The following is a 135,525-nucleotide window of genomic DNA, read 5'->3' as shown; positions in this document are numbered from 1 at the left end:
TATATTTGAAAAATGCTCCAGTCTTTGAGTTAGTGGGGCAAATTTTTATTTGTTTAATATATATTTCAGAGTAATTTTTCTTTTTTTCTTTTCTTTTTTTTTGTGATGGAGTCTGATCCTATTGCCCAGGCTGGAGTGTAGTGGTGCAATCTCGGCTCACTGCAACCTCCGCCTCCCTGGTTCAAGTGATTCTCATGCTTCAGCCTCACGAGTAGCTGGGATTACAGGTGTCTGCCACCAGGCCCGGCTAATTTTTGTGTTTTCAGTAGAGATGGTGTTCCAACATTTTGACCAGGCTGGTCTCGAACTCCTGACCTCAGGTGATCCACCCATCTTGGCCCCACAAAGTGGTGGGATTACGGGCGTGACAGGCAGTAATTTTTCTAAGACTTATTGAGTGTTTAGTACATGCCTTTCACACTGCTGTGTACTTTGCATTTCATGCTGAATCCACTATATTCTGTACTAGTGAGTCATAGAATATAGTGGAAACTGGAAACATTTAATTAATCAAACTAACCAATAATTCATAATAAACTATAAAAGGCCATGAAGTCAAAAGGCAGGGTACTCTAAGCATAAACAAAATGTCTAACTAGAGAGAAGAAAAGAAAAGATTCTTTGAAATGGGGACATTTGGTTTTAGATCTAAAAATGCATAGAGATACGATGGGTGGGTGGAGAGAAGAAAGGATTCTAGATAGAGAGGCTGAAAATTAGACATCTTGAGGTGGACAGAGCAATGCCTTTTTAGAGGAAAGGAAGTCCAACGTGTAAGAATTGAAGGATAAAGTGGTACATGCAGTAAAGTCTAGTTGAGTTGATATTCTCTATTCATTTCCACTCTGCTTCTCTTCCCTTCTTCCTATTTCTAGCCCTATTTAAATGTCCCTCTTGTGGTTCATATATAATACTCTTTCAAAAGTTCTATTCTATCTATCAGTCTGTTTATTGAACAAACGCCACGAGTGTGAGACTGCAAGCATTCTTTGCTCAAAGACTGCATGTGTTATGCCTGTCATCCCAACCAAAGCATCTGCATGGTTTCTGGGTCACCAAATGGAAAAATAGATAAATAATAAAAACCAACACACGGTATAACATTTTTGAATGTTTGTGAGATATCAAAGTCTAGTTAAGTGAGGGTATAATGTGTGCTTTGAATATATATTTTATAGGTTTTTAAAAAACTTTTAAGTTTAGGGGTACAAGTGAAAGTTTGTTACATTGGTAAACTTGTGTCATGGGGGTTTGTTGTACAGATTATTTCCTAACCTAGGAATGTGGCCATATATTTGCAAAATCATACAAAACCCAGGTAAAAAGCTTAGTACCCATTAGTTATTTTTTCCTAATCCTCTCCTGTCTCCCACCCTCCACCCTCCAAAAGGCCCCAGTGTGTGTAGTTCTCCTCTACGTGTCCATGTTTTCTCAACACTAAGCTCTAAGTAAATGAAATGGTTATGGATACCAAGGTGATGAGTCTACAAAAACATGCATATTAATTACATAGGAAGTTACAGGCATTCATGTGGGTGCTTTCTTCATGTTCACCTACTTTCATTCAGCTCTGCTCCAATGTATAATGCTAAAACCCTACGAGAAACTTGTTGAGAAAACATGGCTGAGGCCACATGCTTGCAAAATCATACAAAACTCAATGACACTTTTCATTAGCCCTTATGACTGTGTAATCTAAAAGACATTGAAAGTCTTAGGTTTTTTTGCTGTCCTTGTAAAATGTCCTTCTGTGAAAACATTGCAGAATGTAAGTAAAGCCCAAAACACACCTCTGCTTTGCAAGGTTTCATTTGTGGGACACTGTGACAGGCTATAGATAAGTATGTTGATGCAAAAAAAAAAAAAAAAAAAACAAAAAAAAAACTACGGGGAATGCTTTATTTTGGAAAACAGGTTTGGAGGGTTTCCACTTGTGACATGTTTTCTCAATTTACTAATACACTTCTGTTAATCTGTTTTATGAGCAGCAGCAGGGTAGAAAACACCCTTTGAAATATTATTAAGTCCAGACAGATTGGCATGTTAGTGAATTGCTGCTAAGATATAAACATGTCATCTCCCTTCCATATAACATATGACAGTTATGTCATGAAAAGGTTGATTTGATTTGCCTTTGGCTACTTTAATCATGTATAATGAGTGTTGCCTAAAGAGAAGGAAATTTCAACCCCAACAAAGGCAAGGTATTAAGCTCAATAAACATAGGTCTAAAAATGGAAGAAACCGAATTAATTAATTGTAACCTTTATTTCTCTGAATTTGTACAATTAAAGGTTGAGAAATCGCTTATTGGGAATATTGCTTAGGATATTCATGACTTGAATAAAGATTTGGGCCAGATAGCCTGATCTAACAGTTCCATCGTGGGAGTCTACAGAAATAGGTAAAACATTTATTACAAGGCTTTGATCCGTTCTAGCTTGTCCACCTCAATTCCCACCATTTCCTTCCACTCTGTCTCTCTAAATCACTCTCTTATCACACAGTCACCAATGACTGATGAAAAATAGCATTGTCCAAATTTGATATCACCCATGATTTTGTGTAGTGGGTTAACACGGTAGGAACATTTCTATATCATGAATCCTTTCCTTTAGCCTTGGCACTGAAATACCTAAACATAATAATGACATACAATGGTAGATTTGGATATACATGTAGTGCAATGAACAGACATACATAATGGTGATAGGTTGTATAACTACACTTGTTAAAGTAGAGCAGTACTAATGCTCAATGAGGCAGAATATGGGAGGTCCTGTGTTGAAACCAGAGGCAGTGACTTTTAACCTCCCTGAATATCTCTCTCTAGAAACATGTTATGAACTAGGCACTCGATGCAACTTTAAATTACTGTGCTATTTAACAAGACTCTTCCTCTCTAGAAATGAGTCCCGTCTCATCACCCCCCATAATAAAAAGCCTCATGCCAGTATATTTATAAGACACTTTTCAGTTGCCACATTTTTTTTCTATATATCTATAAGTCTACTGACATGTAAACCTATTCCCACTATTGGATATGCAGTATTTTAAAAGAAATACAAAAATGATGAGTGTCTTCATCTTTCTTTTTTTTTCTTTTTCTTTTCTTTTTTTTTTTTTTTTTTAGATGAAGATGAAATCTCACTCTGTCTCCCAGGCTGGAGGGGAGTCGTGCGATCTTGTCTCACTGCAACCTCTGCCTCTCAAGCTCAAGTGATTCTCCTGCCTCAACTTCCCGAGTAGCTGGGATTACAGCCATGCACCATGACACCCGGCTAATTTTTGTATTATTAAGAGAGATGGGCTTTCACCATGTTAGCCAGGCTGGTCTTAAACTCCTGACCACTGGTGATTCGCCCACCTTGGCCTCCCAAAGTGCTGGGATTACAGGCGTGGAATGGCTTCATGTTTATACAAAAGGACCGCCTGTGTCTCCGGGCTGACTTGACCTGAAATTGCAATGACAATGGTATTAGCTAGAGTGTATGAGTCTTGAAAGGCGAGATATATTAAAGGAGCATAGCCCCTTTAAATGGCCTTCCATTTTGCATTCAGACTTTCATAGACACATCACAGAATTGGTTACATAACTATTAGTATTCCAGGAAATAAAAATTAAAATCTTAATGCAATACTATGACTCACCTAAAAATCAACCAAAATAAGTATGATCGACAATATTAATGTCAAGTATTGGTGTGGATGTGGAACAATCATAGCTTGTACACATGGGTAGTAAAAGTCAGATTGGCATTCACCTTTGGAAAACTAATTGGCAGTTATCTGCTATGGCTGGACACATGCATATCTTATGACTCCAACATTTTGTTCCTTGTTTTATACTCAATAGAATTGAGTAAATATGTCTACCTAAAGACTGTACAAAAATAATCACAGTAACATTATTTGGAATTTTTTGAATAACATTTGATTTGTTTATTAGGATATTACACAACAATGAAAATGGAGAAACTACCGCTACATGCAAAAGTATGGAGGAATTGCACATAAAATGAGTGAAATGACCCAGGCATGCAAGAATACAAATTCAATGATTTCATTTCTAAATGGTTTTTGAAATAAAACTAATCTATCATATTGGATGTCAGTTTATGTTTGGGTCCAGGGACAGTCTCTGAATTGCTGGTTATGTTCTAATTTTTGTTCTGGGTTTTGGATACAAAAATCTTTTCATTTCCAAAAATTCACTTGATATTTACTTTAAATATGTATATACATGTACATATATGTGTGTATATATGTATACTATAAAATGTATGCATACTTTAAACATTTTTCAAACAACAAAGGGTATTTACTATCAGATTGTGGACAACTGCAGGATTTCATAATCACTTTTTAAATCTCTAGCAGTTTCTAGGACAAAATATATTTTCAAGCTATGCTTGTAAAACTAATAAAGCACACAACTCTCACAGAATATTTTATTAAATCATTATTCTTTATGTTACTAAAAATGTGCTGTCTTGCTTATAAAACAGAGATGCTGGTAGCGCAGTCACTGCTTGTTCTCAGCAACAAGGAGATTAATGATCCTGGTTTTCCTTGGTACCAGTAAACAAGTTAATGCACTGACCTTATTTGATAATGGCCCATGATTCAGGGCCAGGAAACTATTTTCTGAAGGAAGAACTTATAAGTAGACAGTTGACTATGTAGTATTGTGTTTAGCAGCACCCGTGACATCATTTAGATACACACGTTTTTGTTTTTGTTTTCTCAATTGTTTGTCTGCAAAATCTTAAATTTTACCTTAAGTCTTTTTCCCTCATGATTTTAAAAAAGTCATTCTCTAATAAATTGCAAGTCGTTTGGGAGATAATTTAAATTATCCAATTTTCCACAATATGTTGATATTCATGCTCTAGTGTAAATGGGGAATGGGAATTAGACTATGTTGTCTGGAGGGGCAGCTGTGTTTATGAAGTTAAAATCTGAATCCTGCCTAAACAGAGTGTAGCTTAAGGAAATTTGGTATCTCTGGAGAAAAGCACCCATGGGCAATAAACGTGAGCTTGGAAAGGAATTAGAAGAAGGTGAGCTGCAGAGCTTATAGCTTTCAGTGAACGCCAAGAATGAGTTCTCAGACAATTCCAGCTCAGCGGGACGAGGGACAGCTTTTCTAAGAGAATCCGCCCCAGCATCCATCTGCCAAGTATTTATTGAAAGGGCTTGTTAAACCACAAACATCCAATAGATGTTTTTTTTGAGGTCTGTTCGTGAGACACCTGTGGCCTTGTAAAAGCACTCAAACCGCATTCTCAGGAGGCTGTTTTCAGCGTTCTTTATTGCACCACACACTCCACAAGGAGTTTCATTCTCATGCACAAAATACATACAGACAGTGCCTCAGTATTTTTCCATGCCCCAACCTCAAATGCCATGCACATAAGTTGAATATGTTGCCATGCACCCCCCACAGTGACCAGAGACTCCTCCACATCCTCCAAATATGTGCCAGGGAAGCATACAGTGACAGGAAACTCTTGGGTAACAAAAATATTACTTTACTGAGTTTACCTCATGGAAGACGATTAGCAATTACTTAGTTGGTGTGAGCTTTGCTTCAATATTCTCTCCTACAAAAGTACATTTGGCATTTTACTATTGGGATTGTCTCACAAAAATGACAATGAAATATAAAAAAATAAAAATTGTCACTAAAAATCACTTTTCCAAAAACTGTAAATACATTAATTTCAATGAATTTCACCTAAGTATTCCAGCTTTATATAAACCAAGTAGGAAACACTATAACAAGAAACAAGAGAGACAAATAAAAATAACAACAACAAATCTATGACTCCTCTTTACTCCAGGTGGGGTTTCAGAAACGACCTGAAGTATTGAAGTGTATAAACTTGTACATGTCTTCCTCATTTTACTGTTTTGCTGTTTGAATAAATTTTGCATATACAGAATTTGTGGTAATTAAATTAATCACATTACAACTCAAGAACTACAGCTAGTATACATAATTGTTGTGCATTTTCTTGAAATATCAATCAACATTAGACATTTAAAGATCACATAGTAACCTAAGCTTATAAGCACACTGTAGTGATTAATGCATTATAAAATACCACTCAGAAGATGGCCACTACAAAGGATATATGCTAAAGGCTGTCAGGCTGCACGACTTTAGGGGGCACTGATTTCTTTATTTTCTACTTGTTTCCTGCAATTTTTTCAATGCAATGACCTGCCACATCACTTTCTATTGGCACCAATATTAATGACCAAGTGCCTAGTTGATATAAACAAGATAAATTACTCTCTGTATAGCAAACGTTATTTCTTCCTTCTATCTTCAGTCACTTCTGGGATCCTCCTGCCCTGCTTGAGAAGTGACATGAGTGATCTTTGAGAGTTTATGGGCCGCTAATTTTGTGAAATTTCAAACATCACTTTAACATAAACACATTACATTATTCTGTAAGAGTATTTAAGAAAACTATCTTTTAAGACAGATCTGTTTTATTGTATTTTATTAAAAGATATATTATGAGCAATTTCTATGGATACAATCAAACAATGTCTATAAGACTATAAGCTTACTTAACAACTCTGGGCTTCAGGTTCTACATCATATAATGAGGTTGTATGAGACAACTCAGGACATATGTGACAATATATGAAACATATCATAATATGTGATGATAATTAGATAATTATAAAACACCTGAATTGGCAAGAAGGCAAAAATTGCCTTTAATTAAGATCAAATCTTTTATTTTTACAGGCCATTTTTAAAAACTTATTTTAATGAAACACTTGGATATGATAAATTATGTATGTATAATTTTAGTCATATCAGACTTTCTGTGACATGAAGAATTATATATAAATGAAATGGCCATTAATAGAGGATTGGTCAAATAAATTAACGTACATAAATAGAAGTGAATGCATTTTCCTCTAATATTATTTATTTATATATAAAAAGTGTTATTCTGACATCATTTTTGTTTAAAAAGCAGAAATCCAATACCATAGACAACAGAACCTGCTTATCCTTACGCAATGTGATTATGCCTACTTTTGCTTTTTTTACTAATATCTTTATTTTCCAGCGTATTGTAGGAGTGTTGTTTGTACATTTAAGTGTGTTTGAGGGAGGTATTTGTTTTGTATAATGTACAATTAAAAGAAAATGCCTATGTGAGATTAGTGAACTGGAAATGATTAATACTGGTTGACTAGAGTCATTTTACTACTGCTAATTAAATATAATATTGAGCATAAGCTAGATAGAAACAAAAGGAATACTTTAAATTGTCGGTATTTTTTTTTCTCAGTCATTACCCTACCTGTATAAAAGACCAATTGTTAAACCACATTCTTATATTTGTCACTTATTCCTGTGAGAGGAAGTGTCCAATACACAAGAGTCATACACAGAGCTACTTATATAATCCAGGTAGGTCAGGAGACAATACTGAACCCTTGTGCAGAGGGGATTGCCTCCAGTAAAGAAATCAGCACTTATGAATCAGGTACTAACTTTTGCTATTTTTCTGGTTTACTTAGTATATTTCTTTAGTTCTTTTATTATTTTCCACTAAAAGTATCATATAAAACTAAAGGAGACTGTAAAACAATGTGAACATTTATTTTAATCACTTTAATCTAATTATTATTTTAAACATATATACATAGCTGGCAAGGAATGGGATAAAATGCTAGCACTGGCTGTAGAGATCTTTAGACATTATTAGCATTTCAATATCTAATCTGTACATGTATATATTTAAATGTTATATTGTAAAGAAAATCATTATTTTTAAAGATGTGTCTACAAAGGCAGCTTTTTAAATAAATTTAGGCTGAAATATTAGAGACTTGCATGTTGATCACTAAACCATTTTTCAGATGTCATTCTTTTTCTGTTTTTCTTCTATCTCCAAGTCTACTTTTCTTTTATGTCACAGAACAGAGGGAGACATGTATGATATTATACAAGATATAATTCGCTTAGATGAAATGTAACAATGGGATCAGTCATTAAAATGGCCCTCCAAAGACAGCCAATTTATTTTTAACTGAAGTCTAGCAGGTTTCAGAGGTATAGAAGAAAGGAGTCAAAGAAAACAAACAAACAAAAATTTGTTACCACTTCCTGGTAATTGGGATGGGGAACATAGCTCAGAAATGAATTTGTCTGAGGTTATGAGACTGTGGACATATGAATATTCTTGCACATCTGATCTGTTGGTGAATGGATAATATGTATTCTATTTGATCAGGGAAGAGGGACCCATATAGTAAATCACAGTCTCTTTCTCTACCACCAGTGCTGCAGCATGACTGCAATTAGTTTCAAAATGTTCTTTATAATCTCCTCTGAGCAACAGCAACTTTCAGAGGAGAGCATAGTTAGTTAGCCCTGGCATATTCCTGTCTGTCAACCCTAGCTTACTGATCATGGTGACTCTTCTACTCACTTTTCATGCAACCATCACCCTTCCTACCCCAGCGGTTTGTGAACTACAAACTGTCTCCATCCCAGTGACAATAGGATGCAGGTTTGGTTATTAACGCTGGATAGGACCTGGGGAGTTATTGGGAAAGTTAAGTAATGTTATATGTAAGAACCTGTCATTGCCCTGTCTGCTCCATATTTTTGGATGATGAGAGAAACATAATGGGATATACTCATTACCTGCACCTATCACTTAACTATGCTTGTCTATTATGAGATATCACAACATTTCTACAAAACTGAAATAATCTTGCCATAAGAAGTGGGTCATCTGGTCAAACTAATTATAAGAACAGTTACCTTGAACTCTGAGGACATCAATTTCCTAGTCTATAAAAGAGAAGTAGCAAAAATCATCATAAATAAATAATGCATAGGTTTTCATGAAATTAGTATGATTTAATTTAAATGAAAGTGTACTACAGCCTCTGTACAGTGCCATACAAATATAAGAGATATTATTGTGATCATTTTGTTGATTTACATTAAATTGGATATTTTTTAGTAGTTTGTTTATATCTTTATTTTTAATTACTGAAAAAAGACCATCAGTTAGACTATTAATATAGTAAGATAATATTAACCCTTCACTTCCGTTTTCTTCTTTCAAACCACGGATTTCCAGATCTGAATGATGACTCTTAAGAACTGCACTGTGTTTACCGACTTTATATTCTTAGGACTTTCAGGTACACAGGATATACAGCAGGGGCTCTTTATGCTTTTCTTCCTGATTTATGGCATAACTGTGATTGTCAATCTAGGGATGATCCTACTGATCAAGATGGATCTCAGACTTCACACACCCATGTATTATTTCCTGAGCAATTTGTCTTTCTGTGATGTCTGCTACTCTTCCACTGTCTCTCCCAAAATGCTGGCTGATTTCTTATCGGACCAAAAGTGGATTCCGTATAATTTATGTGCCGTTCAGATGTATTTATTTGGAGTCTTTGCAGATGTGGAATGTCTCATGTTGGCTGTCATGGCCTATGATCGTTATGTTGCCATTTGCAATCCACTTCTTTATACGATCACTATGTCCAGGAGGATCTGCACACAGCTAGTGGCTCTTGCCTATGTTGTAAGTTTGGTGGATTCTGCAATCCACACCTGCTGCACATTCAGATTGTCATTCTGCAATTCCAATGTCATCAATCACTTTTTCTGTGACATCCCACCCTTGCTAGCCCTCAATCCTACTATTAATTGTTATTAATGAGATAGTGATGTTCACATTCGTTGGCTGTGTTGTGGGGGTGCAGCATTGTCACTGTCTTCCTCTCCTACAGCTACATCATAATTACCATCCTTAAAATGAGCTCAGCTGAGGGCAGACGGAAAGCCTTCTCTACGTACCTCCCACTTGATGGCCGTGGCTGTATTTCATGGCACACTCCTGTTCATGTATTTCCGACCCAGTTCAAGTTACTCAATGGAAACAGACAAAATGGCCTCTGTTTTCTACACAGTTGTCATACCTATGTTAAATCCACTGATCTACAGCTTAAGGAATAGGGATGTGAAAGGTGCTCTGAAAAAAGCAATAAGCACTAAATTATATTCTGTATGAAACTGTGATTTCCATTCAAAAATAATAAAGTTCTGAGACTTAAAGTTCATGTAAATCGACATAGGTTTCTGTAGTCTCACCCATACAGCCTTCAAGGTATTTTTAATTACTTACCATTGCGCTTAAATTGTGTATAGTGGGCAGGAATTATTTGTCTTCGTCTTCCTTCTAAACCAAGGAGGAGTAGAAATAGATCCTTTTGTTGTTTTGCAGAGAAGATCCTTTTATATTTCCCCACTGTGTTCATGAATATGCCCCAGTGCTGTTGTGGGTTATAGTGAATCCTCTTCCCACAACAATTTAAGAACCTTCCCTAAATTTCCAATTTCATAAAAAACATGCTGAATAAATACAGTTGCTCAGTCAAAGGGAGTTTTAGAGAACTAAAACTCATATACTTATGAGTAAATAAGTAGTAAATAAATAAAAATAAATAAGAAATCTCTTGCCCTAGACATGAAATTCCATAAAGGTAATGTCTTTTCCTATCTTGTTCACCATTATTTCTGCTTTGTTATTTTTAATGTTTGGCCCCAGGATACAATTTATAAACAGTTATTCAATAAACAAATCAACGTTCCTCACAAAATTCATGCAAAAATGAGGCTTTGTACATTTACCAGAAAAAGAAATCCCTTTCATTTCATTCTAGTATGTTCACCTTGGATGAAATCCATCTGTACCTTTTGTCTTTTGGCCTAGGTTTGAAATAAGTTATCAGAAACAGAGGTCATTTGATGTACTGAACAGTTTTTCTCAGATCCTCTGTTCCTCATGACATCAGCAGACATCCCCAGGATCACCAACCCCAGATTTTTATTGCACTTCATAGTCTCAGCACCAGGCTCTGGACTTCCCTCCTGCCCTTACTCTGGGGAACAGGCATGCTGCTTTTGACAACCTACAGGACTGTACAATCGGAATTAAGGATCTGGACTTTCTCCAGAGGTCACTGGAAAAACAGCCTCAGTCTCCCTTGATGAATTTATAGCATTATACTATGTTAATGGTTTATACTATGTTTCATGGACATGTATATGTATACATGTTTTAACTCATGTGAGTCATGTGAGTTAAAATTTCAAAACTGAAATGTCCGATTGATATAGGTTAAGTTGTAAAGTATGTTCAATGGAAAAAACACACAAATGACAAGTCATATTTACATTAGTATATCATTTATAATAACTTACATTGCTTCTTTGTGTATTTATGAAACAAACTGGAATCCTATTATAAACAAAACATTAACAGTGGTCATATCTAAGTGATTGGCTATTAGGTAATCCTACAATATGTTTCAATAATTTAATTAATGGCATATATTGTTCTCACTGAAATCATTTAGAAATTAACCAAGTTATGAAAAACATAACACGATTTTCAATTCTAAGGTTTATTCATTTTATTTTAAATTGTCATGAAGGAAACACGAAGGCACTCTTCTCTGGTGCTAGGAAGAAAAGGTAATAAATTATACAGGGTTTCATTTAAGCCTTCTCCCATAATTGTATATATAATTTTAGTTATAAATTGCATTGAGTGTTTTATGCTTCAAAGCATCATAGGAGTGAAACAATTAAAACATAAAACTTTTAGCAGAATATTTGTTTTGCATTACTAATTGAACAGAATTTTAAGACAAAAATATTTTACTATCTCTTAAGTGTTTCTTTTCCTCCATAATTTTAAAAGGCATATTGATTGTTCATAGACTATATCACTTATTAGGACCCCTCCATCACTTCCCAAATCATTCCCTAATGCAATGTACTTTTTATTTATTTATTTATTTATTTATTTATTTATTTCATTTCTGTTTATTAATTAAGCACCACTATGTGTTAGGCACTCTGTTGAGTAACAAAGATGAATACAGCACAGTCTCTGTTCTCCATGACTTGCTAATCAATAGATAAGATAGATTTATAAGTAAATAAGTAGAGTTGTTTTGATGAGTGCTGTATTAGACATGAATGAGCTTATATAGTTGTACAGAAAAGGAGAATTTACTTCGGAGAGATTGAGAAGGGGTTTGGGTTGGTTTTGTTGTTATAATAAAGCTCTTAGCTCTTTAAGCTGACTCTGTAAATGACTCATTTGAGCAACAATGTACTTTTTAAAAAACATATTAATTATATTCATATCTATAAGAAAACTAAACACACTTGGGCCAGGCATGGTGGCTTATGGTGGCTACCAGCACTTTGGGAGGCTGAGGCAGGCAGATCACTTGAGCTCAGGAGTTTCAGACCAACCTGAGTAAAACAGTGAGAACCTGTCTCCACAAATACAGAAAAATTAGCCAACTAATGACTAAAGCAAGTGATTTAGTATCTATTAGCTATGGTCATTCCTAGCATTATTTTTGAATAATTAAAATAATGTATTCTTAAGATGTGACTGTCATAAGTGTTTATGATAATAAATTAATTGATATATTAACATACCTTCCAGACACAACTTCTAGAGAAGGATAAGAGATTGAATTCAGGCCACTGAAAATTCCTCCTCAGTACTAATAGAATGAATTTAAAATATTAAAAGATAGCACAATTAATCAACAGCGCCAGAAAAGAAAATTAGTTGAGCCAGGTACAGTGGCTCACGCCTGTAATCCCAGCATTTTGGGAGGCCAAGGCAGGCAGATCACTTGAGCTTGGAAGTTCAAGACCAGCCTGGGCAACATGGCAAATCCCATCTCTACAAAAAAATTAAAGAAAAAAAAAATCTGGGTTTGGTGGCATGTGCTTGTGGTCCGAACTACTCAGGAGGCTGAGGTGGGAGGATGGCTTGAGCCTGGGAGGTCGAGGCTGCAGTGAGCTGAGATTGCACCACTGCACTCCAGCCTAGGTGACAGAGTGACAACCTGTCTCAAAATAAACAAACCAAAAAAACCCCAAATACTCATTTTATATAAAATTGGCTTCACTGTCCATTTTTCACATTATATGTAAGACCAAAAGATACTCCTTACTTACTTATCGACCTTTTTCATTAAAGACACCAATTTAATAGTCTTCATACATCACCAAGTCTACGTGTAGTCTTGGTTTGATTGGTTGTTTGTTTTTTATTGTTTTATTTCATTTTAAAAATTGATGAATATAGGAGAAAATTTAAGATAAGAATTTGGACTTGAAGTGAGACTGACATGGGTTCACACCTGTATGTGAACTATCAGTCACTCTCAGTTACATGTTAGCTGTGTGACCTTAGTTTACTTAACAAGGTTAGGTCTCAGTTTCCTCATTTCTTTAACATGTGTTTAATATATGCATTATAAGATTAAAGCTACATATCTTTGTCTCTAAGTATAAATATAGATGTATATTATATCTGTTTTCGTGTGTGTATATATATATATATACATACACACACACACACACACACACATAAACTCCCTTGATTAATCTCAGGGATTAGATATATATCAATGATATCTATCTATCTATCTATCTATCTATCTATCTATCTATGTATGTATCTATCTATCTATCTATCATCTATCTCCTTAAGATTGACGAAGGGAGCTTCCAAGAACATACTGAGCCCACTCTCCGGTACTAACCTCCTAGTACTGAAAGAAAGGATGATATTGTTCTCAGCATCATGTTATGAAACAGTCTGCAGGCTCCATCTTCTTCTATCCTCTTTACAACCTGCTCAACTAGTTGGTCACATTAAAGTTACCAATCCTAGCCTCAGGTCATGTTTCTAGTTGGCTGCCAAGCTACCTTAGGACTTCTTTTTTTCTGATCCTGGTTAGAGCTGAGTAGAGGTTTCTTCATGGCTACCCGTGCTGGCTGTACCATTCCTATGTTTAGGTCAGAAGACTGAAACTATACTATTGATTTAAGTCCTAGACCCCACAATCCCAAGAGGTCAGTTTAGGTAATTAATCCCAGAGTACCTCATTTTTACATTAAGATGTGAAACTTTATCCCAAGGGCTGTGACTGACATGCCATGTGTACATACAAAGGAATCAATATCTATTCATTGTGATGAACCCATGCACGTAAAACATTTCCTATTCAATATTTAGGATGAAGCACGTGGTTCTTATTAATTTCAGGATGCTATTTCGGTCTTCACTATTTATTTACTTATTTTTTCTTTTTTTTTAATTTTATTATTATTATACTTTAAGTTTTAGGGTACATGTGCACGATGTGCAGGTTCGTTACATACGTATACATGTGCCATGCTGGTATGCTGCACCCATTAACTTGTCATTTAGCATTAGGTATACCTCTTAAAGCTATCCCTCTCCCCTCTCCCCACCCCACAACAGTCCCCAGTGTGTGATGTTCCCCTTCCTGTGTCCATGTGTTCTCATTGTTCAATTCCCACCTATGAGTGGGAACATGTGGTGTTTGGTTTTTTGTCCTTGAGACAGTTTGCTGAGAATGATGGTTTCCAGCTTCATCCATGTCCCTACAAAGGACATGAACTCATCCTTTTTTATGGCTGCATAGTATTCCATGGTGTATATGTGCCACATTTTCTTAATCCAGTCTATCATTGCTGGACATTTAGGTTGGTTCCAAGTCTTTGCTATTGTGAATAGTGCCGCTATAAACATACGTGTGCATATGTCTTTATAGCAGCATGATTTATAATCCTTTGGGTACTAACCCAGTAAGGGGATGGCTGGGTCAAATGGTATTTCTAGTTCTAGATCCCTGAGGAATCGCCACGCTGACTTCCACAATGGTTGAACTAGTTTACAGTCCCACCAACAGTGTAAAAGTGTTCCTATTTCTCCACATCCTCTCCAGCACCTGTTGTTTCCTGACTTTTTAATGATCGCCATTCTAACTGGTGTGAGATGGTATCTCCTTGTGGTTTTGATTTGCATTTCTCTGATGGCCAGTGATGATGAGCATTTTTTCATGTGTTTTTTGGCTGCATAAATGTCTTCTTTTGAGAAGTGTCTGTTCATATCCTTCACCCACTTTTTGATGGGGTTGTTTGTTTTTTTCTTGTCAATTTGTTTGAGTTCATTGTAGATTCTGGATATTAGCCCTTTGTCAAATGAGTAGGTTGCAAAAATTTTCTCCCATTCTGTAGGTTGCCTCTTCACTCTGATGGTAGTTTCCGGCCAGGGCAATCAGGCAGGAGAAGGAAATAAAGGGCATTCAATTAGGAAAAGAGGAAGTCAAATTGTCCCTGTTTGCAGATGACATGATTGTATATCTAGAAAACCCCATCGTCTCAGCCCAAAATCTCCTCAAGCTGATAAGCAACTTCAGCAAAGTCTCAGGATACAAAATCAATGTATAAAAATCACAAGTATTCTCATACACCAATAACAGACAAACAGAGAGCCAAATCATGAGTGAATTCCCATTCACAATTGCTTCAAAGAGAATAAAATACCTAGGAATCCAACTTACAAGGGATGTGAAGGACCTCTTCAAGGAGAACTACAAACTACTGCTCAATGAAATAAAAGAGGATACAAAGAAATGGAAGAACATTCCATGCTCATGGGTAGGAAGAATCAATATCGTGAAAATGGCCATACGGACCAAGGTAATTGATAGATTCAATGCCATCCCCATCAAGCTACCAATGACTTTCTTCACAGAATTGGAAAAAACTACTTGAAAGTTCATATGGAACCAAAAAAGAGCCTGCATCGCCAAGTCAACCCTAAGCCAAAAGAACAAAGCTGGAGGCATGACACTACCTGACTTCAAACTATACTACAAGGCTACAGTAACCAAAACAGCATGGTACTGGTACCAAAACAGAGATATAGACCAATGGAACAGAACAGAGCCCTCAGAAATAATACCGCATATCTACAACTATCTGATCTTTGACAAACATGACAAAAACAAGGAATGGGGAAAGGATTCCCTATTTAATAAATGGTGCTGGGAAAACTGGCTAGCCATATGGAGAAAGCTGAAACTGGATCCCTTCCTTACACCTTATACAAAAATTAATTCAAGATGGATTAAAGACTTAAATGTTAGACCTAAAAGCATAAAAGCCCTAGAAGAAAACCTAGGCAATACCATTCAGGACATAGGCATGGGCAAGGACTTCATGTCTAAAACACCAAAAGCAATGGCAACAAAAGACAAAATTGAAAAAGGGATCTAATTAAACTAAAGAGCTTCTGCACAGCAAAAGAAACTACCATCAGTGTGAACGGTCTTCACTATTTAAAGTGCACATTGGCCAGAGTTCTACCTCACCAATGTTCTATATAAACAAATCCCTTCTTGTTTTAAAAATCCATCCCACTGCAGTGAATGAAGCTGCTCTAGATTTACAACCCAGCAAACACTTTCACTGTCAGAGGCTTTCCTCTCTAGTTTATCCCTCTATCCCACTATTCATCCTCACCTTTGAGTTCAACACTTTTCACACTTTCCAGCCATACCTTCCCTCTGAATTATACCCCAGTAGTCAACTAACTTCTCTCCCACCATCAGTAGGCTCTAGTTCTAATCTCTGGCTCTGAGAGAATAGATTACCTCAGAAATTTCAGCTGTTTGCTTGCCAATCAAGAGATTTCAGACTCAACATATCCTAGAGAAAAACTTTTATGACCAAGTTTTAATTTATTCAATGTTCAAAAACTGTCTTTTAAAAAACCATCACACTTAAAAATATCTTGTAATAATCACAGCACCACCGTGGAGGATGAACTAAAAATATTGAAGAAAGATAAATGGTTTCTTCACATTGGAGGCACGTGATCTAAACTAAAAAAAATCAATATTACACATATTTATTTCATAAAAATTCACTCAGAATCTACTCTGGGGAAGAAACTATGATAAAGAGTCAAGGTATCAAATAATGAATGAGAATTAATGAATAATTTTGGTAGAGGGATAGAACACAGGCACAAAAGCTACACAGTAAGATAGAAAATAATGAGTCTTAAAAGAAGCATATCTAAGGTCCTAGTGAGAATTACAAGACAAATTATCATCTGAAATTGAAGACAGACTAAGAAAACAAAATTGCCTATGGATTAATATATCAAGAAGGCTTTTTAGATTGAGCAGGATTTAAACAGCTAAGATACAGTGTGCATATATTTACATGGAAATCGAAAGTAATTGATAAACAGTTCCAGTGAACTGCATTTATTTTCTGTCATGGGAAAGTAATTATACTATGCCAATTGTTTATCCATTATTGGGAATAATTGAGATAAAAGTGTTCCCGGTCTTTTTCCTTAGTTCAGCTAAGAACTGGGTCCTTATCACACAGCCATGAAACATTAGGCTTGCAGGCGATTTGAAGGATGAGAATAATAGGATTTATTGGGCAAAAAGGAAAAAAGGTGGAACAGGGACTGTCTGCAAGGCCAGAGTTTCTGCTGATGTAGGCTTCCCCCACCACAGTCTGAATTCCAGGTTCCACCCAGGAAGAGGAGGGGTCATGCTCTTCCCCACTACAAATGGCATGGACTTCTGTGGTTGCACCTCACTGTGCACTCCTCCCAGTACATAGGCCGGTTGGAATTTTGCCACGGACCCCCTCCCACCTGGTTGTCTCATTCTGCCCTCTAAGGAAGTACATCTAACTGCCCTTGCAATGAGGATAAGGATAAGCATGAAGACTGATCTTTACTGCTTCCTGCTGACAGGGGGCGGTGTTCTGTGGAACCAGCAGTCAGAGCTCCCTCAGAGGCCTATTTGAGGGTTCCCAGCAGAAGGGGCCATTGTCAAAGGCTCCAATTACATGACCATTTGGAGTTTGATGACCCGAAGGCAGGAAGAGACAAACCAGGTTATTAGAAAACATGTATCAAAATAAAACAAGGGTGAGATAAGGACAGTTCAAAAATCCCGAGGCCTTTTACCAGCTTGGACAAGTAGAGGGAGGCCAAAAGCCCAGCTGGTTAAAAAATAATAATAATGAATAAAAAATAAAACTTTACCCTTTTGCTGACATGTTGGGCTTCTGGGTTCCCTTCCCCTGAGCCCAGTCCTAAGCCAACCAGTTTGAAGTTTGGGAAATTAACTCTTTCCAGTTTGGAGGATGCATCTGAGGGGAGTATCCCACAGCACAGAGACACAATTACCTATCTGTGAAGAGAGAACCAAGGAGGAGAAAGAAAAAAAGAAGGCATTTTTGGCATTTGTTTTTCAAAGCAGTCCCAGAGATTCGGGATGCATTCAAAAAGAGTTAAGACTCAAGATAAACGGCCATCCATCTAGAAAGAGGGGAGCAGGCATCCCTGGTTCCTTTCTATCCATAGCAGATACTCGGGGTATGTGAGTGAGAGAGGGAAGAGCGTCCTTTTTCTATCTTCTGTCCTTTCATCCCTGAGTCCCAGCGACCTTGGCAGGTGCTGCCATGGGTGTTAAAGCGCTTGCACCCATGAAGCAGGGGGCCTACAGGGTGGGAACTATCCACTGTACTCACATACACCCTATCTCTCCTGCTGTCAGTAGCTTTGGAGTTCCCTAGACCTCATTTATGCAATGGATATTAATGTGGCCTTTATCCGTGAAATGGGAAGCTTGGCTTAATTGGCAGGAATCAGCCATGTCCACCTGCACTGTGCTTCTTAACTTGTCTGCCTCTGGATCCCTTAGATCCAGTTTTCTTTCCTAGGGCTTTGACCTGAGTTTGGAATTGAGTTTGGGACAAAGATGTGTCTCAGGGGAGTTGCATGAACTCCTTATCATATGCCAAATACTAAGGTGAAACTGTAGGACTGAGCCCTCCTCCAACAAGGGAGAGAAAAGGATGTCTTGTGACACACCCAATTAACTGAGGGCTATAGTTATGCTTGCTAGGGTTTAGGGGCATGGGGCTTGGCTTTGCTCAGCTCCCTTAGTCTTACTTTCCCAAAAGGAAATCTCCAAGTGATGAGCATCTTATTTATTCCCATCACCTGGCAGGATTTGCAGGATAATTGCTCAGAATTAGAATGTTGATTCATATTTGTACATTACCCAAGTATTTTGTTCTTTCCAGCAACTGGAGATTGCTGGTTGGTTCACAGGAAAAAGCAGGATTAGTCTAAAATGTAGCCAAAAACTTAAAACCTGTCCAACCTTCAGGTGTAGGTCTAAATCCTCCACATATTTTTTTCCTATTTTTTCTCTTCCCCTTTCCAAACTTCAATTAGTTTTACCAGCATCCCAAGGGCAATGGCATTCCTTATATTTCCCTTTGTAGTTTTAGGTTTTGTTACACAGGGGAGACGGGGAGGTAAATACAAGTCTTAAAATGTGATATTCTCTGAATCTCTTCACAGACTGTAAAACAAATGTATGTGGCACATATACACTGTGGAATACTATGTAGCCATAAAAAGGATGAGTTCATGTCCTTCGCAGGGACATGGATGAAGCTGGAAACCATCATTCTCAGCAAACTAACACAAAAACAGAAAACCAAACACCGCATGTTCTCACTCATAAGTGGGAGTTGAACAATGAGAACACATGTACACAGGGAGGAGAACATCACACACTGGGGCCTGTCTGGGGTGGGGGGCCAGGGGAGGGATATCACTGGGATAACTAGCTAATGTAGATGACGGGTTGATGGGTGCAGCAAACCACCATGGTGCGTGTATACCTATGTAACAAACCTGAACGTTCTGCACATGTACCCCAGAACTTAAAGTATAATAATAAAGTTTTGTATCTTAATGTTGATGTTAAATTATCATAAATTAAATTATATATATATGCATTTGAAAAATTAGACAAAACATCAAATTCATTTATTTCAAACTTCTTATTTTATACATTAAAATACTTTATATATATATATATATAAAATTCTCTTCTGCATGAAAAATGCTTATAGTTTCTCTCCTTGATTTCAATGCTTCCTGTATCTTATCCTGGTTAATTTTTAAGTTTCTTAACCATTACCTTCCAAAACATTATTCAATATTCTAACTTCTAGCATCAATTAATGGAGTTCACAATTTATCTAAATAAAACACTGTAATATAACACTTGTATGTTTCAATTCTTTTCTTAAATTTCTCTTTAAGATTCATTAATTTGTTGCATTTCGGTGTTATCTCTGTTTTGTAAAATTCTTTTGTACGATGAGATCACAATTTATTTAGCAATTCTACTGTTGATGAATATTTATTTTGTCTCCAATTTGGAGCTACTATAAAAATTGCTGCAATGATCAACATTGTGTTTATCTTGAAATACACATAGGCAGTCTGTGGAAAATATTTTAGAATTAGAATGTCTAGCCCATAAGGAATGCTCATAGTCAGTTTGCCAAAAAGTATTTCAGTTTACATCCCTCCAGCCATGAATAACTTTCATTGATTCTTTATCTTTCACAACACACAATATTATGTGTGTTTAAATTTTGCTAATTTTTATGGAGGCCTGTAGATAAACTTATGGATTAATTTTTATTATTCTGAGGACTAATAAAAGTAATCCCTTTTTCATATTTGTCCAGATACTTATGCCTCCAATTTTATGAAGTGCCTGTTCAAATATTTTCCCAAATTTATATTGGGTTCATTTTCTTTTATTTATTACATTCATTAATCACATGTATTGTATTTTATTGCATATATGTTGGGATAAATATTTTTCTCCACTCTTGGTTTGCATTTTAATTCTTGGATGGTGTATTTTGAAACACAGAAGTCATCATTTTTGATACAAACTAACTAAATTTTTCTTCTTAATTGTTACTTTTTTGTCCTGGTTAGGAAATCTTTCTGTGTGAAAATATATTTTATCGTGTTCCCTTCACCTTCAGAACATGAATCCATGTGGAAATGCACTGTGTATGGTTTGAGGTAGGGGTCAGTATTCAGTTATGTCCATTTGAACATTTAATTGATCCAGCATTGTCCTGATCCCCTTGTAAATTTCACTGTAGAACAGCACTCTAATAATGCATGAGCATTTTGTATATAAGATGAGATTTACAAAGATAAGCACAGCATAGGAGGTCAAATAAGATTACCTCAAAGTATAGGTTCATAAATAAAACACATGGATAAGTATAATATTGTTAGATGAAGAGAAAGACAATATTTCCAGGTTACCATTGAGTCTTTTTTACTCCAAGTTTTTTCATGAAGCCCAAGATCTCTACTTTCTTCCATTGATTTTAACTTCATTTAGACAACTCTGTCATCTATTATTTCACTTTGTGACATTCAGAAATAATTAAAAACCAGAGAATATATTCTATGCCATACATCATGGGTAATGATTTTCCAAAAATGATTTAAAAAGGAATCAATACACATGGTTTTAATGTTTTCACCATATTTAATAGAAACACCATAAATGAGTTTTGATGACATTAGAATGCAACTAAAGACATTAAATATAACTTATTTGTCCTGTTTGATGAGGTGCAAAAAAGAGGGCTTTCTGGGATAAACAGGTTCCCAGAGCATACAGACACATTTCTGACTTTTCTCTGGTCAGAAGTGACTACAGCAAAAGATAGGCCTGAGAGGAGGTGAGAAGGAGCAATTGGGGATGGTGTATATCAGGGAACTTTGATCAACATCAACAAAGCTCATGGTTCTACCTTCACAATCCAGGAATAATCCCACTGTGCTGGTAGGTCTTGGAACATATTGCACCACAAGTGGGGAGGTGGTAAAGAGACTGCAGTGAGTGTCCTCCTTAACACATCCAAGAAGAAAGAGTCCCTCCTCTCCATCTATCTTGTCATTCTGTCTCTTCTCTTTCCAATAATTGTTACAGACACCAAAAGCCCAATTCCAAGAGTCCCCCACGTGAACCTCCCAATAATATTTGCCAGATGTGAAAGCCTGAGCCCCCCATACAAGAAAACATTCAGATTTTGCAGTGATATCGGGATCATCTTGAGGGTCACATCCAACATTCATGCTTCTCAAATCTCCACACAGGAAGATATGACTATTGGCTCTTTCAGGCTGCAGAGTAAAATCAACTGCAAAAATAATTTTTAAAAAATATAGATACATGTAATTAATAGAAATTAGAATTCTTGAGGGAAATGTTGTTCTACCAAGAGTTTACTTTACCAAGAAATTTGAAGTTACAAGGACAGGAGAATTGTGACTACAACATTTAAGAAAGTATAGGGATGATTAATATTCTCTATAGGAAGAACAAAACCCTAGAAACAGACATTGAAAATTTATTGAAAACTTAAAAATTGAGAGTCGAATATAAGACCAGCCTGTTTCAATCCAATCTCTAATGTAAAAGTGAATTATTTTATGCCCTGAATGCCCTTTAGCTATCAAGGTCATTATTATTAAAATATTTCTTGTTCTTAAATACTAGTGATATAATTTTGGCAAGAATGGGAAGATTTTAGCTTACTCAAGCACCGCTCTAGATAACTGGATAAAAGTCCATATGTTCAAATTATAAGTGGTAACTTAAGGCAGATTTTTGCAAAATCTTTTACCAGTCACTTTGCGGACATCCCTGCTAGCTCTAGACTGAAACCGAATTTTGGATTTTACACCTAGCTCTTCATGTTGTAACTAAACTGAAATTATCATTTCCATTTTTACTTCCTATTTACATAACAATTTCTTCTTTCTTTTTACATGTTAAGTCAAATTTTACATTATATCAATAAAATATATTTATTGTAAGAAAGTACAAATACTCCAACAAACTGCAGTGAACTCTATTCCCCAATGAAATGTGTTTAACAATTCAAATGAAATACAGTAAAGAAATGTAAAATTTTTATGTAACCTTGGATTATTATGCTTCCTTCTGAGCATTTTTCCATTTATTCAATTTTTTATTTCTTATTTCATTCCATTTACCCAATATATAACTCTATACATGTGAGCCCAGAACATATTTGTTTTTCACTATGTTTTACTCTTCATGTTATAAATTGGACTATAAATAGAAACACAGATATAAAAGGGTTGCATAGTCATATGGTTCATTTCCTGCTGAAATGAAATAAAGATTTGATGAAGAGTAAAATATTACCCCCATGATTCTAACAAGAAGTAATAGACTGTGGGAATTCTGCCAGTGGGCTGACACCTACCTCTGAATCCACTGAGCCTGTCCAGCAGTCCAGTGATGGGCCCTACACTGAGCTCTGGATTCACAGGCTCAGACACTTGCAGCAGCAGGGACTCATACCTGCAAGGAGAAAGATACAGTTACCACATCTACAGCCAAAAAAAAATACATAAAAATCACCACTTTTATTTAAAAGACATTTCATGAGAATCCCTTTAACCCACACATTTGCTAATTCCAAAATTATGATTTTCTTTTTCAAATCCATTCTTATTCACAGTTCCTCATTTTCAAGCACGATGGAAAAGTCTATCTGACTGAGAATTCATTAGGATCTTTCTTCATATTGCTCCTAATTAGTAAGGATCATTAGTCTTAAGACTGGGAGAATAATCAAAAATGAAATTCTGGGTTCCAGACCTCACCAGAAATTCCTGAAATCACTGTCTGGAAAAGTGGGGTTATTTTTAAGACTGCTGCATCTGTTGCTCCCTTCTCAAGGCCAGGGTGTTGAAACTTGCTCTAGGCAGGGAGATCTGCCTTTTATAGTTGAGGTTCTCTGGAGGCCTACATGGTTCAAACATTCCAAATAGTTTGCTTCATCCATTTTTCAGAATTATATATTTAAATATAAACTAGAAATCATCAACACTTTTCACTGCTGAAATACTTTCCCCTTTTCTCTCTGGCTTACCCTGGTTGACTTTGTGGCCATGTAGTAAATGTAATATTTTCTCTTTCAAATATGAAGTTTTGAGCAATAAAAAGGAAATTAGGAATACAGATGCTCACTTCCTTTATTTTTCTTTCATTTATTTATTTTTTGTTTTATTTATTTATTTATTTATTTGGTTTTGCAGAACTTTCATTGAGCTGCTTAATAAAGTCACTGAGTATGGCAACAGAATAGATGACTACATGCGGTAGGGGATGGAGAAAGTACAACCAGCACAAGGCTGTATCACTGTCTGAATCAATTATACCTTCAATATCAAAGTTCCTGCTTGATATTTGTGGAAACTGAAAGCATCTGCTAAAATCTTGGTCTGCACTCACCTGTGTAATATGTCTCCAAAAGCCTGTAAAAAAAAAAAAAATAGAAAGGCTTAGTGCTTTCCACAAGATGCATCTTCCACTAAGTTCAGTGTGAGATTTGGAGACAGTTTCTGAAGATATTATTTTCCTACAATGTTCCCTCCTGGAAAGCATTTTCTGTTCCTTTTCTCATGACAATCCCAGTCTATCATATGTCATGAATTAATGTCCTGATAAAGTCTAAGTCTTGAAGACATTCTCTTTACAAGTGAAGGGAGAGGAGGCCCACAGAGTCTATGCTCTGTGGTAACCATAAAGAAGCTACTCAGTCTTCTTCCCTAAGCCCTGTTACCAGAATGAGTGGACCCCAAAATAATATTAGTGTGATCCTAGCTTCCCCAACTTCTCCATCATGCCATGTCTCCAAATTAGCCTAAATGCCAATGAATCACTTCTCATTTTTTCCACTTTCAAAAATCCTAAATTAATCAGTGACTTTTGATGGGAAATATTTCTTGGGGCTGTCTGTTACCTTAGCCATTCTACAATGTTTTGTTGCTGGTGGATAAAGTAGGAGGGACCTTCGGTCTAGTAGAATCACTAGGAGAGGCTATACCCTCCCAACCAAGTAGCATTAGTTATCGAATCGTGGTTTTGGAAACAAATAATGGAAGTGAAGGGGGAGACGGAGTTCAGGAGAGAGGAAAAACACCCATGTATGTGAATGTTCAACATCATGATACCCCATGGTCAGTCCGTACTTGGAGTAGCTCCACATCTGCTTTATGGCACATTTGCTTCAGATCCTCATACATTCCTCTTAAAAGCTCCCTGGAATGTTCCATTCTGGCTTTGCTTTCATTGAGTTGCTGAAAAATGTCCTCGCCCTCCTTTCGCAGCCTCTCCAAGTGATGTTGCTCTTCTTCATGGAGAAATGCAGGCATCTTCTGATATTCAGCTCTGATTGCTTCTATCCTTAAACTCACATAATCCTGCAGTGACAGTTAGTCAAAATAGAAATGTTTTATCCATCTTCTCTTGAATTTCACTGATTCCTCTTAGCATTCTGAACACCCAATATTTTAATCCTCAATCTTGTCAATTCTCAGATTCCACAAAATTTTATTCCTTTCCTTTTTTTTCTGTACTAATATCAACATAGTTGTTTCTGCCCAGTTACATTTACTTGATTAATGATAAAATGTTTTCTAAGATAGTTATATAAAAATGGATTTCCCTCTTCCACACCACATTTATAGAAAGAAAACACAGTTCTTGCTTAAGAGTCAAACTATTGAGTTATATTGACTAGGTAAGAAGCCATTATTTCTATTTTGGATAATTGGGGCAAGTTATGTAAAACCATTATATGACAAATGATGACATGACCCAGACTAGCATTGTCAACTCAATGCATTTCACCCAGCATAACATATTCTAATAAGGTTTCATTTATTCTCTTCCAAACTCACCCTAACAGGCAACATGGACTTCTTTGTGGTTCCTCAAACCCCCAAATAAATGCAAATTAAATATTACTGCACATGCTGTTTTCTATACCTAGAATTATTTTCATATATATATATATTTCTCATATATGTACTCATATATATATTTCTCAAATATAGGCATATATGGATATATGAGGAATATATACATGTATATGTGTGTGTGTGTATATATATTCCTCAAATGTATCCATATATATATATATATATATACCAACACCCAGATACACATATATATTCATATATTGATGAGGAAGAGGAAGGCAAACAGGAGGATATATATATTTCCTCCTGATCAAGATTTTGTTTCAGTGTGAATTTTTCCATGAGCCTTTTTTCTGACCACCCTATTTAAAACTCAAACCTTCATCCCCAGTCCCTGGCCTCTGTGCTCCTTTTCTACTTTCCTGCTTGATTATTCTCCAAAGACACTACTACACTCTAACACATCATGTCCTTCACATATTTGCATGGTGACCATTTGCTTTTCTCATTTCCATGGCAAGATTTGTGTGTTTTCTTTCTTCTTTACTCCTTAATTTTCTAAGTTGATATTTGACATAGACTAGGTACTCATAAAATATCTTTCAATGAATTAATATTAGAATAAATTAATGAATGAATATTAGATATCATACCCTCAATATAAACATCCACAAAGAGAAAATCATTTCTAGAATTCTTCTTAAGTCCTTAGAGTTCTCCTTATATTAAATACTAGTTCCCATATTTCTCACATATTTCTGTCTTCATCAAGACACAAGTCTACATTTCTCGCCACTTTTCCCATTATGTGTTATGACTTATTCAATATTAATTAGTGCTGATATTTCATTTCATGCTTTCTCTAAGGTTGCGCTCTTGCTCCTTCTGCCTGAAATTTAGCTCACATTTCAATATACTTGCCCACCAGGATTCAAATTCATACTGACTCAGCCTTAGAAGGGTCACCTGAAATTTCCATGACTGACAAATAACTCTTGTGTCCAGAATTTATCCAGGCAGCCCATTGGGAAGAGTGTGAAGTGGCCCAGTTTCCTGTATTTGTTGGGGTATTGCTATAGGTTTGTATGGAAACAGATGAGCATGCTTGGGTAACATCTGTGGTCTGATTAGAAATCCTACCAAAGAGTCACACTAACTTAAATAAAAAATTAGGGTGTTTTTTTCTCAAGTGTTTTTTCCTTGTTTATTGAATTCCAGAAACATTATGGGTTGAGATCAAGTTCATATTTTAAGAGTCACCCATTTGTTCACTATAAGTTCCTGGAGAAGGTAGAGTCATACGGTACTAACCTTCCAGCATCTGGTTCTTGTGGTTTCCATGTTCAGGTTTCTGAGATTTTCACAAGCTTTTTCCCATAAAGACTGCATTTTTTTTAGGAGCTCCTCCTGCAAAACAGCCATGAATTGAAGCACAAGTGAGGACAATAAAGTATCATTCACACTCTGATATACGAATGACCCAAAATGAGAGACAAATTAGCCCACAGAAAAGAGAGTTTGCTTTGTTTCTCCTCATGTTTGTCAAATCTGAGAGGTGTGAAGTCAAGGAAGCTCATAACAGACATGCTTAAGGGGACACAGAGATGGCATCATCCAATCTCGAAGGAAATAGACTTACAAGAATTTCATGTGTCCTGTATAGAAATAGATCTTCAGAGGCATCACTTACCCGGCGTTCCTCAGCAGCCCACTCAATGGGACAGTGTATGTGATTCCGGTGCTCCTGAGAGTTGGAGCACAGCAAACAGAGCGGGCTCTTGTCCACTTCACAGAACATCTTCTTTGTCTCTCTGTGCATCCCACATATTTGCTCCTCAGAGCTAAGGAATTGCCGGAGGCTGGCTTTTCTGGCAATGGAAGCCATGTTCTTCAAACAAATGTCAGTGTTGAGGTTTCTCTGCCATGTTGTCTTCTTGCATTCAGAGCACTGAGCAAGAACTGCAGTGTCTTGCCAGTTGAGGTACAAACAGGGCCGGCAAAAGCTGTGCCCACAGTCTATGGTGACTGGGTCTAGGAAGTAGTTCATGCAGATGGGACAGGTGAGTGCCCTCTGGAAGACTTGCAAGATTCCAGAATTCATGTTTCTGAAGAAGAAAGAGCAGCATGTCATTTTGGGGTCTGGGTTGGTGAAAATCTGTGAACATGTGGTGATATGTGATAGCTATATTTTCTTCTTGACAGTGCTCATTAAAGCGGAACAAACTATTTCCTCTGTAACAAAAATGAAAAATTCATACACAAAGAGAGTCTTTAGGCTTTTTAGCAGACACTACTGACTAGATGACTCACAACCTCTTCTACTCCTGGTTCCTGCCCATAGCATAATGCAGATCTGTTCAAAAACCTATTCCCTGGATGTCGATATGAAACTCTGGTTTTAATATTAAGTGGTCTAGAATGAAACATGCTTGTCCGTATTTCTCTTTCAAATAACTACTGAATGACTATGGGAGAGGTGTAGAAAACCTACATTAGGAAACAAAACATGAGAAGATGGTCAGAGGGTGCTATGACATATTTTTAGAGAGAGGGACCCAGAAGCCGACTCTTTAAAACAAAAACAACCCCAGAACAAACCAACAGACCAGATTTAAAAAAAAAGACAGCAATTAAACCAGCCTAGGATCACTAGGAGATAAAATAAATAATGAAAAATATTGGGTTTATTTTTCTTATGGCTTAAATTAACTTCTTCTTTGGGCTACTCAAACTATGAACTGACATATAGTCAGTTTTTTAAAAACTGAAATATATATCATTATATTACTATGGTATTATGGTTAATTTTAGGTGTTGACTTGACTGGATTCAATAATACATGGAGAATTGGTAAAGCATGATTTCTGGGTGAGTCTGTGAAGGTGTTTCCAGAGAGACATGTAAGTTGGTGAGCTGAGTGGGGAACAGCAGCCCTCAATGTGGGTGGACACTATCCAATCAGCTGGTAGCTCAGACTGAAGATAAAGGGCAGAGACAAGGCAGTTTCCTCTCTTTCTCCTGAAGCTGATTCTAACTCAGCCAGGATATTGGTATCTCCAGGACACTACCTTAATGACAGCCTATGTTCAACTTCTCAGACTCCATAATCAAGGGAACAAATTCCCCTAGTGGACTTCCTCTCCTGTACAGTGTCATGTGTAGAGTGAGGACAGATATATGATCTGAGGGATGCGTTAGACAGTCTCGTTATTGTTTGAACATCATAGGGTATACTTACACAAACCTAAATGGTATAGCCTACTACACAGCTATGGTATACAGTATAGCATATTGTTCTTAGGCTACAAACCTGTATGGTATACGATAGGCAATTGTACCACAACTGTAAGTATTTTTGGTATATATATATATATATATAGTTATGTACACATCCTGTGGTTCTGTGTCTCTGGAGAACCCTGACCAATACAAATTGTAATCTTTGCCTTGGCAGTTTGAAGTCCTTTACCTTCCTCTCTTTTACTAAACACTGCTGAATTTAAGTGCCAAGAGCGAAAATTTAAGAATTGCAAATATTTTTCAGAGGCCATCTGAGCCATTTCAAGGAATTTTTCATAGTTTCATCTGAGGTAAGCCTCAATTAAAATGACAACTAGTATCAAGTATCAAATCATTCGTTATACAGTTATCTGCTAAACAATCGTGTTTTGATTTCTGAGCTAGGGTATTTTGGAGAGCATTCTTATTTCCTTTAGTATCAACATTTTTAACTCATCATTGCCTCAGTAACTTAAAATCATGTCTAAAAGCTTAAGGTTATGAAAGCACAACATTTACAGTATTCAATAATTATCTTTTTTACTTAATTAAGTGTAGCAATATTAGTACATGCAGTACACACATATATGTTTTAATGTGAATTCCATATATTCATGATGCATACAAATACATTGCAGCAAACACTAGATATCTAAAATTTTTCAAAAATATATTAAACACTTTTGGAACACACAAAATGACAACAATTAATAACCTCATGTCGTAAAATGAATAGCAATAATATGAGTTACAAATAAGATCATTCGGTAAGTTTAGACAGTTAGATATTTTTATCACTGTAATTTACTATTTTAAAGGAAGAGAGAAATAATTTTCTCCATAGAAGTTGCACTCACCCCAAGGTTCTATGAATGTTTCCTGCAGTAATTCTTCCAAGAAAAAATTCTTTTAAGTACTCCCCAAGATCAGGAGCTCATTTCCTGCACAGTTGACTTTCAGAGGTCATCACCCGAATGCAGTTAACTCTAAGTGCTGTCCTCCTCTGGAGAAATATGAGCTTGTCTCTTCTACATCCTTTTATGTGAATCTTTGAAGACCACACCCACCTCTTTAGTGATATTTAGGGTATTAAGAAAGGTGGAGACAGAGATGATTAAGTTTATGCAATATTTTGTACACACCTTTTCATCACTGATTAAATTAGCATCACGCTATCATTGTAAAAGCCACTGCCTGAATGAGGCATATCTATCATCAATCTTATCAGAGTAAACATATACTAGAAATTAACTAAAGTTGATTAATACTGTTTCTTGAGTTTCTTCCCAAGGCACAAGCATTCCTCTAAGTGCACATTTATTTATTTATACCAAAGAAAGTTTCACCCTCTGGAGTGCAGTGGCACAATCTTAGCTCACTGCAGCCTTGAATTCCAGGGCTCAAGTAATCCTCCCACTTCAGCTTTCAAAGTAAAAAAGACTAGAGGTTTATGCCATTGCACCTAGCTAATTTTTCATTTATTCGTCAAAAATATTTTTAAAATTCTTAGGTGATTATATGTGTTACAGTGACCAGCCGGATTAGAATTAGATTAAGTTTAAAACGATGAAAGAATCTGGGAGAGGGGGCAGAGTGTTGGTTGTTAATTAGCACATGGATCAAAGGAGACTACTGATGTGTTTAGAAGCCACAACATTGACAGAATAAAAGCCAGAACTAACAATCCAATTGTAAATCTCTTTACTGTGGTATTTTCTGCCATTTCTGCTCCATAAGACACACCTTAACAACTTTGTCATGGTATCTGCAGTATTCTATTTTAGTCTAAATAGCATTTTCTCTCAAATGCATTCTATTTCTCTCTCCTTCATCTTCCCTCCCTTCTTCCTTCCAGCTGTATTTTTTCACTAGAGAACACTAGTAGAATGTTCTCCCAAATTTCAGATTTCAGATACGCATCTGTAAAATAATCTTATGGAGACACATTTTAATTGCTACTGAATACTTGGTTGTTTTAAGTTCACAGCATTACTACTGCCTCCAAAAAATGGTTTCCCATTTCCACAGCTAATCTCATCATTGACTCTGCCATCTGAGTTTATTCTGTGCCACTCTGGAAGAATCTGGAAAAATACTTAAAATACATTTTAAGTATTCATCATGCACACGTATTGCATTTTATTTTATATGTGTTCGGGTGAATATCTTTCTCCACTAATTGTTTGCATTTCAATTCTTGTATTATGTTTTTTGAAACACAGAAGTCATCATTAATATAAACCAACTAATTTTTTTAATTGTTAATTTTTGTCGTGGTTAAGAAATCCTTATGAGAATATTGTATCATGTTCCCCTTACCTTCAGGACTGGAATCTATTTGGAAATGACTGTGTGTGTTTTGAGGTAGGAGTAAATATTTAGTTATTTTTAAAAATTCAATTAATCCATCATTGTTCTGACCACGTTGTGTATTTCAATGTAGAAGAGCACACTAATAATGCAGGATTATTTATCTATGTGGTGAGAATTCCAAAATGAAGCCCAGCATGGAAGGTCAAATAATATTAACTCAAAGGATGGATTAGTAAAATGAAATGTGATGGAGAAGTGCAATATAGTTAGGTAAAGAGAAAGAAAAACATTTCCCAGCTATCATTAAGACTTCACTCCAAGCTTTTGCATGAAGCAAAAGATCCTGACTCTTTTCCATTGATTTTAACTCCATTCGGACATGTCTGTCATCTATTATTTCACTCAGTGGCAGTCAGAAATGAAGAAAAAAAAACAGAATATATTTTATGCCATGATCATGAATGATGATTTTTCAAAAATTAATAAAGAACCAATACATATACTTTTAGTGTTTTTACCATTTTTAATAGTAACACAATAAATAAGTTTTAATAACATTAGGAGGCAATTCAAGACATAAAACAGAACCTATTTGTCCTGTTTGATAAGGCACAAGGAAGAGGGCTTCCTGGAATAAAGGGGTTCTCACAGCAGATGAACACATTTCTGATTTATCTCTGGTCAGAGGTGAATACACCGAAAGATAGGCCTGAGAGGAGGTGAGAAGGAGCAATCAGGGATGTTGTATATAAGGCAGCTTTGATTAACATCAACGAAGCTCACAGTTCTAGCTTCACAATCCAGGAATAATCCTATGCAGCTGGTAGGTCTTGGGATATATTGCAGTGTAAGTGGGGAGGTGGTAAACAGACTGCACTGAATGTCATTCTTGACGCATCCAAGACTAAAGAGTCCCTCCTCTCCATATATATTGTCATTCTGATTCTTCCCTTTCCAGTACTTATTACAGACACCAAAAGCCCAATTCCAAGAGTCCCCCACATGGACCTCCCAGTAATATTTGCCGGAGGTGAAAGTCTGAGCACCCCATGCAAGAAAACTTGTAGGTGTTGCAGTGATATGGGGCGGATTTGGACGGTCACATCCAATACACATGCCTCTCAAATCTCCACATCGAAAGATATGACTGTTGGCTCATAGTGATTCAGAGTAATATCCACTGCAAAAATAAATAAATAAATAAAAGAGAAAGAAACAAAATATGCATAGACATGTGTCAATAAGCAAAAATTGTTCTATCAAGAAGTTAATTTACCAGGAAATGTAAAGTCACAAGGACAATTTTGCTTGTAACTTCTAATAAAGCATACAGATGATTAATTTTAACTACAAGACAAACAAAACACTAACCACAGATATTAAAAATGGTTGGAAAACTTAACATATTGAGAGCCAAATGTAAGACCAACTTCTTTCAATCCAATTTTCAAAGCAAAATTTGCAGATTATCTGCCCTAAATAGTATGCTGTTATCAAGATCATTATTTAGAAATGTTTCTTATTCTTAAAAACGAGTGCTCTCATTTTGGAAAGAATGTGAAGATTTTCAGTTACTCAAGAACAGCTCTTGATGACTGGATAAAAATCCGTAAGTACATGTCATAAGTGACAATTTAAAGCAGATTTCTGTAAAATCTTTTACCAGTCTCTCTGTGGTCCTCCATGCTAGCTTGGGGCTGAAAAGCTGGATTTTAAACTTAACCTGTAGCTTTTCATATTGCAATTAAACTGAACTTCTTTTTTGTTTGTAATTTTACTTGTATTCACAAAACGATTTCTTCTTTTTATGTTTACCCATTAACTAATTTTTTTTTACAATTCATGATACACATCCATTTAAAAAATTAAAAAACCCCAGCAATCCCCATTAAACCATAATCCCCAAAAGAACAGTTCTTAGCTGTTCAAATGAATACACTAAGGAAATGTAAAATTTTGTATTTAACATTAAATAACTCACCTTCATTCTGAGCATTGTTCCATTTGCTCCTTTTTAAAATTTGCTACACTACTGGTTTTTCCCATTACATTACTCAGTACATATGAGGCCAAAATGTATTTGTTTTTCACTCTCTTTCAAACTTAATGCTATAAATCTGACTACACGGACGCAGATACAAAAGGGTTGCATGATTATATTGTTCACTTATGTCTATAAAGAAGTAAAATATTTGATAAAGGGTGAAATATTACCTACGTGGTCCTAACAGTAATAATATTTAGATACTGGGAGTGCTGCCTATGGGTGGAGACTTACCGCAGAATTGGATGAGCCTGTCCCTCAGTTCAGTGATGGGCCCTGCACTGAGCTCTAGATTCAGAGGCTGGGACACGTGCAGCAGCACGGACTCACTCCTGGAAGGAAAAACCTGCAGTTACAACATCTACAGCCATAAAATAAATAAAAATCACTATTTCTATTTAAAAGACAGTTCATGAGAATCCTTTGAATCCACAGATTGGATTATTCAAAAATTATTACTTCCTTTTTGGAATTAATTTCTATTTACAGTTTCCAAATTTTAAAGCATACTGGGAGAGTCTGAGTCAGAATTCAGTCTGATCTTTCTTTTTTTCTGCCCCACATGTGTAAGGTTCCTTAGCCTTATGGCCTTGAGAATATTTGGAAATGAAATTCTGAGTTCCACTTCTTGGCAGACTCCCCTGACATCTTTGTCTGAAATAGCGGGGTTCTGGGGAGACTGCTGCATCTGCTGCTTCCTTTCCAAGATAAAGAATGTGAAACTTGTTCTAGGCAGCTAGACCTGCCTTTTAGAAACAAGAGACTTCCCTAGAGACTTATACAGTTCTAACACTCCACAGTTTTTTCAACCTATTTTTCAGGACTGTTAACTGATACGTATGTAGGTATGAACAACAAATCATCAACTTTTTCACTGCTAAAATACTTCCCCCACTTCTCTCCTGCTTCCTCTGGTGACTTTCTCACCATCCACAAAACAAAACTTTATCTTTCACCCATGCAGGCTTTTAAGCAATAAAACAAAATCAGGAATAAATTTTTTTTATTTCACTATTTATTTATATATTTATTTGTTTATTTATTTATTTATTTATTTATTTATTTAGTGTTCTTGTCTTTTCTGGTGTGAGAGTGAAAGCAGTTGCGAAAAAAAGGTAGTATCAGTATCTTAATCATTTATACCATGACTTTGGTAGAGCCTGATTTGATATTCATGGAAACTGAAAGAATATATGCCAAAATCTAGGTAAACACTCACCTATGTAATATGTCTCCAGAACCCTGTAAAAAAAAATAGAAGTATGTAGGACATTTCACAAGATGCATCTTTCACTAAGTTCAGTGTGAAATTTGGAGTCAGTTTCTAAAGATATTATTTCCCTACCGTCTGGAAAGCATTTTCTATTTCTTCTGTAATGAAAAACCCAGTGAGTCATTTTGTCATTAATTAATGTCCTGGTAAAGTCTGAGTCTTGAAGACGTTCTCTCCAGAAGTGAAGGGAGAAGAGGCCCAGAGAGTCTATGCTCTGTGGTAACTTCAAATAACCTATTCAGTCATCTTTCCCAGAACCTATTACCCAAATGAGTGGACCTCAAGATAATATTAATGTGAGCCTAGATTCCCAAAATTTCTGATCTTGCCATGTCCTCAAATTAACCTAAATGTAAATGAATCACTCACTATTTTATACATGTTAAACAACCCAGAATATATTATTGACTTAGAAATGATTCAGAAGGTGCATTTCTCTAACATGTTTGTACCAATATAGGAGTTGGTCAAGAAGAAGACTGACATCTTCAACAAGTGAATTTTACCTCTGTGTGCAGGAAACTCCCATTTATTGCCATGTCCAATGCAGCAGGAAAGCCAGAAAAAAAGTAGGAGGGACAAGAGTATTTGGCTTTAAGGAAATCACCTGGTGTTTCTCACAATGCTTTGATTCCTGTCCTATAGGTTCAAAATTAGGCAGATGGGACACCAAGTTGTAATGTGTCTGGGAATGCTGTTTACACTCTAAGCCATATTTATTCTTATCATTTGATTCAGAAAACAAATTAAGTGACTGGCACAACTGAAAATAACCCAAGAGATTTGTTCAATGAAACAAAGCTGAACCTCAACCAAATAGATAAGCTGCTGCCTAAGGTTAGCACCAGTTCTTAGTTATTCAAGAGCGAGTAAACCCTGCTTTTTACCACTGTCGAGGTGTCCAGTGTTGTCCTTTTTAGAGCCTGGCTAGCTGAGGATTATGTGGCAAGAAACATCTTATTTGTATTTTAGTCCCTTAAATGAACGATTTGGATAGGAATGATTCTCCAAATTTTGAAAATACTTATCAGAAATATTCTCTTTTTCCTTCACTCTATGCCACATAGACTATAATAAACTGTCTCTCTTCTGCCTCCACATATTTCATGCAGAACATTAGGGGTTAGCAGAGAGAAAGCTTATCACCAGCTTCTTTCGGACTCACTGCTTTTTTCCAAGTGATCTGAGATGATAAAATTACTCACCTTAGGGCTCCAACCCAGCACTCCTTTTTGATTGTCACCTATGTTTTGTGAGCTTTTCTGTTGATGCTAAAACTCTATGCAACAGTCAAAGCCTCAAAATTTAATTACATTATTTGTTGCTAGATTTCAAGGAAAAATTTATTCCTGACATTCTTCTACTTTAGCTCACATTCACTTTGGCAGAAAGAATTAGCTACTTTACGATCACTTAGTATTTGACTCTGATTTTGGAAGATGAAACAGTTTTTGTGTCTATTTACCATATTTTCTTAGCCATTTAACCAAGATAATCTTATTGTGTTGATTCTCCTAGAGATACTTACTTTATTTATTCTCTTCACCTATCAGAATTTATGTTAGAATATCACCAAGACACTTACAATTGAAATAAATCAAAGAGAGACCACTAAGGACATTGTCAATCATTAATACATAAATCTCGAACTTCCTGAGATTTTTATCCCCAAAAGAAGCTATTTATCAATAGCCTGGTTACAGTTTTTTTAATACAAGAATTTTCACTCTTCTATAGTACAAAAAGTAAAAATCGATAAAGAGGATAACTTGGAAAAAAATTAATCTAACAAAACAGAGACACATTCTTGACTAGCACTTTATTTCTGTACTAAATTTAGGAGACATGTAAATGGTAGATTTCCTAAGTGAAATAAGACAGACACACAGAGAAAAATACTTCATGGTCCCACTCATATTTGAAATCTATTTTTATAAGTTTAATACATTCAAAAACGTGGTTATACTGGTGGGAAGAAAATAGGTAAATGAAGGGCAAAAGTTGTAAAGGTGCAGTAATGTAGAATAAATGAATCTGATGTACAACCTGTAGGTATATTAGATAATCTTGCATTGTTTTTGGGAAATATTCTGAGGGACTAGATTTTTGGTGTTCTTATCATCAAAAAGAAGCAGAGCTAAGTGATATGATCCATTTGTTAATTTTCTTCATTGTAGTAATCATTTCCTTATGCACACGTATCTGCAAACTACATATTGTGCACCTTGAAAATATAAAATAAAACAAATTAAAAAATAAAGGTCATTTTGTTCCTGCATGTAAGCTGAAAATAAGTGAAGACTGGGTCAGTAATAACATTGCTTTGCTGAATTAAGAGAATTCTAATAAAATATTTTTAGTTGGGAAGCTATCTGTATGAAATAAAATTGATCTAAAGCTGGTTACAGTGGCCATACTTATAATCCCAGTGCTTTGGCAGGCCAAGGCAGAAAAATCAATGGAGGCCAGGAGTTTGAGATCAGCCTGGGCAATATAGTAAGACCTTATCTCTACCAAAAAATAAACAGAAAATTAGCCTTGAGTGGTGGTGTACACCTGTTGTCCCAGCTTCTCAGGAGGCTGAGTTGGGAGGATTGCTTGAGTCCGGGAGTATAAAACTGCAGTGAGTTCTGATTGTGCCATTGCACTCCAGCCTGGGTGACAGAGTGAGAACTTGTCTCAAAAACAGCAAGTAATTATTTTTTGTAGCCATTTTACCTGAAAGGTATAATTCTTTCTTCTATGATTAATAAACCTGCATATGTCTAGGCCAGCTATATCAGGTAGAGCTTGTCCTCTAGTGCTTATATCTATAAAACAAGTAAGACAATTATAAGGAGGCTCTAAGCAAATTCTGGACTTTGAGGTCTTAATTCTTTAGACTAATTTTCTGTCTCAATAGTGGTTATCACCCAGAAACTTAATTTGTCCAAACACCTCACATAACCTGAGATTTTACAAAACATATAGTTCATAGGATCAGTACGTTCTTATGCCTTATAATTCTCCAGGCATTCAAGGATACTACTATGTGGAAACTCAGGCCTTCTACTGCATTATTGAAGAGCACATTTGAGACTCACAGCTCTGGTTGCAGGAGTCTGTTAGCAGGTCTGGACAATGAGTAATGTCAGTCCAGATAATTCTGAGGAAGGCTTTCTGCCTTGTTATGAGGAAGATAATCAATGGAGACTCTAGACAAGTTCCCAGTCACCATTCCAGCATTTAGTTGCTGTTTTTGCAATCCCAGCATTTTGGGAGGCCTAGGCAGGTGGATCACTTGAGGTCAAGAGTTCAAGATTAGCCTGTTCCACATGGTAAAACTTTGTCTTTACTTAAAATACAAAATTAGCAGGGGGCAGGGGGCGGGGAGTATGCATTAGAAGGGAAGGAGAACATACTTAACATACCATTGGAAGGTGAAATTCCTAATACTTGAGAACATTTTTGAGAACTGTTTAATTCTCACTATAGAAAGATGTACCCTTTGAATGACATTACAAATTCACTAGAAGAGTGAAGAATAATATTTAAAATGTCAACATAAGTAACAAGAGTCTCAAAACATAAAGTGTTCTGAAAGGTTAAAGTACGTATTTGAGATAGAGGAGAGAATAAATAATAGTTAATTAATTAGACTTTATTATGTGAAAAGGCTTTTCTAAAATCTTCCATAATAATTGAAGATGTAAATTACAATAATTAAAATATACAAAAAAATAAAAGCATTAAAATAGTGAAAAATTTTAAAAAGGGTAAACTTGAAAATTACTTAATTTTTAATTTCAAATATCAGAAAGTGATTTTATCAATGTCCTAAAAAATTAAAATAAAAACAAAATAATGTAAAAGAAGGGAGGTTTCCACCGGGCTGGAGGCGGGAGCTAGGGCTTCCCTTGGGACGCAGAAGCAAGAAGCAGGGAACTTGGCGCGCACCAGACTTTCCCGGACAGAGCCTCGGCCCCCCGCCCACCCCTCCGGCCGCCGGCATGGTACTGCTGGCTGGGACCCAGCCGCAGGGTGGCGGGGCGCGCTGCATGACCCCGCCACCGCAGTCCCCACTCCTAGGCACACAGGTCGAGGAGGACCGCGCTGACTACAAAGAGTTCCAGGACTTCTCCAGTCTGCCCGACACCCGCAGCATCACCTGGGACGACTCTTTCTACCCTTTCCAGGAGGAGGAGGAGCACGGCGTCGAGGGCGTGGAGAACGTCCTGGAGGAGGGCGTCCTGGAGGAGGGCGTCCTGGAGGCGTGGGGCTGCTGCAGACGTTGGTGTGGCGGGGGGTGAGCGTTGAGAATGCGCAGGAGACTGACCACAATGGCTAGACCGACCTTGATGTCGCCTGCTACCACGACTTTGTGGATATACCGTGGTGGCCTTAGCTGAGTGCCCCCACATTGAAGTCAACTTGCAGGACAGGGAGGGGAACGCAACCCTAATCATAGCTGCACAGGCAGAAGCTGCCCCTGGCCCCATGGGCACAGTTGCCTTAGACACTGGCTCTCACCCTTGCGGTTCCTGCGTCAGCATCACCTGGGCTGGTTCATTTGAGCTTTAACACAGATCTGGTGGAAACACAGGCTGCCAAGCCCTGCCCCGGGAGTCTTTTTTTGAATAGGCCTGGGGTGGGGCCCAAGAATAAGCAGAAGAACAAGTTTCCTGGTGAAGCTGATGCCGCTGGCCCAGGGATCCCACGTTGAGGACGGAGGGCCTTGAGGTTTTCACGCCTGATGATGGCCAGGAACCCTTCTCAGTAGGCATTGAAGACCAGCAGAGTCCCAGACCCCAGGAGAGATGTCGTCAGACGGACACAGAGGCATCACGGAATTAAAGTGAAAATGAAGAAAGGAGTTGAGCATCTGTTTCATGACTTTCCTGCGCTGTTTTACTAAAGAGGCTGTTCTGGCCCAGTCAGGGCACGCTATCATCACCAACTACTTGTTGAACTATGTCCTGGGTCTTGACCTTGAAGGATGGACGCGTTCGGGTTGAAAGCCGCCATGCAGGGTGGAACCGATCGCATCCGAGCCCTGAGCTAGCAGGGGCGGGTGTCCACGCGAGGGCCCCCGCCGTGGGATGTCGCCAGAGGAGTGGCCATTTACACGTCCGCCTCATGCAGAGGCTCCCGGAGCGCCCCTGCGAGCAGCGGTTGGGAAAAAAGTACCAGCTTGAGCTGCCTCCGCTTCAGGAGAGGGCGCGGAAGCCAGAGGGCTCGAAGAACTGCCTGCAGAGGGGTCAGGGACTGCGAGCTGTCCGCGCTGACGCGGCGCTCTGTCCGTGGCCCGGAGGACCGGGGCGCCCTGGACCACATGGTCAGGATGACCAGTAGCCTCTAACAGCCCCGCCGTGGCCCTCGCGTGCCAGACCGTGTGCCCCCAGAGCTCCCTGTGCGTGGGGAAGAGGCGGCTGGCGGTGCAGGAAATCCTGGCGGCTCAGGAAATTCTGGCGACGCGGCGGGGGGTGGGGAGGCAGGCGCAGGAGGCGGGCGAAGCGGAGGGCGCAGAGCAGCACAAGCGGCCCTGCCCAGAGGCCGCGGGCTCCCGGGAGGGCTCCCCAAGAGCCGGCCTCCCACCTGCCCCGCTGCCGGGGTCCTGGGGCTCTGTCGACCCCGCCCCGCGGAAGGCCAGCCTCCTGCCCCTGCAGCGCCTGCGGCGGAACAGCTTGCGGCCCGGCGTGGTGGTGCCCCGGATGCGCCTCAGCAAGGCGCCCGCGCCCACCTTCCCGCACCAGAGGCCGGCGCGGAAGGGCAGCACCTAGGACAGTGGCCACCTGCGGATATCCAACTGGCCTTACAAGGTGGCCACGGAGGAGAAACCGGAGGCTGAGGAGGCCGAGAAGAAGCTCCAGGCCAAGGTGCAGGAGAAGCGCCCGCCGCCCTGGAAGAAGAGGAAGTGAGAATCCGCGGGTGCTTGACACGGGGTTCGAGGGCCGGGTGAGGCCGCGGGGCTGGGCACCATGGCCGCTCCCGGGACCACCAGGCCGCGCGCGTTTCCACGCTGTCTTTCTAGAATGCTCCCAGGAATGGGCTGGGGGAGCCACATCGATTCGCCTGACACCAGCCACCCTAGCAATCAGTACACCTAGCGGGCATGTTGCCTAAAAGGCTCCCTTTAGAGAACCTCAATTAAGATGTTTTTAAAGATCAATTTATTAGGCCGGGCGCGGTGGCTCACGCCTGTAATCCCAGCACTTTGGGAGGCCGAGGCGGGCGGATCACCTGAGGTTGGGAGTCTGAGAGTAGCCTGACCAACATGGAGAAACCCCGTCTCTACTAAAAATACAAAATTAGCCGAGCATGGTGGCACATGCCTGTAATCCCAGCTACTCGGGAGGCTGAGGCAGGAGAATCGCTGGAACCCAGGAGGCAGAGGTGGCAGGGAGCCAAGATCGCGCCATTGCACTCCGGCCTGGGCAACAAGAGCCAAACTCCGTCTCAATAAAAAAAACCTCAATTTATTAAAGAGTATTTTTTGTGTGATTTTGTATTTTTAATTGTTATCCAATTTGCCAAGTTTTACAAGTGATAGGGCCCCTTGTATCCAAGGCAGTTTTCATACACTTGCCTGAAGACCTTTTATTTAAAATACTGTTTCTAGCAATAAATATTTATGGTATCTGTAGGAGTTTACACAGAAATCATGGGGTTCTCTCCTTTTTGGCTGTTTGTTTTGGTCTTTTCTTCTCATTGTGGGTGCACATGCACACTGGATGTTTTTATTAATTAGATTAAGTGATGCCGGATATTTCTGTTTGATGGAGGGATTGACTCATTCAGCCACATGATCAAGTGAGAAAGAGATATCACATTTTATTGTATCTTTTTAAAAAGTATTATCCATACAGTCATATATTGGGGAAAAACATTTCTCATCAAATTATAAAACAATGCAGAGATAAGCATGTATGTATTGCTAGAATTAAACTGTTTAATCAAGGAGTTTTAGATAAACTGGATAGAAAATCTTTTACATAGTAAAAATAGATATGAGGGAAAAGTGTCATTTGATAAAATGGGGGAAATCTAATAGATGATTACCAGAAATACAGAATTAAGCCATATATGCTCTTAAGTAAATCAAATCCAGACATCCTTCAAATGTAAAAAAAGGATGCAACAAGAGTAAGGAGCCCAGAATGATGCAAATTAAAGGAATAGGGGGGAGGTGATGTTTAGAACAAGCAAAGAGAATGCAATGGGAAGCAAACTTATTTCAGGCAAATTCTCCTGGAGTGGACCAGACAGCCCTCTCTTCCAGACTCAGTTCCAAAGAGTCCCTTATGTGGGTATTTCTTTTATTTTTCCTTTCAGGACTGCACTTGGTGTTTAGTTCAAACTCATGCAGACCTTATGGAATTTCCAAGACATGGGGCCTTGGCATTGTGGCACCTTCCTGCCACACGTACATAATTCACAGCATTACCAAGTCACTGCGAGCTCCACGCTCACCTCTGTCAGCCCAGGACCCAGCCAGGCAGTGTCACATGGTCTCCCAGGCATGCCTTTCCAAGCCGGCTATCCCTGCTGAGAAAGTTCTGAAGGCACTGGTCCGGGGAGCTGAGCCCTGGGCCTGTCCTAAAGCTCCATAGGTGACTGCACTGCAGCCCACGTGGAGAGCTGCAGCTCTAACACAGGGATTTTGAGAGGCCTCAGTAGCCTTGAAGTGGCACTTCCAGGACACCCATCCTGAGCTCTCACAAATGGCTCCACCTTCCCAAGAATGTCTAATTGTCATTGGAACAGCTAGTGTCTGGCAGCTTCGCTCGGGCTGATGTGGCATCTGACCCTTGGTGGGTTGCCAGACATTCCTTCCTGTTTCCGCCATGGGAAGTTGACACTGGGAATGGTATGGAGCCCCCACTTCTACAGTAAGCCTTGGGTGTCTGCTGCTTCCAGGTCAAAAATGGACATTTCTGGTCCTGACCAGCCACCACCACACTGTAACCGATGCTCATAGTCTCCAGGGATGTGTAGAACAGCAATGGTAGGAAAGCAAAAAACTGGCAATTTCCCCAGGTCCCACGCTGTTCCGGAGTGGACATGTTGGGTCCCTGTTCCCAATGTGTTCCAGTCTTACCCAGGTGCACAGGGTACCCTGGGGCCAGCACAGAGCTTGTCAAGTAATGCTCCTGGTGTCCACAAAACAGCTCCAGAGATACCTGCATTTTGAAAAGCCTGCCAAGCCAGCAAGTATGGGGCAGGACCCAGATTTCTTTGGTAAATCCGAAGGTGAGCTGGCCACTTGCCTGGTGAGTAGAAGCTGCCTTTACCTGGCCAGTGTATGCAACTTGAGAGAAAAGGACAACTTCACGGGGGGGTTCTGGTGGAACTGGGAAGCCTGACCTCCCCCGGAGCTTTGGTATGGCCCCAATGGAAAGACTGGATTTTGAAAACCCACCAGACCCAACTGAAAGAAGGGTCATCCCTGATTGGATCCCAGACTCTCCCTGGTCTCTCTGGACTCACTCTAGACATGGCTTGCCTATGGGCAGCCGTTCCCTTTGGCCCATGAGGCAGGTCGAGGTAGCTTCTGCAGCTGTGTGCCTGGCTACTGGCCCAGCACTTCTCATTTTTGCCATGTGGAAGCAGATTTGCTAGTAGAGGAATTCTCCAAGTCAAAGGAAGTGTCACCAAGCCTCTTTCCTCGACCTATGGCGAGCCCATGCTCTTGGTTTCTTATTCTCTTTGGAGTGGGCAGCAGAGGGGACAAGCAGGCCTCCAGCCAGACTCAGGGAGTGTGGGAGGACAGGGAGAAAAGTCTAGATGATGGGGAACTGGAGCCACCTTGAGGGGGGTGTCCTGGGGTCAGTGTCGGGGTGATCAGATGAGCCAGTTTATATTTAAGCAACATTATTTTGTTCAATTATTTTGGGTAAGGGATTCCTCAGGGGAGGTGTGGTCATCTGGTCCCAGAGGTGGAGTGAAATGCCCACTCATCTTCCTGAGCCATTTGGAAGCCCTTTCTTCTAGCCCTAGGTACTGGTGACACAGGCTTCTCGGTCTCAGGAGGTGCACAGGGCTGGGGGGGGGTGGTGCAGGCTTCTTGTCACTTACCCACTCAGCACTATTGGGCATCGGGCATTCAGAGGTCTCACAGTGGCCTCTCTAAAAACCTGGTGTCCTAGGAGAACATTGATTATTTTTGTCTACTTTTGTTTCTTTGAACTGCTGCATTCACTCACTGAGGGCTCGCCCTCCCTACACCCCTCATGTTGTTCAGGAAGGAGGGGACTGATGAGCATGGGCCCCCTTCTCCTCTCCTGTCAGTTGCCACCACACTATCCCCACTGGCTTTATCACCACATTCTCCCACCCCTGTTGCCTCATCTCTTCTTCCTCATTCACCCTTCCTTCCTTTGCCTGTTTTCTTCTCCCAGTTGGTTAAGCTCTTTATCATCCCTGGCACCACCTACCCTGAGTTCTACCAAGGACAGAAAAGCAGGGGCCTCTGTGAGGCAATGTGGTGTTATCATGGTGGGACCTCCAGGCCCCCAGAGTGAGTGAACAGCAGGCCTGCCAGCATCTGTGCTGATGGCTAAGAATTCCTACACCGCCGTGCCCCTCTCACCCCCTCCTCTTTGCTCAGGAGGGAGACCAGGTTTGCTCTCTTGCAATGACAGCCCAGCCCCTGCTGTGCACAGGGATGGGGCTTAGGGTCCCTCCCTGCACCCTGATGTTAATTAACTGTACATAGTGAATTTCAAGTTGACAGCTACCTTCTCAGGGATTTATATATAAATATAGTTAGAGGAAAAGCTAAAGTCTATTTTACTACTTTTTAGTGTTTGTGAACATTAAGCTTAAATTGGACAGAATAAATATTTCTCAGACAATGTCGATGCTACTGATTACAAGTGAGATGGGTGGAGCTCGCCCCTTGGTGGAGAATTTTTTTGGTGATTGGAGATTGGGGACTCTGGCAGCAGAAATAGCTTTGCGGTGGGTGTGAAGTCACTTCTGTCCCTTGGAGAGCCTCTTGTGGATGTGAAAGCATGTATCAACACCAGTGAAATCCACCTCCATGTGCATGGAGGCGGCTGATGAGAACACAAATGAGCCAGTCCTGGCACTTCCCTCCAGAACTGGTCACTCCTGGTCTGACGTTGGAGCATGTGAATTAAGAGTGACAATTTTTTCTGCTTGCTTCTGTGAATAAAGTGTTCTACAGCCAGCCAGCACTAAAGTCACTAGAAAGGAGGAGGGAAGAGCATGGAGCCAATCATCTAGAATTACCTCGGTGTGCAGAGGCTGTCCCTTGGCTGCACTTGGGAAAAGCAGTGTGAAACATCCTGTGCCTCTTTCTTCTGGAGCTCCTCCTGACAGTCTCCTGGCAACACTAGAGACCTCAAGACTATGGAGATCAGAATTTCAATCGCTTTGTCATCTCAGCATTGACCACTCCTGAGACTTGAGGCTTCTCTTGGGAGCAGGAGACAGGGAGTTCGTGATGTTCATTGGAAAATAGGATTTATGAATGCAGGAGGGCGGTGCTGGACCCCTCTGCCTTCTTCTCTCCCTGCTGTCAGCAGTGACCAGGTCTCTGGTGTGGAGGCAAGTCTGTTGTGGGTGAAACAGAAGTCCCTGGGGTAAGGCCAGACCCCAGGCCTGAAAAGGATGCAAAGCCTGCTGTTTCAGGCTGTCAGGAAGAATCGTGGGTACAAAGTAAATATGATGAAATGCATTCCAGAGAGGAAATGAATGTGCCGTCACTAAGAAGTGGGTATGGCTGCCAGGTATCTGGCAGCCCACCGGCAAGAGGACTACATCCCCTGCAGCCCTGCCATCCACACTATATGATGTGGGGAGGTTGTCTCTTCACTCTTACCCTGGGGACCCAAGCCTGCTTTGAGGAGTGAGTCACAGCCCTGATGTGTGCCTTGCATTACTCTTTCCCCAGGTGTGCCTGGAGACTCAAGCTTGCTCATTTCTGTCCTGACACATCTCGCTGGTCCTGCGGTGGTCAGAGTCCTCCTGTTCTGTGTCAGCTCCTAGACATCATTAGTCTTTCACGTGAAAAAATATGAGCACTTTTCTCTTTTATAGTATTTGGGGAAATTCTAACACACTCCCCAGGGATTTGTGCAGGTCCCTCTGGCTCCCATGGTGGGTAATTCTATGGATTCTGCACCTGGCAGTCAGCACTCCCTCTTGGAAGCCCCTGGGGTCCTTGTTTCTGTAGGCCTGGTCTTTGGTTTCTACCCCAGTACCTTTTCACTGGGACCTGCCTAGAACTGCCTGGAGGGCCATGGTCTAGTGAAGGACAGGTGGAACCCTGAGCACAACAGATCCTTCTAAAACAACAAAGTCACCTTGATGACAACGACTGCAGTGGGTTGAATGCCATCGCAACGGGCATGCTGGGAGCCACCAAGGGCTTACCGCAAAAGCAGTTCTTCCCAAGGCACCCTTTGCATCTTCGCCTCCTCACCTCTCAGTGCATTTGGAACTTGCTTATGCGTTGGAATGACTTAAATCAACTGCTCGTTTCTGTGCCCCTGCACTCACAGGTTCCTTCATTAACATTTTAAATAAGTGGCTAACAAAACTCCTCTGGAGGTTGTTTTTGAAAGCAGGAAAAAGAAAAACACACACTACCTGAAATGATTTTACTAATTTTTGAGTGACTCAGTTGAAAGTCAGTGTTGCATACACAATTTCTTCATGCTGAGCCAGCTTGAAATAAGACTTGATACAAGGCACGGCCCTCAGTAGCAGGTGGTGCCACTGTGGACAGTGTACACTATGGTGTGAGGGTATGCACGGGTGAGTGTAAGTGTGTTTACTCATACACACGGATAAACTGAAAGGACACTGGGCTTCGTGCTGGCAAAGGTTAGGATGCTGCTGTAGCTTGTTATGGGCCCCGGGCAGTGTCAGATGGGAAATGCTTTGATGGCATGTTATTCAATGTATATAATGGGGTCTCCCATGGCCCAAGGACTCACTATGAGCACTCTGCCCACTGTGGTGGAGAACACGGCTGGAGTCATCATAGCCCAGGTCTTTATTGAAAGGCAGTGTTGACTCAGAAGGCTCGTGTAGAACCCATTTGGCCAGGTCTGGACCATCTCTCTCCATCTGACCTGCCTTGGCTGCACAGAGGGACCCAGACGCAAAAGGCCCAGACTCAAGAGGAAACTGAATGATGTTTACCATTACGTCAGCTTTCATTTATTTTTTCCATATGATCATAAGAACTGTATTACTAAGTATGCTTATAAATGCTGTTTACAGTCTGTTCCCTTTTATTAGATGAAAGATTAATAAAGAACAAAAAATTGCCTGTAGTAAAACCATGCCTGAGGCCAAGAGTGGTGGCTCATGCCTGTAATCCCAGCACTTTGAGAGGTCATGACTGGCAGATCACCTGAGGTCAGGAGTTCAATACCAGCCTGGACAACATGGCAAAACCCCAGCTCTACAAAATATATATATATAAAAAATTATCTGTGCATGATGGTGGGTGCCTGTTACTAAAGCTACTCGGGTGGCTGAGACAGGAGAATCGCTTGAACCTGGGAAGTGGAGGTTGCAGTGAGCCGAGATTGCACCATTGCCTTCCAGCTTTGGTGAAAGAGAGAGAGAGGGAGGGAGAGAGACAGAGAGAGAAGGAGGAGAGATGGTGGGGGGGGGGGGGAGAGAGAGAGAGAGAAAGAAAGAAAGAAAAAGAAAGAAAGCCATGCCTGAAGGACACTGTGTGGTCATCACTTCAGCAGGTTGACACTCACCTGGAGGTCATGAAATCTGTCCATTAGTCCAGTGATGGGTTGAGCACTGAGCTCTGAGCTCACACACTGGGGTATGTGCCACTGCTCTGACTCACTCCTTTAAAGAGGAAAATACAATTGAGCTTTCTAATACCAAATATTTCATCACAGGATTTAAAACAAATAATCATTCAAGGGAAATTCATCTTTAAAACCCTTTCCTGATGTAGCAGTCCCAAATCATAGGGATTACGAACTTCAGCCACTGAGCCTAGACTGACTGATGTATCCTACCATAAGCTATGTACATAAACTCATGTCTTCCCACTTCTCAGAACCATGAAATCAATCATTCCTCCCTTTCTTTCATTTATTTTTATTGTTTCTTAACAATACTTGAAGCCAAATTTATTCTTTTCTTAAACCTCTTTTATTCATTATATGACTTCCTAAAACACCCGAAGAAAGGTTATTATTCATCATTTCTTCAATATACACCCTTTGATATCAGAAAACCTACATGAGAGTCATTGGAATTTATGATGATTCACAGATAATTTTTTGCAATTTTTTTCAATTAGTCTTTAGTACCAAACCTCCCTACTCCATAGCCTGACCACTCTCTCTGAGCAGTAATCAATGCTGCATTGTACCCTGAGGATTGGAAGCCATGAGAAAAACCTTCCTCACATCCTAACCAAGATGATTTCCACTCAAGTGGTAAGTGGATACATTTGTAGCGTGTCTGTCTGAGGCTGAATCTGAGGGAAAAGGCCTAATATTTACAATCCACTGGTTGGTTTCCTGCTCTCCTCATTTAACTTTCTTTGGTTTTCTTGAATTTTTGCCCAAAAAGATCTCACTTGCTTCATTATCGTCTCCTATAAAAGAACTATGAATTTGAACATCAGAGAAACAAATCGCTTTGGGTGTAAGACCCCCATTGATAAGGAAATCAAGGGATGAGATATGAAAGAGATTTGGGAAGATCTCAGACTGTAGAACCACAACATGGAACACAACCAGTTTAATAGGAAAATCATAAGCAGGGCTAATTTACAGATAATGTGGCATCTTGCATCAGAATTGGAATCTACTGACACCATGCCTTGCTAATTCTAGCATATTTTGTTCTATTATTTCCAGTGTTGGTAAATAGTTTTCTTATATAGAAGGCTTTTGAACTTGTAGTTTAGATAGCCAGAAACTCTTTCTGAGATTGAGCTCTTTACAGTGCCTTGAACATTAAACTAAATAGTCAAATTATTTTAATGATTATTAACTTCATCACTCCCTCAGTGAAAGGCAAGTTCCAGGAAGGAAGGTATTCTCACAGATTCCATTTAAATTTCTATCATTGATACCTAGGCACTACATGACATCCAGTACAGAACAGAATAATCCTCATGCTCTTCATCTTCCCCCTAATCTCTTTACCTGTGCCATCCTCCAGCTTTCAAAGTGCTCTCAGAGTCATCACTTACCCAGAGTTCCTTAGTTGCCCCTCACAGTGTCTGGGAGCCCCATGCTCCTGAGTGTTCCAGAACAGCAAATGAAGCAGGCTCTTATCCACCGCTCCAAATATCTTTTTTTCTCCCTGTGGATCCCACACATTTATTCATTAGAGCTCAGGAATTGCCAGAGACTGGCTTTTCTGGCAATGCACACTGGATTCTACAGAAGAATATTGGTTTTGACGTCCTCCTGCTGTGACAGTTCCCCGCACGTGGGCAGCAGGTAGGAATTTTGGCTTCTTCCCAGGAAAGGCAGAGACAGGGCCTACAGAAGCTGGGGCCGCAGCCTGTGGTGATGGGGTCTACGAGTTAGTTCAGACAGAAGAGGCAGATGGGTTCTTTCTGGAAGGCTTGTGTGATGTCTGAGACCATTTTCCTGAAGGAAGGAAATTAGGAAAGGTATGATTAAAACTTCATCTTTTGCCTTGGATAAACAAAGACCAAAGCAAAATTTGACTCAGGTTGTGACTCAGTGATAAACTTCTGTCTAGAGTAGAACAGGCTTTATTTTGTATAAGACAAAAATAGAACCTGAGGCACAAAGAGAGCTCTTGGATCTGTAGGTAAAATTGTTGGATTCGTGCACAACTCACAGGGCACTACATCCTCATCCTACCATTTTCTTTTGCATAGAAAAATGAACCTCAGAGAGGCCAGGTGTGATGACTCACACCTGTAATCCCAGCACTTTGGGATGCCAAGGCTGGTAGATCAGGTTGGAGACCAGCCTGGCCAATATGGGGAAACCCTGTCTCTACTAAAAACACAAAAACCAGCCAGGAGTGGTGGCACATACTTGTAATCCCAGAAACTTAGGAGACTGGGCAGGAGAATTGCTTGAACCCTGAAGTTGCAGTCAGCTGAGATTGAGCCACTGCTCTTCAGCCTGGACAATAAAGCAAGAAGAAAGAAAGAAAGAAAGAGAGAGAGAGAGAGAGAGAGAAAAGGAAGAAAGAAAGAAAGAAAAAAGAAAGAGAGAGAACGAGAGAGAGAGAAAGAGAGAGGAAAAAGGAAGAAAGAAAAAAGAAAGAAAGGAAAAGAAAAGAAAAGAAACCTCAGTTTTGTTGAGTTTTGACTTTACTCCAAAAAACTTCAGGTTTAAGAGTATGAAATTAGGACCAATTTATACCATTAGATGATGGGTCCTGAATACTCTGAAAACCATTCTTAATGCTCATTGTGATTGGATTAGAAAAGATTGATTCAGTACAAAAGAAAAAAAGTGATTGGTTTAGGAAATGGTATTTAACTGCAATTTTGCTCTTATTGTTTCATTTAGATGTCATAATTTTCTCCTTTAAAGTATTTCAAAAAATCTCAAACACAATCCACCACTGCAAAATGATTTCTAAATAACCATCATTTATTTACTGAACGTTGTGAGATTTGATCAGATTTCACCCAGAAATGCTGAAGAGGCATTTACTATACTCTAAAACAATATTATCCTGAAATTATTCAACACATTACCTAAGTTGTATATTATAGAATATTCTGTCTTGTGCATATATTTATGTGCCAACTTTAGAACAGAGGGTATTACATTTACGTACAACATATAAAATAAAATATTCTCAATAAAATTTAGGATATACAAGTATGAAATTGCAAGATATCTGAAAACTATTTTCTGTGTTCTTAGAATACATAGGAACAACTAAGGAATACATAAATGATACAAGTAAAATTAATCTTCACTGTGTTTCACAAGTATGTAGGAAGACAAGAGGACAAAATAAGAGTAAAAACATTTTTACTAAGTAAGCAAATGACATCACTTATAGAAAGAAGCTCAGTTTGTTGAAAAATTAAACATAGGGCAGTCTGTTTTGGATTGGAAAAGTAGCAGGAACTCCTCCTCTGTTAGTTGTGTTCTCACCCTAGAAATATACTTATGGTCTCACTGAAACTTGCTGTAGAAGTAATACTATAAAGTCTGATCAGGGATCAGGGCCCCACCATATAGTGGTAGTAGCTTTCAGACATCTTCACAGCCAGTTCCAAAGCCACTCTGTGCGTCCCAGAAAAGAATGAGCTTGGCTACTTGTACCTCTTTATATTGAATCTCTGAAAAATCACAGCCATTTCAAACAGGTTGTACATTTCTTGGAGTTTGGGATAGCCATTAGGGTTCTTCATTAGGTTTCACCAGAAGAGAGGAAATGATTGATTCAACACCTTGGCTAATCTCCATAAACAAACTTTAAACTCCCTCTTATCAAGAACCACTGAGTTTACAACAAATGAACCCTCAAATGCCAAATTTGTAGATAATTTTTGGAGTCCTTTAATATTTTACTCATCAAAAGATGAGAAAGAAGATACCATCAATTTATGATTTTAATAAACGTCTTCAAAAGTCTGGAATAGTTTTTCTCCTTTTTTTTGTTTTTTTTTTCTTATGTTTTTCAAAATGTTTTGCCTGAAGTTGGCTTTAATTCTAATAGTCACTGAACTAGACTGGAAATGCACTTTGCTGTTGCTTTCAAAGCTTGATTTCAGGTATTAATGTATTACTGTCAATTTATATATATATAAAATATATTTTATATATTATAAAAGTGCGGTGGTGCAATCACAGCTCACAGCAGCCTTAAACTGCTAGGCTCAAGTGACTCTTTTGCCTCATTTTCTCACAGAGCCGAAATTACAGACGTGAGCCACTGCACCCAGCCTATTAATTTATGTTGTTGATAAAAGCATAAGAATTATCTTTATTATAAATTAAGAAACAGAATATCTTTAAGGAAATATTATATCTTTTAGGAAAAATAAAATCTTTGGTAGTTATAGACTCCTGTGAAAACTGCCGTTAGCAATAGCAATTTTGCGTATGTCTATATAACACATACATATGTAAATATATATAATATATACATGAATTTTTTCACATTTGGCAGTCATTTAAGAAATTCTTTTACCATATAAATTCTAATTTATATTAGTGAAATAAGTAAAATTTGCTGTTTAGTGAAAACTTTGTTTAGCAAGTTAAATGAAGCTGCAGAAAGTGTGAATTGGATAATAGATATAAAGATATGTCATGAAGGCTTCACAGATGGACAAATAGAGGTAAACTAGGAGAGTGATAGTGACATAAGGAGGATGAGAGTATCATGTATGTCCTTCATAAACAGCATAATGTGTGATTGGCTGTAGCACACAGTAGAGCTAAGTAGAGAAGATGAGGAGAGTACATATTCAAGGGTATAATGCTTGATAATTTTTTCAGAGTAAGCAAATGAATTGAATTCAGGAAGCCAAACAATCCCCATTTTGGATGTATAAAACATAAATTTACTTTGTTTTGAATGTGTAAAACAATATATTTTGGCTGATTTTTAGTATTTCTCTGTCTTTGTTGGCTGATTCATTATGATGTGTTTAAGCTTGAAACCACCACCAAAGATGAAGAATCTCTTAAAAGCAGCCAAAAGAAACTGTTTCATTTTGAGGGAACACTTAATAGAATGACAACAGACTGCTCCATAATCATAAATGTAAGTATAAGACAGTGGACTAATATATGTAAAGTGTCAACAAATGTGATTGCCAATACAGAGTTGAATATGGATTGGAAATACCTTTTACATAAGAGGATAAAAGGAAGATCTTGTCACATAAGTATAATAAAAAAAATAAAGGGGCTTTATACCCTACTAAGGGCATCTAGAACAGTACCCATGAGATCTACTTGAAAGATAATTCCAACACCTCTGCCACATTTGAATCTGGCTTTATTAACTGCTTTTTCTCTTAACAGTGTTTCCTTTATGTATCTTTTCTGTTTCTATATATGTCTGGTAAGTTTTACTCAAAAAGTGAACTATGTAGAGTAGACTAATATAGAAAGCAAAACCCGCATGTGTTCCCTTTTACTAGGCTGTATGTGTGTGTTTTGAGGGAGAGGGTTGAATCCATCTAGTCAGGAGTTGATTTGGTTTTGAGACTTGTTCTTCTTAGAGTTAATTCCAGTGCACCACAGGTTTCCTGCTCATCTAGCATTACTTTGTGTTTCGGATGGGACTAGTTCAGCAGCTTTTCTCAGTATCTGCTCTATCTTCAACTTTAAGTTTCACTCCAAATTCCGCTCAGTCCCCCAGAAGGCACTGCTTTGACCTGTTACTCAACAATTTTTTGCCTAGTTGGGGGTGGCGATGAGGATGGAGAAGCATTCTCTGTCATTCTGATGAAGCTCAGTCACAGGCTGACACTGTTCCTGGGTCTTCATGGTTGGAACCTTCTTAATGAACAACTAATAAGTTTAGAATTTAAAGACAAATGTATGATAAGTTTGGAACATAGTTTCTCTCTCTATCCAGTCATCCTTTTTGTTAAAAAAACAAATTATGGTAGTACTGAGTTGTTTGCAAAATAGACTTTAGTCTTGTTCTTGGCCTGATAATTTGCACAAAGTACAGCAAGAATAATTATTTCTACATAGGCCTTTTGGATTAGCTCTGATGGAACTCTGTTCCACAAGGAATCTCGGATAAGACCTTTTAAAGTCGAGCTCAGCCATGAGTTTCTATCCTCAAATACTTGTGAGTTGGGTGATCCTCTTCTCTTAAAGTCCCAAGAAAAACTTGTAGCTCCTAGGCTTGTTAGAAAGTGACATTCTCTACTGACCACAGGTCACGGACTCTGTACAGGGACTGTGTAGATGGGGGTATGGGGCCAGTCTAAAATGGGGCTTTTACCAGCTCTGCAAGTCGAGACTGACTCCTTAAAGGGAAGCATACCCTTCCAGTCAAAGCCTTGGTAAAATAACCACTTTCTCCAACTGCGTCCGCTTTCTAAAAAATATTGGGTTATTATTGCACTGATGCAGCTATATTGCCGTAAGTTAAGAATACTCAGAGATAGTTTCCAAATTCTAGAGGAACCAGGCAGAGAGAAACAAACATGCTCCAAAACTTGATCACAGGATATATATACCTTACTCAATTATTAAAAGTCATAAATAGTTCAAAATAAGTTTCCTTGACTCTGAAAAACAAAACATGAATCAGCAATGTTCTAAGCAAGATTAAAAGATTGTTTCAGTTTTCTGAGTTCAGTCCATTTAGTTAACTCTTGTTTTGCTTGATATTCATGAACATTTCAGCTCTTCATGAATCCTGTACATGTTCTATTACTCCAATATCACAATCTCCAAAGTCATCAGAAACTTTTATTTGAGAGCATGAGAACTTGTCAAAGTTCTATAGCTTATTATAAACCATCTTTTGAAAAGGATTAAAATAAGACAACAATAGTCTGTGAATAGCAAAATGTCCAGGGTAGTTACAGTTAGAAACATGATTGACAAAGAAGTTTGGTGATATATCTGGTTTACAATAACTTAACAACCTTAATTATGATTGACAGCATATACTCAAACATTAGAATTTTAGAAATCTCATACAATTTTGGAACGTATATTAGCATTTTTCACAAAAATAAAACCTAAAGGAGACTGAACATCATTTTGACAATCCCATGTACCTAAACATGTCAAATAACCCTGTTTACCTAGCTTTTCTGGACACCCCAGGGGACCTCTGAAGTATCTGAAAAACCAGGTGTCAGGAAAGACAATTTTGAAACTGAAGTTTGATTTTGGGAAGGCTGTTATATATTTGAGGTTTAAAACGCTTTATGTTATGAAATAGAATTCCAGATTACCATACAATATTTATTTTGCCAAAATGATGACTCAGAAATTTTAAAGAAGCAAAAACCTTTTATACACGTTTACAAATTTTCCTTAAGAGTAAGTTAGTGCCTTAGGAATACCTTGTTGCGCTTTTATTTCAATGCTTAATTTACATAAAAACCATGTAGTAGCCTTTTGAATTTAGTTAATATGTTCACACAGAGAACCTTAAGAATACCTTGTTGCCTTAAGAATACCTCGTTGTGCTTTTATTTCAATGCTCAATTTACAGAAAAACCATGTAATACCCTTTTTAATTTAGGTTAATATGTTCACACAGAGACCCTCTTCTGTGAGGTTAATTTCCACAATCTTTCCACCACTTATTTGAACCTTCAGCTTTACCTTATCCAATTTAAAGCAATCCTTTAACCCTAGACAAAAATTTACATTTCCATGCTTTTTATAACCTTTTACTAAAAAATACATTTTACCGTTCTTACATACCTTGTATGTAAATTTATTTCCAATAGTCTCAGTGACATGTTATAATGGTAACTCCTAGCAATTTTTAAATTTAATGTAAAACCTGGTAAGTTGTTTTAATTGTGTGCTAAGGGAAGCCAAGTTTTGATTCCCAGCATTATTAAGGGCTGGGTTAGTTCCATCTGTCCCCAGGCCTTACCAATGTGAAGCTGGCAAGTTAAATAGTTCTCAAAATGCAAAAAGCAGTTTATAACCTCAAAACACTTATCAAAGCTTGCATCTGACCTGCATAATCTAGCCCACCTATTTATATTTTAATGCCACCTGCACTTTACCAATAATCTTTAAGGCTGTTTTTATTTCTCAAAGATTAAAGTCACATGAACTGAAAGGTACCACAGCTTTTATCTTCCCTTTAAAAAATATTTGATCCAAGCCCGTGTCTTCCTTTAGGCCAAATTAATTAGAGCTCTTTTTACAGACATCACAACACAACACAAACACAGACAGGCAGAAGAAAATCCAGTCCCCACAAGATCCTTTTCACAACCAAAACTTATAGAGAATATACACAGGGATCATTATCATTCCTAGCCTAGCAAAACATCTTCTAAAAGAAAAAAAAAAAAAACTTTCAAAGTTAACTGCTGATGGGAGGAGAAGAGGGAAGAAAAGACAGTTCAAAAATGCCTGAGGAAAAAAACTCTTATTCTCTTGCAAGATGTTCCTCCACCAGGGAGAGAAGCTTATGCTTAATTGCTGTCCAATGGAGTTGAACCCCAGTGCCTGGGGGAAACAGCAGTGCAGGGCCCTTGGCCCATGCATCCCAGTCCCTGGCAGGGAGGAGAGAGCAGCGAGGAAAGTGGGGAGCCACTGTTGCAGGTCGTCCAGAAAAAGGAAGGAAAAGGACCTGGAGCCTGGAGCCGAGGCCAAATTTCCTGACCCCCAGAAGTCATGAGGGTGGGGGCACAGTTTCCCCTCCTTCAGAAGTCCAAAGATGAAAAGCCTTAGAAAGGACAGTGAGAGGTTTTGAGTCCCCATTTCACTCATTGCTTATCAAGCCCCTACATTGTGCACCAAGAATGTTGCGGGACTTTTTCCTTAGTTCAACTAAGAGCTGGGTCCTTATGACACGGCCATGAAAAACTAGGCTTGCAGATTATATGAAGGGTGCTCATAATGGGATTTATTGTGCAAAAAGAGAAAAAGGGGGGAACAGGGACTCTATGCAAGGCTAGAGTTCATGCTAGTGTAGGCTTCCCACTTCACAGATTGAATTCCAGATTCCACCCAGGAAGAGGAGGGGCCAGGCTCCTCCCCACCGCAAACACCTTGAACTTCTGTGGCTCCAGCTCAGTGTGCACTTGTCCCAGTACCTAGGCCGATTAGCTTTTTGGCCGGGAGCTGTTCCCACATGGCTGTCTCAAAAGTTTGTGGTGAAAAGAGAAAGGGAGTAAAAATATGAGATACAGGAAATTAAATGTAAGGTAAATCTTCCCCTGAAATAAATATTAAAAATTTCAACTTTAAAATAATAGATGTAATATAAATGATGAGAGGGCCAACCTCTAAGGTCAGGCTTTCACCCTATTCTGTGGTTGAAGATTCGTTACCCATAGATCTGGAGAACATTCATATTAAACTGACTTTTCCAACAGTTAGAACAAAGTCGAAGAGCAGGTATTGTTGAAATGGTGTCAGGCCCAGTTTCACCTTAAGGAAGTAATTTTCGGCCAATCACTTTTCTAAAAGCATTTTTGACATCTTTGTTCCTTAGACTGTAAATTAGAGGGTTCAACATAGGTATAATCAAAGTATAGAACACAGAGGTCACTTTGTCAATATCCAGTGAATGGCCAGTGCTGGGGCGCAAATAAATGAAGATCAAGGTACCATGATACATAGTGACCACAGTCACGTGGGAAGTACAAGTGGAGAACCCTCTTCTTCTTCCCTCCACAGAACCTGTTCTAAGAATAGCTGCCATAATGAAGACATAAGAAAGGAGAACTGTTAGAAGACAGATTGCTTCCACAAAACTGGCAAAGACCACCAGAATGATGTCATGCATGTATGTGTCAGTGCAGGACAGAGAGAAGAGTGGGGAGATATCACAAAAGAAATGGTTAATGTTTCTGGAGCAGAATAACAGATGGAAAGTGTTCGTGGTATGAATAATTGAGCTCATAGTGCCCCCCAAAAATGCTCCAATTGCAAGCTGGCAACAAACCTTCTTGGACATAATCACTGTATAGAGCAGCGGGTTGCAGATTGCTATGTACCGGTCATAAGCCATGGCAGCCAAGAGGAAAGATTCTGTGTCAACTAAAGAGCAGAAGAAATATAACTGTGCAACACAGCCATTGTAAGAAATGGTCTTCTTTTCAGAAACCGAGTTCACAAGTAATCTGGGAGCAATGACAGAAGAGTAGCATGCATCTATGAAGGACAACACGCAGAGGAACAAGTACGTAGGAGTGTGCAAGTGGGAACTGATTGTGATTAATAAAATCATTCCAAGGTTCCCCATCAGAGTAACAGAGTAGATGGAAAAAAATACTGCAAAAAGGAGACTCTGAAGTTCCAGATGGTCGTTGAATCCCAGGAGAAAGAACCCAGTCTTCACAGTGCCATTCTCCAGCTCCATTATCTGCAGTGCTTCTGGATTTCTGGAGCTGTCACAAAGTAACAAAACAAATGTTAATGATAACCTGGACACTGGCAAAATTAAAAAAGATAAAGAAAACAAAAAGGTCAAAATCAGTAAAACAGTGATTCTAAAACCACTTAGGCATCCTGATACAACTAGGCATGTCTATAGGTAATGGAGTGTAATGCATCAGTTTTCAATTATTTTTTAATTAAACCAATAAGTTACCTCCTCTATTCCTTAATACTATTGTTTTCCACATTAAATTGCACCACTATCAAGCCAGTTGCTAAACTCTAAACTTAGCCTTCACTCTTAATTTCTTCAACTCTTTCATCTACCACTAATGTTTAGAAAGAGTGGCTAACCATCTTGTTATGGCAAACCCTAAATAAATGGCCTCTGTGCCTGTCTCCATTATCTTTGTTTGTTTCTACCACCAACTTGTTGCTGTTCTAGGTGAAGCCTTGTGAGTGGAGGAACAGAAGCTCTATATTTCTCACGTGGAGATGTGGCACCCTCTCTGAGGAGCAAAGGAAATCCTTAGGGTTGTTTGATGACCAGTGATCAAAAGAGCAAAGTTTCTGAATTTGTTATTTCAGTGACTGAGTCCAGCCTTGTTACTCAGTAGCTCTGTTATTCAGTAGCTGTGAAACCTTGGACAAATTACTCACTTAGTTTCAGTTTCATCAACTATAATATGACAATGATAGTACCTTTCTTATCAGTCATAAATGTCACATGCATTTCCTTCCATAGCCTCAATATCCTCACCATCTTGTTCATTCACTTTTATAAAGTAGCAACATAGCAATTCTGGATCAATCCAGAAATGTGTGTGTGTGTGTGTGTGTGTGTGTGTGTGTGTATGTGAGAATCTGGAATCCAAACTATGGAAGGAATAAAACTACATAAATCTTTATGTTTCCAAATACACCATATTCCTCCTGGCATGTCCATGAACGATAGCAAGGAATATTTCCAGGTTCTTTGTAGTGAAAAAGTATTAAAACTTAAATATGCTTACCTATGTAACCCTCTGAGTTATTTCAGCTTTGACTGTCCTTGCTCTAGTTTGCAACTCTGAATTTTATTAATAGGTAACTGACAGCAGTGCAAACACTTGTGCACACACATGCAGATTTTGTCCAGTGAAGAGACAACTGATTTCCCTCCAGCTGATACTATGGCTTTTGGAATTCTCTTTATTACCAGTTATATCAGTATAATTAACGTTCTTTCTGATTATGATAAAAAGGGGTTTGATTAAGTTTTTTGAGACAAAAGTCCTATTTTTGTAGGCTGAAGTGAGAATGTATAAACCAGTGTAGATGCCTATAGAGAAACATTGCAATGAATAAGGGAAACTAAAAGGGAGTAGATTTGAGGTAATATTTTTACAGATACAATTGACATAAATATCATGATATGCTAAACGTTTATGACTTTTAGTAATAGTATAGGTACTTTAATTGACAAAACACAGTTGAAGAGATTAACCTCAGAGACGAGGGGCACACTCTCCCTACAGATGAGAAGAAGAAAGGGAGTAACTGATGAATTCACATGTTTATACCGTAACTTTGTAAGTTGAGTGTGTATTTATTTCCTATTCTTTATTTTTCTCTGTAAAATATAAACTATTTTCTAGCAATGAGAAGAAAGTGGTAGAATGAGGCCTTAGCATACTGAATGTTTGAAATAGCTATTATATTAGGGAGACAGTTGTGTGTAATATGAAATATTAAAGCACAATTATATATGTATATATAAATATAAAGGTATACAATTTAAAATTAAGACTCATACAAATATAAAATGAGCATGTTGCACAATTTTATTTAATTCATTTATCATACTCAGAAAGAACATTCTAGCTTTCAGACCCAAAGATTTTTCAATGTGTAACACACTTTATTTCTCTATATCATGTGGTAGACCTCTCCTTTCTTCTTAAAATTTTCTCCTCCCCTTCCTTCTTCATCTTTCCTTTCTTCTTAAAATGTCCACCTCTTGTGGCTTCTATACACCTATCTTGATTTCTTTCCTAATCTCAATATGCCCCTATTAAGCCTCCTTCACGTGAGTAACAATTTCTTAGGACTTTCCTCCCCACCATGCATACTCTCTGTAGTTAATTCTATGCATTTTCTTGAAAATACAATTTATACAGTGATCATTTTTCATATATCCAATCCAAAATCACCTGTCCATCTCAAAGTTGGCTACCAAATAGGCACATGTACATTTTAGCATGTCTAAAATAACATTTAATTGATATCACCTCCTACAACTTAAGCCTAATCTGTAATACATCTTTGTGTACATCTTTACCACCTATACTTCTGGTCCAAAGAAAAAACCTCCCTCTAGCTAAAACATAACCAAGGTCCATTGATTCACTTTGGAAAATGTGGAAACTGTTTAATATCTCTGCTTTATTATGACTGACATTCCATTATTTAACATCACTCCTTTTCCCCCATTTGAACCCCTTAATTGGCCTCATTCCTCTAGTCTCTCTCCAACCTACTTCCAAACATGCTACAAAATCTATATGAATGCCACTATACAGTTATCTGTACAAAATATATTTTGGTCATGCTGCCTTCTTGCCTAAACCCTTAAATAACTATCTGTTTCCTACAAGCTTGCATGTAAAAATGCCAGAGTTGACATATATTCTCTATTTTATTTCATATTATCCATCCCAGAACCCGATCTAACAACAGTACTAAAATCTTAAATCTCCTGTCTTTTCCTGCCCTGTTTGTGGCAAGTTTTTGATATAACTAAATATACATATTAAAATTTTGTGTATATTTAGAGTTAATAAGCAGTAATAATAATTACTATTTGAGAAGTTATTCTCTGGGTACAGATAATGAAATGTAAATATAATAACCTCGGATTCTGGATTATTACTCAATGTTTATTTTTCTACCTTCTGTTTCCAGCCAGCTAAATTAGATGAGGTCTGGGTAAGTGTGGTACACCTGGCATTAACAATTTGAACTTGTAATTCTCAAAGTTCTTTTAATTATAATTTAACTCTCAAAGATCTTTAAAATATGTTAAGGATTCATTGTTTCTCCATTTCATAAAAAGGGAATTGATAATTGCAAGACAATTAATGAATCCGGGTTTACAAAGCTTTACACTGAAAGACCCAGGGCTAAAGATTAGAATTCCTGTATCACTGGGCTAGTGCACTTTCTAATAAATCTTGCCTCCCAGAGATGCAAATGAGGGAGAGATGGCAGAGCTGAAAAAGAAGATTAAGTATATGATGTCATCTCCTAAATAAAATCAATGTACTAAATTTAATATAGGGGTATTTGTTTAAACATTAGTTAAAATGTGTTTGATGTATGTGCTACAACAGAAGGGTTTACATATTTTAACACAGAAACAGAGGCAGTATGATGTGGTGAGTAAAAGCAAGGTCCCTGGAGCAGATGGCCTGGGTTTAAATCCTGGCTCTACCGTTTAAATTGTGTGACTTTAGGTAAATTTTCAATAATCCTCTGGTCTTCATTTTCTGATATGTAAATTGCATATTATAGTAGCACTTGCCTACAGGGTTATGTTGATGATTAAATGAGCTAATATTAAATGATGATTAAATACCTAATATAGGAAGGTATTTTAAAGAGTGCTTTTCACATAGCAAATGTTCAATAAAATATTAACTACAATTATTCCAACTTTGGGACAAGTTTATTCTTCCCTAAAAATTAATATTTATTATTTTTTGATCAATCAGGATTCCCTCTTACGCTTTAAAAAGGGGACTTAATTGGAGAAAGAAAGCATCATTGAGCTCCCAGTCAACTCTTTGGATTTCTCCTTTACTGAAATACATGTGGTTTCCACCTGAGAAAATATCAACTCTGATGGAGAGGAAGCTCATCTATTCCTGTCTACACACGAGAGAGAAGAGACTCTGAATTGACCAAGGAGCAGAGCAATGGCCACTGCTGGGAAGGCAAAGGAAAGATACAATTGTATCCTGTGGCTAGTGAATGAATGTTCAATCAACGTGTTTCTGTGTTGTGCGATCCTCCATTTTGGTACTTCTGAAGACTCACAGTTAAAAAGTAGGCATCACTACATTCCAGCCTGGGCAACAGAACAAGACTTCATCTCAAAACAAAACAAAAAACAAAAACAAAAACAACCTCCGCCTTCAAAAAAAAAAAGCAAAACAACAACAACAAAAAAAAAACAGGCATCAAATAAACAGACTTATTTTTAGGGATAATGCTTAAATAAACTGGGAATCTAGACCATCGGAGAAAAGCCCTCTTTGATGAAAATGTTTTTCTACCCCAAACTCTTATTTCTGATCACAGAATTAAATTTACAGAATTAAATTCAACAAAGAAATAAATTTATATAAAGAGTACAACTTATAATAATTTTTCAAAAACATTATATACTTCAAGACTGAAAGAAACTTAAGGAATTCAAAATTAAATATTAATGCTAAATGGAACAATGGAAGCAAAAAATGATCACAGGGATCCAAAGATTAAGAGGATTCAAAAAATGAGACAAACCAGGTGTTCTTCTATGGAATAGGCAGGTGGGAATGGAAGTTTCTGAAATAGCTCAGCAAAATGGCATACTATTATGTAGGTAATCTATATTAATTTATAGTATTTTTAACTTTTTATTTCTTAACTAATTCCCTTTTCCCACCTCAGGCCTGTTACTAGTGCACTGATGACTTGGTACCAATGCATTGCCATAATATAGAATAAATGACATTATATAAAATTGAGTCAGCCTTAACCTGTATTTAAATTTTAAAAATAAATAATATGTAATGAAAACTGTGCTTACATTCGATTCCTAATCAAAGTCCAATAATGTTGATGGTTGTATTATGAATATTGTGTGCTAAATGTGCTTTTGGTTGTTGCTCTCATTTTTGTTGAAAACACCTTGAAGATTTAAAACCTGTGTTATTCTAGACATATTTACTCTCAAAACATCAGTTTCCTATGTGTAAAATTAGAAACTATAAGGAGGTAAACACAAAATCTCTTCTGCTCTAATATCCCTAGGATTATGTTAGAAATACTTACCAGGTAACTAACTTTTTGTTGCCCGTTCACCTTCTGACTTCACTGTTTTTGAGCTCCAGTTCATTTTCCACTAGAAAAATTAAATTTGACACTGAAATATCACAAAAAAATGATCCATTGTAACATTTGGTGTAATCCATTTGGGGCAAACATTCTGTGTTCATAGAAGACATTTGTGCCTTTTCTTAAAAAGGCTGTGGTTCCTTAGGAGAAACAAGGCTTTTTATATTTTGCTCTGAGGCTTTTGAGATCAGCTTTTGATCTCACATCAGATCCCAAGAACTCAAACTCTGATATTCAAATCTCTAATGGGAAAAGATATGTGAGCAATTAAACATTTCTACTGGGGAACTGATTAAACACAAAATGAAATGATGTAAGATGTTTTTCTACATCACAAGAATGCTACAAAGAGACATACTTTGGCTTTTGAAATGGTAGGTTACTATATGAAAAATTTGATTATATTTATTATCTAATTTGATTTAGCCAGCTCAAAGCAACTTATCAAACAACTGCTATAATATTCTATGCAAATCAATGGTACAATAAATTGAAAAGTAGCAAAAATGTATCTAGTGATTGAGAAAAACAATTATAAATGAGTTTAATAACTCCGATATGTACTATGATAGAGTTGCATCTGCATTCAAATGAAATGCTGGCCACACAAGGTCAGAAAACATCAAAAGGCCTTCATCGAACAAATAAATTCACTCTATGAGTATTTTCTTCCAGAGATTGCTCTAGGTACCAGGTACAAAACAGAGAAGAGGAGAATAACTTGAACTGGGCATTAAGAATTACATCAAGTAAAAAATAGTGGATGAGAAATAGAAGGGAAAATAACACAAACACTTAAGTGGAAATTGGAAAGTCCATGGCGTGGCTGGAGAATTGAAAATGAGATTGAGAATGTGTTTTCTAGTGGAGAAAGATAAGTATAGCTGAAAGACATATAAAACAAGTTAATTTAAAACTATGTGTATGTGTATATATATGTGTGTTAATTTAAAATTGTTTATGTATATATCTATAGCTATATTGTTATATACACACACCTATATATGTGTATATATATATGTACCCATCTATAAATACATACACACACATATATATGGCTAAATTATCTTGAAATTCACTACAAGGAACTAGAACATTATACAATTAATGAAGAGAATATTCATAAAAAAAGAATATTTATAAGAAGGTGTATTTGTCATCTTTGGTTGCATGTGGCAGATTAACTTTTTTAAGTGGCTTAAGCAAAAGTGGGAATTTATTGCTTACATGACAAAAATCTGGACATAGATTAGTTGAGAGAGGATCCAAGTGTTCAAAAAATTTCCCATTCTCCAGCTCTCTGCTATCCTTTTCTTTTTGATGACTAAACTCTCAAGCAGATTCTCTTTTTTTAGTAAAGAGAGCTATGAGATGTTTTGTGCAGTTTCTACCTGCCCAGAGGATTAGCCTCAGTAGAAAGAAGCTCTTCTTTTCCAATAATTCTAACAAAATCCCACAGCTGAGGCACTGGCTCACTAGTACCTATACAGAAACAAATCAGCAGGTCTCTTGATGACTGGCCATGAATGCTTCCCAAAATACACTGGATGCAAAGACAGAGACCCATCAAGAATAGGAGAGGTTGAATCCCTACAGAAAAATTAAGGTGCTATTAGTGACTGATAGCTTTTCTTTTAAAGTCTATTTTGTTTTGTATTAATATAGCCTCTCCAGAGCTCTTTCAATTATTACTGCATGAAATTTTGTGAGCCTTTTATATTTAACTTATTAGGCTTTTATAATAGAAAAGATATTTTTTGATATCACAGAGTTTTGTTTGCTTTTCTGTTCAATCTGGCAAACTTCATCTTGCGATTTTAGTGTCTAGAGTCTTTTGGTTAATGTACATATGGGTAGAATTAATGTTACTACTGATTCTGCGGAATTAAGTTTACCATCTTGATACTTCATCTTTACTTGCTTCAAGTATTTCTTGTTTCTTCCATTCACCTTTTATTTTTTTGAGTTGGATTATTTTTTATGATTCCATTTATTTTGTGTGCTCTATTGACTTCTTATTTTAAGTCTCTTAAAATTGTGATACTTTTACAGCAATTTACAATATATTTACTAATAAATTATTGATCTTCTACATACCCTAAAAGAATAAACATCTAAGTCCTCCTTATTCATGATGCTATTGTTGTAGACTTTACTTTTACAGAGTCTATAAATGCTGTTTAATTGGTGTCTTTTCTTAAGACTGATATATTTCAGAGCAATTTAAAATCACTTTTAAATTTAGATCATTGACATAATTTCCCATGCTCTGTATTTATTTGCATAGCTTTGAGTTTCTATCTGATATCATTTTGCTTCTCCTTGGATATGTTATTTTAACATTCCTGGTGGCACGTACCTGCTGTCAATGAATTATGTCAGTTTTTGTTAGATTTTTTTTTATTAATTTTAGAAAGAGATTTCCACTGTGTATATGATTCTGGGTTGACAGTTTTGTTGTTTTCCCATCAACATTTTCAGTTTCTCATCCTTTTTTTCTATAATAACTTTTGTAGTTACTGCCAGGAAATCTGTTGTAATGCTTACAACATTGGAATGTAATGCTTACAACATTACAACAGATTTATTCCTTTAAATCTGTTGTTCTAAAGTGGAAGTGAATTTGTGTCTCCACCACCAAAAATATTCATTTGGCAAAGGTAGAGATATTTTGATGTCACAGCTGGAAAGAGATACTCCTGACATCTAGTGCATAGAGGTCAGGATGCAGGTAGCTATCCTACTGCTCTCAGGATAGTGCCCAACATCAACGATTTTCAGTAAAAAAATGTTAATAATGCTGATGTTGCAAAGCCCCAGTTGATGTGTAATGGCTCTTCCTTTCAGTATTTTCTCTTTTCCTTTTTTCTTCTCCCTGAGTGTGATGTGCGTGTGTGTATGTGTGTGTGTGTGAATTTGGCTTAGTTCTAAGATCTTGAATCTATGGCTTGGTGTCTTTTGTTAACTTGAGAAAATTATTAGTCGTTATATTTACACATACTCTCTTTGCCTTACCTTTATCTTAAAAAAAAACCTCAGAGTTTCTAATTACAGTTGTTTTTATTATTTGATATTGTTACACAGATTTTAGATGTGTTTTTTTCTCTGTGTCTAGTTTCAGGCATTTTATACTGATTGATCTTTAATTTCACTAATGTATTACTCAGCTATGTTGAGACTACTCTTGTGCCCCTTAAATAATTCTTTATAACTATTACTTTCTTACTGTAATTTCTAGTTGTTTTACTGATTCAGTTTTATATTTTCCGTGACTTTGCTGAAATTAACTATTTATGCATGTTGTCTGTCTTTTCCAATAGAGCCCCTAGCAATCATAGTTATTGTATATTGCCTGTATAATATTTCTACCATCTAGGCTATATCTGAATCTGGTTCTGTTTATTTGTTTTCTTACAGTGAGTTGTTCTCCCCTACATATATGTTCTCCCACATATTTTTTGTTTAAGGATTGATATTATTTGTAGAACAATAGATGCTGAGAAAATAACATTAAATATGTAGAGTTGAGCTGGGCTTAGGTTCTGTTGATACTATGGTTATATTAATGCACCAGACACTACAAATTCCTCTAATATAACCTTATATTTCAGTAGGAGGCTGATTTGTCAGAGATTCTGGATGCCTAATTTATCTAAGTTTTAAGTCTTCCTTTTGCTCATGTGACTCAGAAAGGTTCTTCCCCAAACCCTAGCAAATAAATTTCTCAGAAACTGAGTAAGTGAATCTCTATGACTGAATATCAATTCCACTTGGATATAAGGAGATTACCAAGTTTGCTTTCACCAACAAATAAAAGTGACATAATTATATGTAGTCAATTATTTAAATAATTGATGATAAGGATTCATGAGAATTTTGACATATGCGAGTGATATTTAAAAAACATCAAATGGGCTGGGTGCGGTGGCTCACACCTGTAATCTCATCACTTTGGGAGGCCAAGGAGGGCAGATCAGGAGGTCAGGTGTTTGAGACCAGTCTGGCCAACATAGTGAAACCCTGTTTCTGCTAAAAATACAAAAAATTAGCCGGGTGTGGTGGTTTGCACCTGTAATCCCAGCTACTCGGGAGGCTGAGGCAGGAGAATTGCATGAACTCGGGAGGCGGAGGTTGCAGTGAGCCGAGATCATGCCATTGCACTCCAGCCTGGGTGACGGTGCAAGTCTCCATCTCAAGAAAAAGAAACAAAGACAACAACAACAACACAATTCCTTTCTGATCTTCATTTTAATGTGACTAAATATCATAATCTCAATGGACAAGAAAAACATTTTTTAAAAAATTCAATATCTCTTCATAGTAAAAACCCTCAATACGCTAGGCATCAAAGGAGTATATCTCAAAATAATAAGAGTCGTCTGTGAAAAATTCACAGCCAACATCATACTGAATGGGCAAAACCTAGAAGCATTACCCTTGAGAACTTGAATTAGAAAAGGATGTTCACCCTCACCATTCCTATTCAGCATAGTAGTGGAAGTCCTAGCCATAGCAGTCAGGTAGGAGAAATAAATAAAATACATTTATATAGGAAATGAAAAAGTCAAATTATCTCTTTGGGTAACAATAGGATTCTATACCTAGAAAGCCCTAAAAACTCTGCCAAAGGCTTCTAAAAGTGATAAACTACTTCAGTAAAGTTTCAGCATACAAAATCAATGTAGAAAAATTAGTAGTGGTTACATGCACCAGCAACATTCAAGCTGAGAGCCAAATCAAGAATGCAATACTAGGCAACGAAGTACCTAGGAATACGTCTGACAAAGGAGGTGAAAATCTCTACAGGGAGAACTACAAAACACTGCTGAAAGAGATTAGAGATGACACAACAAATGGGAAAACATTCTATGCTTATCAATTGGAAGAATCAATAACATCAAAATGGCCACACTGCCCAAAGCAACTTACAGATTCAACACAATTCCTATTAAACTACTAACATCATTTTTCTTCTACAAAATTAGAAAAAAACTATTCTAAAACTCATAAGCAAAATTAAAAATCCAGAGTCAAACATTACCCCAAATTCAAACTATGCCAAAAGGCTATAGTAACCAAAGCAATATGGTACTGCTACAAAAACAGACACACAGAATAAAAAAACAGAAGAGAGAACCCAGAAGTAAAGCCACACACCTACAGCCATCTGATCTTTGACAAAGTCAACACAAATAAGCAATGGTATAAGAACTCCCAGTTCATTAAATAATGCTGAAATAACTGGCTAGCCATATGCAGAAGAATGAAACTGGACCACTACCTGTCACCATTTACAAAAATTAACTCAATATATATTAAGGACTTAAATTTAAGACCTTAAACTATAAAAATCCTGGAAGAAAACCTAGGAAATATACTTCTAGACATCAGCCTTTGCAACTAATTTATGGCTAAATCACCAAAAGCAATTAGAACAATAGCAAAAAATGACAAGTAAGACTAATTAAACTAAAGAACTTCTGCACAACAGGAGAAACTATCAATAGAGTAAACTCACAATCTACAGAATGGGAGAAAATATTCACAAACTGTGCATCTGACAAAAGTCAAATATCCAGAATTCATAAGGAACTTAAACAAATCAACATTCAAAAGACAACCAAATTAAAAGGTGGACAAAAGACTTAAACAGACACTTCTCAAAATAATACATACAAGCAGCCACTGATCATATGAGAAAATGCTGATAATCACGAATCATCAGAGAAATGAAATAAAAACCACAGTGAGCTATGATCTCACACCAGTCAGAATAACAGATGTTGGCAGAGCTATAGAAAAAAAGGAAAGCTTAGACACTGCTGGTGGGAATGTAAACTGGTTCAGCCCCTATGGACAGCAGTTAAGAGATTTCTCAAAGAACTGAGAGTTGAACTACTATTCATTCCAGCAGTGCTGTTACTGGGTATATGATGAAAAATATTACGTGTTTTGTATTTTTGTGTGTGTGTGCATGTGTGTGTGTGTGTGTGTGTGTGTGTCCCTGGGGCCCATGTTTCATAAGCTTCCCAAAACAATCACTGATCTCTGTGGGATATCAAATAGGTATCAAGGAAACCATCCTATCCTGGGACTCCAACAATTATTGACCACTATGGAATATAAACAGGGTGAGAAAAAATCCAACTTGGTACATATTATTATAATGTAACACAATTACATTCAGACTTCATGTAAATTGCAGAACATTGTATGCCACATCCAAGCATTGCCTCTGTGAGCCAGTACTCACATTGCCATTTCATATTATGAAATTATATAAATAGGCATTATACAATTTGTTTCACACTCAAAAGCTCCTACCTAAAGGGCATAGAGTCTGAAACCACACCAGAGATCCTCCAAATACCAGAAAGGGGTGGGGATAAAGAGTCCCTTTTACTAAGAATACTAATAATTGCTGATACTAATACTAATAATTTACTGAGTACTGCTCATGTGCCAGGTACTATTCTAAATACAATTTTGAACACATTTTATCTTCATAAAACTGGTTGACATTAGTACTGTTATTTCCCCTTTCAAAATAAGGTTATAGAGGCACAGCAGGTGTAACTCACCCACAGTCACACACAGAATCCCTGATAGAGACAGGTCAAGTGTGGCTTTTTGGCTTGTGCCATCTGTGCAACCATAAGGAAGAGCAGAGCTCCAGAGTGGTACCGGGGGTGCAGACTCCCTATTCAATGCTAGTGGCCATTAAATAGGAATATCTCAAGGATCTCCCCAAGTTCTGCTTCCTTCTTGACTTATACAGCAATGTCAACCTGAATGAGCAGTGTTCAAAGCACAGTCTGTGTGCCCCAAGAGAAACCAAACATTTCAATAATTCCATTGATATAAGCAGTTATAATCTATATGTGTTTTCCAAAAGTGATCTGAGAATTATCTGCATTGTAGGAAGCTTTCTGGGTTTCCTTTTGTAACTAGCATTCTCACAACCGCTTTTCTCTCACTCTTTAAAAAAGCATGGGATTTCTCTAATCCATTCATACTTACCATGTGAATCACTCCAATGAGAAAAAGAAAAGCAAACATCCAAAGCCTAAACTTGAAATGTTATTCATGAGGGTTGAAGTTGTCTTTAATCGAAACACTTCAAATCCATGATATTACTTGTTTTTCTATGGTGTTTGTAAATCTTTTCATTGAAAAGAATCGCAGTTGACATGTACTATAGCCAATATAAACTTGCCCAGGTGTGGTGATTAGTGCCCCTGATCCGAGCACGTTGGGAGGGGTGCATGGTGACCAGATCTCTCGATCTCAGGGGTTACAGACCACCTTGGGCATAATGGAAGAACCTTATCTCTACAAAAAAAATACAAAATTAGCCGAGCTGGGTGGCGTGCACCTATATTCCCAGCTACTTGGGAGTCTGAGACGGGAGGATCACTTAAGCCCAGGAGATCCGGACTGCAAGCTGTGTTTGCGCCACTGCACTCCATCCTGGGTAACAAAGAGAGAACCTCTCTCTCTCTCTCTCTGTCTCTCTCTCTCTCTCTATATATATACACACACACACACACACACACACACACATATATATGTGTGTATATATATATATATCCTTTACCTACTGGCTATTGTGTATGAGTTTATACATAATGTATACATTATGTATATGTACTCAGATATGTACTATATACATACTCAGATATATAGTAGAATGATGAAAACATTTGTTTAATACCTATTCACTTTATTTTGAGTGTACTGCCAAACTATTTTCACAAACTCATCTCTCTTGAAGATGAGAGTCATGATAGAAAAGCTGAAAGTTCTATAGAGAACATCATTACCAGTGGTGCCTTATGTTGTATAGGCTCACAAGAAAGCTGCATACCTTATTTGTCTTAGGCTTAAAGGGATGGGAGTTGTTTTGAAAACTTGATTTAAATTTAAAACAGTTGTAATTAATTTCATGGTCACTATTCATAAATTGAATAATAGAAATGTGAAGCACTAAGCTTTTGATGACATGTACTTAAACCACATAAGATGCTATCTGAATAAAATATTGTATTAGCAAGTATTAATAAAATCAATAATTTAAAATTTAACAAATTTCATTATTTTAAAATGTTTCCTCAATGTGGAATAATAGAAGATGGTGAATTATTACATAATAAAACATCGTGAAGTTTTTTTGGTAGCATTCCCAGAATTTGAGAAAGTGAATGACTCTAATGACTGTATAACAAACCACTCCAAAACCTGTTGGCTAAACACAACAACCTCTTATTGACTGTGACTCTATTGCATGGATCTTCCAGGTGGTTCTGCTCACCTGTCCCTGGCATGGCTGATCTTGGCTTGTCTTGCTTGTGTGTATACTGTCAGCTGGCAGGTCAGATCATCTCACAGGGCTTCACACTCAAGTCTGGTAGGTTGCCAGAGAAAAGCCCTTGTGATGGGGATATGGGCTAATTTTTCTCATTATCAAATATCCTATTTTATGCCTGTTCCCATGGCAGCTTTTCAGGATTTCAAAAGATGGTGAAATTCAGTATTCAATTTAATATTAAAACAATGTCCCAACTTCTGAGAAAATTAAAAATTGTATAAGTACCAGATGTGTACAAAGGATAAATGTTTGAATACCTGGAGATACAGATATCAAGAGAAAAAGTATTCCCCCCTCAGGCATTTAATATCTGAAACACTGTTCCTTACATTTTGAAAAATTTTTCTATTACAAGGATTATTTAGTGGATTCTTTATCAAATAATATATGTAAAATGAATCACTTTAATAATTATTATAACTTTAATAATCACCATAAGGTCAAAATAATATGAACATTCTAAATAAATTTAAGAAGTTTATATAAAATTGTTCTCCAGTTTATTTTTTCTCCCTTAACAAAACACCTGGAAATTTACTTCTTCCACTATATCGATGATTTGTTTGGAACTGTATCTAGACACATTGAAAAGGAGAAGGGTATACAATTTATTTGAATGAAAGTGAGTTATTAAGGTAAGAAAGAGCTAGCATTTTTAATTTGCTGTGTTAAAGAGGTCTTGATATTAATGATTACCTTATTTTTATTTATTTTGAATAAGCTTATGGAGCCAAAGAGCTTTCAACACATAAGACTACTCCAAATACCTTTTAATAAAGGTTGTTGGGAATTCTGTTGAGAAGGATTCAGAGATTATTTCCATGCTCATCAAAAAAAAAAAGTCACAATGGATTGATAAAATTTGTGATGTCTAACAGTATGACATACAGGTTGGGCAGGTGTTCATCATCCCTAATTTGGTACATAGGATTTTCTAAGATCTGATCCATTATTCATCAGCATCTGGTGAAGTCTGTTATGGTTTATCAGATGGTCACACTGGACCTCCTTTGAAAACACATTCAGGATGTAGCGCATATCATATTAAAATTTCAGTTCATGTCAAGTAACCTGCATACATAAACACACACACACACACACAAACACACATTATATTATGTTAGCTCAATAAAACAAGTATTAGATCTTTGACTAGGTATTACATTCTTACCTCCTTGGTTTTATTCACATTGTTTTCTCCAGAAGAAAACTCCTTTCTCCCTGGAATGTATCTCATAAACTCCGCCCATTTCCTTTTCAAAAGCCGGTTTCAAACAATACCTATTTCATTAAGACATCCTTCTAAAATCCCTAAATAGATTTGAACTTTCTCTTCTCTCAAACTCTCTTTGGTACATATTAATTTCTGCCTTACACAATGGCCACTTCTTCATTGTCCTATTATCAACACAGTTTTCATCCTTGAAGATGAGGACTATTTCTTCTTTTAACTTATTTTGCACATTTATGAAAGAAATTCATATGTTTCCTAAGCACTTAGTCTATTCCCGGTATCTTATAAGAAAAGGACATGAAATTAATATCCATTGACTTACGTAAGGTGTCCATTACATTTTAATCTTCACAATCAGACTATGATCTAACCCATGCTATACTAATTTCATAAATGAAATATTAAAGATTAGAGGGATTACTGATGTTTCCCAGAAAGTAAGAGGCAGAGCTAAGTTTAGTCTGTTGAAAAGAAAATCCATTTTGTTTATTTGTAAAGATATCTTTAAGATCAATATTTATGGACAGAATTTATTTATATGTGTGACAAACTCCATGAAAGTAACAGGCTCAGTAAGAGAAGACTTTGGTGTCCAGTATCTCAGTGACTGTATCCTTGACATCTTTATTTCTCAGACTGTAGATCAGGGGATTCAACATGGGGATCACCACGGTGTAAAACACAGAGGCCACTTTGACTGTGTGCCTGGAGTTTTTGGAGTTGGGCACACAGTAAAGGAAGAGGATGGTGCTATGGAAGATGGTGATGGCGGTCAGGTGGGAGGCACAGGTGGAGAAGGCTTTGCGGCGCCCACTGACTGAACGCATCTTGAGGATGGTTACCACAATGAATGCATAAGATGTGAGAATGATGAGTAGTGTGCTGACTTCATTAAAGGTGGCAAGAAAGAATAGCAGCCACTGGTTGATGTAAGTATCAGAGCAAGAAAGGGAGAGTAGTGAGGAGAACTCACAGAAGAAGTGATTGATTGTGTTGAAACCATGAAAGCATAACTTTAAAGCAGAGCACGTCAGTACCAAGGAACATGCGACTCCCCAGGCATAGGATCCCACAACCAGCAGCACGCAGAGTTTCTGGGACATGGCAACTGTGTAGAGCAGAGGGTTGCAAATGGCCACGAAGCGGTCATAGGCCATCACAGCTAATAAAAAGGATTCAGTGACCACAAAGGTACAGAAGAAAAAGAATTGTACTACGCATCCTAAAAATGAAATGGTTCTGTCTTTGACAACAAGGTTCACCAACATCTTGGGAGCAATGATGGAGGAATAGCAGAAATCCACAAAGGAGAGTTGGCTGAGGAAAAAGTACATGGGGGTATGCAGTTTGGGGTTGATTTTGATGATCACAATCAACCCAATATTCCCTAGCATAGTGACACTGTAGATGGCCAGAAAAACCAGGAAGAGTGGGACTTGCAGTTCTGGGTAATCTGAGAAGCCCAAGAGGGTGAATTTGGTCCCACTTGTATTTCTATCTGTCAGTAGCATCGCTTCTGTTTCTTCGAATCTGAAAGTTAGTTCTGAAAACAAAAATGTTAAGGAGAATGAGAAAATAAGAAGGGTGATTGAATACCTTTACGGCTCCTGAAGGATGAAGCAAATATCTCTTCCGGAGTCTATGAGTTTGTTGTTTAAGATTTCCTAAATATCTAACATGTAAAAACACTGTAATGTTTTTTAATTTCTTAAGAAAAATACAATTATTGAGTAAAAGAGTAAGTTAGTAACTGTAATTTTTAATATTTCCAAATATAGGAAAATGAGATTAAATATTTGTGATTATTTTAAATTAAAAATTTACATAATAATTTCAGGCCTCTTTAAGCATTCCACATAAATGATCTTCCTCGCATAATGTGATGACTGTGTAAATCTTATAATCAGTTATACAAATCAAAATTTCATAAATTAGTTTTCACATAATTTGTTTATACAGTGACATTAACTATCAAGAGCCCTAACGCTTAACATTTGTGCCTTTATTGTTAATTCCATATAGCAGTTTAATGTTTGTCTGACCCAGAAAATTTGACTTCAAAATACAGCTGAACTAATTGTTTCAGAGCGTACGCTCCAAAATCAGGCTGTACTAATTAGCAATCCTTCCTCATTGCTTGAGAAATAATAAATATCGAATATTCAATACAGATACCCTAGTTTATTCTTTATTCTATAGGTGACAAAATAGAAGCCAGAGAAGCTTTGAGTTTCCTATCGATATGCCCAGGAAGGCCAATCTACACATCTGTGACTAGAGTTTTGATCCTTGAACTCCTAGACATGTATCCCTTTACCCGCACCAAACTTTGCTCCATTATCTAGGTCGAGATACTAACACATTCCCTTCATTAATAACCATACTTTCAATTAATAAGCAGACTAGAGAATCTACATAGTCCAGTGACAGTTACTGCCACAAAGATATATTAGAAAGCAGCATCAAGATAAAACACATGAGAATGGGATTGAGGAAAATCTTCTTACCCAGAAATAACTATTGTAAGAGTCTGACTTGCAAACTTACCTTTTCTTCTAGGTCCTCTCTGTCTATCCCTGTCTCCATGTCTATTTCTTTTCTCTCCCTTCAAGACACATTATATATTCAATGTGTCCATCTATTACCTATGAAGGAGAAGAACTAAAAACTTGAGATAGTACAGCAACATGAATACATTTCATGAGAAAACAGAAAACAATAATAGGAAAGAATCATTATATTGCTCTAATTAGTGTCCAACACCTCTCAGATGCTATCATATCTGTAATCTCTTTCTCTATCATAATAGACATTATATCTATTCACATAACCCACCAAAATTTTTAGACGGCCTATCAAGAAAGATGTTAATTTACATGCAAGACCAACATATTCAAGGGCCCTCTCTTCCTATACTCATGAATTTGTATATTAAAGACAACCTCAAGGCCGGGCGCGGTGGCTCACGACTGTAATCCCAGCACTTTGGGAGGCAGAGGCGGGTGGATCACGAGGTCAAGAGATTGAGACCATCCTGGCTAACACGGTGAAACCCCGTCTCTACTAAAAAAAAAATACAAAAAATTACCCGGGCGTAGTGGCAGGCGCCTGTAGTCCCGGCTACTCAGGAGGCTGAGGCAGGAGAGTGGCGTGAACCCAGTGAACCCAGGAAGCGGAGCTTCCAGTAAGCAGAGACCACGCGCTACTGCACTCCAGCCTGGGCGACAGAGCGAGACTCCGTCTCGAAAAAAAAAGACAACCTCAAAAGACAATCCATCACAAACCCAGATATCCTAATTAGCATATTTTTTTCTTTTCTCTTTCTTTCTTTCCTTTTTTTTTGGAGACAGAATCTTGCTCTCTCGCCCAGACTGGAGTGCAGTGGCGTGATTATGGCTCACTGTAACCTCCGCCTCCTGGGTTCAAGAGATTCTCCTGCCTCAGCCTCCTGAGTAGCTGAGATTACACGCATGAGCCAAAATGCCTGGACAGCACATTTTTTTTCTTAACACTGCATTTTATTTATCTAAGGCATTTAAATTTTATTTTAAACTAATGTTACATTTTACATAATGGCCTTTGTGTCCAAAATGTAACTATGAAATAGCTAATAATGCTTTAAATATTTGAATCCCCGAAATATGACAGATGAAATCTTCTTTCCTATAATTTATCTCCTTTTGAATTTAGTTGTTATTTTTGCTTTTAGGGCTGACATGCGTTTCCTGTTATATAATCTTAATTAAAGCTGGTGCCTTTTATTTTTTTCACTAGAGAGTCTATTATCTCTCTGTTTAATTCAATTTACTTCAATATTGCCTATTCTACCTTGACTTTTTCTCCAAAACTTAACAGAAGCAAGGCAATACACACTCCTAATATTCTCAAAGCTCTTCTATTTCCCCATCCCAGGTACCAGTTTTTCATGAGACTGTTGTTCAGGAGTCAGGCTTTCTGATACAAAGCTTCGCAGAAAGAGAGCACTTCCTGTTCTTTGCACATTCGCACATATTTTCAAGAACTGCTTAATCCTAACGGTGCATTTTCCTCCTCCTAAGCTGTTAAGTAGGTTGAAATGAATATCAATCTGTCTTTAGAATCTTAAAGCAAACCTGCTGATGGCAAAGGGAGGACGTTTCCAGGCTGAGAGTGATACATGTTTTCTTATATCTATAGTTACGCCTAGGAGACATGAACCCTAGAGACTACCTATTGCCCTGGTCTCCTGAGCTCACACACACACACACAAAATTAAAATTAATCACCATTATCTCATGTAATTCTAATATACTAGAAACCTGCAGAAAATAATATAAAACATTAGGAGCACTTCATATAAAACTTTCATATTTTAAAGTCATTTTCCTCAGCCCTCTTATCACTTCCATATATTTCTCCAATTATAAGAACGTGTTAGTTTTAAGATCATTGGTATCAGATACTGATCCACTAACTACTATTTGCTGGACATAATCCTCTTCCTCCACACCACACACTCTGACCATATTAAAAAATAGGGAGGTCTAGCTTTCCGGTCATCTTGACTCATTTGGGTTAAAGCAGAAATATTACGAAGTAAACACTCAGTTGGATAAATATTATAGTCCCTGTTAAATCTCTGTCCTATTAATTACTCAGTGTCTTTTTCTCTCTCTAATTTGGATTTGGCAGGAGAAAACACTGTGAACTAGTTCTTTGGTTAAAAAAGGAATTTCGGTGTTCTTGTGAGTACTCTTCATTTCTATTTGATCCTTTTAATCTCAGAAATAGTCTGTCTTCCTTTGTCTTTGTCTTTTTGTGTCATTTGTCCTAAGGAGAGGAACCATAAGGTAGAGCACACAGGTACAGGTCAGTATGAAAAGACAGAGGAATGGAGACACATGATTTTAAGCAGCACTTTCTTTGTCCAAACATGCCAACCTCTCACAGTTTTTGTCATCTTAACTTTGTTCCCTGGATTTGTGCTGGGAAATTCCCATCTCAGTGTTGCCTGCCCAGTGTCACAGATTATCAGGCCTCTATTGAAGGTGTCTCACAGTCAGTGAGAGACTAGAGATCTGTGAGTGAATTTTTGGATCATGGAGGCTGCCTTTTCTGCACTCACTCCAGAAAGACCCCTTTTATCCCTAGTAAAGGTTTATTCTAATTCTAGAAAGTTGACTTCTGGTCTTTCCACAAAAGCCTTGTTGGATTAAGTCCTATTGTATTATACACACCAATGAAGATCTTAATTATCAATTGAAAGAAGACAGATCTTTTGAAATATATATATATATTTCTTTTGAAATCAGATCTTTTGAAATAAATAAATAAATAAATAAATATATATATATATAGAGAGAGAGAGAGAGAGAGAGAGCGACAGTGTCTTGCTCTGTCACCCAGGCTGGAGTGCAGTGGCATGATCTCAGCTCACTGTAACCTCAGCCACCCAGGTTCAAGTGATTCTCCTGCCTCAGTCTCCCCAGTAGCTGGGACTACAGGCATGCACCACTACACCCATCAAATATTTGTATTTTTAGTAGAGACAAGGTGTCACCATGTTGGCCAGGCTGGTCTCGAACTCCTGACCTCAAGTGATCTGCCCGCCTCTGCCTCCCAAAGTGCTAGGATTACAGGCGTGAGCCACCATGCCCCGCCCAAGCCTTCCCTATTAAAAAAAAAAATTAGAGAGCACTCTTTCTAAACAATTGGCCTATTGGCATTTATGGGAAGATCAGATAAAATTAAGAACTCATGTAAGTATTATGGCTAGTTGTAAGATTTTTCTTAACAAAATTAAAGAACTGAAAGCAGACCTAGAGAAAAAGTTGAAATTTGAGCCCATTATTAGTCTTCCCGCTCCACCCACTTAGATCCCACTTGATTCCCTGCTCCCTTCAGTTCCTCCAGGGCATGGCGATGCTGAAGTACAATGCAGGCCAAACTATCGACTTCTGATTAGAGTATTTTCATTTTTTAACTTTTGTTTTAGATTCAGGGGTACATGTGCATGTTTGTTATATAGGTAAATTGTTGTCACAGGGATTTGCTGTACAGATTACTTCATCACCCGGGTAATAAGCATAATACCTGATAGGTAGTTTATCACTTTTTGATTGGAGAGTCTTTAATGTTTGAACCAAACAGTAATGCCAAAACTGTACCTAACAAAATCATCATTATATTCTTAATATCATTAAATACCCAATCCATTTTTAAATTACCCCAATTGTCTCAAAGGCATATTTTTTCCAGTTAGTTTGAATCAAGATTCAGATAAATATGGTTGTTATAAAAGTTTACTTTGTTATATAACCATTCTTTGTGTGACAGCCTCTGTGTGTGTGTGTTAGGCAATATTTTGGGGGAAAAATAATAACAATGAAGCATTCTCTATATTTGGCTTAGTGCTTCATTTTGTGTCATTGTATATATTTCTGTACCAATTTTTTAAACTAATATTCAGATGAAGATGACTTATTAGCTCAGGTTCATTCTTTTAGTGTCTTTTAGGCAAAAATTCTTCATTGATGGTTCTGACTACTGTTGGTTGCAGTCCACTGAGAAGCATATGATAACTGGTTGATGACAACTAGTTGTCCTACTTTAAGTGATGATCATTCTGATCTCTGGATTCAAGTAGTGTCAACCTAATTACTTTGTTTTAAAATTACCCACAGACTTTTTTCCTAATGATTGTTATGTTCATTGAAGTCACCTCAATCCACTTTTTAAATGTGGAGTTCTACAATTGTGATTGTCTGATTTCATTCTTGATGCTTTTATTTCTTTTGAACTTCACCTCTGAGGTGATGCTGAAATACAATTCATATAGGAAAATTGGAATGAATGTTTGATTTTTTAATAACGTATTTTCAGAGTAATGAGTTGGTGCCCTGACAACCATTAGTAGTAATCAATGATTTCTTATATTTTTTCTTTTTTTAGTATCTAGATAGAAACATACATGAGGCCTTTAAATCAGCTGCATCAATATTCATTTTTACATTAAAATCTTCTAACAATAAACCAGTGGCAGCAATTTCAAATCTCTTCCTATGTGTCTTAGAGACAATCTGATTAACTGTTGACAATATTCTAGCTTCCTGGAACACTGAACAGCCCAAGGCTCATCTTGCATATTTTCCACCCTAGACTTCAAATTAGCCATTTCTCCAAGAAGCCCTAGTTCTGTTTAGAGAGAAAAGGTTTCCTTTTAGAGAAAATTTGGAAAATAAAAATGTTTACAGCCATTTCTCCAAGAAGCCTTAGCTCTGTTTAGAGGGAATAGGTTTCTTTTCAGAGAAAATTTGTGAAATAAGAATGTTCACAGCGACCCTGTTATAGCTTTTAGTGGTAATTAGGAGAAAAACTTCATTTCAAAGTAAATTTCTAATTCAAATTAAGATTAAAGGATTTTTATTTATCTTTTCATATTTTCGAACTGTGACTCTTTTCTCATTTGCTGGCAAACTTTGTTTTAATAACACTTAAATAAGTACTTGTCTTTATTAAGTTTGCTTCCACCTCTTCCTATTGCTATTAGTTTTTGTTTTACCTTTCTTTATTCTTTCACACATTATCATAGTATAAAATTTTTCTGAATCTTGTCAAGCAAATAAACACAATGAGGAAATTGACATAAATCATAATGAAGTCACAAAGAAAGCATCAATGGTGCATATAATTCAATATAGAATTCAGAAATATGGTTGGGGTACATATGGAAAGTGAAATAAAAGGGAGTTCAGCAAAACTAAAAACACATGAAAAGAACATGAACAGAGATTAAAAGTCCTCTTATAAGTGTCAGTAAGCATGTCTTCCTCAATGGATTTTAGAGTTAGTTTGAAGATAAGAAGTAAAGATAAAGTGAGAGAAGATGGTTAATTCAGAAATGCTGAGATTCATAATAATTCTAAATTATTATATGCACATGTTTATGTATATATAATATATATGTATATAGCATAGACAGAGAGAAAAAGAGAGAACTACTTATTATGTTTCAGGGATTATTCTAAGCTCCTTGTAAGTGATTCCAGCTTTTTAAATTCAATTTTCCTAGAGTCCTGTGAAATTATTATGTTTTTCATCTATCAGATAACGTATTATCCAAAGTTCCAATGACACTGGAAACTAAAACAACAGCAACAAAATAATAAAGAATTTTAAAATGTCAAAAACTGATAAATATATACACATTATACATATATATGGAATATATAAATATTCCATATGTATTCCACACATATATATTCCACATATACATATAATCCATATATATATGAAATTCTACAAACTTCAATGACAATGTAATCATCAATACAAAATAATGAAAACTTTGTTTTGAAAAGAGTCGTAGTTTCCATAATGGATCCTGAAATAAATTGTAACCCTTTTAAGTTCTTCATTAGAAGACTTGTAATGGTTTTAGAGAAAGCAAAACTTGTCTATCTTAATAATACTATTGCTCATATCCATTTAAACATTATGTATTTATTTTTTAAAAGTTGGCAGCAAATTTTGAAATATGTTCAATCCTACTCCTTAAAGTTTAAGAAGCACAAAGATAAGTGAATCAAAAAAGACTCGCTTATAATTACTGAGCTCCTTCTTCTCTCTACTCCAACACTGTGCCTCTCCCGTGAACCCCCCCCTGCCACTACTTGGGAATCCTGAATTGTGCTAATAAAATCTTCCCTAGGAGTGAATTTTGGAGCCCATCACTTTTCTGAGAGCTTCTTTCACATCCTTATTTCTCAGGCTGTAGATCACAGGGTTCAGCATAGGAATCATGACTGTGTAGAACACGGTGGCCACTTTGTCAGCATCTCCACTGTTGCCTGAACTGGGCCTGCAATAAATGGAAAGGACTGTTCTATGGAAGACAGTGATAGCTGTGAGGTGGGAAGCACAGGTGGAGAAGGCTTTGTGCCTGCCCTCTGCAGAGCCCATCTTCAGGATGGTGGTGAGAATTAGCAGGTAGGAGGTGAGGATGATCATGATGGTAACACTCTCATTCAAAGTGGCCACCAGGAACAGCAGCGCCTCATTCACAGTGATATCAGAGCAAGCAAGACTTAAGACAGGAGGTAGATCACAGAAAAAGTGGTTAATCACATTAGATCTATAGAAGGGGATCCTAAGAGCTAAGCACAAATGAGCCAGAGAACACACCGTCCCACAGAAGTAGCAGCAAGAAGCCAGCTCCACACGCACCTTCCAAGACATGGTGACTGTGTATAGCAAAGGGTTACAGATGGCCACAAAGCGGTCATAGGCCATCACAGCCAGCAGGAAGACCTCAGTGACCACACAAGTGCAAAACAAGTAGAATTGCACCATGCACCCCAGGAAGGAGATGGCTTTGTCCTTGTTAAAGATATTAGCCAACATTTTTGGCACAATTATTGAGGAGTAGCAGAAATCTACAAAGGACAAGTGGCTGAGGAAAAAGTACATGGGGGTGTGGAGCCGAGAGCTGACCTGAATCAGTGCAATCATGCCCAGGTTGGCTAACAACGTGACTCCATAGATGAGAAGGAACAGCAGGAAGAGGCAGGCTCTCAACTCAGGGACATCTGATAGTCCGAGGAGAATAAACTCAGCCACAGTGGTGCAGTTTTCCTTGCCCATGTCTCCAATTTATATGAGATTGGAGGAAAAAGAAACTTAAAAATTATTCTCCATTATATAGTCTAAATTTTAGTTTTGGCTGTATCCTGTAAAAAGACATCAGAAAAAGTAGGATAGTTTATCTTATCAGCAAAGAATAAAACTTTTTGTGAAATTTTAAAAAGTTCAACTTTGTATAACACAAATGCATAAACTTAGTTTAATTCAAAGATCAAATAAAAATATTAACGTATATATGAATTTATACTGTTCTTTTAATTAGTCTTTGAGAATTGACAGCTTTGCACTGAATCATTGGGAATGAGGTCAACTTACTATTTAATTAGCCTCCTTACTCTTTCAAATTCAAATCCCATTTTCTTAGCCAACTCCAAATATTGGGATCCTAGAAAATAATATTTAGAATCTACGGCACCTCTCTCTGAATTTTTCATTACAGTGATGAGAAATACACTTATTTAAGATGTTAGCAGTCAAGTGTTTATATTTTATTGATATATTTTAGATGAAGAAACTCATTTTATAATCTGTATTAGTATTTTCTCTGTAAAATTAGCATGGTCATTTGGTTAATTACACTTTTCAATGTCAGCTATGGTTTAGGGAATTGGTACTCTTGGGGACAACTTACTGTAAGTATGACTCCACAGTCTTAAAAAATTATGTCTTAAATAAATTTACTGCTTTCAATCTATTTGAAGACCTGATCAAAGATGTGCATGGAAAATTACTAAGAAAACTTCCCACTGCTGCATTGCAGTATTGTTTGTAATATTAAAACTTAGAAATAAAATATCAAATAAGAGAAAGATGATCACATTTGTAGTGTATATAATATAAAAGCATGCAGTCATATAAAGGATAACTTTAAATCATCTTAATGATATCAATAAATAACTGTGAAAAGGGATAAAATACTTAAAAACAGCCAGGATGTAGAGAAAAAATAGTATATAATAATGTATAATATAAATACATATATTTATGCCACACACAACCAATCGTATATTTAATCCTTACAACATCCATGAACATAAATATTTATTTTAAAAAATCTGTTAACTTGTCTTACATCTCCCAAAACATCATTATTATTGAGTGAAATGGGGAAAGACGTTGGAATTTTTAAAATTAGGGACACATACTTTTTAGACCTTTGACACACAGCAAACGTAAAGTGAGGGTGAGAATCTTGTCATTCTTTCTCCTCCTGACCCTTGATACATTCATACATCATTGTAGAAGCACCAATCAAGCACTCCTGGAAGAAAAAAATCTGGACTAGAGACCAACACAGCCAGACATTTTTCCCATTCTTCAACTGATTTCAAAGATATGCAGCATGCATATTACTAAATGCCAGGTTGAAAATTAAAAAAAATTATTTTGATAATATGGTGTTTTCTCTTAAAATGACCAGGAGAGGTGAGTTGTGTATCTTCCCCTGAGTTCAAACTAATACACACTTTTGAAAGCCCTTTCCTGCTTTCAAATCTAAAGAAAAAAAAATCAAGCTGTTAATTGCACATAGAGCAGTGATTCTTTGTCAAAAGTGACTTCGATCCCAATGGCATATTTGTCAATGTCTGGGGACATTTTTGGTTGTTACAAGAGGAAGGGGGTGCTATTGACATGTAGTGGGGATGTTGATGAACAATCTACAATGCCCTCTACAAAGTACATGAAGGTCCCTGCCTGCAGCACATACAACAAAACGTTATCTGGACCAACAATTCAATGATGCCTTAGTTGAGAAACCTGCCATAGAGAGGCATTTCAACATGCTTTTCACAAAGAAAAAGTAATTCCTCTTCTTTCTGCTTCAGAGGTGGTTCTCATGTCCATGTCCCTCCATGAACAGTCCTGTTCCTATTGCCTCTTGCTACCACCCTCAGCTCAAGGTGACTTTGGAGATAATCTCCATGCAGTCTTTACTAGGTTGTCTGGACGGAGTTAGTGTGATAGAGGGGAAAGAGGGAAGGATAGAGAAAACAAGTGTTCATCCCAATTTGTTCAGACTGCTTTTCATCTCACATTAGTAGCTGTTGTAAGATATTTGGTATTGCAGATTAAATAGTTTCCACTTCCCACCAAATTGTCCCTTAATACACAATGAGAAAAATACTGCCATCAAGCAGTGTTCAAACCATGGCATTTGAAAAAACATTATCTGATTAAGAGAGGGATAAAACACAGATTTTAAACATTTTATAATACTGTTTTCTTCCTTTAGAATTCCTCCTTCAGCAATGTATGACTATAATAAATTACCTCCATGAGGAACAAAAGTCAAGCTTCCAGCTCCCAGAACATATAATTTATGTTCATCCTAAAAAATATACAATGTAGTTCAACTAACCAACCTATCGGAGGGCCATTGCCTCTCCTATTTCAGAACATGCTATGATGGAAAATGCTGTTTTATATTTGTGTGTGTGTTTGTGTGTGTGTGTGTGTGTCCCTGGGGCCATGTTTCATAAGCTTCCCAAAACAATCACTGATCTCTGTGGGATATCAACAAAATATCAAGGAAACCATCATATCTTGGGACTCCAATAATTACTGACCATTATGGAATATAAAAGGGGTGAGAAAAAATCCAACTTGGTACAAATTATTGTAATCTAATACAATTAGATTCAGAGTTCATGACGAAATGCAGAACACTGTATGCCACATCCAAGTATTGCCTCTGTGAGCCAGTACTCACACTGTCATTATGAAATATATGAATAGGTCTTATAAACTTCGTTTGTCTTATTATATTCAAAAACTCCTTCCTACAGAGCATAGAGTCTGAAACCACACCAGAGATCCTCCAAATACCAGAAAGGGGTGGGGATAATGAATCTATTTTACTAAGAATAATAATTGCTTACATTGACTGAGTACTTTGCCTGTACCAGGTACTATTCTATATCTAACTGTGAACACATGTTTTTCTTCATAAAAATGGTTGACATCAGTACTGTTGTTATTTCTCCTTTAAAAATAAGGTTATGGAGGCACAGCAGTTGTAACTTTCCCACAGTCACACACAGATTCCCTGGTAGAGAGCAGCCAAGTGTAGCTTTTTGTTTGTGCTATCTGTGTATCTATAAGGATGAGCAGAGCTCCAGAATGGTACTGGTGTGGGTGACTCCTTCTTCAAAGCTGGTGGTCATTAAATGGGAATTTCTCAAGGACCTCCTCAAGCTCTGCCTCCTTCTTGACTAGATATAGGAAGGTCAACCTGAACAAAGTGTTCAAATCTCAGTCTGTGTGACCCTAGATAAACCAAACATTTGAATAATTCCATGGATATAATGAGTTACAATCTATATGTGTTTTCCAAAATTGATCTGGGAATTCTCTGAATTGGAGGAGACTATCTGGGTCTCCTTTGGTACCTAACATTCTCACAACCACTTTTCTCTCACTCTTTAAAAGCAAGGGATTTCTCTAATCCATACACATCTTTCCACGTGAATCACTCTGATGAGAAAAACAAAAGCAAATATGCAAAGCCTAAACTTGAAATGCTGCTATCTATGAGGCCTGAAGTTGCCTGTAATCAAAACACTTCAAACCCATGGTATGACTTGTTTGTCTTTGGTGTTTGTATATTTTTTTTTCATGGCAAAGAAAGGCAGTTGACATGTATTCTAGCCAGTATAACCTTGGCCAGGCATGATGACTAGTGACCGTAATTCCAGAACATTGGGAGACCAAGGTGAGCAGATTGCTTGATCTTAGGAGTTCAAGACAAGCCTGGGAAACATGGTGAAACCCTTTCCCTACCAAAAAATTAAAAAGTTAACCAGGTTTTGTAGCATGCACCTGTAGTCCCAGCTACTTGGGAGGATGAGATGAGAGGATCACTTGAGCACAGGAGTTCCAGGCTTCAGTGTGCTGTGTTTGCACCACTGCACTCCAGGCTGGGTGGCAAGAGAGATCCTGTCTCAAAAAAAAAAAGCTGTTGGCTATTGAGTATGACTATATGCATAATATATACATATTGATATGGTTTGGCTGTGTCTCTATCCAAATCTCATCTTGAGTTCCCACGTGTTGTGGAAGGGCCCCAGTGGGAGGTCATTGAATCATGGTGGCAGGTCTTTCCAGTGCTGTTTTCATGATAGCAAATAAGTCTCGTTAGATCTGATGGTTCTAATAGGGGGAGTTTCCCTGCACAAGCTCTGTTTTTGCTTGCCACCATCCATGTAAGATATGACTTGCTCCTCCTTGCCTTCCACCATGATTGTGAGGCTTCCCCAGGCATGTGGACTAACTGTAAGTCCATTAAACCTCTTTCATTTGTAAATTGCCCAGTCTTGGGTATGTCTTCATTAGCATTGTGAAAACGAACTAATACAGTAAATCAGTAAGAGTAGAGGGCATCGCTGCTGAAAAGATACCCAAAAATGTGGAAGCAACTTTGGAACTGGGTAACAGTCAGAGGTTGGAACAGTTTTGAGGGTTCAGAAGAAGACAGGAAAGTGTGAGAAAATTTGGAACTCCCTGGAGACTTGTTGAATGGCTTTGACCAAAACGCTGATAATGATATGGACAATGAAATCCAGGCTGAGGTGGTCTCAGATGGAGATGAGAAATTTGTTGAAAACTGGAGCAAATGTGACTGTTGTTATGTTTTAGCAAAGAGACTGGTGGCATTTTGCCCATGCCCTAGAGATCTGTGGAAATTTGAACTTGAGAAAGATGATTTATGGTATCTGGCAGAAGAAATTTCTAAGCATCAAAGCATTCAAGAGCTGACTTGGGTGCTGTTAAAGGCATTCAGTTTTAAAAGGGAAACAGCATAAAATTTTGGAAAATTTGCAGCTTGACAATGGAATAGAAAAGAAAATCCCATTTTTCTGAGGAGAAATTCAAGCCAACTGCAGAAATTTGCATAAGTAAAGAGGAACTGAATGCTAATCACCAAGATAATAGAGAAAATGTCTCCAGGGCATGTCAGAGAACTTTGCAGCAGCCCCTCCCATCACAGGCCTGGAGGTTAAGGAGGAAAAAATGATTTTGTGGGCCAGGCCTACATTCCCTGTGCTGCATACATTCAGGACTTGGTGCCCTGAATACCACTTGCTCCAGCCATGACTAAAAGGGGGCAAGGTACAGGTTGGGCTGTTGCTTAAGAGGGTAGAAGCCCCCAGCCTTGGCAGAGTCCAAGTGATGTTGAGCCTGTGGGTACACAGAAGTCAAGAATTGAGGTTTGGGAACCTCAACTTAGATTTCAGAAGATGTATGGAATTGCCTGAATGTGCAGGCAGAAGTTTGCTGTAGGGACAGTGCCCTCATGGAGAACCACTGCTAGGGCAGTGGGGAAGGAAAATGTGAAGTCAGAGCCTTCACACAGAGTCCCTACTGAGGCACTGCCTAGTAGAGCTGTAAGAAGAAGGCAACTGTCCTCCAGACCCCGGAATGGTAGATCCACCAACAGTTTTCACTATGTTCCTGGAAAAGCCACAGACACTCAGTGACAGCCCATGAAGGCAGCCAGGAGGGGTGCTATACCCTGCAAAGCCACAGGGGCAGAGCTGCCCAAGACCATGGGAAACTACCTCCTGCATCAGCGTGACCTGGATGTGAGACATGGAATCAAAGGAGATGATTTTGGAACTCTAAGATTTCACTGCCCTGCTGGATTCTGGATGTTCCTGGGGCCTGTAGCCCCCTTTTTTTTGCCCAATTTCTTCCATTTGGAATGGCTGTCTTTGCCCAATGCCTGCACCCCCATAGTATCTAGGAAGTACTTAACTTGCTTTTGATTTTACAGGCTTATAGGCAGAAGGGACTTGCCTTGTCTTACATGAGACTTTGGACTGTGGACTTTCAAGTTAATGCTTATATGAGTTAAGACTTTGGGGTACAGTTGGGAAGGCATGATTGATTTTTAAATTTGAGGACATGAGATTTGGGAGGGGCCAGAGGCAAAACGATATGGTTTGGCTGTGTCCCTACCCAAATTTCATCTTGTATTCACACATGTTGTGGGAGGGACCAGGTGGGAGATTATTGAATCATGGGGGCTGGTCTTTCCCGTGGTGTTCTGGTGATAGTGAATAAGTCTTACGAGATCTGATGGTTCTAGGAGGGAGAATTTCCCTACACAAGCTCCCTTCTGCCTGCTGCCATCTATGTAAGGTGTGACTTGCTCCTCCTTGCCTTCCACCATGATTGTGAGGCCTCCCCAGGCATGTAGAACTGTAAGTCCATTAAATCTCTTTCTTTTTTGAATTGCCCAGTCTCTGGTATATCTGTATTTGCATCATGAAAATGAACTAATACACATATATAGTATACTATATACACTCAGATATATAATAGAATAATGAAAACCTTTGTTAAATATCTATTCATTTTGTTCTTAGTGTATTGCTAAATTATTATCACAAAATGCATCTCTCTTGAGGAAGAGAGTCATGATAGAAAAGCTGAAAATGCATCTATAGAAAACATAATTGGCAGTATTGCCTTATGTCATATAGACAACCCACAAGAAAGCTGTTTTACTTACCTATTTACCTTATGCTTAAAGAGATAGGAGGAGTCTTTAAAAGTTGATTTAAATTTAAAATAGTTGGAAAAAATGTCATGGTCACTATCCATAAATTGAATAATATAAGTGTGACGCACTACACTTTGATGACATGTATTTAAACCACATAAGATAATGCCATATGAATAAAATATTGCATTACCTAGTTTTAATTCAATCAACAATTTTAAATTTAAAATAAATTTTATTATTTTAAATAAGTTACCTCAATGTGGAATAATAGAAGATAATCAATTATTACATAATTAAATTTGGGGAAGTCTTTGTGGTAGCCTTCCCATAATTTGAGAAGCATGAAGGAAAATATCTCTTCTAGAATCTGTGTGTTTATTGTTCAAGATTTACTAAATATCTAAAATTGTAGAAAATTGTAACTTTTAAAATTTTCTTGAGAAAAATATAATTATTGAGTAATATATTGTTATTAACTGTAATTTTTAATATTTACAAATATAAGAAGATGAGGTTAAATTATGTGTGATTATTTTAAATAGAAATTTACATAATACCTTAGGCCTTCCTTGAATATTGAAAATTCATAAAAGATAATCCTGGTATAATATGATGGCTGATTATGTGAATCCTGTAATCAGTAATACAAATCAGAATTTTCAAAATAAATTAGTTTTTACATCATATGTTCCGAGTGACATTAACTCTTAATAGCCCTAACACTTAACATTTGTGCCTTTATTGTTAATTCCATATAGCGCTTTACTCTTTGTCCAACCTTGTAAAAATAACTTAGAAATACCTCTTAATTAATTTTTTAGAGTGTATGCTCCTTAACTCAGGGTGTGCTAATTAGCAATCTTTCCTCATTGCCCAAGAAATAATCAAATTAGAACAGATTATGCAGATAATCTAGTTTATTCTTTATTCTGGAGGTGACAAAGGAGAAAAAAAGAGAAACTTTGACTTTTCCAATGATACATGTATAAAGACCAATCTACCTATGCATGACTAGAGCTCTGATCCTCAGACTCCTAGCCATGTATCCCTTTACCTGCCCCCAAATCTGCCCCATGATCTAGATGTATATACTAACATATTCCCTTCATTAACAACTATATTTCCATTAATAAGCAATCTAGAGACTCTACATGTGTGAGAAAGAGCCCAACGATAGTTAATTGCCACAGGGATACACTAGAAAGCAGCATCAAGATAAAACACATGAGAATGGGATTGAGGAAAATCTTCTCACCAAGGAATAACTATAGGAAGACTATGACTTGCAAATTTCTCTTCTCTTCAAAGTCCTCTCTGTCTTTCCCTGTCTCCATCTCTATTTCTCTTCACTCCCTTCAAGACACACTGGATTTTAATTTTGTCCTTCTATTACCTATGAAGGAGAAGGACTAAAAACTAGAGGTACTACTGCAACATCAAGACCTTTTATGAGAAAACAGGAAACATTAATGGGAAAGGAAAGGAATAGGAAAGGAAATCATTAAATTTCTCTAATTAGTGTCCAACACCTCTCAGATCCTATCATATCTGTATTTGCTTTCTCTATCATCATAGACATTATCTCTATTCACAACACCCAAGAAAGTTTTAGACGGCCCATCAAGAAAGATTTCCAGTTACATGCAAGACCAAGATACTCAATGGCCCTCTTTTCCTATACTAGTGAATTTGAGTATTAAAGACAATCTCAAAAGACAGTCCATCACAAACCCAGAAAATCTAATTAGGACATTTTTCCCAATACTGCATTTCACTCCTCTAAAGCATTTAAAATTTTATTTTAAACTAATGTTATATTTTACATAATGAGTTTTGTGTCACAAATGCAACTATCGAATAGTTATTAAAAGTTTAGATATTTGATTCCAGGAAATATGGCAGATGAAATCTCCTTTTCTGTCAATTCCCCCCACCCCTTCAAATTTAGCTGTTATTTTTGCTCTTAGGGGTGACATGCATTTCCTGTTATACAATCTTAATTAAAGCTGATCCCTTCCCTTGTTTTTTTCACTAGAGAGTCTATTTCATTTCTATTTATTTCAATTTACATAACTACTTGTCTATTCTATCTTGAAATTTCCTCCTAAACTTAACAGAAGCAAGGCAATACACATTCCTAATATTCTCAAGGTTCTTCTATTTCCCCATCCAAGGTACCAGTTTTACATGAGGCTGTTGTTCAGGAGCCAGGCCTTCTGATACAAAGTTGTGCGGAAAGAGAGTACTTCCTGTTTCTTGCATATTCACGCATAGTTTTCAAGAACTGTTTAGTTCTAAGGGTGCATTTTCTCCTCCTAGATTTTTTTATGGATTGAAATTAATATCAATATGTCTTTAGAATCTCAATGCAAACCTGTTGATGGCAAATGTAGGATGTTTCCAGGCTGAGAGTGATACATGCATTCTTATATCTACAGTTACACCTAGGAGACATGAACCCTAGAGACTACCTATTGTCCCAGTCTCCTGAGGTCACAAAAAGACAATTAAAATTAATCACCATTATCTGATGTAATTGCAATATACTACAAAACCTGCAAAAAATTATAAGAGCATTAGGAGCACTGCATATAAAAAATTTATATTTAAAAGTCATCTTCCTCAGCCCTCTGATAACTCCCATATATTTCTATAATTATAAGAATATGTGTAATTTTAAGATAATTGTTATCAAATACTGATTGAGTGACTACTATTTGCCTTACATTATCCTTTTCTTCAATACTGCACACTGGGACCATATTGAAAAATATGAGGGTCTAGCTTTCAGGTTGTCCTGACTTATTTATAGTTAAAACAGAAATATTTACAAAACAAACATTGAATTGGATAAATGATATAGTCTCTGTTAAATCTCTGTCCTATTCTTTAGTTCTTTTCCCTGCTGTCTTCTCCACCTATTCTGACTACTGTCTCCTCTGCTTGGAATTCTTTTCCTTAGGCTTTGGTCAAATGTAAAGTTTTTAGATAAGCCTTCTGTGAACACACTATTATAATCTGAGAGTTCCCTTACTGCCAAACTTTATTGTTTAAAATACTTAACATGGTTAAAACATATTTTTAATCTTTACATATTGCATTTATATTATAGTACATCCCCACTTAACATCCTCAGTAGGTTTTTGGAAATTGTGACTTTAAGTGAAAAGATATACAATGAAACTATTTTTTTCATCAATGGTGGAACAAAATGACATTATTTGAGGACCAACTATACATTGTTTCCTTAAAGTTACACTTTCCAAGAACCTATTGATGATGTTAAGTGAGACATTACTATTTGTTTTTTGTTTCTTCCTACTAGAACAAAAGTTCCAGGAAAGCAGGGATTTTTCATTTTTTCTTCACTGATATGTTCCAAGCTCCCACATCAGTAATTAGCTCAAAGTGTATGTACCAGGAATAGGTACTGAATGATAAATATTCCCTTCTATATAACTGAGAATAGAGCCAAACCTACCAGAGCTTTGGGAAATCAGAGCACAGAGAGAAGATCACACACACACACACACACACACACACACACATGCTGGAAGTTTTTAGAAAATGCGATGTTTTAATATAAATATATACTATTGTCATCTTTTAATGGAGTGAAAGATGTGTCACCCCAAAATATGCCAGATTGGTATATTGATTATTTTGAGTGAAAAACATTGAAGAAATTACAGTTTCAGAAAGGATGAACCGATCTGTCTCTTCCTGCATGCAGCCAGTGATGAAGGTTCCTCTGGGATAGGCACCCTCTCATCCCAGGGCTAGAACGTGGCCTTTATGACCATGGACTTGGACTTAGAGACTACAAGGGACCTGAATAAACATACCTAATGAAGAATCCTTATCTTCCACATGGTTTACAGCCACCTCATCTATGTCGTAGTGATTCCTCTAGAAAACTTCACTCCCTTAGCCAGATTTTCTTTGTCCTGTCATTCTTCTAAAATTGATTGTTCTTTGTTTACAAAGTATAAAAGTATCTTGTTTAGGTTATTTTTCAGACATCACTGACATGTGAAGATCCCTAGGTATATGAGAAACTATAAAATTTGTATAATCATTAATTTTTTTATTGTAGGTTTCAAAGGTATGAGTGCAGGTTTGTTCCATAGGTACGCTTGCCTCATGGGGGCTGGTTGTACAGATTATTTCATCACCCAGGCATTAAGCCTAGGCATTAACAGATTATTTCACCACCCAAGCATTAAGCCTAGGCATTAACAGATTATTTCATCACCAAGGTATTAACCCATTCGTTGTTTTTCCTGCTCCTCTCCCTCTTCCCAACCTTCACCCTGCAAGGGCTGCAGTGTGTGCTGTTTCCCTCTATGTCTCCATATATTCTCATCATTTAGTTCCCAGTTATGAGTGAGAGCATGTGGTATCTGGTTTTCTATTCCTGTCTTAGTTTGCTGAAAAGAATGGCCTCCACCTGCATCTATGTCCCTGCAAAGACCATGATCTCATTCTTTTTTATGACTGCATAGTATTCTATGGTGCATACGTACCATATTTTGTTTATGCACTCTATCTTTGATAGGCATTTAGGTTGATTCTCTGTCTGTGCTATGGTGAATAGTGCTGCAATGAACATATGCATGCATGTGTCTTTATAATAGAATGATTTGTATTCCTCTGGGCCAATACCCAGTAATGGAATTGATGGGTCAAATGGTATTTTTGTCTTTAGGTCTTTGAGGAATCGCCACCCTGTCTTCCACAGTGGCTGAAATAATTTACGCTCCCACCAATAGTGTATAACCTTCCTTTTTCTCCATAACCTTGCCAGCATCTGTTATTTTTTGACTTGTTAGTAGTAACTATCCTGACTGGTGTTAGGTGGCATCTCGTTGTGGTTTTGATTTGCATTTCTCTATTTAACAGTGATGTTGAGCTTTGCAAAATTAACCTGTTTTCAACTTGGTTTCTAGTTGAAGAGCCCACTAAGAGCTAAGAGGGGTTCTGGGTGATCTCTGTATCCTCTACAGAAATTGGCCCCAACTTGGGGCCATCCTTTACTGGTTGGAACATTGCTCTCTCCAGAACTGCTGCAGCTGAGATCCTGGACCTCTGAGAAAAGGCCTTCAGAGGTCAGATTTCTTTCTGTCAGCTTCCTGGATCTCTGCTGTAGGGGCTGTTTGAGAGGAGAGTGGTAAGACTCTGTCTTTTTCCTTCTCTAAATTGGAATTGGCAGGAGAAAACACTTGTGAACTAGTTGTTTCAGTAAAAAGTGACTTTTGGTGTTCTTGTGAATACTCTTGATTTCTACTTGATCCTTTTGATCTCAGAAATTGTCTTCCTTTATCTTTGTCTTTTTGTGTCATTTGTCCTAAGGAGAGGGACCATAAGGTAGCGCACACAGGTACAAGTCAGTCTGAAAAGATTGAGGAATGGAGGCACATGATTTTAAGCAGCACTGTCTTTGTCCAAACATGCCAACCTCTCACGGTGTTTGTCATCTCTACATTGTTCCCTGGATTTGTGCTCAAAACTCCCATCTCAGTGTTGCCTGCCCCAGTGTCACAGATTATCAGGCCTATATTGAAGGTGTCTCACATTCAGTGAGAGACTAGAGATCTGTGAGTGAATTTTTGGATCATGGAGGCTGCACTTTCTGCACTCGCTCCAGAAACACCCGTTGCATCCCTAGTGAAGGTTTATTCTAAACCTAGGAAGTTACCTCCTGGTCTTTCCATAAAAAGGCTTGTTGGATTAAGTCACCATTGGACTATACACACCAGTGAAGATCCTAATTATCAATGGAAAAAAGGCAAATATTTGAATTAGAAAAACTTCTGTATTAAAAAATATTAGAGAACTCTCATTCTAAACAATTTGGATATTGGTACTTACGGAAAGATCAGATAGAAGGAATAACTCAGCAAAGTATATAACTAGTCTTAAAATTTATCTTAACAAAATTAAATAACAAACAGCAGACCTAGAGGAAAAGTTGAAATCAGCTCCCACTGTAAGTCCCACTGCTTTACCCACTTACATCCCACTTGATAACCAGCTCTGTCCCTGACCAAGCAGAAAATCTACTGGATCTCTGGACCTCTGGTTTGAACACCTGGAAGCGGCATTTTTGTCCAATGATGCTGCAGGTTCCTCTCTGGTGAACCATCAGTGCCTCCAGAGCATGGTGATACTGAAGTAAAATGGAGGCAAAAAGGCCAAACAATCAACTTCTGATTAGAGTGTTTTGATTTTTTAACATTTATTTTACGTTCGGGGTACACGTGCAAGTTTGTTTTAAAGACAAATTGGTGTAACAGGAATTTGGTATGCAGATTATTTTGTCACCCAGCTAAAAAGCATAATACCCAATAGGTAGTTTTTAATTCCTTGATTGTTTTTAATATTTGAACTAAACACACATGCCAAAACTGCACCTAACAAAATCAGTTATATTTTTAATACTATTAAATGCCCAATCTGCGTTTAAATTACCCCAATTGTCTCAACGACATACTTTTCCAGTTAGTTTGGATCAAGAGTCAAATAGTTGTGGTTGTTATAGCCAGTTTACTTTGCTATATAACCATTCTTTGTGTGAGAGCCTATGTGTGTGTGTGTGTGTGTGTGTACCCACATGTTAGGTAATATTTTGCAAGGCAAAATAATAATTTCAGCACTCTCTGTATTTTGCTTAGTTCTTTATTTTGTGTCATTTTATTTATTTCTGTACTAATTCTTTTTAACTAATGCTGAGATCAAGAATATTTATTAGCTTAGTTTCCTTCTTTTACTTTTTTTTAACAAAGCAAAAATTCTGGCTGGGCGTGGTGGCTCACGCCTGTAATCTCAGCAGTTTGGGAGGCCAAGGGGGGCAGATGACGAGGTCAGGAGATCAAGACCATCCTGGCCAACATGGTGAAACCCAGTCTCTACTAAAAATACAAAAATTAGCCAGGCATGGTGGTGCACACCTGTAGTCCCAGCTACTCAGGAGGCTGAGACAGGAGAATCGCTTGAACGCAGGAGGTGGAGGTTGCTGTGAGCTGAGATCTTGCCACTGCACTCCAGCCTGGCAACAGAGTGAGACTGTCTCAAAAAAAAAAAAAAAAAAAGCAAAAATTCTTCATAGATGATTCTGACTACTGTATATTGCAGTCCATTGAGAAGCACATGGTAACTGGTTGATGATAACTGTTTGTCCAACTTTTAGTGATGATCATTCTGATCTCTGAATTCAGGTTGTGTCAACTTAGTTACTTCATCTTAAAATTATCCACAAACTTTTTGCCTAATGATTGTTATGTCTGTTGAAATCATTACCTTTATTCATTTTTTAAATGTGGAGTTCTACAGTTGTGATTGTCCAATTTCATCCTTGTTTATGCTTTTATTTCTTCTGAAATTCACCTCATTAATCAGTAGGTGATGCTGACATACTATTCATATAGGAAAAATAGAATAAATATATATATTATTTAATTACTTATTTTCAGAGTAATGAATTGGTGCCCTAATATCCATTGATATTAAACAATGGTTTATTTATTTTTTTCTTTTTCAGTATCTAGATTTAAACCTATATGAGGACTTTAAATCAATTGTAATCAATATCCATTTTTATGTTTAAAAAGTTTTTTCTGACCATAAACCAGCATCAGCCATTTCAAATTGCTTCCTATGTCTCTTTGAGACAATCTGATTAGCTGCTGATAGTATTCTATCTTTCTGGAGCATTAAATTGCCCAAAGCTCATCTTGCCTATTTTCCACCCTAGACTTCAAATTAGCCATTTCTCCAAGAAGCCCTAGTTTTGTTCCTAGGGAAAAGGTTTCTTTTTAGAGAAAATTTGGGGAATGTTGCTTGAATTTGTATAGTATTTGTTACCAAATATTTGTGTTTATTTAGTCATTCATATAAAAGTTAGAAATAATTTTGAAATATGGTTTCTCAGTGTTTTCAGATTAAATGTTTATTTTCATTCATAAATAATTTTGAAATATGGTTTCTCAGTGTTTTCAGATTAAATGTTTATTTTCATTCATTTTGTATAAACTGGACTAAACTTGTAGAGATTTCTGAACCTGATAATACTGGGAATGCTATATCAATTCACATTTGACAATTCCATAAAAACCTCATATAAATATATGCTCTAGGCTTTAGAAACATTGTAGCCTCTGTTTGGGTTGTTCATTTGGATTGAAAACAACTTTTGAGACTGGTTCAGTGAAATGGAACTTGTGTATGTATTAATTTCCAGAAAGCATCCTTCACGTCTTTATTCCTTAGGCTGTAGATCAGAGGGTTCAGCATGGGGTTGACAACTGTGTAAAATACAGAGGCCACTTTGACTGTTTGCCGAGAGTTTTTGGAGTTGGGTACACAGTAAAGGAAAAGGATGGTCCCATGGAAGATGGTGATAGCAGTCAGGTGGGAGGCGCAGGTGGAGAAGGCTTTGTGGCGCCCACTAACAGAACGGATTTTTAGTACAGTCACAAAAATGAAAACATAGGAAGTGAGGATGATCAGTAGTGTACACATCTCATTGAAGGTGGCGAAGCTGAAAAGCAGCAGGTGGGGAATGAGTATATCAGAGCTAGACACAGAGATGAGAGCAGTATACTCACAAAAAAAGTGGTTGATTACATTAGGTCCAGAAAAGTTTAGCCGGAGAGCATAACAAAGGAGTACCAAGGGGCCAAACATGCCCCAGAGATATGACCCAGCCACCAGCAGGGCACAGAGCCTCTGTGACATGGCCACTGTATAAAGCAGAGGATTGCAGATGGCCACAAAGCGGTCATAGGCCATCACTGCCAGCAAGAAAGACTCTGTCACCACAGCAGTGCAGGACAGGAAGTACTGCATCATGCAGCTAAAGTAGAAGATGCTTTTATCTGCCATTACCAAGTTATCAAGCAGCTTGGGAGTGACAATGGAAGAGTAACAAAAATCAACAAAAGAGAGGTGACTAAGGAAAAAATACATAGGAGTGTGAAATTTGGGGTTAATCTTGATTATTACGATCATCCCAAGGTTTCCTACCACTGTGATAACATACATGAGCAGAAACACAAGGAAGAGAGGAATCTGAAGCTTTGGATAATCTGTGAAACCTAAAAGGGCAAAGGTGGGCTCCATGCTCAGATTCCTTAAAACCATCATCATAATTCCTTTTAATGGGAGGGTTGAAGAGAATTGTTCCTGCCAAAGCAAAATATGGGGTGAGTGATAATTATGTCATTACTTTCTTTGATTAAAAGGAAAAAAGGAGAAGGAATAGTTACTGGTCCTAGTTTTGTCCAAGAAGAACATACCTCATGCAGGCAGCTGTTATGTCTAAAACAAACCAAGCCAAGTCTTTGGAGTGTCTTTCCATTTTTATTATACTTTCTGTTTTCATACATATATATATATATATATGTGAATATATATGTGTATGTGTATGTGTGTGTATATGTATACAGTAGTATACACGTCCACACATTAACTAGTAGCATGACATGCACATAACTTATAGAAAATGTTTATACATAAATATATAAACTAATAAAGATTCTGTGGAAAATGTAAAATATTTACATCAAACAACAACATGCATTGCTACTGTATTTGTTTATCTAGACAAATTGATTAAAATATTCAGAATATATTTCTATTCTAAGGATAAAGGAAAATATTGTAGAAATCTGGAAAAAGAGCACACTAATTCCACTTTTTACCAACTTTTATTCTAGAAAGGCTACTTCTCTCATTGAATATCTTAGTTGCTGAGGAGTTGACAAGGACAATGGCCTACTTTTGCCCTCTTGGTGGAATGGGCATTTTATTGGGGTTTATGACTTAAGGGTCAGCATCTACTATAGCTCAGGTATTGCATAAGTATCTTATAAGAGTCTCAAGATTTGTCAGGTGAAAGTTCCCTTAAGCCTGACTAGTTTTCAATCTTATAAAAGTTTACATACTGATTTAAGATGAATATAAAGGAAATATGGATAAATATCCATTTCCAAGTAGCAAGTTTATACTATTCATCAAGAGATAATTGTCAATGGATACAAGGCTAAATATTTTCATGAGTGTTGACCTCATTTTTTAATATTGTTGGGCTCAGAATTGAATAACACAGTGATTTAACATTTAAAAAATCAAAGGCCCCGTTTGCCGTATCAGGAAGACCCTATTTTCAGTTTCACAGAAAGCCTGAATACACTTACCTGCTACATACAAAGAAACAGGCTGCCACCCTCCTGTCTCTTCAGGCAGTGTATACCTGAGGCACCAAGACTCTTTCATTTAACTTCATAGCCCTAGGGACTCAAACTCTGGAGAATCACTAACAACTTACTCTTTACAAGCATCAAAACAGGCAATTAAGGCAAATACCAAGTCTCTTGTGTCACATTTAGTGACTGGAATTTCCTTGAACCTACTCAAAAAAAAAAAAATGCAGCATGAAGTTAACTATCAAGCTTTGCTTGCATGTGATTCAAATTACAATAAAACTTTAAATACTTGCCTCATCTGTTCCAAAATTCAGTGCACCTCTTGGATTTTGACCAAGTTACTCAACTTGCTTACAGAATGACCCAAAAGTTGTCCATCTGGAGTGGATCCCAAAACAAGAGAAAACTTGTAACAAACTCAGTAAGCAAGCAAGCTGCTGTGCTATTGTCCGGTACGACACAGCGTATATTATTATCCTTGAAGTATATTTATCAGGTAGGGTTGTTCAGAACTTTGGATAGGCCTTTATAGTGAATTGCATGTCAGATCTTTAGGATTTTAAAGAAAAGCAATAACTTACTCTGCAGTTGAGTACTGTTCATTTAAGAGTCAGCTTCTGACTTTTTTAATGGACTTCTAGTAGAGGCTGAATGATTGACAATAGCCACCAAGTACCATGAGATGTGCAGCTCTCATTTGTGAATGGGATATAATCTATCCTGCATGCATCCTGGGTATAAATATGCAGCAGCCAATAGCACTCCTATTCCTGAAAACGCAAGTAAATTTCATAATCAAGTGGTACAGATGTCCGTGGCCCATACCTTGCTGTATTGCTTCTTCTTGCTCAGCCTGAATTTGTGTCTCGTGGGGCATTCCCTATGGCAACCTGAATGTGGAAGAAAGCATAGGAGCCTCATTTTCAGATGAATCCCCATGATATGCTGGCCCACACAAAAGTGAATAACTGCAGGACTGTAATCCTACCTTAAGGTGGCCCTGAAAAGCAACAGTTAAAGACAAATGTTCTAGTATTTACAAATTCAAAAAGTATGCTTGGAATATGAGGAACACCTTTTGAAACTTAGTTACAGTGCAGGTTCTTTGGCAATACCTTAGAAGGATAGGGTAATAGCCTCCTGAATATATTATATGCTTGAAATCTGCAACCAACATATATTGCTGTTTCTCCAATAATTTGTGAGATCTAGAACTTTCCCATAAGGGAAACCATGAGCTCTAAGGGTTTAGAGGTTTTATCTCCCAAGTGTGTCATGCTTCCACTAGAGAACACAGTGATTGATTCATTAAATTGGAATTGTGACTTGTTTGACCAAGAAAATATTGCAGGAGTGATGTGAGCATTCTGAGTTGAGGCATCAAAAGCCATTGCAGTTTCTTTCATTCTCTTCAAATGCTGCTCTGAGAACACCACATAATAAAACCATTGTAACCTACGAGCAGATGAGAAACTCATTGGGAAAATACTGAGACAACACAGCCAATGGCCAGCACCAAGTCACCTAATAAGTGAGTGATGCCATCTTGGAAGCGTTAGCTCCATCAGAATCCCCAGGTAAGTTCGGCAACGTGAGTGAGCCCCAGTGAGACTGGAAGAAGAACCACCCAGTAAGTCCAGAGAATGGTGAGAAATAACAAACTGCCTTCAGCCACTAAGTGCTAGAGTGTGTTTTCCTTGGCAAAAAGCAATTTAAGTATGTTCTGAGTTACAGTTTCCACAGATTGATTGCTTACAAAGTTAGTTGCAATATCCATTATTCCTGTAAAACTAGACCCACATGTCCAGAGCTGAGCATGTAGCTGATTTCAGATGCGTCACAGTGGGCAACCAAGTATATATACATGCATATAGACATGGTCATCTATACATGCATGTATATGTATGTTTATATATATACACAAATATATGTTTATACATATATGCATGTAAAAAGACAGAAATAGACATAAGGCAGAATTCAAAAATTATGTAAATAAACTTCTAATTCTAAACTTCATTACATATAATTGGTATAATACCTGCTTCTTTCCTGGAATTATTTCTTATCATTGCCAAAATATAAAATGGTAAGATATAATTTTCCAAAATTTGGATGAAGAAATACCGTTTTCATACCCAATATGTCAACTGATGTGATTATATTTTCATCAGAAAACATTTGGTCAAAGGTGTGTTCTGTATATGTAAGTGTATGCGTGACTTAAAACAAATAGGACACAAAATTCACAGTAAGTCCCTCTGTGTGTAGTGGAATCTTGTGTAATGAAACCATTACAAGTTGATTTCTGTACTAGTGGAATCAGATTGTATGACCATAACACATCTTGCTCATTTATTTTATGTCTATTAAGGCTGTTTCCATTTTTTTGTTATTATAACCAATATGAAACTGAACATTGCTGAACATCTCTTCCGATGTGAACATGCTTGAGTTTCTTCAGAGCAGTTATTTGGCATAATTTTTCATGTCATAGGTTACAAGAAAATATTTTTTTATGATATACAAGGATAAACTGAAAAGGTTTGTTCTTTTTCCAATTTTAGCACCATTATATTTACTTTATTTTTTAAATTAGTTTTTATAGATATCTTTATATTATGGATATTAATCTTTTGTCAATTAAATATATTTCAAAATTTTTCTCTCATTCTCAGATTTCTTTTTTCCATGTGCTAATGGAATACATTTTAATTTTAATGTAGTCCCATTTATTTTGCTTTCTAAATCTTCAAAATGTTAGCCTACTGTGATATCATAAAGATATTTTCCTTTATAGCCTTAAGAGAAGCCAAATCTTCTAAGAATTCTGTATGGAATCATTAATATGGAAGGCAAGAATACATTGCTTACAGAGATATTTTCACTGGTGTTTTGCAAAGTTTTTACATTTCTTAGATCCCTTTTCTTGTGAATTTTACAATATTATTACTGAACCCTAAAAAATTGAAGTATACTTTAGGAACGCTGGTAGCAATGTATTATTTTAATATTTCCAATAAACAAAAAATATTACTAGGCCAATGTCCAAAAACAGTTTTGCTGATGTATGCAAAATTATCCACAAGTATTCTGAAACTTAATACAAGCTGCAAATAACTTTCTTCCATCATGATAAACCAGAATCTGTCTAATCCAGAGATATTGATAATTAAATCCAGAATACTACATGTTTGCATTTCTGTGACTAGGTTAATCAAATGAACCAAAATTTTCTGAAATGTTAATTACAATATTGAAGAAACTTTTCATGTTTTCTGTAATCTAAATTAAGTTTGAAGGAAAAGATCTCTAAATTGAACCTAACAATTTTTAAAAATTAATCCCAAGCCTAATTAAGAGACATACTGTTGATAATGGAAGCACTGTTTTTGTGGTGCTGGCAAATGTAAAACGGTCAAAAAATTATAGAGTATCCAGCTTAAACTAAATACTTAACATTAGAAAAAGAAAGGTTCCAACAGTACAATAATTAGCAGCACAAGCATTCATACAAAGAAATGTGGTCATCTTTGATTACATTACACCTGTTCTTTGGCTTTTAAAAAATGAGATGGGAGCCATATTTGTTGAGGAGACATCACCAGAAGTCTTACCTAGGTAAATAAGGCATAATGCTAAATAGTATCAATTTAGTCTGATTTTTTTATTTCTTTCCCTCTGTAATTCATCCAGTACATTGAAGGCTGAATTTCTAAGTTACTTTTCTAAGCATTGGAGATTGAAGAAAAAATAAAACAGAAATTTCAGCCATCTTGGAGCTTGTCTTCTACTGGGAGAAACAAATAACAAACAAATAAATTATTACATGAATTTAAAATATCACCTACAGCTATGAAAGAACATTAATCAGGTTAATGGGATAGGGGCAACCATCACATTATATTAGGTTGTCAACTATGGATTCTGTGAGAAGGTGATATTTGAATAGAAACATACATACTTTCATTGAACTATACTTATTAAAATTGCTTTCAATGCTAAAATATTTTGAAGTCCATCAGCTTCTGCAGAGATTCATTCACATTTTTGTACCTCATGCTACCAGTCTGTGAGTTCAGCATGGGGATTAACATGGCATAACATACAGAGTGTGCTTTCACAATTGCCTGTGAGCTTTTGGAGTTAGTGCACTAGAGTGAGGAAGGATGGTGGAAATGTGGGAAATGGGTGGAGAAGGTTGATGTGCACAGGTAGAAAGTGCCTTTTAGACAAGTTGAAAATGAAAGCTAAGGAGTGAGGACTCTGAGATTCCTTAATTAATCAAAATTGACTAAAGCAAAACAAACAAACAAACAAAAATCCGCTATCCAGATGAACTCACGAATCTGAAATGGCAACAGAATATTTATTTTAAAATATATTAACTACATTATGCCCACAATAGGCAATACAATGAGAGAATGAGTGACCGGGGACAGATTATATGCCCTGGTCTAACATCCTGCTGGATGGATGGAGCAAAACTTCTGGGACATGGTGAGTGTATAATACACAGGGCTTTCTCAACTCCTGCTCTACTAGTTTCCACTGACTTGCTCTTGAAAAGCTTTGTCTGCAAAGATTTAAACAATGCAAAGAACTTACTTTAAAGGGAGAGTATGTATGTTAAGATGTATACAAGAATCATGAAAACTTTTTCTTTAATTTAAATGTTTATGTTTTAAAAAGTACTGTTATGTTTTCATAATTATTAAAATTTATCACTAAAATCATGTTATTGCCAACAGAAAAAAAGAAAAATAAAAACTTATTTTAAATTGCCTCTAGTGACTCTGCACACAATTACACATGAGTGTTGTTTAGACATATATATGTCTAACAATATATATGTTTTATGTTTAATAGCATATATATTTTATGATCTGATATTTACTTGCTATATAAATTTCTTAAGGCCACCACAAAAAATTACTGAAAATTTTATATATATATGTTTGCTTATATCCTTGATATTCAGAGAGGATCTAAGGGCCAGTAACACCAGGATCACTTGAAAGTTTGCTAGAAATGCAGGATCTCCTGTACCAGAATGGACATTTTACAAACAACCCTCCCAGGTGATTTGCATGTATATGAAGGTCTGAAAATCACTAACTTTGATTACCCTTGATATGATGGAAATTCTGGTGATGTAGCAAGATATCATAATGAATTAAAAGTACATAAATAAACATTCACTTTTTACTCAGTTTTTTGTATTGTTCTTTGTCTCCTTCTTTTTTCTTCTATTCACAAACTCAGGATCAAAGACAATTTATCCTGTCTCCATATACAAGACAATATAGCAGCAAGTATGTAAGAAACACACTTACTCTGAAGGATAATTATTGATAATGCTTAATTTGTCATATGTGTTTTGAAAGAGAGAGAGTACTATTTTGCATCCTTTAATAACACAACATCGTATACACACACCAAGAAAACCACCCAATCCAAGGCGAAATTAAAACTGAAAGTTTTCATTTTATTTCCCAGGGTTAACAAACTTTGGGTCACATTATCTGGAAAATGTGTAATACAATATATTAGTAATTGCTCAGAATTATAGTAAAGTTATCTCTGATCCATGATGCTCAGCTAAGAAAAATTAAAAATAAAAAAGGTTTATTTTATGTTTCATAGTTGTCTATTCACTCACATATACAGGAGAAGGTTTGGTGGTATATTTTATAGTATAAGGTGGAGTTGAAAGCTTTATTTGATGTGAACACGGTAACTCTGGGTTAACAATTAATATTTAATCACTAAGGTGATATGAAGGAACAATACCAGGCTGACACAGTCCTTGTCCTGGAGAAACTTATGTAACACAAACCATGATTAGCAAGAGATAAAGAGATAACATTTTGCCTTAAAAAGCAAAACAGAGATTATATGACTTATTTCTGAAATTTATCATGATATCGACTCTTAGTAAATAGAATTTAAAGAATGAAGTTTAACACATAAATTTGTGAGATTAACAATGTTTAAAATTTTTATCCTCTTGGTCATCTTTCAGGAACTTCACATAAAATCAAGATTTTTACTTGATATTCAGAGTCATCATATTTAATATCACTGCCTACAAAAGCACTGGAGGATGCGAGGGAGAAAAGAACAAGAATTCAGTAGGATCTTAGAGACCGCGTCCCAGCTTGTCATTGCTTATTCTTACAAATGCACACTCCTATTCAGCTTTTTAGACCTCCCCTGTAACCCTGGCATTCTCATTGCTAAACTGGAATTGAAGAATTGTTTTTTGAAAATTTATTTACCATGCCAAAAGATAAAATAAGAGATTTAGGTTTTATGATCTAATATCTACTTGTTATATAAATTTCTTAAGGCTACCACAAAAAACATTATCAAAAAATCGGCAGCTTAAAACAACTAAAATTTATTTTCTCATAGTTCTCAAGACCAGAAGTCTGAATCAAGGTGCTGGCAGGACTCTGCTGCCTCTGAAGGCAGTGGAGGAGAATCCTTCCTTGCTCCACGGCTTGTGGCAGCAAAACACCATTTCCCTCTGTCTGCACATGACTTTCCTCCCTGTGTGTCCTCCTGTTGTCCTTTATTATCTCTTATAAGAACACCCTCATTAGATGTTCTTGGATTTAGTTCCCACTTTAATCCGCTTAGCCTCATTATATTAACAATGATCCTATTTCCAAAAAAGATTACTTCTGAGGTTCTGGGTGAACTTAAATAGCTTGGGAGACAACATTCAACTCACAGCACTTGTTATAGCCCATATGGTTCACAACTATTTAGCTAAAAACAGAAGTGAATAAAAATCAAATGATCACGTAACTGGCTTCTTAAAATAGATTTAAAAATCTGACTGGTGAATTGACTAAATAATGCAAATTATTCTTTACTAAAAGCATCGAACAAACCTCAATATAATACATTGAATTTGTTTTGGGAACATAAGTCTTTAACAAAATTGTATTGAGTGATTCATTAACTTTTGAACACTCTCTTTCACGTCTTTGTTCCTGAGGCTGTAGATTAAAGGGTTCAACGTGGGGATGATGGCTGTATAAAACATAGAACCTACTTTGACTATGAGCCATGAGTTTTTGGAGTTGGGTACACAATAAAGGAACAGGACAGTCCCATGGAAAATAGTGATGGCAGTCAGGTGGGAAGCACAGGTAGAGAAAGCTTTTTGGTGCCCAACAGCAGAAGGCATTTTTAGGACAGCAATAAAGATGAAAATACAGGTAGTGAGGGTGACTCCCAAGCTGCTCACCTCATTGAATATTGCAATGACAAAACAAAGCATTTGGCTGATGTAGAGGTCAGAGCAGGACACAGAGATGATGACAGAGTGCTCACAGACAAAATTATTGATGATGTTAGACCCACAGAAGGATAATGACAAGAGGAAATAGGTGAGTGTCAGAGAAGAGATTATACCCCATGTGTAGGGCCCTGCCACTAATGATGCACAGAGTTTCTGGGACCTGACAACTGTGTAGAGCAAAGTGTTACACACCGCCACGTATCAATCATAGGCCATCACTGCCAGCATGAATGTTTCTGCCACTGCACATATACACGCCAGGAAGAATTGCATGATGCATCCTGTGAAAGAGATGGTTCTGTCTTCCACAACCAAGTTCTCCAGCAGTTTGGGTGTAACTGTGGTGGAATAACAGAAATCAACAAAGGACAAGTGGCCGAGGAAAAAGTACATGGGGGTGTGGAGTTTGGGGTTGATCCTGATGATCGTGATCATGCCCAGGTTTCCCAATACAGTGATTGTGTAGATGGTCAGGAAGACCAGGAACAGAGGAACCTGGATGTCTGCATATTCTGAGAAGCCCAAGAGGGTAAATACGGCTGCAGAACTCTGATTTCCTTCAGCTAATGACATGGTTGTTGTTAGAGAAAATCTGAAATGATAATAATAAAAGTGATAATCATCTCCTACACGTGGAACATTTACCCATGTGTCAGACTTTGTGCTGAAACATTAAAACATTAGTTTAGATTTTTAAATAACATAATGAATTTTAAAATGAGTAGCCCCATTTTTTTTTTTTGTACAAGGAAACTGAAGCATATATGAATTAAGAGCTTGTATGTAGTTAGACAGCTTGTTAGTGATGAGCTGGATTTTGAAGTTGACCCTGAACGGCAGAGGTTGCAGTACAGTGCAGTAATCCCTCCTTAGTCACAAGTGATACATTTCAAGACTCCTGGTAAATGCCTGAAGCCACGAATAGTACCGACTGCCATATATACTATGCTTCTTCCCTATACATACATACCCACGAAAAAGTTTAATTTGAAAATTAGACACAGTACAAGATTAACAACAATAAACTAATAAAAGAAAATAATTACCACAATATGCTAACATAATTACTTTTGCACTTTGGAGACATGATTTAATAAAATAAGGGTCATTTGAACACAAGCATTGTGATGATGCTGCAACAGTTGATCTACTTTTTTTCTTCTCCTTCTTTGTTATAAATGATGAAAGGGACAGCTCCTAAGAAAGAGGGTAGCATCTGTAGCATGGGAATTCTGGACAAAGGGATGATTCATGTTCAGGCAGGATGGAATGGAATAGTGTAAGAATTCATCCTGCTACTCAGAAGAGCACACAATTTAAAACTTATGAATTTTTTATTTCTAGAATTTTCCATTTAAGGTTTTCACATGGCAGTTGACCACAACTGAAACATGGAAAGAAGAAACACAGATAAGGGGGTATTACTGTAGTTTTCTCTTAGATAGAAAAATCTCTTATAGTATTCTTAAAAATGTGTTTTTCACAGTTCCAGCATTCTGAAGGTCTGTGCTTTTCAATAGCACTTTTTTTATTTTTTGAGATGGAGTCTCACTGTGTCATCCAGGATGGAGTGCAGTGGTGTGATCTCTGCTCACTGCAACCTCCGCCTCCTGGGTTCAAGCGATTCTCCTGCCTCAGCCTCCTGAGTAGCTGGGACTACAGGTGCCTGCCACCACGCCCCACTAATTTTTGTATTTTGAGTAGAGGCGGGCTTTCACCATGTTGGCCAAGATGGTCTCAAACTCCTGACCTCAAGTGATTCACCCATCTCTCAACAGCACTAATTTAACAATTCATATAAATTTAACAGTAAAAATGACAAAGGATCTGTAAAGGTGAAGCACTGGAGGAGACAATATTGTCATAGCTACACGGCAGATGCTCAGTCTGAGGATTATAGGAATGACAGCTTTTATGAGTAACCACGGTAATTTTCTAGTTTTAAAATATACTTGGATGTTGAAGGAAACATAATTTTGCGTATCTTCAACCTTTCTGTTGATTCCATCTTTACGCTACAATAATTGCATTAGTTTTCTAAAATAATGTAGCAACCTAGTAAAATGATAAAGGTAAATTTTTGACACATTCCTTAACTTTTTTTATTTTCTTTCCTTCATAAGTGCTTTATCACTTAGTGTTACAGATGCTCTTAATATTCATCTAGATCCCTTGTTCATTATGTTTTAATTTTTTAATTATTTTTTAATCTGGTAGCTTTACTAACATATATATTATTAAATACTCATTGAATCTCTGAATTGAAGAGTAACATAAAATGTGTTTTGTCGAAGCCTTTCTTGTTATTTAGAGCAAGATAGAGAAATGTGGTAAAAATCACCAGTGGTTACATACTCACTCTCAAAATTTCTGGTGACAAGAACATTGCCACTCTAGATATTGAAGAGGCTTTTGATAAAATAAGGGTCATTTTAACCTTAAAGGTACATATGCGATTATCTTGTTTTGAGTCATGCAATCTTTGTTATATTTGGAAATATTATTCTGAGAAAGCACAGACATCTGGAATTATAAGTAGTTCATAATCACAAAAATCTCTTTAATTTAATGAAGATTTTAAAAATCAGTTGAGCCAGTAACAAACACATCTCCAAAGTGTTCACGTTAACAAAAATTTATTTGTATAAATTCTATAAGGGGAGATACCATTTTAGTTTCATCTGACCACCTCAAAGTAGGAAGATACTATTATCTCTTTCATAGATAAATTCAGTTTCTGACACACACAAAAAGATGCACGTTCATCATGAGGAAAAGAACAGGAGAGTGACAAACAGCTCATGAAGGATCAGCATAGAGAAAAAAGCATGGGCTTTGACAACACAGACTTAATTTCAACTTCAGACTTTGTCGTTTGCTCTGTGATCTTTCATAGATTATTCAAATATTCTGAGCTTCAGCTTCCTTAGCAGTAAAATGAGAATAACAATGACCAGATAACACAGATTTTATACACGTGTAAGTATTAAACGAGGAAATGATGCTAATGAACTCAATTCAAGGTCTGACAATTATAAAGTCCAGAAAATGTAGGCTTCCCCATCATCACTCCTTTTAATTATTTAGTTGTATGACAAGTTGGTATTATTTGTCAATCCTTATGTCATTATAAAACATCTGAGAAACAGATCAAAGGCTGAAGTGAGCAACACTAGACACGTAAATACAATTTAGGGCGTCAAAATTTAGTTCAGCTCTTCTTCCTGGATTTCCTTTGGCCTCTCCCTCTTCGTCCTAATTCATTTATAACTCTCCTTCTGTAAATCTGCTGTCTTTCTCTTTGTTTTTTTCACAATTATCTGATGCTTTCTGGTCCTCTCTTTCTCATCTGAGGTTTGTGCCTGTGGAACATTTACCAAACTGCAATCAATTCTCTGGTAGATCATGGTACCCTCCACTGCGAGATTATAAATTGTTTCATTCCTGGGTCTTGTGGTTATTATGACAATCTCAGTTACAAAAACTTCAATTGCTCTCTATAACCTAATTTATCAAGTTTAAATTTGACTGCTTGATTTTACCTAAAGCCTTACCCTGACTGTTCCCTTGTATTCAACCTTCTTTAATCATGCCAGTATTCTCAGTTTATAATGAATAATACATGCTTATTTATTCTTTGGCTTATTCTATTTTTCTTTTCTTTTACCTGGAACATTCTCTTTTTCTAGTCCACTGATGCAGAATTTGCAATTTATAAATCATTAGATGAAAGTCAGTATCACAAAGTAATGTTTCATTTGACTCTAACAATATCTTCTACATCTTGGTATACCTACAGGCATTATTATCAGGAAATCAAATGTGATATATTCTGTTCACTATTATTTTATGCTTATTACTCTTTCTACCACAATTTGAGAGGTTTTCGTATTTTATAATATCATTTTACAATTTTCAGTGTGACTGTACTTTGTTAGGTACATGGTAGATACCCTGAAAGCAAAAATGAGAATTTATGCCCCAGAGAAGGAAGAAGAGATCAGAACTCAACAAACCGAGCCCTTGGGAAGACAGACTCAGTTTATTTGGCACTTAGACTAATGAGGAGTTTCCTATTCAAAGATTTCAGGATTTCAGGGTGCCCCATATGAGTGAAAGATAACACGAGATATGTCACTGACCTGAAGCCAATTCACTTGAAGATCCTAATCTTCAAGGAAGTTTCCACTCAGAATTCAAGTATCACTTAAATTATTAAGAAGTTGATAAATATAGCAGGAGTCCACAATAAATTTAAATTAGTATTCTGATAATATATTTCTTTTTTAATACACAGAAAAAAATCGGGGAAAGGAGGAGAAAAGGGACAGAGAGAGGGAGGTTTTGAAGCTGATTCTGCTTCCTAGAAACAAAATCTAGGGTTTATGTAGGCCTTCATGACCTTGGGGTTTTAGACCCTAGAGAACTTTTACTGAACTACTTATTTTTAAAACTCAAACTCAGAAATTAGATTAAATACCTCCCTGTGTGGCATTTTGCAATAATGTAATTTCTTTTAAACCACTGAAGACAATATCTCATCAAACCTATTTCATTAATTTATTTTAGAACTTTTCATGAGAGAAAATATACACATTCACCTAGAAAACGTGGTATTGATAATATAACACAAAGGAAATGATAACTCAGTGAGAATGCAACAATTAATAACTGCTATTAACATTTAATCTTTGTTTCTTTTTTATGTATCTTGTGTTTTTTGAGATGTATGAACAATAGATTGTTCATTCTGGCTTTTTCATTTATCATAAAATAATCATTATTGTCCTTGGAACAATTGATTTACTTCATGGTAAGTAATTTATGCTTTCTTCCAAATATGAGCATGCTACTTTTCCAAGCTTATAATAATAAAATCAAGTCTTGAAACATCTTTTTTGTCCATACCTTCTTAAAAATAGCATATGTATTTTGGAAGCACATTTAGCTGTCTAAAACTATTGGGAATCAACCAATCAATTGATTCCACTACACCTAAATATCCCATAATTATATCAACTTAGGCTCTCTCTGGACTTGTGAAAACCTGGCTAAACTTTGTCAGAGTCTCCACCTGGGACCACTAACACAACAGAAGCTATTTATCCATAGGATATGGAAACTTTGTTGTAGATGGCTTGGTTTTATTCCAGAATTCCAGGTATCTGCGTCAAAAACCTAGAAGGTTTTCTTCCGGGATTCTTAGAGGTTGGGGTCTTACATTTAAATCTTTAACACATCTCAAGTTAATTTTTGTATATGGTAAAAGATAAGCATCTGCATTTGGCTAGCCGGGAATTCCAGTAGCATTTATCGAATAAGGTGTCCTTTACTCAATACTTATTTTTGTAGACTTTGTCAAAGATCAAAAGGCTGTAGGTGTGGAGCTTTATTTTTGGGTTCTCTATTCTGTTCTATTGGTCTACATGCCTGTTTTTTTTTTTTTATAAGTACCATGCTGTTTTGGTTACTGTAGCCATGTAATATAGTTTGAAGTAAGATAATGTAAGGACTCTGGATTTGTTCTTTTCACTTATAATTGCTTTGGCTATTTGGACTCCTTTTTCATTACACATGAATTTTAGAACAGTTAATTCTGTGAAACATGATGTTGGTAGTTTGATAGGAATAGCATTTAATTTGTACTTTGCTTTGGGCTTTATCATCATTTTAATTACATTGATTATTCCAATCTATGAACATGGAATGTTTTTCCATTTGTTTTTGTCATCTATGATTTCTTTCAGCAGTGTTTTGTAGTTCTTGTAGAGACATTTCACCTCCTTGGTTAGATATTCCAAGGTACTTTTTTGTAGCTATTGTAAATGGAACTGCATCCTTGATTTGCCTCCCAGTTGGAATGTTATTGGTATATAGAAATGTTAATGATTTTTGTACTTTGATTTTGTATCCTGAAACTTTCCTGAAATTGTTGACAAGTTCCAGGAGCTTGTGGATTCTTCAGGGTTTTCTGTTTATAGAGTCATATTATCATCAAAGAGAGATAGTTTGACTTCTTTTCCTATCTTGATGCCTTTTATTTATTTTTTCCTCTTGTTTGCTTTCTCAGGCTAGGACTTTCAATGCTATGTTGAATAGGAGTGATTAGACTGAGTGGTCTTGTCTTCTTGCAATTCTTCCAGCTTTTGCCTATTCAATATGATGTTGGCTGTGGGTTTTTCATCAGTGGATGTTATTATTTCAAGATGTATTCCTTTGATACATAGTTTGTTGAGTGCTTTTATCATGAAGGGATGTTGGATTTTATCAAAAGGTTTTTCTCCATCTATTGAGATGACCATATGGTTTTGTTTTCAATTCTGTTTATGTGGTGAATCATACTTTTGATTTGTATATGTTGATCCAAACTTGCATCCCAGGAAAAAAGCCTACTTCATGGTGCTGAATTAATTTTTGATGTGCTGCTGTATTTGGATTGCTAATATTTTGCTGAGGCTTTTTGCATCTATGTTCATCAGGAATATTGGTCTATAATTTTATTTTTTCAATGTTTGTTCACCGCTTACTGGTATCAGAGTGGCACTAGTTACATAGAATGGGTAAAGAGGAGTCCCCGCTCTGCCATTTTCCTGAATAGTTTCAGTAGACTTGGTAGCAGCTCTTCTTTGTATGTCTGGTAGAATTTGGCTGTGAATCCATCTGGTCTGGGACATTTTTTGGTTGGTAGGTTTTTTGTTACTGGTTCAATTTCAGAACTTGATATTAGTCAATTCAGGGTTTCGATTTCTTCCTGACTCAATCTTGGGAGGTTGTGCGCTTCCAGGATTCTACCCATTTTCTCTGAATTGTCTATTTTGTTTTCAAAAAGGTGTTGATAATAGTCTTTGAAGAACTTTTGTATTTTTGTGGGATTGGTTGACATTTTGTTATTTCTGATTGTGCTTATTTGGATCTTCTCTTTTTTCTTTGTTAATCTAGCTTGCAGTCTATCTATCTGGTTTATTCTTTCAAAGAACTCTATTTTGGTTTCTTTTATTCTTTATATGTATTTTTAAGTCTCAGTTTCATTCAGTTCTACTCTGATTTCAGTTATTTCTTTTCTTCTGCCAGCTCTGGGATTAGTTTGTTCTTTTTCTGGTTCTTGTGGGTGTGATGTTAGGTCATGAATTTGAAATCTTTCTAACTTTAGCACACTAAACTTTCCTCTTAACACAGCTTTTGCTGCATCCTAGAGATTTTGCCGTGTGTGTCTCTGTTTTCATTTATTTCAAAGAATTTTTTTTTACTTATGCCTTAATTTAATTGTTTACCCAAAAGTCATTTAGAAGCAAGTTGTTTAATTTCCATGCAATTGTGTTGTTTAGAAAGATCTTCTTGGTATTGATTTATATGTTTATTCCACTGTGGTTCAAAGGTATGTTTGACATGCTTTTCGTTGTTTTAAAAAATATTGAGACTTGCTTTATGTTCAAGCATGTGGACAGCCTTGGACAAGTTCTGTGTACAGATGAGAAAAATGTATATTCTGTGGTTGATGGGTGTAGTATTTCGTAGATGTCTATTATGTCCAATTGCTCAAGTTTCAAATAAATCCAGAATTTCTTTGTTAGTTTTCTGCCTTGATAATCTGTTTAACATTGTCAATGAGGTGTTGAAATCCCCCATTATTGTTGCATAGCCATCTACATTTTTTGTAGGTCTAGAAATGCATGTTTTATACATATGGGGGCTCAAATATTGGGTGCATATATATTTATGATAGTTAAGTTTTATTTTTGAATTGAATCCTTTATCATTATGTAATGTCATTCTTTATCCTTTTTTACTGTTGTAAGTTTAAAGTCTGTTTTCTGTGTTGTAAGAATAGTGATCCCTGCTCTCTATTATTTTTTGTTTATGTGATAGATCTTTCTCTAACCCTTTACTTTGAATCTATATTCCATGTGAGAATGGTCTCTTGAGGACAGAAATTTGATAGTCGCATGGGTCTTATTTGTTTTATCCAATTTTTCACTCAGTGGCATATAGGTGGAATGTTTACATTCAAGGTTAATGTTGGTAAGTGAGGTTCTGATCCTACCATGAAGTTTCTAGTTGATTGCTTTGCAGTTTCTATTGCGTGGTTGCTTTATTGGGTTTGTGGGCTGTGTACTTAAGGATATTTTTGTGGTAGCAGATATTATTCTTTTGTTTCAATATTTAGAACTCCCTTAAGGATCTCTTATAAGCTAATTTAGAGGTAACAAATTTCCTTAGTGCTTGCTAGTCTGGAAAAGTTTTTATTTCTCCTTCACTTATGAATCCTAGTTTAAAGATATATGAAATTTTTGGTTGTAATTTCTCTCCTTTAAGAATGCTGAAAATAGGCTCCCAGATTCTTCTGGCTTGCAAGGTTGCTGCTGAGAATTTGGCATGTCTATTTCTCTAGCAAGATTAGGGAAATGTTCTTTATTTCCTGAAGTACGTTTTCTAGGTTGTTTGCTTTTCCTTTTTCTCTCTCAGGCATGCCAATAATTCATAGGTTTTGTAGCTTTTCATAATCCCGTATTTTTCAAGGACTTTGTTCATTTTTGTAAATTCTTTTTCTTTATTTTTACCTGACTGCATTAGTTCAAAAGCCCAGCCTTCTAGCTCTAAAGTTATTTCTTCTGCTTGGTCCAGTCTATTGATAAATATTTCAATTGTATTTTGAAATTACTTAAGTGAGTTTTTCAATTTCAGAAGTTCTAATTGATTTTATTTTCAGATGTTTATCTTTTCCTTCATTTCCTAGATTGCTTTAAGATTTTAATCATATCAAGTAGTTTCCCAACCACAATGGTAAGAAACAATAATGGTAATCATTTATTGATCAATTAAAATCAATAAAAAAAGTTTAAAAATAAAAAATACGTGGAAACTAAACAAGATGCTCCTCAACAATCAATGTATCAAAGAAGAAATCGAAAGAAAGAGAGATTTAAAAATATCTTGAGGCAAACAAAAATAGAAACAACATATCAAAATATATAGGATCCATCAAAAGCAGTTCTAAGAGGAAAGTTTATAGTAATAAATGCTATGTTTAAAAACATAGAAAGATCTCAAATAACCTAAGTTTATGCCTTCAGGAACTAGCAGAAAAAATAAACTATGTTTTGGTTACTTTTCCATTTATCTGTAAATTCCTGTGTGTCCACGAAGCACTGCTGGATTTGTTGCTTCTCCAGCAGCAGCCCTTTGCAAGGCCCAAACCTGAAATTTAATCTGTTCAAAGAATCATAAAATGTGTGCAGTGTAGAAAACAGCTAGTGACTACCAGATCACCAAGGAAGATCTCTTTGCTCTTTGAAATTTTAATTATCTATTCCTAGATAATTAATACATACTAATAATATCTATTTTGCAATTTATATTTTTAATTGAGAAATAATAATTCTATAAACAGATATATGGAGTAGAATGTGATGTTTTGATACATGTTTACATTATGGAATGATTAAATAAAGCTGATTTGCATATGTTCACATCACAAACTTATCAGTTTTCTGTAGTGAACATTTAAAATCTACTCTTTCAGCAATTTTGAATATACAATACATTATTATTAATTAAATTACTTTCAAAGGCAAAAATCACAATTACTTTTGTACCTACCTAATAGAATTGTTATTCAAATTAATAATTATTAGCTACAATACATTATAATTAACTGAAACGTTTAAAATCTACTCCTTCAGCAATTTTGAAATATATAATACATTATTATTAACTATGATCATTGTGCTCTACAATAGATCACTAAAACTTATTCCTACTGTCTACTTGAAACAGTATTCCCTCCTTTAACCATCTATGCTTTCCCCATCTCTCACTATTCAATTTTTTGCTTCCATGGGTTTGACATTTTAAAATTCCACTTACAAGTGAGATTATGTGTTATTTACGGGAACTCTGATACACTGATAGTGGACATATAAATCAGTACAGCTATTATGGAAAATGTAAGGAGGTTCCTCAAGAAAAAAAAAGAAAAGAATTACCATATTATCCAGGAATTCCACACACCTGTCAGACCTCAATCAAAACTCCAGGATGCCCATCCTCAAGAGGTATAAGTAAATTATGGGGTGGCTGCATGTTATGACAACTTTTGTTTCTTTAGCCTGAGTATTTTACTGGCTTCTTTACTACTCCACAGAAGACCTGTCTTCCCCCTTTTATTTCAGCAGTCCCTCCAAGACATTTATAATGAACTATTGTCCTAAAGTCCTTCTATTTAAAAACCAAGCATTATTATTTTCTTTTCCTCACCAAACTTCAACTCATATTTACAGAGACTGTCTTTTCTCAAGATCAATGAGGAATGCAATGGGATCTTCCCAAAGCAATGTGAAAACCACTCATTTATCAACAAATTACCCCTACCCTGAATTATTGCAACAGGACAACTATATTTCATCTGTCTCATTCTTTTTTTTTTTTCTTTTTGAGACAGTCTTGCTCTGTCTTCCAGGCTGGAGTGCAGTGGCATTATCTTGGCTCACTGCAACCTCCACCTCCCAGGTTCAAGGGATTCTCCTGCCTCAGCCTCCCAAGTAGCTGGGATTATAGGCACCCACCAGCATGCCCAGCTAATTTTTGTGTTTTTAGGAGAGACGGGGTTTCACCATGTCAGCCAGACTCATCTTGAACTCCTGACCTCAGGCGATCCGCCCACCTTGGCCTCCCAAAGTGCTGGGATTAAAGGTGTGAGCCACTGCGTGGGCCCATCAGTCTCATTCTTAAAGGATTGGTGTATTAGTTAGGATTCTTTAGCAGGACAGAACTAGTAAGGGTGTGTGTGTGTGTGTGTGTGTGTGTGTGTGTGTGTGTGTATAAAGAGGAGTTTATTAGGTAGTATTAATTCACACGATCACAAGCTCCCACAATAGATCATCTGCAAGCTGAGAAGTAAAGAAGCCAGTCTGAGTCCCAAGGCTGAGGAAATTGGAATCTGATGTTCCAGGGCAGGAAGCACCCAGCACAGGAGAAAGATGTAAGCTAGAGTCTAAGCCAGTCTATAGCCTTTTCACATTTTTCTGCCTGCTTTATATCCCGGCCACTCTGGCAGCTGATTAGATGGTGCTGACCCAGATTAAGGGTGGGCCTGATTTTCCCAGACTCAAATGTTAATCTCCTTTGGCAACACCCTCATAGACACACCCAGGAGCTACATTTTCATCCTTCAATCCAGTCAAGTTGACACTCAGTATTAACCATCACACTTGGTAATGTGGATATTATAGAAGGTCATCAAAGACATAATGCAGGTGAAGATGTATTGAGATTACCTAGCATATGTACATTGTACCATAAACAATACATATGCAGTTATACATATGATTCCACATGTACATATACTCATGTGTATATGTGCGTGTGTATTCATAAAATCAGTTTCTCTGTGTTGGACAAGATTTTTCCTGCTTCCCTCTGCCCTGAGTAAGTCTATAGCAAAATTTCATCATGGAAGAAAATCCATCGCTTCTAGGAAAATCACTTTTTAAAGGAACATGGTGACATAATCCTCAAAAATATCCCCTACTCTTTTCCCTTCCCTATGATATTGTATATCCCAGACAGAAAAATTTTCTCCTAAATTAAAATATATGATTTCACTTCTAATGGGTAAATACCCAAGAAAGGAATTGTTGAGTTGAATGGGAAGTCTCCGTGTAATTTCATAAGATATTGTTAAATTGTTTTCAAAGACTTAACTTTTACCTCCACCTGAAATGTGTTAGCATTACAGTTGATTCATTTTTTTACTGAGACTTGGCATTTCAGTTAAATTTATTTTAGCCATTCTAATAAGTGTTCAATTATACATCATTCTGTGGTTGTATGTATGTGTGTGTGTGTGTGTGTATGTGTGTGTGTGTGTTGAGATGGAGTCTCCCAGGCCGGAATGCAGTGGCATTATCATAGCTCACTGTAACCCCGAACTCCTGGGTTCAAGCAATCTTACCACCTCAGCCTCCTCAGTCACTGTGGTTTTAATATAACTTTTATTGATGATTAGTGATACTTAATATCTTTTCAGGTGTTTATGAATGATTTGTGTATCTTCTTTTGTCAAGTGTGTCCTAAAACATTTCATCCACTTTTAACTAGATGGTTTGTCTTCTTGTTTTGAGTACAATAGTTCTTTATATGTACCACGAACAAATCATTTGTCAGACCTAAATATTGCAAATATTTATTCACAATCTGCAGCTTATATTTTGACTTTCTTAATGTGTCTTTCGCCATAAAAAAAAAACTTTTAACATAAGGTTTTATTGTTAATAAAATTCATTTTATCCATTCTCTGATGATCCATTTTTTTAACATTCTATCCAAAAAAGTTCCACCCAAACTTTGAAAAGATTCTCCCTATGTTTTATGCTAAAAGGTACTTATAACATTTACATTTAGATTTATGATATATTTCATTTAATTCAAGTTAGTAGCTTTGTATGATGGGGAATAAAACTTACGGCTCCTTTATTCCATATGAATATCCAGTTTTCCTATTATTATTTTTCTCCATTTAATTATAATGGCCTATTTGTTGGAATATAAGTTAACAGATATGTGTGATTTCATTTTAGGACTCTGTTACCTTAATATCCCATTGCCTGAATACTCAGATAAATTTTTAGAATAATATAGGGCATGCATTTAGGAAAGGTAGAGTAAAACTTAATTCCATTTTGTTTGCTAATCAGCAGGCTATAATTTTCATGAATAAAAATCCACTTCTTCCATTCAAAACAAGAAAAAGCAAAGGGTAGGTTGTTGCACAAGACACAGTAAGCAGAAGCTTTTGTTAAAGTCACTCAGGAATATGGGTTTCCTGATTACAATTTTAGGGGACCATCCTGAATCTGCACATATTTAATGAGCTTTGAATCAGTTTTGCTTTGAAAATACACATAAAATTACAGAATACCTAGAAAAGTAATTTAAAATAATTTACAAATACTGCAACAGATGATATAAAAGCTTTAGGTTTTAGAATTTTTAGTTACATGTCATTTAGAGCTATTTCACTACTTTCAAAAGGTTATGCTGGTGTGAATGTGTTAACTGATAGTCTATGGATTAAATAATTTGAATTATCAATTGCATTATAAGAGATGGGTAATCTGTAAGATAGTAAATCACTTTTTTTCAGAAATAACATATCTAAGAATATCATATTCAGTGGTAAATCAATTTGGTGACAACTAATTTTTCAAACATGTTCTTGACATCTTTGTTCCTAAGGCTGTAGATCAATGGGTTCATCATTGGAATCGCCACTGTGTAAAACGCAGAAGCCACTTTAACTATGAGGCTAGAAGTTTTAGGATTAGGAACACAGTAAAGGAAAAGGATAGTTCCATGGAAGGCGGTGATGGCTGTCAGGTGGGAGGCACAGGTGGAGAAGGTTTTCTGGCGCCCACTTTCAGAAGGCATCTTTATAATGGTAATGAAAATAAACATATATGATGTCAGAATGATAATTAGGCTGCTCACCTTATTGAATATGGCAATAATAAAGCATAGCATCTGGCTGATATAGGGGTCTGAGTAGGAGGCACAAACAATTACAGAGTGGTCACAGATAAAATTATTTATGAAGGTAGATTCACAAAATGACAGGTCAAGAAGAAAATATGTGAGTATCAGGGAGCACACTATCCCCCATGTATAGGACCTAGCCACCAGAAGAGCACAGAGCTTCTGAGACATAATAGTGGTATAGAGCAAGGGTTTACAAACTGCCACAAAATGGTCATAAGCCATCGCGGCTAACATGAAAGTTTCTGTCACTCCAAAAATGCAAGCAAAACAAAATTGCATGATGCAACCAGAGAAAGAGATGGTTCTGTCTTCCACAACTAAGTTCTCCAACAGTTTAGGTGTAACTACAGTGGAAAAACAGAAATCTACCAAGGACAAGTGACTAAGGAAAAAGTACATGATTGTATGGAGTTTTGATTTGAGTCTGATGATTATTATCATGCCCAAGTTCCCCACTACAGTGACTGTGTAGACGAACAAGAAAACCAGAAAGAGTGGAACCTGGATTTCTGGGTATTCTGAAAAACCCAAGAGAATAAAAGTGGGTGTACTGCTTTGATTTCTTTCAGATGCCACCATGAAAACTTTTGGATTAAAAAGAAAAAAGTTATGCTTGAAAAGCAGAACTGGATAGGAAAAAAGAGAGAGAGGAACTAGGCTTCATGTGTTTTTAGGATAAGTGATATAGAACAGTGATTCTCAAAATGTGGTCATCAAACCAGCAGTAGCATCACCTCCTGGGAACTTCCTACTATTGCCAATTCTCCAGCTCCATCAACCTTCTGAACAGAAACTCTGGGATGAGGCCCACTATTTGTGGTTTAGCCAAGTCTCCAGGTGATTTTGATGCCTGCTAAAAGGCAAAAACCACCACTTACATGGAAAATATACAGTAATCATTCTATTATTGAAAAGTCAGCCATTTTTAGCATGATTCACATAGAACTGAAATATAAATTATGACATAAAATCAATTTTTAAAAACTGAGAAGCACAAAGGAAGCTTTCTCATGGATCTAAAAATTATACTGAGGATCAAGTAGGTGATTTGGCACCGCCATTGGTGGCACATAAATGTTAGTATTTTCTACCTTTGCTGGGCACAACACAGAATTAAATTGACTGTAGAATTTAAGAATTTAAATAAACCATAAAATGTATATAGCCTATGCCTTCCACCTAATCCTCGAGAGTCTGCTGTGGAAGCCCATTTCTAAGATGTTTATATAGCTTCCATTAAAACTTTCATCAATGTACATTGTCTCCTGGGGTGTTTTTATGGGCATTTTGACAATTTGCTAAACTTTTATTTTTTAATTAAATAAAGTCAATTAATTAAATTTCCATTACCTGTTTCTCAATGTGATTTAGGTCACATCTTCTGAGATATACATATATATGTATACATGTATGCACATAATATGTATTCTATATGTGCTAATATGGAATATGTTAGAAAATAGAAACATCTGTAGTTGTCAACAATATTTTCATACAAAATATATTCTGTGATACCCTGAAAATTGTATAATGAAAATTACACATTTTCTTAACCAATAAGAAATAATCTTTCTTTTTTTTTTTTTTTTGAGCTTGAGTCAATTTTATTGAAATTAGGGGTAAGAATGAAAGATTACAGCCAATCTAAAATCAGTGGGCTACATCAAATTATAAACAAAGGTTGTAATCTAGTCATCAACATGCACTGTTTATATGGAGTTATTTCTATTTATTTATTTTTGTTTGCTTGTTTTTGAGACAGGGTCTCACTCTGTCACCCAGGCTAGAGTGCAGTGGCAAGATCACTGCTCACTGCAGCCTCGAACTCCCAGGCTCAAGTGATCCTCCTCAGTAGATGGGACTACAGGCATGCACCACCACACCTGGATAATTTTTTATTTTTCTTTAGAGACACGGTCTCACTATGTTGCCCAGGGTGTTCTCAAACTTCTGAGCTCAAGCGGTTATCTCTCTTTCATGATAAGACAAACTTTAAGAAGACAGGAGAGTGAAAACAATAAAACCTAAAGTAAATGGACTTGTTATGAGTGAAAAAGCATGAATAAAAATAGGACCATGCAGCAGAAATCCATGTATATTTCTTTGTTCATCTTTTCAGCTTTCCCTGGAATGAGTGCCAAGCTCCAGTGCTATGCATTTCCTTACATGCACTACAAGCAACCCTCAACACAGAGCATTCATCATGAGCATATTCTTTCCAGTACCAAGTGGGCCTGGGTGATTTCACTTTAAGCATTCATTATCATGCTTATGCTTATGCATTCATTATTATGCTAATGAATGGTTCACCCTTCAACATTTGACCAGTGTAGTGAAGGCTGCTACCACTGCTTGGGATACTTGGCACAGTTAATAGGTCAATAACAAACAAGATTCTCAGAAAGAGACCAGATATTTAAGGCTTAGCTATTTCAAATGCATTTCATAAACATCAGTGGGTTGTCATTAGGCTTGTACTCAAGTCAAACCAGGCATAGGGAAGTTCAAAATCAACAAATATCTCATAAGTTTTTGGAGACTTTTCTCGATTGTTCCCTAGTGCCACCATTAGCAGTGTCTGTATTACAAAATGTAATTCTAATGAATACTTCATGCTTTTTTGGTGAAAATGAAAATGTCTCTAGCCACAAAAAGAGGCCAATTTAACTTTTAGGGTAATCTATATGCACTGGACCCCTGTGTTTTCCACCTTAATTGAAAGATAGCAAAAGATAAATGAACTAACCTGAAGCCAGAAGCTCTTGATTAATTTTCTGAGAATTTATTTTTCTGATTAATGAACAACAGGTATTTTTCTTCTCAATAGTCAAACATTCTTTAAGACAGCAGCAGGCTTTAAAAGTGGTAGTACATTTCAATGAGTGTGCCAGCAAAATAGCATTTTATTTCTAGGATATAAGAAATCTCAATACAAGGAAAAAACAAAAAGCCAAATCTATAATATAATGTCTACTAAACTCTGGGTTTTATCTGTCCCCATGACTACAGAGAATAATTAGAGTTTTCTTGGTTGGCCTCCAAACACAATTAATTGGCTGTCTCTTGTGTCATTATGATAGATACATTTTCTTCTAAATCATTAGGGATAATTACATCACCACATCTATTCCATTAACTGACTTTAACTCTTGAATTATTGAAATTGTACATGTTCACCAAATAAAACATCAACAGCATAGTTTGAGAATAAGAAAAAAATAAAGAACAATTCAGAAATAGCTAGTATGAATACAAGTACATTTCAAATTCCACATTCAAATTCATAGTGAAGAAATCAGGCATGTAAAACTTCTTTAAGCACAGGATGAAAGTTACCACAACCAGTGGTATCATGATGTGAGTATCATGTACCCTTGACATGATGTTATAAGAGAGACACTTTGCGTTTGTCATTTACTTACCCTGAAACCCATAAACCCAGCTTAATATGAGAACATAATCAGGAAAACCCAGATGTAGGAGTACTCTACAGGATATGTAGAGAGTACTCCTTAAGACTCTCAAAGTCAATGTGCTGTGTTATTTCTGAGGCCTCTGTTCTGTTCCATTGGTCTGTATATCTGTTTTGGTACCAGTACCATGCTGTTTTGGTTACTGTAGCCTTGTAGTATATTTTGAAGTTGGGTAGTATGATCCCTCCAGCTTTGTTCTTTTGCTTAGGTTCATCTTGGCTATGTGGGCTCTTTTTTGGTTCCATATGAAATTTAAAGTAGTTTTTTTCCAATTGTGTGAAGAAAGCCAATGGTAACTTGATGGGGATAGCATTGAATCTGTAAGTTATTTTGGGCAGTATAGCCATTTTCACAATATCAATTCTTCCTATCCATGAGCATGGAATGTTTTTCAATTTGTTTGTGTCCTTTCTTATTTTGTTGAGCAGTGGTTTGTAGTTCTCCTTGAAGAGGTCCTTCACATCCCATGTAAGTTGGATTCCTAGGTATTATATTCTCTTTGAATACCGTCTGATATCTGATAGAAACCTAACAAAAACAAGCAATGGGGAAAGGATTCCCTATTTTATAAATGGTGTTGGGAAAACTGGCTAGCCATATGCAAAAAGCTGAAACTGGATTCCTTCCTTACACCTTACACAAAAATTAACTCAAGATGGATTAAAGACTTAAACGTTAGGTCTAAAACCAAAAAAAAAAAAAAAAAGCCCTAGAAGAAAACCCAGGCAATACCATTCAGAACATAGGCATCGACAAAGACTTCATAACTAAAACACTAAAAGCAATGGCAAATTAAGCCAAAACTGACAAATGTGATCTAATTAAACTAAAGAGCTTCTGCACAACAAAAGTAACTATCATCAGAGTGAACAGGCAACCTACAGAATGGGAGAAAATTTTCGCAATCTATCCATCTGACAAAGAGCTAATATCCAGAATCTACAAATAACTTAAACAAATTTACAAGAAAAAAATAAACAACTCCATCAAAAAGTGGGTGAAGGATATGAACAGACACTTCTCAAAAGAAGACATTTATGCAGCTGACAAACATATGAAAAAAAGCTCATCCTCACAGGTCATTAGAGAAATGCAAATCAAAACCACATTGAGATTCCATCTCATGCCAATTACAATAGTGATCATTAAAAAGTCAGGAAACAACAGATGCTGGAGAGGTGGTGGAGAAATAGAAATGCTTTCACACTATTGGTGGGAGTGTAAATTAGTTCAACCATATAGAAGACAACGTGGCACTTCCTCAAGGATCTAGAACTAGAAATACCATTTGACCCAGCAATTGCATTACTGGGTATATACCCAAAGGATTATAAATCATTCTACTGTAAAGACTCATGCACATGTATGTTTATTGCAGCACTGTTCACAATAGCAAAGACTTGAAACCAACCCAAATGCCCATCAATGATAGACTCGATAAAGAAAATGTGTCACATATACACCATGGAATACTATGTAGCCATAAAAAATGATGAGTTCATGTCCTTTGCCGGGACATGGACGAAGCTGGAAACCATCATTCTCAGCAAACTAACACAAGAACAGAAAACCAAACACTGCACGTTTTCACTCATAACTGGGAGTTGAACAATGAGAACACATGGACGCAGGAAGTGGGACATAATACACCAGGGACTGTTGCAGGGTTGGGTCTAGGGGAGGGATAGCATTAGGAGAAATATCTAATGTAAGATGATGGGTTGATGGGTGCAGCAAACCACCATGGCATGTGTATACCTATGTAACAAACCTGCACGTTCTGCACATGTACCCCAGAACAAAAAAAAAAGATGAAATTCACATAAAGACTGGAGTTTAGTTGTAGTAATGTACCAATGTTTTCTTGTGTGTATGTTTTAATGAGAACACTTAACATGAGATGTACCTACCTAACAGATTTTTAAGTGCACAATACAGTATTGTTAATTATGAATACAATCTTTTACAATAGATCTATGGAATTTATTCACTTTATGCCCACTGATTAGTGACTTCTTAATTCCCACTTCGCCCAGCCCCTAGCAACCACCATTCCACCATTTCAAACTATAAATTTGGCTATTACAGACACCTCATGTATGTGGAACAATGCAGCATTTGCCCTTCCGCAACTGGCTTATTTTACTTAAAATCATGTCTTCAAGCTTCATCAATGTTGTCATATGCTACAGAATTTCCTTATTTTATATGGCAATATAGTATTCTATTGTATGTATATATAACAATTTATTTATTCATCTGTTGATGAATATTTAGGTTGTAATACATCTTGCTTATTGTGAATCGTGTTGCAATAAACATGGAATACAGATATACCCTTGGGATCCTGATTTCAATTATTTTGGATATAATACTGAGAAGCAGTATTGCTGGCTCATACAGTAATATTATTTTTAATTTTTTTATGACCCACCATATTGTTTTCCATATCACTTGCACCATTTTGCATTCCTATGAACAGTATATAAAAATTCCCTTTTCTCCACATCCTTGCTAACTCTTATCATATATATGTGCGTGTGTGTGTTTATACATGTAATAGCCATAAAACATACATATATATAATAGCCATATAGCAGCTATCTTAGCACATTAGGTGACATAATCCCTTTTTGGTTTTGATTTACATACCTGTAATGATTAGTGATATTGAGCATTTTTCTAATATAACTATTGGCCATTTGTCTTTTTTGGAGAAATATCTATTGAAGCACTTAGGCCATTTTCTTCAATTGTGTTATTAGATTATTTTTTGCTATTGAGTTATTTGAGCTTTTTATATATTTTGGATATTAACTTGCTATGAGATATATGGGTTGCAAGTACGTTTTCCTTTTCTGTAGGTTACCTTTTTACTCGATTGATTATTTTGTGACCCAGAAGCTCTTTTTGACAAAATTGTAATGATAATTGTGTAAGATGTCAAATGTGGATTACTGAGTGAAGAGTGTATAGGAATTCTCTGAACAAGTTTTCCACTTGTTTTGTAAATCTGAAAATATTTAAAGGTTTTCTTTTTCATGTCGACATTCACAGTAAAAGGCCAATTTCATTGAGTCTTTACCACTACAATCACTGCTGCTTAGTGCTAAGACCTCATCAGCTCTGACACTGAGATAACGAAATGTATAACAAGCAGCCTCTCAACGTCCACACTTGCTCCTTTTGAATCAGTTTGCTACACCATTTTCCAGAATTTTTTTTTTTTTTTAGTGTACACGATTGTATGTGTGTATGTGGGTGGCGGGAGCTGGACTGGGAGTGATTAACATGTTTGAGCTCCTAATTACTACATAAATAGAAATTTATTTAGTGTATGCAAACCCACATGATATTTCCTAACAATACATGTATTTGACAAAGAAACAAATAATACATGGTCTAGTTTTCTAGGACACAATAGTGCTATGTAGAATAACCAGGACTCAAATAATATCCTTCCATATAGGGAGATGCTACAAAATCACAGCAATCTGAAGACATACATCAGTCATATCAATTACCTCAGGTTTCTAGTTTGATTGATTTGACTGCTTTCCTTGTGCTCTTCCCCACCACACTCTTAAATCCACACTGCATTTTATTGCACTAGTGTCTAACAGTGCCAGGCTACATATTTAAAAGGTATTTGTGAAACTAATAGATAAAAATCAATCTTACAGAAGCCATTTATATTTTTAATAATTGCCATTTACAAAGCAACTCTATTATCTCACTTGTTGGATGAAATGAAAGTGGCATTAGCATGAGGTTCTAATGCTTAAATTGATGTAGAATGTGATTTTCATAAAGAAAACGCCATTCTTGATTTTTTACACTCTGGGAATTGAATTAAGCATTCTAACTATGCATCATTAGAGGCAGAAATTAGACATTCCCTAGACCATTAATTCTCCATAGTGTTTGTACTTCTGTAACACTACATGCAACATAGCATAATGAAAACTTTCAGAAGTCTAAGATAATTGTAAATGAGAAAGACATCCATAACTGAAAACTGAAAATACATAGAAAGTGTATCATTTCATGAAACAAAGAGCGTAAAATATTAAGATTGCCAGAAATTTTTAAAATAATTATTGAAAAAAAGTATACACCAAAATGCATACTTGACAATGATAATTCTTCTAAAAATATGCCATAAAACAATGAGGATGAATCTCAATAATATATTTTAGTTCATTTTTAGGTCCAATATAATCTGTCTCTTGAAGAAGTATAAAGATATTTGTAATATAATATATATGTAATCCACACTATGTGTATTAAAGATTTACATATATAAATACACAAAACACAAATATATTTATATACAATATTTACATATTATCCATACATATGGGCAACTATATCTCATAAATATATGTATCTATTAATCTACCTACAAAGTGAGAAAGGTAGAGACAAAAACAGATACTTGATGATTATAAAATTTTAGATACTTTGTTGATCACAAAATAGAAATCATGCCAATATATGTTAGCCATCCATTTCTATATTAAAACATGTTGTGATTAATTAAATATAATGGTATTTGATTTTATAATATGTTTACCTAATGTGATTTAAAAGATATGTTAAAAAAAATCTCCACAGGCCACTCTCTGTTTTCCCACCTAAAGTAACCACTGCCAAGTCTTCATTTGTTTGAATCCTTAAGAAATAGTAATGTACTTGCATGTTCATATGTAATAGAGACACACACATGTATTTCTTATATAAATGATTTCAAATTATGACTACTGTGTAGTCCTTGTTCAATTTTCCTGAAAGATTCTATTTTAGAGATAGAAGTATTTGTAAAATATAAGTATATATTAAAATGACTTAGTATTTTCAATGGTTGTATGGTGTGATTTTTAAAATATGTTATAATTAATTACCAAATAGTTATTAATGGACATTTAAGAGTCTCCAGTCTTTTGTTGTTATAATTAATGCTTCAAATATATCCAAATTTATATCAGTTTATGATCTTTTTAAATATAATTTTTCAGAAACAGTATTGCTGTGTCATAAGTTATATTTTCTTAGGGTAGTAATTACTCTCTAAAGTAATTCTACCAATTTGCACTCTCACCAGTAATTATATGTATAAAAGTCCTTGAAGATGTATATGCTATCAATCCCCCTTCAAGGAATATCTTATTCTCCAGGTTGTCAACTTCTTCCACATTGGCTTCAGCTACATGGAACCAGGGTGCTCATCTGACTAATTAGGCATGGATATAAAAATCTGGCCCAAGGGGATCAATTCAGAGACTGTATGTCACATGAGTGCCAAAGCTCCCACGGGGTAAGGCAAGGCTTTCTTGGGTTCATCACACCTGATGAACATCTGTGTGATGTTCATCAACATCATATCCACATATAGACTGTTTGTACCTTCCATTCTCTTCCCTTTACTCCCACACCTAGCTGTTCATCCACAAAAAATACTCACGTGCCAAACTCTGTCCCAAGAACTGTGTCCATGGAATCTAACTGCAACACTTTCTTTAAAATGTGGATTTTTCTAAGTGTTGCCAAGGAATCCACATTTCTTTCATTCTTTTTAGATTATTTTAATTGAAATATAACTTAAATGCAATGAAGTGCACAATTAAGAGTTCAACTCAATAAAGTGAACAAACCTGTACATAAACCAACAAGTTTAACATATTAGTTATTATCAAATATTACCCAGCAGCACATACTATGCCTCCTCCCAGTCAGTAAACTTCAAGGGTAAAAACTATTCTGACATATTAATATAGATTAATTTTGTGTGTTTATGAATTTATATTAATAACATAATATTATTTATACACGTCAATGTTTGCTTTTTCTTTTTTAACAGTATGACAATAAAATTCCATATTATTCTGAGTATGGGTTACTACATCACCATTCACTAAAAAACAAAGCATAACAAAAACAAATGAAAATAAATGAGGTGAAGCAAACCATGTTGCTAATCTAGAAAATAAAAAGGAATCTACAAAAAGAAAACCTACAGAAAACATTCTAAATATGAAATAAAAATTATTTCCTGGTGAAGTTAAGAAGTCAAGGATTCCCACTTTTACTCTTTTTTTTTTTTAATTATACTTTAAGTTTTAGGGTACAAGTGCACATTGTGCAGGTTAGTTACATATGTATACATGTGCCATGCTGGTGTGCTGCACCCACTAACTCGTCATCTAGCATTAGGTATATCTCCCAATGCTATCCCTCCCCACTCCCCCCACCCCGCCACAGTCCCCAGAGTGTGATATTCCCCTTCCTGTGTCCATGTGATCTCATTGTTCAATTCCCACCTATGAGTGAGAATATGCGGTGTTTGGTTTTTTGTTCTTGCGATAGTTTATTGAGAATGATGATTTCCAATTTCATCCATGTCCCTACAAAGGACATGAACTCATCATTTTTTATGGCTGCATAGTATTCCGTGGTGTATATGTGCCACATTTTCTTAATCCAGTCTATCATTGTTGGACATTTGGGTTGGTTCCAAGTCTTTGCTATTGTGAATAATGCTGCAATAAACATACGTGTGCATGTGTCTTTATAGCAGCATGATTTATAGTCCTTCGGGTATATACCCAGTAATGGGATGGGTGAGTCAAATGGTATTTCTAGTTCTAGATCCTGAGGAATCGCCACACTGACTTCCACAATGGTTGAACTACTTTACAGTCCCACCAACAGTGTCAAAGTGTTCCTATTTCTCCACATCCTCTCCAGCACCTGTTGTTTCCTGACTTTTTAATGATTGCCATTCTAACTGGTGTGAGATGGTATCTCATTGTGGTTTTGATTTGCATTTCTCTGATGGTCAGTGATGATGAGCATTTTTTGATGTGTTTTTTGGCTGCATAAATGTCTTCTTTTGAGAAGTGTCTGTTCATATCCTTCGCCCAGCTTTTGATGGGGTTGTTTGTTTTTTTCTTGTAAATTTGTTTGAGTTCATTGTAGATTCTGGATATTAGCCCTTTGTCAGATGAGTAGGTTGTGAAAATTTTCTCCCATTCTGTAGGTTGCCTGTTCACTCTGATGGTGATTTCTTTTGCTGTGCAGAAGCTCTTTAGTTTAATTAGATCCCATTTGTCAATTTTGGCTTTTGTTGCCATTGCTTTTGGTGTTTTAGACATGAAGTCCTTGCCCATGCCTATGTCCTGAATGGTAATGCCTAGGTTTTCTTCTAGGGTTTTTATGGTTTTAGGTCTAACGTTTAAATCTTTAATCCATCTTGAATTGATTTTTGTATAAGGTGTAAGGAAGGGATCCAGTTTCAGCTTCCTCCATATGGCTAGCCAGTTTTCCCAGCACCATTTATTAAATAGGGAATCCTTTCCCCATTGCTTGTTTTTGTCAGGTTTGTCAAAGATCAGATAGTTGTAGATATGTGGCGTTATTTCTGAGGGCTCTGTTCTGTTCCATTGATCTATATCTCTGTTTTGGTACCAGTATCATGCTGTTTTGGTTACTGTAGCCTTGTAGTATAGTTTGAAGTCAGGTAGTGTGATGCCTCCAGCTTTGTTCTTTTGGCTTAGGATTGCCTTGGCGATGCGGGCTCTTTTTTGGTTCCATATGAACTTTCAAGTAGTTTTTTCCAATTCTGTGAAGAAAGTCATTGGTAGCTTTATGGGGATGGCATTGAATCTGTAAATTACCTTGGGCAGTATGGCCATTTTCATGATATTGATTCTTCCTACCCATGAGCATGGAATGTTCTTCCATTTCTTTGTATCCTCTTTTATTTCCTTGAGCAGTGGTTTGTAGTTCTCCTTGAAGAGGTCCTTCCTGACCCTTGTAAGTTGGATTCCTAGGTATTTTATTCTCTTTGAAGCAATTGTGAGTGGGAGTTCACTCATGATTTGGCTCTCCGTTTGTTATTGGTGTATAAGAATGCTTGTGATTTTTGTACCTTGATTTTGTATCCTGAGACTTTGCTGAAGTTGCTTATCAGCTTAAGGAGATTTTGGGCTGAGACAATGGGGTTTCTAGATATACAATCATGTCGTCTGCAAACAGGGACAATTTGACTTCCTCTTTCCCTAATTGAATGCCCTTTATTTCCTTCTCCTGCCTAATTGCCCTGGCCAGAACTTCCAACGCTATGTTGAATAGGAGTGGTGAGAGAGGGCATCCCTGTCCTGTGCCAGTTTTCAAAGGGAATGCTTCCAGTTTTTGCCCATTCAGTATGAAGTTGGCTGTGGGTTTGTCATAGATAGCTCTTATTATTTTGAAATACGTCCCATCAATACCTAGTTTATTGAGAGTTTTTAGCATGAAGGGGTGTTGAATTTTGTCAAAGGCTTTTTCTGCATCTATTGAGATAATCATGTGGTTTTTGTCTTTGGCTCTGTTTATATGCTGGATTACATTTATTGATTTGCATATAATGAACCAGCCTTGCATCCCAGGGATGAAGCCCACTTGATCATGGTGGATAAGCTTTTTGATGTGCTGCTGGATTCGGTTTGCCAGTATTTTATTGAGGATTTTTGCATCAATGTTCATCAAGGATATTGGTCTAAAATTCTCTTTTTTGGTGGTGTCTCTGCCCGGCTTTGGTATCAGAATGATGCTGGCCTCATAAAATGAGTTAGGGAGGATTCCCTCTTTTTCTGTTGATTGGAATAGTTTCAGAAGGAATGGTACCAGTTCCTCCTTGTACCTCTGGTAGAATTCGGCTGCGAATCCATCTGGTCCTGGACTCTTTTTGGTTGGTAAACTATTGATTATTGCCACAATTTCAGCTCCTGTTATTGGTCTTTTCAGAGATTCAACTTCTTCCTGGTTTAGTCTTGGGAGAGTGTATGTATCGAGGAATTTACCCATTTCTTCTAGATTTTCTAGTTTATTTGCATAGAGGTGTTTGTAGTATTCTCTGATGGTAGTTTGTATTTCTGTGGGATCGGTGGTGATATCCCCTTTATCATTTTTTATTGTGTCTATTTGAGTCTTCTCTCTTTTTTTCTTTATTAGTCTTGCCAGCAGTCTATCAATTTTGTTGATTGTTTCAAAAAATCAGCTCCTGGATTCATTAATTTTTTGAAGGGTTTTTTGTGTCTCTATTTCCTTCAGTTCTGCTCTGATTTTAGTTATTTCTTGCCTTCTGCTAGCTTTTGAATGTGTTTGCTCTTGCTTCTCTAGTTGTTTTAATTGTGATGTTAGGGTGTCAATTTTGGATCTTTCCTGCTTTCTCTTGTGGGCATTTAGTGCTATAAATTTCCCTCTACACACTGCGTCCCAGAGATTCTGGTATGTTGTGTCTGTGTTCTCGTTGGTTTCAAAGAACATCATTATTTCTGCCTTCATTTCGTTATGTATCCAGTAGTCATTCAGGAGCAGGTTGTTCAGTTTCCATGTAGTCGAGCGGTTTTGAGTGAGATTCTTAATCCTGATTTCTAGTTTGATTGCACTGTGGTCTGAGAGACAGTTTGTTATAATCTCTGTTCTTTTACATTTGCTGAGGAGTGCTTTACTTCCAACTATGTGGTCAATTTTGGAATAGGTGTGGTGTGATGCTGAAAAAATGTATATTCTGTTGATTAGGGGTGGAGAGTTCTGTAGATGTCTAGTAGGTCCGCTTGGTGCAGAGCTGAGTTCAATTCCTCGGTATCCTTGTTGACTTTCTGTCTCGTTGATCTGTCTAATATTGACAGTGGGGTGTTAAAGTCTCCCATTATTAATGTGTGGGAGTCTAAGTCTCTTTGTAGGTCACTCAGGACTTGCTTTATGAATCTGGGTGCTCCTGTATTGGGTGCATATATATTTAGGATAGTTAACTCCTCTTGTTGAATTGATCCCTTTACCATTATGTAATGGCCTTCTTTGTCTCTTTTGATCTTTGTTGGTTTAAAGTCTGTTTTATCAGAGACTAGGATTGCAACCCCTGCCTTTTTTTGTTTTCCATTTGCTTGGTAGATCTTCCTCCATCCTTTTATTTTGAGCCTATGTGTGTCTCTACACGTGAGATGGGTTTCCTGAATACAGCACACTGATGGGTCTTGACTCTTTATCCCATTTGCCAGTCTGTGTCTTTTAATTAGAGCATTTAGTCCATTTACATTTAAAGTTAATATTGTTATGTGTGTATTTGATCCTGTCATTATGATGTTAGCTGGTGATTTTGCTCGTTAGTTGATGCAGTTTCTTCCTAGTCTCGATGGTCTTTACATTTTGGCATGGTTTTGCAGTGGCTGGTACTGGTTGTTCCTTTCCATGTTTAGCGCTTCCTTCAGGAGCTCTTTTATGGCAGTCCTGGTGGTGACAAAATCTCTCAGCATTTGCTTGTCTGTAAAGTATTTTATTTCTCCTTCACTTATGAAGCTTAGTTTGGCTGGATATGAAATTCTGGGTTGAAATTATTTTCTTTAAGAATGTTGAATATTAGCCCCCACTCTCTTCTGGCTTGTAGGGTTTCTGCCGAGAGATCTACTGTTAGTCTGATGGGCTTCCCTTTGAGGGTAAGCCGACCTTTCTCTCTGGCTGCCCTTAACATTTTTTCCTTCATTTCAACTTTGGTGAATCTGACAATTATGTGTCTTGGAGTTGCTCTTCTCGAGGAGTATCTTTGTGGCGTTCTCTGTATTTCCTGAATCTGAACGTTGGCCTGCCTTGCTAGATTGGGGAATTTCTTCTGGATAATATCCTGCAGAGTGTTTTCCAACTTGGTTCCATTCTCCCCATCACTTTCAGGTACACCAATCAGACATAGATTTGGTCTTTTCACATAGTCCCATATTTCTTGGAGGCTTTGCTCATTGCTTTTTATTCTTTTTTCTCTAAACTTCCCTTCTCAATTCATTTCATTCATTTCATCTTCCATTGCTGATACCCTTTCTTCCAGTTGATCGCATCGGCTCCTGAGGCTTCTGCATTCTTCATGTAGTTCTTGAGCCTTGGTTTTCAGATCTATCAGCTCCTTTAAGCACTTCTCTGTATTGGTTATTCTAGTTATACATTCTTCTAAATTTTTTTTCAAAGTTTTCAACTTCTTTGCCTTTGGTTTGAATGTCCTCCCGTAGCTCAGAGTAATTTGATCGTCTGAAGCCTTCTTCTCTCAGCTCGTCAAAGTCATTCTCCATCCAGCTTTGTTCCATTGCTGGTGAGGAACTGTGTTCCTTTGCAGGAGGAGAGGTGCTCTGCATTTTAGAGTTTCCAGTTTTTCTGTTCTGTTTTTTCCCCATCTTTGTGGTTTTATCTACTTTTGGTCTTTGATGATGGTGATGTACAGATGGGTTTTTGGTGTGGATGTCCTTTCTGTTTGTTAGTTTTCCTTCTAACAGACAGGACCCTCAGCTGCAAGTCTGTTGGAATACCCTGCCGTGTGAGGTGTCAGTGTGCCCCTGCTGGGGGGTGCTTCCCAGTTAGGCTGCTCGGGGGTCAGGGGTCAGGGACCCACTTGAGGAGGCAGTCTGCCAGTTCTCAGATCTCCAGCTGCATGCTGGGAGAACCACTGCTCTCTTCAAAGCTGTCAGACAGGGACATTTAAGTCTGCAGAGGTTACTGCTGTCTTTCTGTTTGTCTGTGCCCTGCCCCCAGAGGTGGAGCCTACAGAGGCAGGCAGGCCTCCTTGAGCTGTGGTGGGCTCCATCCAGTTCGAGCTTCCTGGCTGCTTTGTTTACCTAAGCAAGCCTGGGCAATGGCGGGCGCCCCTCCCCCAGCCTCGCTGCCACCTTGCAGTGCAGTTTGATCTCAGACTGCTGTGCTAGAAATCAGCGAGACTCCGTGGGCGTAGGATCCTCCGAGCCAGGTGCGGGATATAATCTCGTGGTGCGCCATTTTTTTAGCCGGTCCGAAAAGCGCAATATTCGGGTGGGAGTGACCCGATTTTCCAGGTGCGTCTGTCACCCCTTTCTTTGACTCGGAAAGGGAACTCCCTGACCCCTTGCACTTCCCAAGTGAGGCAATGCCTCGCTCTGCTTTGGCTCGCGCTCGGTGCGTGCACCCACTGACCTGCGCCCACTGTCTGGCACTCCCTAGTGAGATGAACCCAGTACCTCAGATGGAAATGCAGAAATCACCTATCTTCTGCATCTCTCACGCTGGGAGCTGTAGACCGGAGCTGTTCCTATTCGGCCATCTTGGCTCCTCCCCCCCCACTTTTACTCTTTATTCAACATGATACAGAGATGCCTAACAAGTTAACCAAGACAAGACAAACCAGTAAAAGGTATATCATTTAGAACAACACAAAAATATTACATTTAATCAAAGAGAATATGATGCGTATGTTGAGAACTCAAAATGATCTACAAAAAAGTTATAACATTAGTAAGATATTATAGTAGAATTGCCAGAAGCAAAATCAATATAAAAATAAATTGAATTAAAATATAAAAATAACATATATCACAGCTGACAGGAAAATGGCAAGAAAAGCATCAAGCACTCAGTGATTTATTTAACAAAATATGTGCAAGAACATTATAGAAAAAAGAGATGCAACTCTTTTTATAAAAATTGAAGTAAATCTAAATAAAAAGAAAGATATAGAAAGTTCATGGTTTGGAAAACCCCGTGATGCAAACTTGTTATTTTTTTCCCAAGTAAATCTATCGAGTTATAATTCCACCCTAAGTCCAAAAAA

General features: G+C 36.9%; 5 protein-coding genes and 4 pseudogenes across 6 annotated transcripts; 2 read left to right on the top strand and 7 right to left on the bottom strand.

Moving 5' to 3' along the window:
• Positions 1–9,143: 9,143 nt before the first annotated feature.
• LOC101138396 (olfactory receptor 5W2-like) lies at positions 9,144–10,082 on the top strand (annotated as a pseudogene).
• An 11,243-nt stretch (positions 10,083–21,325) lies between these two features.
• Positions 21,326–29,828, bottom strand: TRIM51 (tripartite motif-containing 51). 2 transcript variants are annotated; one of them, XM_031016191.2, is made up of 7 exons: positions 29,741–29,828; positions 27,295–27,709; positions 26,916–27,011; positions 24,873–25,103; positions 24,133–24,155; positions 23,099–23,196; positions 21,326–22,003 (listed from the first exon to the last, which is right to left on the bottom strand). In XM_031016191.2, exons 2-7 carry the CDS (start codon positions 27,703–27,705, stop codon positions 21,504–21,506), a joined length of 1,359 nt encoding a protein of 452 aa, XP_030872051.2. In that variant the 5' UTR covers positions 27,706–27,709; positions 29,741–29,828; the 3' UTR covers positions 21,326–21,503. The 2 variants fall into 2 exon arrangements, with proteins under 2 accessions (XP_030872051.2, XP_063566864.1); XM_063710794.1 differs by lacking the exons at positions 24,873–25,103; positions 29,741–29,828 and having other exon boundaries at positions 21,438–22,003; positions 27,295–27,705.
• Positions 29,829–31,877: 2,049 nt separating this feature from the next.
• LOC134756500 (tripartite motif-containing protein 49D-like) lies at positions 31,878–38,504 on the bottom strand (annotated as a pseudogene).
• LOC115936228 (ankyrin repeat domain-containing protein 33B-like) lies at positions 38,503–40,871 on the top strand (annotated as a pseudogene).
• A 13,018-nt stretch (positions 40,872–53,889) lies between these two features.
• Positions 53,890–75,485, bottom strand: LOC101134753 (olfactory receptor 5D18). The gene is made up of 5 exons (XM_004051107.5): positions 75,355–75,485; positions 74,814–74,911; positions 72,204–73,809; positions 62,602–62,671; positions 53,890–57,533 (listed from the first exon to the last, which is right to left on the bottom strand). Exon 3 carries the CDS (start codon positions 73,775–73,777, stop codon positions 72,836–72,838), a length of 942 nt encoding a protein of 313 aa, XP_004051155.3. The 5' UTR covers positions 73,778–73,809; positions 74,814–74,911; positions 75,355–75,485; the 3' UTR covers positions 53,890–57,533; positions 62,602–62,671; positions 72,204–72,835.
• A 5,392-nt stretch (positions 75,486–80,877) lies between these two features.
• OR5L1 (olfactory receptor family 5 subfamily L member 1) lies at positions 80,878–81,986 on the bottom strand. The gene has a single exon (XM_004051106.5). The coding sequence runs from the start codon at positions 81,885–81,887 to the stop codon at positions 80,952–80,954; it is 936 nt and encodes a 311-aa protein (XP_004051154.3). The 5' UTR covers positions 81,888–81,986; the 3' UTR covers positions 80,878–80,951.
• Positions 81,987–96,597: 14,611 nt separating this feature from the next.
• On the bottom strand, positions 96,598–97,542 carry OR5D14 (olfactory receptor family 5 subfamily D member 14). The gene has a single exon (XM_004051105.1). The coding sequence runs from the start codon at positions 97,540–97,542 to the stop codon at positions 96,598–96,600; it is 945 nt and encodes a 314-aa protein (XP_004051153.1).
• An 8,001-nt stretch (positions 97,543–105,543) lies between these two features.
• LOC101133707 (olfactory receptor 5D13-like) lies at positions 105,544–106,488 on the bottom strand (annotated as a pseudogene).
• A 12,594-nt stretch (positions 106,489–119,082) lies between these two features.
• On the bottom strand, positions 119,083–120,027 carry LOC101132253 (olfactory receptor 5D13). The gene has a single exon (XM_004051103.3). It carries the CDS (start codon positions 120,025–120,027, stop codon positions 119,083–119,085), a length of 945 nt encoding a protein of 314 aa, XP_004051151.2.
• Positions 120,028–135,525: the final 15,498 nt, after the last annotated feature.

Source organism: Gorilla gorilla, chromosome 9, assembly GCF_029281585.2.
Source record: "Gorilla gorilla gorilla isolate KB3781 chromosome 9, NHGRI_mGorGor1-v2.1_pri, whole genome shotgun sequence".
Classification (NCBI taxonomy): domain Eukaryota; kingdom Metazoa; phylum Chordata; class Mammalia; order Primates; family Hominidae; genus Gorilla; species Gorilla gorilla.
The sequence above is the reverse complement of the archived record's forward strand: the minus strand, read 5'-3'. Positions and strand labels throughout refer to the sequence as shown.

Coding starts and splice junctions, on each gene's coding strand:
- TRIM51 (XM_031016191.2), bottom strand. CDS start 27,705: ATGAATTCTGGAATCTTGCAAGTCTTCCAGAGGGCACTCACCTGTCCC. Junction 24,156..24,872: donor CAGATGTGGAGCTACTCCAA/GTACGGACTGAC, acceptor TTTTTTTTACAG/GCTTTTGGAGACATATTACA. Junction 22,004..23,098: donor CAGGCTCAGTGGATTCAGAG/GTAGGTGTCAGC, acceptor TTATTTTTGCAG/TTGATTTTACTCTGCAGCCT.
- LOC101134753 (XM_004051107.5), bottom strand. CDS start 73,777: ATGCTACTGACAGATAGAAATACAAGTGGGACCAAATTCACCCTCTTG.
- OR5L1 (XM_004051106.5), bottom strand. CDS start 81,887: ATGGGCAAGGAAAACTGCACCACTGTGGCTGAGTTTATTCTCCTCGGA.
- OR5D14 (XM_004051105.1), bottom strand. CDS start 97,542: ATGATGATGGTTTTAAGGAATCTGAGCATGGAGCCCACCTTTGCCCTT.
- LOC101132253 (XM_004051103.3), bottom strand. CDS start 120,027: ATGGTGGCATCTGAAAGAAATCAAAGCAGTACACCCACTTTTATTCTC.